The 111,499-nt window shown below is 47.8% G+C and overlaps 1 protein-coding gene across 8 annotated transcripts; it reads left to right on the top strand.

The window, feature by feature from the left end:
- The first annotated feature begins 21,802 nt into the window (after positions 1–21,802).
- PAQR5 (progestin and adipoQ receptor family member 5) lies at positions 21,803–109,323 on the top strand. Of its 8 annotated transcripts, XM_061180137.1 has the most exons (9): positions 21,805–21,992; positions 35,081–35,202; positions 64,395–64,561; positions 83,426–83,553; positions 86,204–86,409; positions 90,456–90,582; positions 98,852–98,948; positions 101,486–101,627; positions 104,752–108,024. In XM_061180137.1, exons 3-9 carry the CDS (start codon positions 64,511–64,513, stop codon positions 104,991–104,993), a joined length of 993 nt encoding a protein of 330 aa, XP_061036120.1. In that variant the 5' UTR covers positions 21,805–21,992; positions 35,081–35,202; positions 64,395–64,510; the 3' UTR covers positions 104,994–108,024. The 8 variants fall into 8 exon arrangements, with proteins under 8 accessions (XP_061036124.1, XP_061036120.1, XP_061036125.1 ...); XM_061180142.1 differs by lacking the exons at positions 35,081–35,202; positions 104,752–108,024 and adding an exon at positions 108,388–109,323; XM_061180135.1 differs by lacking the exon at positions 35,081–35,202.
- The last annotated feature ends 2,176 nt before the right edge of the window (positions 109,324–111,499 follow it).

Raw genomic sequence — 111,499 nt, 5'->3', positions numbered from 1 at the left:
CATGTGGGCTCAGTAGTTGTGGCTCGTGGGCTCTAGAGCTCAGGCTCAGTAGTTGTGGCGCATGGGCTTAGTTGCTCCGCGGCATGTGAGATCTTCCCGGACCAGGGCTCAAACCCGTGTCCCCTGCATTGGCAGGTGGATTCTTAACCACTGCGCCACCAGGGAAGTCCCTCCAATGCATTTCTGAGGCCATCGGCATTCCACTCCGGTTCCATGAGATTCCACTGTATCCTTAGGATAAATGAGCCCTACTTAATAACATAGTGTCTCTATTATAAAGAAAAGTATAATGTGAGTTCTACGTTTTCCTTCAGTCTGGACCACTGTATTTGCTAGGGTTGCCATTAAAAAAAAAAAAAAAAAAGGCACAGACTGTGTGCCTTAAATAGTGGAAATTTATTTTCTCGCAATTCTGGAAGGTAAAAGTCCAAAATCAAGGTGTCACCAGGGATGGTTTCTTCTGCGGCCTCTGTCCTTGGCATGGAGAATGCTGCCTTCTTGCTGTGTCCTCACACATGGTCATCCCTCTGTGTGTTGTCTGTGTCCTAGCCAGTCATATTGAATCAGGGCCCATTAATTCAGAAACCTCATTTTACCTTAATTACCTCTTTAAAGGTCTTCTCTCCAAACACAGTCACAATCTGAGGTCCTAGTGGTTAGGACTTCAACATGGATTTTGGGTGGGACACAATTCAGCCCATTAGCAACCATTCTTCACTCATTCAGTGCACAGAAACCAAACTAGCCAGGCTTGCCATTTAATTTATTGACAACCAGCTAAGGCCAAAACTCAGAGATCTTTAGGGAGTGTTAGGTGGACTGAAATCTAGACCGGGGACTCGGGAGGCAAGGCTCTCTGGCTCTGCTGTTATCACATCAGGAACTTACTCCACCCCCGTGGGCTTCAGTTGCCTCCTAACACAAGTCCAATAAGAGAGAACTAGTTGATCTTAAATCTTAAAGTTTTTTTAGGGAAATAGTTGATCAAAAAGTAACCACTAAGCTTAAGCACTGGTGCTAAAAAAGTATATAGACAGCATCATCAGCTGCAAGATTTTTATTCTTCCTGCCATGTGCCATTTCCATTAGCCCATTCTGAATATAGAACTCGGAAGTATTGAAAAAATATATTTAGATACAGAGTATATCAGAATTGTAGGTTGTGGTGAGATTTTATTTCATGACAATTTAAAAAATATCAAGTCTGCATTATTGTAGCATTATTGTTACAAATAGTTAACAATATAGGGATAAAATACTGATTTTCATTATACCAACTCATTAAGGATGTCAAATTGAAAATGGATGTGAATTTAAATGTGTTGGTGATGAGTTTCAATGTTTGCGGCTCACTTTCTAGTGAAAAGATACAGTTACCATCTGGTAAGTATGATTGGTAACTTGTGTGTGGATGCTGCATTTCCTGAATGTTAAGTAGCAGCAACACTGTGTAATTTTGCTAATCCTTTTCCAGAAGTAGGATTTTGTGAAATGACAGGACTGCAAAGCAAACCATCGAGCACTAGCCAAGAGAACAGCGAAAGAGGAAGAAAAAAGTCCTGGGAAGGATCAGAAATAGAGCAGCCCACGAACTGCTGGTAAACACACGGTTTAGGGAGGATATTATTAGGCAACCCCACCCACATTGCCTCTAGTGCACCTGGAAGAGCCAGTGCCTTCCTGGGATTTTGCTCAGTTCTCATCAGCAGCTAGTGAAATCCCCGAGATAAGAATGGCTGTTCCATTTCAGTTTAGAAAATCTAGTAGAGTGGTAATCTCTTTGGGCATTAGAGAAGGAAGTAAATCCCTGAGGTCTGGTGGCAGTGGAGGGTTCTTGGCAAAAGCCCACAAGCTTAATTTAATGCCTGTTATTCTGTCTTTCCTTTTTTAACACCGGTGAAATTAAATCTCTGCAATTCAATCGAATACAGAGTGGGAGGCCCCAAACTAATTCCCAAATCCCATCAATGGTGTGGCAAGGTAAGCAGGAGGAGGAGAGTGCATCTTCTCAACTCCTGCAGGCAACAAAGAGGGTACTGTCTCCATCTGGAAATACCCACCAGGAGGTGTCACCCAGGCAGCTTCTTGTCAGCTTGAGTAAATATTCAGAGCTCTGAGTATCAGGGTACAGCAAAGTACAGCCAACAATGGCTCTGGATGGGTATTTCTTTTTCTTTTTTTAAAGTAGAATGATAGAAAGATTTTTTTTTTAAGATTTATTTATTATTTATTTTATTTTACTTATTTTTGGCTGCGTCGGGTCTTAGTCGCAGCATGCGGGATCTTTCGTTGGGGCACGCGAGCTCTTCATTGCAGAGTGCAGGCTTCTCTCCAGTTGTGGCGCGCAGGCTCCAGGGTGCGTGGGCTCTGTAGTTTGTGGCACGCGGGCTCTAGTTGAGGTGCTCAAGCTCAGTAGTTGTGGCGCGCGGGCTTAGTTGCCCTGCGGCATATGGGATCTCAGGTCCCAGCCAGGGATTGAACCCGCATCCCTTGCGCTGCAAGGTGGATTCTTTACCACTGGACCACCAGGGAAGTCCCTGGATTGGTGTTTCTTGATCTTTGTTTAGGAATAAGGAGAGGGAATAAGCACCATTGTAGGTGCCCCCCAAGCTCAATCTCATTTACCGCTCAGCCCGACTCGGGTGGTAGATGAGAAAACAAAACACTGTTTAAGCAGCTTGCTCAAGGTCATGCAGTTCGTTTCATGTGCTAGCTGCCAGGACAGCAAAGAGGTAAGAAGATGCCGTGCCTGCCCTGAGCCACAGCCGGGAGCGCTCTTCCAATGGTAGGCTTTGGGTAACCTCCCCCACCCATATCAAAGCCAAGTAGTAGTGGGAATATGGGCAGCTCAAGTGTCTGTGTGCACACAGTCGGGCTCTGGCAAAAGGACTCCACATGTACTCCTAATTCTTTTGACTGTCTTGGGAGGAAGTACTATGTGAACTTCACAGATGAAAAAACAAACTTGGAGAAGTCAAACGACTCGCCAGAAGTCATTCAGTAATTTGACAGCCAAGGTCTGGAAGCCAGGTATGTCTGCCCCCAGATTCCATGTGCCCAGCCATTATCCCCAAGCAATAACCATGACCCACTAGCTCCTGACTCCACCCCAGGGGGCTCAAGTAAGGGTGCAGATCTCAGCCCCAGTGCTGGCCCACAGATGGGAAAATGAGCCCATTTCCTCTGTGGACTCTATGAGATCTGCTGAAATTGATACTTGCTCCACTAAATGATTAGAAGAGCCTGGAAACAGGAGGTTGTTTCAGCGATCAAGTCTCCTTGGTATGTGCCCCGTTTCTTCTGCATCCCTGGACCATCTGTATACATTAGATCTTGGATGACCCAGCATCACAGCCCCTCCGGCACCCTCCTGCTGTTTACCGTCTTCCATAATGGACTTTCAAAAGCTCTGTATGTTACAGAGTAAGATGTAAGGAGAGTGTGTTTGTGTGTGCAAATGCACACACACGTATGTAAATGCACAAGAAACATCTGGAAGGATTCAGTGGGCGGTTACCAGGCAGCCTGCCAGCAGCTGGAGAGGCAGTGATGAGTAAGAATGGGTCCCTGCCCTCTATAATCTGAGAAAGTAAAAGATTCAGGAGGCATACGTTTTTTATTCTTTGCTATGAAAACAAAACATTTTAAAATATTACAAATTCCAAATTAGAGTTGGAATTAATGAGAGTCTAAAGAACTTTCCTACATTAAACTTTTTAGCATCCTTCCATTAGTTTAGTTTATCCTCAGGGTGGTCCTAGGGGACCAATGGAGTGGGCATCCCCTTTAATGGCAGAGTGCAGGCCTCCCTACAGCTGCTCATTTTCTCCATCCCCCAGAACAAACCGGTTCCCCAGAGTTCTCAGCACAGAGTTCTCTGGGAGATGGGTCAGGGTCACGGTAAGCCCCAGACCCATGTGTGTGAGCACGCTCACACACACACACACACACACAGTGCAGCCTGCCCACCCCCTTGGGAAATTCAGAACTCAGCTCAGGCCTGGTGGGCCCAGCAGATCCTGAGAGCAAAAACTACAGAGAGGTAGGATTAACAGAAAACCCAGAGAAGTCAGGGAAATCACACACAGCTGCTGTCTTTTCAGTGGGAAGGAGAGTCTTTGCCCACACTGGAACCACCCAGAAGAAATGCCGCAGCTGTCCTTGCAGCTCAAAGAACAATTCCAATTCTCAGTTGAGGAAAAGGGCTTTGAGTCTGAGGACAGGACCCCTGCCCCTTCCCCCAATCCCCACCTCACGGACCCCTCCCCAAAGTTATCCTCCAACCCTTATCTCGCCCCCAGCAAGCTACCCGTGAAATCAGAGACTCTTGGGCTAAAACATGATTACAGTCAAAATGCGAACCTAATTGTAAGCTGCTTCATCATGTACACCTTGGTGTAAATGGAGTGACCAGATCCTTTGTGAGAGTGGTTTGCTGGGAGGTGGCACAGCCAGCGGGCCCTGGGGCCAGGGGGATGAGGAGGGTGAGGGAGACCACTCGTGGACCACACCACCGTTGCCCGTGTCCTCCCTGGCTGACTGGCACCTCCAAGCTGCGATTCTTGTCTTGCCTCTGGCTCTGTGTCCTCCAAAGTGGCCTCTTAATTGGTGGAAGAAATCTTTAACTGAAGGCTTTCTCTCTGGTTCACAAAGTTTGCCCAGACATCTTAAATCAATGCGCCCAGCCCTCTGGTGACCGCCACAACGCCTGCCCGTGCTCTAAGCAGATCCCACAGTGCATTCATATTTTTAATTACTAACTGAATTAAACTAGGCTAAGAGGAAAAGGTGAACAGAAGTCAGCCCTGAGTCTCTCCTTTGCTGATTGCACAAAATGTCTCCAGGGACCTGCAAAGACCTCTGCCCCACCTAGCTAGGCCTTTTTCAGGAGAGAAGGGCAGACCCTTTGGAGAATTCTATGAAAGCCAGAGACTCTCTCACCAGAAAAATGCCCAGAAAATTTTAGATACATTTTTGTGCCCCACGGTCTCAGCCGATTATTGAGCCTCCTGATGCCCTGAATTTTACCCAAAGATCTGGAAAGTATCTATGAACCCCCAAGTGAAAAGTCACTATATTGTTTGTATTTAAAGATGTAAACTTACAAGCCTTCAGAAACCTGGCAAGTGAAATAATTGTAAAAGAATAATTGGGTCAGTGAGTGATAAAGAATAGTGGGGACTGTGGCTAAAACAAAGCATTTAAAATCATGTCAAAAATTAAATTATTACTAGATGAACCAAACAAAATGCATCTTGAGACTAGATTTAACTCATGGGTAACCTAAGTATTGTCTAAGGATTTCCTAGGTATTTACACATTCCCCGCCCTCCAGTTGATAATGAGACCTACCCATTATCTAACCCCCATCATTCCTACTGGAGCATACGCGTTTCTCCTCAGTCTTATGTCATAAGAGTTCTCTCAATTCTTCTCCTCCATGTTGTTGACAGTTCTTCCAGGGCTCTGCTCAGCTCCAAGGCCCAAATTAAAACAGCACTTCAGCCATGAAGCATCCCTGACAGCCAGACCTGCATCCCTGCATCTCTCTCCCCTCCAGCTCCTATGGGCATTCAGGGGTGCCCACGATGAGCTACATTGTGACCCCTAAGCCCTTTGACTCAGTTGTCAACACCCATTGCCTAAACCAGTGGTTCTCACTAGGGCAATGTCTGCCGCCTAGGAGACATTTGGCAGTGTCTGGAGATATTTTGATGGTTATGATCTGGGGGAGGCACCTAGTGAGTGGAGGCCAGGGGTGTTGCTGAACATCCTACAATGCACAGGACAGCTGCCCACACAAAAAATTATCTAGCCCAAATGTCAATAGTGCTGAGGTTGAGAAACACTGTCCTGAGCTGGCCCTGAATGAGTTCCTTGAGGGCGGGCTGTGTCTTGTTTAATGCTGTGCCCCAGGCTCTATGACCCAGGGGCTGGCACACAGGAGGTACTCAAATGTTGATGAGGTAGAATGGTTAGGGGGTGGGTCTAAAGAGAAAGCCAATCTTGGCCCCAGTAGTGCACAGCTGAGTCAGGGAGGGGACCACATGCACACCGCTCTCCTCCACACAGACAACTCAACCGAGACAGGACGACCGACCGTGACGTGGATTGCTGAGAGGGGCTTCACGAGTGTGGGTAGAGGCCCTTAGAATTGTTTGTTTACTTGGGCTCTTAAGGTAGCAAGAACAGAAACCCAGGGCTACTGTAAAGAGATATGTGAATGGAAACCAGGCCTTAGGAAAAGCAGAGCAGCTGAAGGAAGGCTGGGCTGGGAGCTGTCACCCTGGCAACTTCCATTAAGAAGGTGAAGGTAAAGCCCTGTCTCTTCCTTCCATCCGGCCCCACCCTACCCCCAGGTTCATTTAGACTTTCCTGCTTACCCTTGGCCTGGGCCCCTTCCAGGGCCAACTTATCCATTAGTCACAGCGCCTAAGGCCCTCAATGCTTTTTAGGAGCCCACAAAAGTGTTTTAATTTTAATTTCTTTTAAAATCAGAAGAAAAAGACAAATATAATAATGGCGAATAGAAAACAATGAATCCAGCCTGGATTATATTTGTCATAATACCAATGCAGTCATATAATTCTAGTACATTTTTAGGGAGAGAGGAGCCCACCTACAAAGACCCTGCCCACACCCTCCCCAGCCCCTCTACACCACGACCTTTCAGGTGCAACCACCATGAACCACCTCTTGTTTCTTAATGAAAATTCCACAGAGACTCCACTGGAGACATTTTGAATATAAAGATGTAACTAGGAAGTATGCTGACTCTGATGAATTTTCCTTGGGAAAGGGCTTTCCAGAATGGACTCCATTAAGTCAATTTAATTCCTTGATCAATTTTCTATAAAGCCCAGTTAAGCCATTTCCAATTTTTTCACTTTTTCATTTCGAGTTGACTAAAACTATTTTCATGGGGACCAATTCTTTTTCACTTAAGTTTTAGGTTAGAAATTTGGTTCATAGATCACATTTTGGTCAGTACCAGATTTCACTGATGATAGTTTCTGTCATGGCAAGTTCTCTTTTGTGAGCTTTATTTCTACCAAGTCCATTTTCTAGGGTCAAATTTTGTTCTAAATTTGGTCAGGATCGTTTGATTCTTTCATAATTGTAGTAGATAACAGCCCGTCTAATTTAGCCATCTCAGTTTTTCTCTGCATTAGATAAAAGACGAGTCTCTAACAATTTCCTAGCTCATACCACAAGAAAATTGAGACTACATTTATGAGCTAGAGAGATGGGGTGGGGCGGGAGGGCCGGCAGAGTAGACAGAAGTTTAGCAGCACTCCTGAGTTGCTGAGTACACACAGGATGTCCTGGGGAAAGGGGTGGGGTCGATGGGAAGGTGGAAATATTCTCCGTTCCAGCTCATCTTTGTCTACTCTTATGTCATAGGTCACTTGACCACCCTTTGGTCAACCAGGGGTAAGAGGACGGCTGTGGTATAAAATATGATGGCCTAGAACTGCCAGTGAGTCAACAGCTGGGGCAAGCCAGTGTCCCTTACGAAGGAGGTAAGGCATGAAACCAGGGGTCTTGGGCCAGACAACCTGGAGAGTTGTCTCCGTGTCAGGAAGCACTTCCACATGTACTATGTCCTGGGAATTCTAAATGGTGCTGGGAGGCAGGCCGTGTCACCTCGGATTCATGGACGAGGAAGGAAAATAAGTCCAGTAAGGTGGGTCTTCTTGTTCCATACTCACTGATTCTCCATTATGCCTCACAGCATCTCTGAAGAAGGGTCTTCGGGTGGTCTCCTAACATTTCTGGGGCCTGGAACAAGAGTACAAATGGAGACCCACCAACCACATGACTAAATATTTCAAAGTTCTTAATCAGGCTCACAAGCCCTTTAAAGAAAGTTGTTATCTCCTCCTACCTTAATAGATATACCTTAATAATGACAAAATTGAAAATAGTGTTTTTCATGTGACTGAAAACTGGCTTTTATATGGCTGAAAGTTAGTAAAATATCAAAGATGGCTGAATTTAATCATTACTATGTATGTCTGAGTGTTCTGTTGGTGGGCTAGTGATATTTGAAAGACTAATAAAATAAAAACAGGTAAGTTATACATTATTCATTTAGTGCATCTCTTCCTTTATTTCAACAAAATCACAATGTTATTAAATAATTGGTAACAAAATTTTGTTCTACTGCCAGAAATGCCAAGTTAGACAACCTTTCTTGAGTTCTTAGTTTTTCTTTAAATTCTGTATGGAAAAACTTCAATATTCTGAGACAGTAGCAACTGGAATTAGTCATATATTCCTTAAAGTGGTCCGTAGGTTCAGAAGTGAATCATAAATTTTACATGTTCAAATAGTGTAATAAGCTTATATAGAATAACTCATCATTATCACAGGAAACGTTACATAATATTCTAACTGTCCCCTAGGAATTTCTCTCATAGATTTCAACATCTCGTGAAGCAGTATCTAGCTTGGTGGTACCCCAAATGCCAAACCATAAAATATTTGTTGCAGGTCTGTGATGAGGCAGGGTGGCTGTGACAGACTGTACCCCCCGCAAGCACACTCTTTAATTCAGCTGGTATTTTTTCATAGCAGGACTTTCCAGATAAAGGAAGCAGTGTGTTAATTTATATTCCTTGATTAGCATGAAGAATCCATGTAGCATTTCTTAAGTTCTTTCACATTTTTCAACATTGGGACATTATAAAGAAAACCCGAAATACCAGTATTTTGCTCATTTGTTCAAATCTCTCAATTGAGAGTCTGCCTTAATCTAGGCAGAAATGGCTAGAAGATAGTCTCTATAAACTGGACTATGTGAATGTGAATCTTCTCCTTTACGGTCATATGAGCGTTTTGTTTCTGCTTTCTAGTTTCCTTACATTTTATTGGAATATTACTTTTACTGCATATTATATATGAAGGTTCTTTCTACTTATAAAAACTTTTTTCTCTAAACATTTAAAAATATTTTTAGTCCTTTAAAAAATGACACAGCCAATTTAGATTTGTTTGTTTTTTAAAAATAACCCTTTGCTAACATTATTAGTGGCAAGCAAATAATTAACAACTTTTAAAGATACTTTCATTTTCTGCCAAAGTCCATGGTTTGCTCTTTGAGGATCATCTGCTGTTTCATTGAACTCTTCTAGTGCTACTGTATCTTGTCCAAATTATCTCTGATCCCTTTAAGACCATTTTGTTGGGGACTTCCCTGGTGGTCCAGTGGGTAAGACTCCGCGCTCCCAGTTCAGGGGGCCCAGGTTCGATCCCTGGTCGGATCCGGCATGCATGCTGCAACTAAGAAGCCTGCCAGCTGCAACTAAAAAGTCCCCCATGCCACAGTGAAGATCCCGCTTGCCGCAACTAAGACCTGGCTTGGCCAAAATAAATAAATAAATAAAAATAAAATCTTAAAAAAAAAAAAAAATCTCATCAACGTTCCCTATTATCTTTATTGAAGACTATCCACCATGGGCGGTTTATTCAGCTCCTTTTGCATTTCTAGTAAGCTGCTCACTTGTTGTTGGCAATTTTTAAAATTTTAAGCAGACTGTCTCTTTCAAGATTTTCTGTTTCTTTGTGCCTTTTTTTTGTCTGAGTTCCACTTCCGTAATTGCTCTTTCTATCATCATGTCTATTTGCACTCATTCTCAATGATCCAAGGGATTAAAAATAAAATGAATTACATCCAGAGTATAAAATTTGAATACATTTTCATCATAGAAATGTAAATTAAATCAGTTATAAAAATTAACTTTTTTGAAAAGTTATGTATGTGAAAAAAATTTTATTTTTTCTAAAATATTAAAACATATCTATTAAACTTTAAAGGCCAAATACAAAAGATAAGTAATGGATATCAAAACGTAAAATCAAAATTTTACTTAAACCTGGAATTCTCAATATAACTTTTTGAAATTATAATTAAATCTTCTTAAATATTTTCTAAAAATAAAACCACTTGTGATTCTAACGTTCAATATCCATCTAGTTGGCAATACAATCTTTCCTGACGCTTTGACACATCGCGTTGGCTGAATAACAATAATTGCTAACATTTATTAAGTGCTGATTAGGTGTTCTGACGGCCCTATGAAGGAGGACGGATCATTCACTTTTTTGGGTGGGAAAACGGAGAAACTAAGGACATGCCCGGGTGTCCTCAGGCAGTGAGGGGAAGAACTAAGATCTGCACCAGGGTTTTCTGAGTCACCACACACTGAGCGCCACCCTTGGAAAGGTCCACAGGGCGGGGCCCCTGAACTGTTTTGGGCAGGTGGGCGGCCCCCAAACCCAGGGTTTTTCTCCGTCTTCACATTGATGCCACAGCAGCTACTTCTGGCTCACTCAGGCCTGAGGCCTGGGGTCCTGCAACCCCTACGGTCACAGGGTGGGAACCAGACTCTGGCCGCCCGTTCGAGCTGCTGCAGAGCTGGGTCAAGTCCGAGCCACCTCCTGGGCCGGCTCAAGGGCGCCGCCTGCAGGGCAGCGAGGCCCTTCTCCAGCAAATTGCCTGCATCAGAGTCAGACCCCAGCCTGGAGAGGCCCAGCTGGGTCCCTCAGGGAAGGAAGGAAGTCTGGACAGGCACAACCAGGAAAGACCCACGCTACTCCCTGCACCATGAACTCAGTTATCCCTTTTCACTTCTTCCTCTGTCAGAGGGAAAGTTATTCCCAACGTCTAACCTCAGTCCCTCAGACTACAATGGAAGCCCTTTTCACCGTAGGGAAACAGAGAATGGGACAAACCCCAGGCAGTCTTTGTAGCTGCTTCCCAGGGTTTGCAGAGATACAGCTCCCTGGAAATCCATCAAGAATTCCTGTCCCACACAGTTGGTGGGAATGTAAATTGGTGCAGCCACTATGGAAAACAGTATGGAGGTTCCTTAAAAAACTAAAAATAGAGCTACCACATGCTCCAGCAATCCCACTCCTGGGCATATATCTAGGGAAAACTCTAATTTGAAAAGAGACGTGCACCCCAGTGTTCATAGCAGCACTATTTACAATAGCCAAGATATGGAAGCAACCTAAGTGTCCATTGACGGATGGATAAAGAAGATGTGGTACATATATACAATGGAATGTTACTCAGCCATAAAAAAGAATGAAATAGTGCCATTTGCAGCAACATGGATGGGCCTAGAGATTATCATACTAAATGAAGCAAGTCAGAGAAAGACAAAGATCATATGATATCATTTATATGTGAAACTTTAAAAAAATGATACAAATGAACTTATTTACAAAACAGAAATAGACTCACAGACAGAAAACAAACTGTGTTACCAAAGGGGATGGGGTGAGGGGAGAGATAAATTAGGAGTTTAGGATTAACATACATGCACTACTATCGATATATATAAAATAGGTAAACAACAAGGACCTATTGTATAGCACAGGGAACTATACTCAATATCTTGTAAACTAACACATGTAAATTACCTATACTTCAATTTTTAAATACATAAAAAATGCGTTAAAAAAAGAATTCCTCTCCCATTCAAGCCGACCCCATCCCTCCACCCAAAACTATCGCTCAGACCCATCTCCTTGCCTTACAGAACTCCTCAGTTTGTTCGTGTCTGTGCCTAGAATCCTGCTACCAAGTTACACCTCCGCAGCCTCACAACAACCCAGTGAGGTCAGGATTGTTATTGCCATTTTCAGATGTTGAAACTGAGGCCCAGGGAGATGGTGTAACTTCTTCCTGAGAGTCAGGGGCAGGCTGGAAACAGAGTAGAGATCTGATCCCGAGCCAAGGGCGCTTCTTGCCAAGCATGGTCTCCCCTTGTGTGGAAGTGTGGTGCAAAGGCAAATTCCTGTGTCCTTGCTGTGTGTAAATGGGGATGTGCCAGCCCCGGGGTGCACACTCACATGCTTTGTACGAGTGCATGAATGATTAGGACAATCCAACATGTATTTGCAAGACAAAAAAAAAAGCAAAAAGACCACGTACTCCACATCTTATACAAAATTTACTCCACATCTTATACAAAAGTTAACTCCAAAATGGATCATAGTTCTAAATGTAAAATGCAAACCTATAGAACTTCTAGAAGATACAAGAGAAAATATTCGTGACTTTGGGTTAGGCAAAGAGCTCTTAGATATCAAAAGCATAATCTTTAAAAGAAAAAAATTAATAATAAATTGGACTTCACTGCTATTAAAAACTTTTGCTCTGCAAAGGACACTGGAAATGAAAACACAGACTGGGAGAAAATATTTACAAATCACATCTCTGACAAAGGACTTATACTCAGAATATATAAAGGACTCAAAAATAGGAAAAGAAATAACCCAATCCAAAAATAGGCAAAAGATTTCAACAGACACTTTGCAAAAGAAGAAATAAGGCAAATAAACACATGAAAGATGCTGAGCATCATTTGCCTTAAGGTAATTCGAATTAAAACCGCAATGCAACAGCTTAAATACTCAAAAACAAGGGTATGGTTAAATTACAGTGCATTTGTGCAAAAGTGTATTATCTACCCTTCAAAATTATATTTTGCTCTCCAAAATAACATGAAAAATACTTATGGAAGAATGTATTAAGTGAAAGAAACAGGATATAAACATATAAACAGTCTTATCCCAATCTGAAGGAAAATTTTATGTATGACATACATGTATTCAATAAAGATGGAAATGCATAAAAATGTAAATAGGGCTCATTTCAGGGTATGACAATGATAAAAGATTTCAGTTTTCTTATTTATACTTCTCAGAATTCTCCAAAATATTTCCCAACATACACATATTGCTTTTACAAATTGTCTAAGTCAAGAGAGAAAAAAAATGGATGCATAGTAGCTGAGCCCTTAAGTCCTCCCTAATCATTCAGTCCTTCACCTAGGAGATGCCACCCCAGCTCCCAATAGCAGGAGCTATATGCTGAAGTCTTCCCTCCCTATAGCCTCACCCAGAAGCCCCTTCTGGCTGTCTGCGCTCTTGGCACTGCAGACCTTCCTTCCTGAATACCCTCTCCCCTGGCTGTCTCCTCGCTCTCCCCTCTCCTCCAGCTGCTCCTCCTCCATTGTGGATTCTCCTGCGGCCCTCTCCTATGATGGGGTCCTCCGGGACCCCTTCCAGCCCCTTTTCCTTCCTGATCTTCGTTCTGTGCCCCTGGGATTTCATTCACTCTGTGGCATCAGCAAGGGCACCCGGGACACCCACATTACGATGTCTGGCCTAAACTGTTCCTGCAAGCTCCAAACCCTTGCTCATTCACCCGTCCTAACAGCAGATGTTTATCGAGTATCTATTGCCAGGCCCTGTTCTAACAGCAACGGCAGAGGTGCTGCTTTCACAGACCTGACATTCTAGAGAGGGTTCAGGCAGTTAACATGGCAACAAACAAATGAACAAATTAACTTCAGAGCCAGCATGTTAACAAGGTCCCCAGGACAGTTGAATGCACATTAGAACTTGAGAACCGCTGTTATACATCAGTGGCAAAGTGTGGTTCCCCAGCCGGCGCCTCAGCATCTCCTGGGAGCTTGTCAGAGTGCAAACTCTCACCACGCCCCAGGTCTACTGAAACAGGAACTCTGTGGGTAGGGCCCAGAATCTGTGTTTAACAAGCCCTCAGGGGATTCTGCACGGGCCTCATAAGGGGCTCCTCAAGGTTAGGAACCACATCTCATTTATCTTCACATCTGTATTAGTTTCCTAGTACAGCTATAACAAATTGTCACAAACACAGTGGCTTAAAACAATACAAATTTATTATCTTATGGTTCTGGAGATCAGAAGTCCAAAATCAGTTTCCCTGGGCTAAAATCAAGGTGTTAGTACAGATGTGTTCCTTCTGGAGACTCTGGGGAGAATTCATTTCCTTGGCTTTTCCAGCTTCCAGAGGCTGCTCACATTCTCTGGCTCGTGGCTGCATTCCTCTGACCTCTAGTTCCATCATCACACTCTTTCTCTGACCTCTGACCCTCCTGCGTCCCTCTCGTAAGAACCCCTGTGATTACAAGGGGCCCACTCTGATAATCCAGGACAATCTTCCCATCTTGAGCTCCTTAACTTAATCACATCTGCAAAATCCTTTTCACCACGTATGGTAACATATTCACAGGATCTGGGATCAAGACGTGCACATCTTTGAGGGGTCATTATTCAGCGTCTGTCACAGAGCAGATTCTCAGCAAGGAGCTGAAGAAAGAATGAATGAGTGAGTGAATGAAGAAAGAAATCAGAGACAGAGGAAGCTTCACCCTCCCTACCCTGTGAGCCCTAGCCCACCTGTGAGCATCTGACCTGGTCCCCGGGGTGATGGGATCCTGCAATGCTTCTCAGCACATCGATCCTTCAATGCAAGTGACTAGGTGCAGTGTATGTTGGGCAGGTGAGGCTCAAAACTGAGGCTCTACCAGCCAGGACGGAGCCCGGCAGGCGGCCCTCACCAAGCGCTGGGGCAGGCAGACCCGCGATCGGAAGGTGGGCTGTGAGGGGAAGACTGGGGTGCCAGATGGAGAGCTTGGTGTCTGGAGAACACACATTTTGGGGTCAAGTTCTTACTCAGCCATTTGCCAAGTGCACGAGCTTGAACAAGCCACCTCACCACTCTGCACCTCCGCAGTGACTTCATCTGCAATGTGGGATGGCAACGGCAGCCTCACCAGGTTGTCAGGTTGTCGTGAGAACCAGAGATAAGGCATGAAGTACCTGGCCCTGGAGGAATGAATGAGGGCAGGGATGGAGGGTGCAAAATGGGGAGCTGCAGCCAGGGCCTGGGCTGCGGTGGTGGGCCGGGTGCTGACTCTGCCTGGTTGCCTGGCAATTACCCAGAGGCCCCTGGCCCCTAGCCCTGGCAGTCCTGGGCGAGAGTAAGGCAGTCCATGGCCCTTTCTCTCTGTGCAATTTGCTGACTCGCTTTACTCATTCATTACAGAGAACTGAACTCAGAGCGGGGAGGAGCCATAGGGGCCCCAATGGTCCAGAGGGCCTCCCTGTGGGCCCCAAGGTAGGGCAGAAAATACTCAGGATCTGGGTGAGGACACCTGGGCTCGGTCAGCTTTGCTGACCCTTTAAGCCTCAGTTTCCCCATCTGTAAGCAGAGATGATGCAATCCATCCCACCCCTCCCTTGGCCCTGGGTGGTGAGGACGTGCCAGGGAGGTGAAGGGTAACACGGGAGTGGACTGGGAGGACAGAGGGAACAGAGCGTGCAAGTAATAGAAAGAGGCTCTGCCTGGAGTCTTCTGACCCGGGGTTTGAAGTGAGCTTGAGAAAGGGCTGTTTGTCGTTAGTTAGACTGGGGAATATTATGATAAAGACATCAATGTTCTGTAATTAAGGATACTAGCTTGGGGCTAAATTAAATATTTACACAGCCCTCAATTATCTTCTCCCTCTCTTTAGCAGCTCCCTCCCCACGCTAAAATATTTAGCAGGGATTTCAGGAGTATTCTCAAACCCAGCTGTGGTGCAGAAAGTTACTTGAGAGTGAGGGCGGTGGTGACCACTTGCCTTTAGCAGATTCCCAGATCTGTGTGTTAGAAGAAAGACATCGCGCTTGAATCTTTAAAGGGAAAAAAAAAACCAAATCATGTAGGCTAGGTCTGACACAGGCTGGACCCAAAGGGACTTTCTAGTATTCATTCAGAAACCACCTCGAAAATAGCTGCACAACAACTTTTGAGGAGGGAGAAACTCCAGCAGGGCAGATGGCAATCTGATGCAGATTCAGCCTTTAATTCGTGAAAGTCACTTGCCCTTTTAGGAGTTCACTGTTCCTACAATACCTAATAGATCTCTACATCCCTGTATTCTAATGTAAGAAATTGACTACAAGCATGCCCTATTTCCCATAAGTGGACCATTTCTCAAAGGCTCGATCCTGTGAAAGCCTCAAGATTGGCTGGCTAATGTGAATAGGAGTCATATTTTCAACGTTAGCTGTAGGATATATGCTGTGGTGAACCTCAGAGCAGATGTGCTCCAGGGAAAATTGTATATATATTTAATTTTTGGAAATTGAAACATACCCTCTGATTCCCAAGGAAGACTGTAGCACAGCAATTGATGGCATAAACTTTGGACCAGTCCTGAGTCCTGGCTGTGTGACCTTGTATAAGTCACTACCTCAACTTTCCAATCTATGAAATGGGGATAAAGATAGACATGCCTCTTGATGAGCGTCAAATGAGATTCCGTGTCTACAGAGCTCTGGGCACCTGGCCTGTAGTAAGAGCTTGGTAAACAGTGGTTATGACTATCACTTGAAATCCTCCTGTCAAAGTGAAGCCTTTTCGCTCTGCTAAATGTTTTGTGTAAATCTGGACTTCCGCGCCTTAAGCAGCCAGGTACGTCACAGGGCTCATCAGCTGACCCGAGCTGCCCTGCTCAGCCGGTCAGCCCCCAGGAGAGCACAGGGGAGCACTTCTGCCTCCACCTGTCACAGCTCCTGAGCTGGGTGGAGACAGAGAACACAGCAAGGCTTCTCCAGCCTTTCCTGAGAACAAACTTCAAAAGGTCCACACCCAGACTTTAAGAAAGCCTCAGGCCCAGTGCCAACCCCCCTCCTCCCTGGGGTCAGCACTCTGTCCCAGCCCTATTTCTAGAAGTGTCCTTGCCCATCCAGGCTGCCATTGAGGTGGCTGTGGACAGCACTGGGTCACCTCCCCACCTCAGGGGGAAGACCCCAAAACAGAGGGGAGGAGGCCCTTGCCTTTGGCTGAGACCCACCTGGGTTCAGCTCTCTGCCTTGCCTTTTACTAGCCATGAACCTAGTCAGGTGTTCCTGTTTGACACCGCAGATATTCTTTTTTTTTTTTATAAATTTATTTGTTTATTTATTTTTTGGCTGTGTTTGTTCTTTTTTGCTGCACGCGGGTTTTCTCTAGATGCGGCAAGCGGGGGCTACTCTTCGTTGCGGTGCGCAGGCTTTTTTTTTCATTGCAGTGGCTTCTCTTGCTGCGGAGCACAGTCTCTAGGCGCGCGGGCTTCAGTAATTGTGGCATATGGGCTCAGTAGTTGTGGCTCGCGGGCTCTAGAGCGCAGGCTCAGTAGTTGTGCACGGGCTTAGTTGCTCCGTGGCATGTGGGATCTTTCCGGACCAGGGCGCGAACCCGTGTCCCCTGCATTGGTAGGCGGATTCTTAACCATTGCACCACCAGGGAAGTCCCCCTACAGATATTCTTATCATTGGATAAAATAATGTGCGGAGGAGGTGAGGCTCAGAGGCTGAGTAACCTGTAAGCTCTCCCTTCCTCCGTTGCCCCATAAAGTGGGCACACTGAGTTAAAGAAGGCTGCCGGGAGTGGGTGTGCAGAGACAGGGGCTCATCCACAGGTGGGGACTGCAGGACCTTACCCTGCCTGTAAAATAGCTCTACCGCCCCAGCCTGAAGGCCACTGTTTGTCAGAAACTTTAGCTTCTTTCAAATGCAAATACTTCACTGAGGCAGCCCGCATTAGGACCTGTGCTCATTTACACCTGCTTTGAATAGGTGCCTTCAGGAGCCTTTCCTGATCTCAAGACTAATAATAATTACTATTATTATATACTCATACAAATATTTATTGCACAAACAATATTACAACAATACCAGAAGTTAGAAAAAGAATCACCCACAATCCCAAACCTAGTAAATGGGCGTTCGGTTTTCTTTCTTTTCCCCCCAATTCCCCTCCAGCCCTTGTACATGCACATATACAACTTTTTCACAGCTGGCCTCCGGCCCAGTGCAGTTTTACACTCAACACAGTATCATCGGTGCTCTCCCATGGTGCAATGGTCTTCACAATTAGCTTTTAAAATGGGTGCGCTGTTGCTTACCAGCGCTCTAGAGCTGCACACGTAGGTTCCTTCATTTCCTGCTGTTAGAATGCTGAAACTTTGTTCAAAGAGCGTTTTCATTCTTTGAGGATTATTCCCTTAGGATGCATTCTCAGGCATGGGATTGCGGGGTTAAAGGTGATGGATATTTGTGTGGCTCTTGAAAGAGAGCTGAGTCCAGGTTTTGCCCAGAGCTTGCAGAGAACTGGTGCCTGGGGGCTGAGAGAGAGCCAGGGGTCAGGGAGGGGGATCTCTGGGTTCACTGGGGGCAGTCAACACTTTGGGGGGGGGCAATCCTTATAGGCCGTTAGCCATGCAGGAGAGGCGGCAGCTTCAGGCTGAGAGCAGAAGCCAGAGGCTGCCCAGAGGAGCTCCTGTCTTCCCACCCCTTCTGGAGTGCTTGACTGCCCTCCAGCTCTGCAGCATCCACCCCAGTGCCCCGCAGGCTCAGGGGGCTGGGAGAGGGAGAAACACAGGGAAGTGGTGAGCAATGAGCGGCCCAGAAATCAGGCAAGAAGTGCAAGTGCCATCGCTGCTGGGAAAATCCACCGCCATCACTGGGCGCTGGAGCCGTCGGGGTGGGCTTCCCCTGCCCCCTCGCACATTTATTTGTATTTATATTTGCTGCGTGCTGGGCCAACCCAGGGCACCTCGGGGCAGGACGATGACGCAGACGTGGCCTTGGCTCGCTAGTCACTCCAGAGTCAGGCAGCCAAAGGAATTGCACTACCTGGGGGTCTGCACCCCGGCTGCACATCAGAATCACCTGGGGAGCTTTCCAGACGACCTCGGCCCACCGCCAGAGATTCCCATTGAATTGGTGGCTGATGCTGACATCTGGCCAGGGTTGAGAACCACTGGACCAGGTGTTACATTTTCCTGTTAGGGCATCTTTGGATGCAGGGACAGAGACCTTCTGAGGCTAGTAGGGGAAAACGAAGGTACCTTGTGGGGTAACAATGGTGCTTGCAAGGGAAGGTGGGCTAAACCCCCTTCATAATCTCTGTGAGTGCCCTCCTCCCAAGCCACCCCAAATAAAGCCCCCACCCAACAAAAACAGCACACTTGGGACTCCCCTGAAAAGGTGAGACCACGCCCTAACCTCCAGTCCCTGTGACTGTGACTTCATTTGGAAAAGGGGTCTTTGCAGATGTAATTAAGGATCCCGAGGTGAGATCATCCTGAATGCAATGACTGGTGTCCTTACACAAAGGGGAGAGGACACAGTGACAGAGGAGCAGGCCACGGGAAGACAGAAGCAGAGACTGGAGTGATGCTGCCACAACCCAGGAACTCCCGCAGCCACCAGAAGCTGGAAGGGACGTGGACACACCCTCCTGTGGAAGCTTCAGAGGGAGTGTGGTTCTGCTCACGCCTACATTTGGGGCTTCCAGCCTCCCGGGCTGTGGGAGATTAAGCTTCTGTTGTTTGTGGTAATTTGTTACGGCAGCCCTAGGAAACTAATACCAGCACTGCCCACTTGTGTGAACACAGTGGCTGAAAGGAATGCTCTTCTAGAAGTTCCCTTCAACCACACGCTCTCCCTGAGTGGCCATTTCTGCCTCTGTGAAAGGAGGCGAATGCTTCCAGCCCTGAAGAGATGATGCCTGGGAAAGGGCCTCGTCAGCAGGGCAGCTCCGACAGTACGCGGGAGGTGCCGTGCCAGATCCGCCACTGCTGGGTGAGTCCCGGAACCTTACCCGACCTCAGTTTTCTCAAAGTGGAGCTGTAAGCCCTGACCTGATGACGCCATCACAGGCGAGATAAGAGTGGGGAGGGGCTCTGATGGCTTAAGTTAGGGTTGGGTGCAAGGGAGCTGAGAACGCACAAGGGACCCACCTTCTGCTATTAAGAGGGGGTGAGGGTCTCTTTGGCACTGTTCTGCCTTCAGACAGCCTTTTGAACGAAGAGAACAGTCTGGGCCCACCCAGGAGGAGACGGCCGGCCCCCTGAGGAGTAGGCGCCTGGTTGGGAAAAGTAACTTCCTATACCTGCACCCTAAAAGCGCAGGTGCCAGGGAGGGGCAGAGGGAGAGATGGGAGACTCCAAGTCATATGAATGCGCGGGGCTAATCTCCCAAAAGGATTATATGAGTTACGTTTTATAAGGTGTCTGGGGCTTCCCTGGTGGTGCAGTGGTTAAGAATCCGCCTGCCAACGCAGGGGGACACGGGTTCGAGCCCTGGTCCGGGAAGATCCCACATGCCGTGGAGCAACTAAGCCATGCGCCACAACTACTGAGCCTGCGATCCAGAGCCCGCGAGCCACAACAACTGAGCTCACACGCCACAGCTACCGAAGCCTGCGCGCCTAGAGCCCGTGCTCCGCAACAAGAGAAGCCACCTCAATGAGAAGCCTGGGCACCACAATGAAGAGTAGCCCCTGCTCGCCGCAACTAGAGAAAGCTTGCGCGCACCAACGAAGACCCAACGCAGCCAAAACTAATTAAAAAAAGAAAGAAAGAAAGAAACCCACTGACCATTTCCCTTTATGTTGGGAGACTCTTCATCTTCCCTCTTTCGCTTCCCAAGCCGCACACCCGGAGGCCTGCAGGGGCCTGGAGTCTGGTGGGGCACTGCATCTCTGTTCACCTTCCTGGTGTCTGTGTATGGCTGGGATGTGGGGGTACCTGTGCCAGCTGCAGCTCCTACAGGGTGGGGACGAGCCAGCTCTAGGCTTCAAACAGCTCATGCCCCATTCTGTCTCCGAAGCCCATCGCTGCCATGGGCATCAAAAGAACGCACACACCCTTTGCCTTCCCCCTTCAAAGGCCTTCATATCTCATAGCTCATCTGGTCCCCCAGTACCCTTGGGAAGGCAGAGCAAGGATTAACGAGGGACCTGTCTGAGGCCACTCTGAATTCAGCATAAGCTGGGACTGGGATCCCCGCTCCCTTGTCAAGCTCTGGTTTGCACAGGATGACTGCCTACCTGTTGGTACAGACACATCACTTTCCCTTCCAGAACTTAAGTCTGAGAGGACAAGCTAGTCTAGACTGAGGGGCACACACACACACACACACACACACCCCTTTACAAGATATGTAGCCACAGGAAAACCTAATAAGCCAGATGCTCAATAGCATGATTGAGGATCCATAAAAAAGGACCTTAGCGATCATCAGCTGCAACCCACTCACTGCAAATGGGGAAACTGAGGCTCAGAAAGGGACAGAGATTTGCTCCAGGTTACAGAGCTAAATGGAGGCTAGAGTCCAGGTCTCTGGACTCCAGGTCCAGTACTCCTGCCACTGCCTGCACACCTAGCAAACAAGGCAAGGCAGGGAGCAGAAGCTCAGACAGCCTGGTGCCACGGGTGGGATGCACCTCCACTTCAGTCTGGGAGTTTTATCCAAAGAGTGGACTTTCCTGAGTTCCTCTGGGAGGGGGAGGGGTGAGGGCAGGAAGTAGCTGCAACCTGTTCCTTCAGCACCTGGGAGTAGCCACGGAGTCTGGGTGGCGGGGGTCGGGGGGGGTAATGTTTTTTCTTTGCCCTCTGTGTGCCTTTGACTCTTATCACCGTGTCCTCTGAGTGGCAGAGGTCCAGGTCCAGCACCTTCCAGACCTGGGGAAAGGGTGAGGGTGGCAAAGCACCCCCCTGCTGGGGCACTCCCGAGACAGCTGGGTGGAACTGATGACAGGGGCCCAGAACAGCCAGGAGCCTCTCCCACGGGGGAGAGTTCATGGTCGGGTGGGGCTGCGGGCGCCCAGTTGTTTTTTTCCCTGTGCTCCACCCCATGCATTCTTCCGAAGAGCAGGCTCAGCGGCCCTGCCCTCCAGGAGGCCTCGGGGCTCCCAGGTCTCTGCCCCTGAAAGTGGGGGTGGGCACGAAGGGCGTGGAAGGTGCAGGGGAGAGGGGGCCTATGGACACCCCCGACTCCACCTGGGCGCCGGGCTTGCCTCGCACCGCAGGTTGGCGAGTGAGGGGGCGACCCTTTGGAGGTCACGGAGCCCGGCGTGGCTGGCACACTGTTAGGTGCAGGCCCTACGATGGGACCTGTGCCCTGTCTTGGCTCCTCCCCGCCCCGCCCCTCCCGGCCACGCCCCGCGCGGGAGGGGTGGGCGGGGCCCGCGGGGAAGCGCGCCGACCTCCCAGCCAGGTGCAGCGCGGGCTGTCCGGTGGCGGACGCGGCCGGGAGGGGAGTTTGGGTCTCCTCCTGCCTGTGCTGCGTCCCTGCGCCCTCTCGGCCGGATGCCCAGGACACTCAGAACCCAGGTAACCGAGGGCGGGACTCTCCCGCGGCACGCGTCCTCCCGCCTCCCTGTCCACGCGCACCCCGCCTCGGCGGCCGCCCCCCAGGCTTCCCGGAGCCCGCCGGCCGCTCCCCGGGTGGCTCTTGGAAAGTTCGCGCCCAGAAGGCCGTGCACCGGACGGCGGCGAAATGCAGCCACTTTTGCCCCCGCGCCCTCCGCCCGGGAGCCGATGCGGTGGGGTGGCCGCTGCCGGTGCACGGGGTCTCCGCTGAGATCGGTTGGAAGTTTGCTTTCTCGCTTTTCCCATCCCTCACTCTTCTGAGCGTTTGCGTCCCTCCCACGTGTCCCTCAGTTCCTTTAAAAATATGTATATATCCTTAGATGGGGACGGCAGAGTTGGCGATTTCTTAAGGGATGTTTACGTTTGTGCTTCCCGCCTCCTCCGGCCAAGACGTACGATAGGAGACTGGGCTGAGCCAGACAGGGTGCGGGTGAGGGGGCGGCCCTCTGCCGGGCGTGGGGTGGGGGGTGGGGGGCGGGCGCCGTCTGGGCCCTGCTGAAGTGGGTGCCCAGCCACGGGGAGTTCTGGGCTTCTGTCTTGTCTCCCGCAGGTCACAGCCCGGCGGGGCATCCTCGGCTCCCCCAGCACTCCTCGAGATGAGCACTGGGGAGAGGGTGGGCAGAGGTAGGGATCTAGAGCGACCTCTATAACCCTTGACGATTTGAACAGAATGGGCTTCCTCTTGCCTTGGCTGCGAGGAGGGCTCAGCTGTGTGTGGGAAAGGGGATGAAAGATGGTCCTAACCACGCAGAAGCAGAGAGGACAGGTGGGGGAGGTCAGAGGCTCAGAGAAGAGCTAACAGCACTCACATGGACACTTCCTTGATTTCATCCACACCCCCTCCCCAGTTAACCGGTGAGGTAGTAGGTCTTATTCCATTGTCAGATGAGCAAAATAGGAGGCTCCAAGAGGTTAAGTAACTTGCTGGAGAAAAGTGGTGGACCTGGACCACAAACCACAGTCAGATGGTTGGTTCTCCATTTTGCTGGGCCCCTGATCAGCAGGGGTTCATTTCTTCTCCCCCTCCATTGAGTTTCTTCCCCTGAAAGGGGTAGGCCCAGAGAGTGCACCTCCAAGAAGAAATAAAATCTGGTCAGGAAGCTCCTCCAAGAGAGGGCCGGCTCCTTGCTAAGCTAGGAGGTCTGCAGGAGGCGAGGACCTGTTTTGTTCACGGCTGTAACCATAGTACTTGGCACTCGGAAGGTGCCCCACAAGAATGGAATGAATTAACCTGAAATAACAGAGACTCTTTTCCAGCTGACGGATCTTTGCCCTTGGTGAACAGAAAGGGCATTCTGAAAAGTCAGACCAGAAAGGTGCCCAATGCCATCACTGAGGGTCCTTGAAATCCTTACCCCACTTGGTCCTTTTAAGCCAGTGAGCACATCCATAATCCCATGTGCCTTTCCACACAGCCAGGCTTTCACCTTACCCCCAATCTACTTCTTGTCAGGCTAGGAGAAGCAGCAGGAAGTGGGTTCCATGCCCAACTTGGCCCTGCTCTAGGTTGGAGGCAGAGGACCCTTGGCCCATCTATACCAAAGTCTTACCCATCTCTCCAGGAAATCTTATTTGGAAACTCTAATCTTCATTGCCTCTTCCCTGATCCTTCCATGGGGCAACCATGGATTCAGGTTGGATCTATGGATTCATGGATTCAGGGAAGAGAACTTGCTTTTCTGAGCCTCAATTGCCTCATCTGTAAAATGGAGACAATAGAATCTGCATGGCTTTACACGAGAGTGTGTGGTCCAAAGGGCTCTGCAAGCTGCAAAGCAGACTGTGAGAGATGATTTTTCTTCCCTCACGTGTTTGTTAGCCTGACCTCCCCAGGTGGGCTGTAAGTTCCTTCTGGGAAGTGATCACACACTTGGTATCCCTCTGAGAGCTCTCCTCATTGTGAGCACACAGTAGGTTCACAGGAATGGAAGAGGAATTGCTAAAATTGGTGAAAAATCCACCCCCACCCCCATGTAAGGAGAGGGGACACTCTACAATACAGGGGAGGGTCTAGGAGGGACGGGAGGGGTCTGAGATCCAAGACCAGGAATGAGTGGGAAGGCAGGGCGTAGCAGACCTTCCATGGCAGTGCCCTGAAGACTTTTGAGGCTCTGCCAGGAACCTTATAACCTTGGACTCCTTAGCAGATGTGGTGTCTGCTTTGGCCTGAGGACAGACCAGGACACCCAGAGTTGGCCAGTTCTGCTCCTTGGGGGAGACCACTGAGAACATAGCTGGGATTCAAGCCCCTGCACATCCCCACTCCCATCCCCCTGCCCACACACACACACCACCGTTTCCTCCCCAGGGGTTTGTGCACATGTAGGGCCCACCCAGCTTCCTACTGCCTGTTCCTGGCTCTTAACAAGAACCCAGTGGAGTAAGAGCTTTAGACACAGAATATCTCAGCTGGAATAAGCCTTAGAGGTCATATCTCTACACCCCTTCCCTGCTTTACTTTCCATAGCGCATATCACCATCTAACATCCTGTATATTAAGAATATTGAAGAATCTTGTTTCTTGGCTGTCTTCCCTGTTAGAGTATCAGCTCCATGAGGGCAGGGCTTTCGGTCTGTTTTATTCTGCTCTATTCCCAGGAGTCAGAGCAGTGCCTGGTGTGCAGTGGGTGCTTAGTTAATATGCGTTGAGTAAATGAATACATCCAGGCCGTGCTTCCTCATTGTACAGTTGGGGAGACTGAGGCCCAGAGATAGGAGTGACCTCTTGAAGACAGAGCTGGAGCTTTTCTTGATTGGACTCGAGTTAATTCTAAGCTGGGTCTCTGTCCCCTGCACCAGGTTGCTAGGGGTGCTTAGGAGCTGCCTTGGAAAGAACCTTCAGACCAGCTGCCTCCAGTTACTCAGAGGGGCAGCTCCTAGCTGAACAGATCACCATCCACATAGAGTGATTTGAGAGAGCAAAGGGGGGAGCGCTCCTGGTTAGACCCCCATCCCCAAAAGAAACCTCCTAATGCTGCTTTCCAAAGGTGGGTGGTGCCTCTATCAGTGGTGAAAACAGTGCCCGCTCCAGGCAGCCTTTTCAAATTCCCCGGGACACTGGACGACCCAGGCGGACAAGCCAAGTCCCTGGCAGCCCTGGGGAAAGAGATGGAGCTTCAGATCTGCTGGGCTAAGGATAACAAACCAGTCTGAGAAGACACAACCAGATGTGTGGGCCAGGAAGAGCGAGGACATTATTCTGCCCAAGGTGCGGGAGAAAGTGGGGGGCTCTGAGGCCTCACTTAGGAATCTGATGAGTGGTTTTCTGGAGCCCCCAAGAGCTTGAACTTCTGAGGCACTGTGTCAGGACAAGCAGGATGGAGAAGCTTGGGTGTGTGTATGGGCGGGGGGATAGGGTAGAAGCTGGAACTATCTATGGGATAGAAAATATGGGAGACACATCCACAAACACCAAGCAACTTCAGTCTCCCTCCCCACCCCATCATTCTGCTGGCCACTGTTGTTTCTGTAAAGGACTTTTGTCTGTGTTCTAAGGGAAAACTCTAGACCGTGTGGAATTGATTGGAGGAAAAGATACCTATGGCAAGAAAACCTCCCAAAGAGGCTATTGCAGGAACAAAGACAGGAGATGGGGTCCCTGGAGTTGTCTTTCCTCCTCACACTCACTGGGAATGTAGACCCTTCCTTCTTTCCTAACTGCTTGGAGGAGCAGGGTTACATTTTTTTTTTTAATTTATGTATGTATGTATGTATGTACGTATGTATGGCTGTGTTGTGTCTTCGTTGCTGCGCGCGGGCTTTCTCTAGTTGCGGCGAGTGGGGGCTACTCTTTGTTGCCGTGCGCAGGCTTCTCATCGCGGTGGCTTGTCTTTGTTGCGGAGCACGGGCTCTAGAGCGCAGGCTCAGTAGTTGTGGCGCACGGGCTTAGTTGCTCCGCGGCATGTGGGATCTTCCTGGACCAGGGCTCGAACCCGTGTCCCCTGCATTGGCATGCGGATTCTTAACCACTGCACCACCAGGGAAGTCCCCTGAGTTACATTTTTAATAATAGTAATAAGCATGCAATAAGTGCTAGTTGGATGCCAGGCACCGTTCTAAGCACTTTACTTGTACTAGGTAGTCCTTACAACAGCCATGAGGCTGAAACCGTATCATCTCCATTTTACAGATGAGGAAACTGAACCTCAGAAAGGTGGCATAAATTTGCCCAAGATGACACTTGCAGGGAGAGGGGCACCAGAATTAGTCTGGCTCCAGACCCTGCAGCCTTAGCCTCCATGCTATGCTGCCTCAGTCAGCCAAGTAGGCCACACAGACAGGGCAAAGAGCCTGGAGGCCAGGGTGGTCGGCACACACGTGGAGACAGGGGAAGCAGCTCCTGTGCAGTCCCCCACATGAGATCCATAGGGAACTTTGGCGTTTTCCCTGCTATTGACCCCCAAATCTTCTCCCATTGGCATTGTGGTTCGCCACATTAAGAGCTGAAATTGATGTTGGGAGAGAGACTCCAGAAGTTGAGCTTTGAAGGATGTGTAGGAGTTTACCAGCGTGTTGGGAAAACTGGGGAGGAAGGGAGGCAGGGCAGGTGGAGGAAACAATGATAATGCTTTGCCTGAAGAAATGAGTCCATAATAGTGACTTGTCCTGGGCTTCCCTGGTGGCGCAGTGGTTAAGAATCCACCTGCCAATGCAGACGACACGGGTTCGATCACTGGTCCGGGAAGATCCCACATGCCGCAGAGCAACCAAGCCCGTGCGCCACCACTACTGAGCCTGAGCTCTAGAGCCTGTGAGCCACAACTACTGAGCCTGCGTGCCACATCTATTGAAGCCTGTGTGCCTAGAGCCCGTGCTCCGAAACAAGAGAAGCCACCGCAATGAGAAGCCCGTACACCACAATGAGGAGTGGCCCCTGCTCGCCACAACTAGAGAAAACCCGCACACAGCAACGAAGACCCAACACAGCCAAAAAAAAAAAAAAAAAAAAAAAGTGACTCGTCCCGTGTCTGAGGCCACTGTAGCTCCACTCCCCCCATTCTTGTCCCCCAACCACTCCTTATGAGCTCCCTTCCTGTGAAGAGGGGAGACCCTGACCTGAGACATAGCTTATGCATTCCTGTCCCTTGCCTTCTCTTTATTACCACCATCACTACAAGTCTGGTGGCTTTCAGCAACAGTAGATGGAAAAGTACGCCTGTTGTGACATGACGTGAATCAGTCCTTCATAAATAATGGGGTTGCATTGTCAGTGCTAATGCCTGGACCTGTGCCCTAGTGTGTGGTCCACGGTGGGAGACGTCATGTTGGCTCCTGAGGGAAAAGGACAAGGGTGACTCTAGGTGTTATTCTGAAATTGTGCAGGATGGCAGCGAGGAGCCAACAGGTGTGAGAGATACAATCATTTTTGGCAGCTAGGGAAAAAGACAGCGTTCCCCCAAAGCAGTGATCCCAGGTGTGATTTCTGCCCATGCCCTGTCCTCTAACCCAGGGTTTATCTTACAGAGTTGTCCTTTCTTCCGTCCTTGACATCAGGCTAGGACCACCCCCAGAGAGCTCCGTGGGGAACTTGCGTGATGAATTTTGCCTAAGCCTCAAATGGGCATCTTGCCTGGACACACTGTAGCCCCTTAAGATATTCTTCCTCTTTGATTATGTGGGAGCCCTGTGGTCACGATGACTTTGGTGGGATGCATTTGGAGCCGGCCAGAGGCACAGAGCTCAGCCATCACGGGTGTCTAGATCCCAGGGGCCTGAATTCGGCTACTCAGCCAGCTTGCCACCGGTCTTTGAGTCGGTCACTGGAGTCTGGGGAGCTGAAGGCCTGGTGTGGCAGGTGGGGAGCCCTGGATTCTAATTTTTTTTTTTGTCGGCACTGCGTGGCATTCGGGATCTTAGTTCCCCTACCAGGGATTGAACCCCGGCCCCCTGCAGCAGAAGCTCGGAGTCTTAACCACTGGACCGCCTGGGAAGTCCCCCTGGATTCTAATTCTGACACGATCTAACTCACAGTATGACTTTGGCCCTGTCCCTTCCTGGGCCCCAGTTTTCTCATCTGTAGAAGAGACAGCTTGGCTGAGATCAGGGACTGTTGACCTTTTGGACCAGATACTTCTTTGCTGCAGGGCTGTCCTGTGTTTTGTAGGATGTTCGGCAGCAGCCCTGGTCTCTACCCACTAGATGCCAGTAACACCACCTCTCACTTCTCTCCTGGCAAACAGCAATGTCTCCAGACATTGCCAAACGACTGCGGTGGGCCGAATCGTCTCTGGTTGAGAACCACGGGGTTAGATGATCTCTGAAGACCCTCCCAGTAATTACCCTCAGGACCAGGAAGACACTTTTCTCTTTCAGCCCCTGTTTTGGAGATGTTGACTGTGTGAGTACAAGGAGCCTGTGCATGGGGTCTCCAAGGGCTTACAGGGTAGGATGTGAGCTATGAGAACAGGAAAGGCTCTGGGCCCACTGGGCCTCTTGCTGAGAGCCAAGGCCAAGGTCTCTTTGCCTCCCAGGCCTTGGGTTACATAAGAAGGTAGGGGGCGGGGGAAGCAGACCTGTGGTTGGCCCAGGCACTAAGGTCAGCAGCCTTCCAGCCAGTGACTAATCATCTCTACATGCCCTAAGGACTTAGCTCCTCCATGGTCCCCTCTCCCACTGCCCTGGGAGGGGACACAGGAAGTGAATCGGCCCACCCACAGTGCAGAGGAAGGGGAAAGTGGAGCACAGCAGTGTTAGACCCAAGGGCCACACACCCTTACCCCAACCCACCCCTGGTTTTATTTTGTTTATTCCTCCCAAGTTAGTTGTTTATTAAACGCCCATGGAAGCCCCTTCTGACCTTGTTGCTTAATGGAAGGGTGAAGATTTATCTTCTCCAGGAATGGGAGGAGTTTTCAATGAATCTTGGAAGTAAATCACTGTTCTGAGGACAACAGGCTCAGAAATTTGGGGTAGTGTTAACCCAAAATGATCGGTTTGGGTTATTCATTCTTATAGTTCTCATTGAAGGAAGGGAGACTGCTCTAGACGGCAGGTTAGATGCTGAGGAAGGAGCAGGGAGTCAGAGAAGCCCCCTGCCTCAGAACCCTGCTGTCTGGGAGGACAGAGGTCAGTCTGTAATTGCAGTGCCCAGAGGAGGGTCTGGTCAGCTCCACCCAGGGTGTGAGGTAGGGAATTGGGGATGGCGCGGCGGGGGGGGCCTGCATGGGGTTTTTTGGGGAGGTAATGGTAGCGTGCAGAGGGTTTCAACGAGGAGAGCTGGGTTTGGGTTTTGGTTTTTGCCTTTTTTATTGTGGGAAAATATACATAACATACAATTTACCGTTTTAATCATTTCAAAGTATACAGTTCAGTGCCATTAAGGACATTCACATTGTTGTACAACCATCACCACCATCCAGCTCTGGAATTCTTTGCACTTTACAAAATCAAAACTCCGTACCCGTTAACTCCCCTTTCCCTCCTCCCCTCAGCCCCTGGTAACCACCATGCTTCTTTCTGTCTCTGTGAATTTGACTATTCTGGGTACCTCACCTAAGCAGAGTCTTACAACATGTGAGTTTTTGTGTCTGGCTTCTTTCACTTAACATCATGTTTAAAGGTTTATCAGTGTTGTGGTATACATCAGAATTTCCTTCCTTTTGAAGGCTGAATAATATTCCAGTGTGTGGATATCCCACATTTTGTTTATCCATCCGTCGATGGACACGGGTTGCTTCCACCTTTTGGCTGTTGTCAGTAGTGCTGCTATGAACACGGGTGTACAAATATCTGTTTGGGTCCCTGCTTTCAGTTCTTTGGGGTGTATTCCCAGAAGTGGAATTGCTGGATCATATGGAAATTCTGTGTTTCATTTTTTTTTTTAATTTTAAATTTATTTATTTATTTATGGCTGTGTTGGATCTTCGTTTCTGGGCGAGGGCTTTCTCTAGTTGCGGCAAGTGGGGGCCACTCTTCATCGCGGTGTGCGGGCCTCTCATTATCGCAGCCTCTCTTGTTGCGGAGCACAGGCTCCAGACGTGCAGGCTCAGCAATTGTGGCTCACGGGCCTAGTCGCTCCGCGGCATGTGGGATCTTCCCAGACCAGGGCTCGAACCCATGTCCCCTGAATTGACAGGCAGATTCTCAACCACTGCGCCACCAGGGAAGCCCCTGTGTTTCATTTTTTGAGGAACCACCATACCGTTGAGGAATAGGTGTTGGAACTAGATCTTAAGGATGAACATGAGCTCTCCAGGCCTCTAAGTAGAGGAGGAGGGAGGAAAGGGGGAGGGGGAGGGCGGGAGGGCAGGGGAGGAGAGAGCCTGGACTGCGGCAGGAGACAAGTGGCACGGTGGTGTTTGTGCTTGGGGCTGGAGACAGGGCCCTGGACGGGTAGAGTGTGAAGGGTTTTGGACCAGGCGAGGAACTTGGGCTCCACCCTGTAGGCAGTGAGAAGCACTGAAGGGGGTTTTAATCAGGAAGTGTTACAGGCCTATTATCATCTTAGATGGACAGAGCTGGGAGTGATGTCACAGATGGTCTGGGAGGGAAAGAGGCTTAAGGCAAGAACCAAGTGGGAGAAAACTGGGTAACGCTGGAGCCTCGTGGTTGGGGCGGGTGGAGGGAGCAGGTCTGGGGGGTGGGTGCGCTGCACAGGGTGCCCAGGTTTGTGTTTTGGCGCTGGGTGAGTGGTGGTGAGGCTGCCGATAAGCTTATGGTAGGAGCAGCCGGTTTGACAAGATGATGAGGGCATATCCGTTGGCTTGAAGGGGCCATGGAGCCACCTGGGTAGAGACAGGATTTGAGGGCTGTGCAAAGCTGGGCAGAGCTAGGTGCCGTGGAATAGGGGGAGAAGCTGGTCCAGGGCAGGGAAAGGACCGCCATCGGATGGCACAGAGGACCCAGCGGAGTTGGAGGCCAGGACACAGGGAGGCCTCTGCTCAGTACCGCTCAGTCCCTGCCCTGTGTATTTCATATCGATCCGCACATTTTCACTGCCAAGCTCAAGGCTCTGAGCTTGAGGCTGGGCATGGGAGGTGGCGATACAGAGATAAACCCAAGCCAGTGACTTTAATTCATTTATTCATCCCATAAAGCTTAGAAAATGGAACTTGGCCAATACCTTTGCACAGTTAAATATTGACACAATTGGGATAGGTGCTATGCAGGAGAAATGGAGCATGTTATGAAAGTGTGTCAGGGGACATGCTTAATCTAGGGCAGGGTTTCTCACATCGGCACTCTTGACGTTCTGGATCAGGTAATTCTTTGTCGTGGGGTCTGTCCTGTGTGTTGCAGGATGTTTAGTAGCTTCCCTGGCCTCCACCCATGCGATGCTAGTAAGTAACCACACACACCCCATCCCCAGTTGTGATCAACAAAAATGTCTCTAGACATCATTGCCAAATGTCCCCTGGGAGGCAAAGTCACCCTCAGTTGAGAGCCATTTGCCTAGGGGCCAGGAGAGACTTCTTGAGAAAATGATGGTAATCTGAGTTCTAGAAGTTAGATAAGAATCAAGATAAAGCAGGGGTGGGGAGTGGAGGGGAATATTCGGGGCACAGGTAACTGTGTGCAGAGGTCCTAAGGTGGGAAGGAGTGAGGAGGCTGGGGGAGCCGATGAGGAAGGCTTCCGTTAGGTGGGCAGTGGTGGGGGCAGGGAAGAGCGGATGGATTCAGGGATACTCAGGAGGGAACACAGGCAAGGGAGCCTCCTGGGTATGGAGGATGAAAGTGGCTGGAAGCTGGCAAGTTACATTTTGGGCCTGTTGGGTGAGTGATACCTGGGAGTCATCCAGGTGGGGCCCTGTGCTCAAAAGAGGGGTCCGGCTGGAGATGCACATTTGGGAGTGACATGCATGTAAATGATGAGCTTAGCCTTGGGTAGACCAGATGGCCCAGGGGGAGTGTGTGGACCAAGAAGAGAAGAGCAGAGAGGAGGGCATAGAAGTGAGCTCCAGGGGTGCCAGCATTCAGAGACGGAGCGTTGGGAGGTGTCCCAGAGAGGGAGCAGGGAACCCGGGCGGCCCAGTGCTGGAGGAGTCCGAGGATGCTGAAGGATGGGGGCCTGTCCTTCGGTGAAGTCTCTGGAGCTTTCAGGCAAGATGAGAACTGGGAAGTGGCGGCTGGATTTAGAGTCCGGTGGCTGCCACGGGAGAGGTCAGCTTGGGGTCGCTGAGGAAGGGGCAGGAGGGGAGGGAGGGGGCTGGTAGATAGCTTTTCCAAACCTGTGTCAGCAGAAGGTGAGGAGAGAACATGGAAATCAGAAGGGAAGTGCTTTAGGGAGGGTTTTGTTTTATTTGTTTAGTTTAATCTTGCTTGTTTTGCCCCCATCCTCCCTTTTTTTTTTCTTAGAAAATAAAAGTACATGGTTCAGAATTCAAAAATTGTGAAGATTTTGCTGTGAAAAAGTCTCCACCCCCATCTCCCTTGGCCTCCCAGTGCCCTCCCCTCCTCAGAGGCAACTTTACCAGTTTCTTAACATATTCTTCCAGAGATATTTCATGCACAGATCAGTAAATGCGTATGTGGTCTTTCCCTCCACATGGTAGCAACACTCTATGCATTCTTCTACCCCTGATTTGGTCTTTTTCCACTTAGCTCTCTTGAGAAGCTTCCAGGTCAGTACATGGAGAGCTTCTTCATTCTCCTTTACAGCTATATGATGTTCCATGATATGGATGGCACGTAATTTATTTAACAAATCTCCTGTTTGGGGACATCACAGTGTCTCACTGAATCTCCTTGTGCTTTAGTCATTTTGCAGTGTTGGTGGGTGCATGTGGGGAAACGTCTCAGAAATGAAATTGGTGAGTCGGATGGTTTGTATTTTGAAAGATATCAGCAGGTTGCTCTCCATAGAATTTATAAGAATGTACACTCCTACCAGTAGTGTGCAAGGACACTCATTTTTCTACACCCTCCGAAATAGAGTGTTACCAACTTACTGATGTTTGCCAATCTGGAAGACAGGTTTTTTTTTGTTTGTTTTATTTATTTATTTATTTATTTTTGGCTGTGTTGGGTCTTCGTTGCTGCGCACAGGCTTTCTTTAGTTGCGGCGAGCGGGGGCTACTCTTTGTTGTGGTGCGCAGGCTTCTCATTGCGGTGGCTTCTCTTGTTGCAGATCATGGGCTCTAGGCGCGCAGGCTTAAGTAGTTGTGGCACGTGGGCTCAGTAGTTGTGGCTCATGGGCTCTAGAGCGCAGGCTCAGTAGTTGCGGCGCACAGACTTAGTTGCTCCGCGGCATGTGGGATCTTGCCCGACCAGGAATCGAACCCGTGTCCCCTGCATCGGCAGGCGGATTCTTAACCACTGCGCCACCCAGGGAGGTCCCAAAGATAGTTTCTTGATGTAGTTTTAATTTGCATTTTTCTTGCTCTGAGTAAGGTTGAACATGTTTTCATAGATATAAGAACCATGTGTATTTCCATTTCTATGAACTGTCTATTCATATGTTTTGCCCATTTTCTATGAGGTTATTGGCCCTTTTCTCATTGAATTAGAGGTGATCTTTGTGTATTAGGGGAAACTAGTCTTTTGTTGGGAATGTAAATTACAAGCATTTCCCCCCCCCAGTTAATCAAGGAAGTTTTTTGTTTTGTTTTTTTTTGCTGTTGCTGCTATGTTTTCAGAATTATGAACGCTGATGGGAGAGATTTGCCAGGGTGTGGGGTTCCCTGGCTCAGGGGTCCCTGAGGAAGCATTGGAGTGGGTTCCAGATTGAGAGCAGGATGGGAAACACCTCTGCTGTGTAACAGGCAGAAGGGCAGGTGGGAGGACGGTGCCGGTGCCAGGGGGTTGGTGGCAGCGAGTTTCGAGAGCAAGGGCAGATAGCTGGGTTCGTCCAGGCATGGGATTGTGTTAACAAGTTATCAGAAAGTTAGAGGGCAGGAGAACTTCTGTATTAGCGAGAGAGTGATCGGATTCATGAACGCTGACACCAGAGCAAGAGGAGGGGAAGTGAGTGGATGGGTGTCCTGTGTTTTCTTAGATAGCGTGCTTGTCTGTTTGGCACGCAGTAATCACCAGGCCAGGCTAACGGCCAACGTGGTGACATTTCCCCTGCGATCAGACCCCATACTCTGAAGCCCCTGCTTATCTCACTCTGTCACAAGTCAATATTTCCCCTGCCCTAAACCAATCCAGTGCCAGGTACCAGACAACTAGGGACAGCCCCGATGCCGCACAGGCCACTGGAACTGTTCAGACCAGCCAATCCCAAGCTGCTTTGCCATGCCTTTCCCATTGGAAACCCCAACAGAGGCTCTGGCCTTAGGCCTTCCCCTTGCTCCTGCTTCTGCCTCTTGACCAAAGCCTAGTGTTTCCCTTGTGGTCCTGTGTGCTGTGCTGTGTCCCCTTCTCTCGGGAAATGTAAGTAATACGTTCTTCTTTCAACGTCATTAGCCTCACCGTGTGCCATTCAGACACCTCCGTAAATTAAAATCCTATGGGTACAGTTAAGACAAGAGGGACCCTTGGACGGGACAGAGTGTGAGGGTGAGTAAACTGCAGGTCCCAGTGGGGCTCCAGAGCTGTCACCGTGTGAGTGGTTAAATAAGCAGGCTCTCAGGGTGGACTTCCTGGAGGAGGTGGCTGGAGATGAGGAGAGGCCTCGTGGTGGGAAGGGCAGGAGCACAGACTGGGAGGCACAGGGAACTGTGTGTGGGGGGCCAGGGGGGCGGGGGGCCGGGGTGATCAGAACTGGGAGGCTGGAGGAAAATATGCAAAGAGGAGGTGCATCTGACCGTGTACGGGGAAGGAGGGAGCCGTGGGGTCAAAGATGCAGGCTGGGTCCTGTGGATGCTTCTTGAAGACAGTTTTTAAATTCCCAGTGTTAACTCCCTTTGTGAGTTCAGGGTGGGGCTGTGGAGCTGCAGATGGTGAAGGACCTGGAAATGACATGGGTCTAACCCAGCTCTGGCTTTTTGATGTCACGTTAACGAAACCCTATCCCTGGATGAACTCAGCTATCTGCCTTCACTCCCGCAGCTTGCCCCCTCCCACCCCTGTCTGCCTGTGCCACCGCAGAGGTGTTCCCCTCCTGTCTCAAGTATCCCCACCATTTGGTGCTTTCTGCCTCCCCCATGAAAGCTCCCTCCTCCCTCCAGGAGCCTCCCTCCTCCAGGATCGGATGCTCATCCCTGGCAGCTGATTCTTCTAGTGGCATTGGATTTGAGAGAAGAATTCTTGAAGATCAAAACATGGAGAATAGAGCAGTAATGGTAGAACGGTCGGTATTGGAGCTGGGGGCCCTGGTCCACACTGCCTCAAATCACACAGAATCTGTGTGTGTGTGTGTGTGTGTGTGTGCGTGTGCGTGTGCTGGGGGAGGATTTGCCTGTTCTAGTAATGCTGGTCTACCTCCCAGTCTTGTGTGCTCTAAGTCAATAAATCCACTGGAAATTCACAAACACATGCACACTTGGCAATCACTCACGCTACTTTGCGATTTTTTTTTTTTTTTTTTTTTTATTAATTAATTTTATTTATATTTATTTTTTGGCTGTGTTGGGTCTTCATTTCTGTGCGAGGGCTTTCTCCAGTTGCGGCGAGCGGGGGCCACTCCTCATCGCGGTGCGCGGGCCTCTCGCTGTCACGGCCTCTCCGGTAGCGGAGCACAGGCTCCAGACGCGCAGACTCAGCAGTTGTGGCGCACGGGCCCAGTTGCTCTGCGGCATGTGGGATCCCCCCAGACCAGGGCTCGAACCCATGTCCCCTGCATTGGCAGGCAGACTCCCAACCACTGCGCCACCAGGGAAGCCCGCGATTTTTCTTTTATTGTTGCCTCTGGAGTTATTTACCTTTTTGAGAGTGGAATTTGTGGGGAAATAACCTCACATTCAACTAGTGTTTACCTAGTTCCCCTGAACTCTGAACTGGGCTGGGCGTTGTGGGTCTTGCAAGTTCGTTGTGTTTGTTCTGCTTGCCCGGCAAAGGCACGGTGTCCCCTTCTCCAATATGCTCTATCGCCCCAGATACCAGTGCAGAGAATGAAGGGAAACCATCTGGGCTGTGGTTGGCAGAGATGACTTCTAGAAGGAGGAAGAGCTCAAGCAGACAGTGGGTCTCCTCGAAGGGGAAGGAGGCAGCAGGAGCCCGGTGAGGCCAGGTGAGGCCAGGTGTCCCCGGGGAGGTGGAGCATCAGGCCCCCTGGGGCGCAGGAGGACGGGTGATGGCTGCCCTGGGGGCGACAGGTGAGCCCCTGGGAAGGGATGGGGCAGGAGACGGGACAGGAGACGGGACTGGGCGGGGAGGAGGAGAGCCCCTTTGCGCTCTGTCAACAGTGTCGCAGCCTCTCTGCCGGGAGGGGAGCCCTGGGGGGCTGCGTGCGGGCTGGATGCACTGTGACCTTGCACTTCTGGGAGGGACGGTGAGGCTTTGAAAATGCTTCCAGCTGGGCGGTTCTTGTCCCCTCAAGCATCCTTCAGTGGCCCTCAGGGCAGGAAACAAGTGTTTTCCCAGATTAGGACCCAGTAATGCTTCTCGCTGGGGGTCCTTTCTTGGTGGAGCTGGGGAGCAGCAGCTTTGAGAAGGGCGCCAATAGTGGAGGGGGGGGGGTGTCCGTTTCTGAAATATGGGACGTCAGTGGTTTATTTCTCAGATGCTTTTGGTACACATCCTCTCTAGAACCTGACCGATGCTTTAAGAAAAGTTGTGATTTAAAAAAGCAATTGTGTGAAGGATGACGAAACATCTGGCTTAAGCTTGAGGCGGGGCGGGGCGGGGGGTGGGATTCGGGAAGAAGGGAAAGTGGCTGTTGCCCTCCTCCCTCCCCACTCTTGGTCTGGTTTGGTTTAATCTTCACCGTCCTCCCAGGGACAGTTACTCCGAGTTCAGCGGGTACCCAGCTGCTAGAATGTTGCTTCTAGGTTGTCCCTTAGCAAGGCTGGGGGCTTCTGGACTTACCCTAGGACCACCTCGCTGGGTGACCCTGAGCAGGCCTCCTAACATCTCTGGGCCCCGGTTTAACACCTGGCTTCTCTTCTGAAAGCATCAGTTTTGTCCTCTAGGTACCTTGTAGGCTCTTTCTAATGATCAAGTCTTTGCTTACCACCCTTCAGATTTCCATCAGGGCCTGAAAGAACATAAGGGGAGTCTGAGGAAGTGAAGTCCAGTGGTCAGGCTCTCACGGGCAGCGGGCCAGGGAGGGAGGGGAAGGGAAAGGGATGCAGCCTCTGCCCGGGCCTCCACCCCACCGACCTGGGTGTGCTGTGAATACCCCTCCTTGTTCGAAGGCCTCAGATTTGACTTTCAAAGGGAAAACGCCTGTCCTGATAAAGTGGGCCTTGTTCCATGCAAGTCAGCTTTGTTCGGGCTCCCGGGCTCAGTTCGTGTGTCCCGCCAGTGTGAGGAGGACAGAGTCTGGGCAGGGTCTCTGTGGGGCTAGATGATCCCTGCTTTGGGAGAGCCAAAGGGTTTCACACACTTGGTGGTGCCCAGCTGTGCCTTCGCGCTGTTCCCCTAGCGCCTCCTGGTACTGGCAGGTATCACCACCTCCGCTTTCTCACCCTGGGATGTGGAAACTGAGGCACAGAAGGTCACGCAGCTCATGCGGGGTCACCCGGGCCACCCAGGGCAGCTCAGTCAGACTTGACCAGGTCTTCTGACTCCTTGTCCAGTGCTCTCTTCCCACAAACTGTTTATGATGGACACTACACAGCTGGGTTCTCTGCCCCTTCGTTTCACCCCTCATGCTCGGATTTATCCCCCTAAAGTGCCAACTGCCACCAGTTAGCGTGGAAATGAATTCACTTTGTGCAGGAAGGAAGATCAGGGACTCGGCATGAAAAGTAAGAGGGAGAAAAAATTCCTCCGATAATTTCCGCTACTCCCCATGACACCTCTCCTCTCCCCAAAGTATCAGCATGTTCCTCAGGCCCTTCTTTAAAGGCCCAAAGAAATGAATCTCTAATGGTAAAATTTCTAGCCTCACAGTATGGAGGTGGCCCTTGACTCAGACTGCAGAGGTGACCATTTTGCCACCTCCTTGTGTAGATGCCAGTGCAGTCTGACATTCCTGGGCCAAGAAATAAAGGGACCTATCTCCAGGCGTGTTTCCACCTTGATGGTACTTCCTGCTTCCCAGGGCTCTGTGGGACACTGTGGGGACGTGATTGGGAGAGGTGTTTTAATCATGGAAATGATTTTTTCCTTTCTCACTTTTCATACAGAGGCCCAGCTTTCCATGCCTGGGCAGAGTGAATCACTGCCCACAGAAACCAGCGACAGTTGGGGCTTTGAGGGGCAGGAAGGGATGGCCAGGGACGGCTGCAGCCAAGTCCGCACCCACTGTCGCCTGCTTGCTGATCCCACGCTGCTGCCTCTGGTGGGCCCTCTCGGGTTCTGGGCCGGCCTCCGGGCAGGGGTGCCAGGCCAGCCTGGAGCCTCAGAGGTGGTCTGGCAGCAGAGGCTCCGGCAGGGCAGGGTTAACTGTTTACAACTTCCCGAGCTCTGGCTTCTCCTTCTTGGGGGCTGATTTGAAGGCACCTATTATTCCCATTCTTCATGGGGTTTTGAATAATGCATTTTTCCTCAGCCCTTAAACAAAAAGCCTGTGCTTAATAATACTAGAGTAATGACCTTGTGTCACACTTCAGCCACTGGGGCTCTTAATCCACCGCTGCATTCAAATATTGTGAAATGTGTTGCCTCTGACATTGGTTAACAGGAAAAATACCGTGCCAGCGAGGAGGAAGGAGGATCTGTTTTGCGGTCTACCTTGTAGCCTGCGGCAGCCCAGCAGAAGAACGTCCTCTGTCATAACAATGTCGTACGGGCAGGTGACTTTCTGCACGCCTGCTGTGCACCAGGGCTTTACACATGGGCTCTTGTTAATGCTCGAGACAGACCAATGGCGTAGTCACTCTGGGGATTATAAAAGCACCCACCCGGAGGCAGATTGTGAAAATTCAGCGGGGTGTAAAATGCCCATAAGGGTCTTGGAATAGACCAAGTGCTCAGAAATTGGGATTTCAAATCAATGCCATCATCGCCATTTACAGAGGAGGAAAGTGAGGCCTAGAGAGACCTCAGCACTCAAAGCCAGGTGCACCTGACTCCAGGGCCCAGACTCACTCATCACCGATGGGAATAATTGTATATTACAGAGCTGCGCCCGCACCCCCCACCCCACCGTCTGAACTCCTCATTGGCTATGGGGCCACTTGTAAAGTCATGTGGGCCCTGTGTCCTTCCCCTTCCCCCTCTGGGCCCCATGTCCTTCTCTGACCCCCAATGTCCTCTAGTCTCCGCTGAAGGTCGGGGCACATGCCCGTCCCCTGCCCGGTCCATGTGACCTCCTTCCTCCTGCCAGTTCACACCTCCCGGGCTCCTTGGCTGCCCCAGACCATTTCCCCCTTGCTTGCGGGGGGTGTTCTTTGGGTAATAATTACATGAAATGGCTCACTTGCCAGTTAGATCAGTAAATAATTCCCCCCAGTCCTAGTGGGTGAAGCTCAGAGTTAATGATTGCCAGGAAAGCTTCTCAGGATGCAGATCATCTGAGGAGGTCATGCTGAGCTTGATGGCTGGGAGGAGGGGTGCACCCAGGGGCTCCTGTGCCCCCCTCCCTGCCCCCTGCCGTCCTCCCATCTCTCGTGTCTGAATTCAGCACCAGCAGGCCTCCCTGTTCGCAGCCAGCCCATTTCCCCGCGCGGGGTCTTTGCTCTAAAGCTCGTCTCCTTTCCCCTCCTCTCTGCCGGAGCAAGTACTACCCCTCATTTGGGGTCCACTTCTAGCGCTGCCTCCCCCCAGGGGCCTTCACTGACTGTCCTGACATCCTTGCTCTCGGCCCCTTCTCTGGGCTCCTCGGGGCCATCGGGCAGGTCTTTTCTGAGTGCTCCCCACCATGTCAGGGGCAGTGCTTGGTTCCGGGGACCCAGCAGTGGGCAAAGTGGGGTTGGACATGCTCCCGGAGTACCCACACAGCTTGAGGTGCGGCAGGGAGGCCTCGAGGACCTGGGGGCAGTGGGCAGGTGAGGGGCACTGGAGCCTGATGAAGTGGGGCTCGGGCAAGGATGAGGTGGAACTTTCCAGGCAGACACGGAGTGAGGGCAGAGGCATCTCGAAGCCGAGGGGGTGGTGTGTACTAAGTACAAAGGCATGATCTGGTGGCTGGATGGGTGATGCCTCACCTGCGGATGTGTGGCATTCGAGGCACCTAGGAATTGCCCAGGTGGGTGTGTCCAGGAGGCTGGTGGTCCCTTGGAGAAGTCTGTTTCCCTCCCTCCTGTCGCTCTCTCATGGTTTCACTACTGGACACGTCTGGTTTCTCAGAAAGAAGGGATTCTCTGTGCGGGCGGCCGTGCTTTCCTATCCCCTGCTCACCAGGGACCTGGGGTTGCAGCACCTGCTCACCAAGCGATGTGGATTCAAACTGAACTCCTTCAGTGCACAGTGGATTCTGGGCCACGTGAAGGTGACCGATCCCAGGAGCTCAGGGCAGTTGCTTCCCCCCTGGGCCATGCGCGGGAATCCCCACCGGCACTTGATACTGGGGATGATTCCCAGGCTCCCGCACTGGGGATTCGGATTGAAAAAGCGTGAGGTGGACTCACCCAGTAGGTTCTGCGTTCACGGCCCCTGGGTTATTTGGATGCACGGTTGGGTTTGGGACTTACTGCTAGAGTGCTTTTCCAGGCGCCTGCCTCTATCCCTAACTTCCCCCCCTCCCCAGAGTCAGCACCCCAGACCCCACATGGACAGTTTCCGGGTGGGGAGCTCAGTGCCCATAGAGCGGCCCTTCCGCATTGGGGGACAGTGCCTCTGTGGCTTGAGCTGACGCCTGCCTCCCAGAAGCTCCCATCTGGGGGGGGGGCGGGGGTGTCTTGGTTCTGCATGGCCTCCTCCAGGCTTCCAGGGCTGCTTCCCCAGGATGTGGGAAGGCGTTCACCCTTGCCCGGAGCCCTCACTGGGTCTCCCTGCCTTCCTTCCTCCTGTGGTCTGGGCTCACAGGCTCACAGTCTCACAGGCTGACAGCTTTGTCTCAGACTTTAAGTTTCTGATCAGATTAGCATCTTGAGAGGAAGGTGGAGATAGGATCGTGCCTTCCCCAGCAGCCTGACATTTCCTGTTGGGGGGAGGGGAACGCCCACAGTCAGGGCCTGGTTCACCTTCCATCAACCTGGCAGGGACTCACCCTTTCCCAACCTTGGGGGAGGGAACTGCCTGCTGCACCCACCCTGGAGGCCAACAGGCTGTGTAGCCTAGGCACCCTGGTCCTGATTCTCCAGGGCTCAGTGGAGGACCAGCTCAGCTCTCGCCTTGGCCTAGAATCTTAGTGGCCTCACCCTGGCTGTGCTGTAGAGTCACCTGGGCTCCTGCTTCGCTCCCTGATCTTCTGAGGCCTCAGTTAACTGAGTAGTGGGTCCAGGCATCAGTATGTTTTCAAACTCCCTAGGAAAATAGTACTTTATATTCTTTATCATATCACTTTTTGTAAGTGTTGAATATATTCCTGTTTATTTTTCTATGTTGTTTTGTAGCCTTAAGAAGTGTTTCAAACATATCTGAATGTATAAAATAAGAGTAAGTGTCCTACATGGTGTGATACTGCATTATATATAAAACTGTGTGTATATATTAAATTTTGTCTCTTGAAAAAAAACCCAAAAAACTCCCTGGGTAGTTTTAAAGTGCATCCAGAGTTGAGAACCACTGGGCTAGGTGCCCAGCACCCCCCTGTCCAGCTCCTACAATGTGTGGAAATAGTTTCACTGGAGTAAAACAACCAGGGCCGTCTTATTATGTATATCACCTAATACTAAAGTACGTCTTTGTATTTTTTTTTTGTTGTTGTTGTTGGAAGATTTTTAATCACAGTTTCAATTTCATTACTTGTGATTGGTCTGTTCATATTTTCTTTTTCTTCCTGGTTCAGTCTTGGAAGGTTATACCTTTCGAAGAATTTGTCCATTTCTTCCAGGTTGTCCATTTTATTGGCATACAGTTGCTTGTAGTAGTCTCTTAGCATGCTTTGTATTTCTGTGGTGTCTGTTGTAACTTCTCCTTTTTCATTTCTAATTTTATTGATTTGAGTCCTCTCCCTCTTTTTCTTGATGAGTCTGGCTAGTAGTTTATCAATTTTGTTTATCTTCTCAAAGAACCAGCTTTTAGTTTTATTGATCTTTGCTATTGTCTTCTTTGTTTCTATTTCATTTATTTCTGCTCTGATCTGTATGATTTCTTCCCTTCTGCTAACTTTGGGTTTTGTTTGTTCTTCTTTCTCTAGTTCCTTTAGGTGTAAGGTTAGATTGTTTACTTGAGATTTTTCTTGTTTCTTGATATAGGCTTGTATAGCTATAAACTTCCCTCTTAGAACTGCTTTTGCTGCATCCCATAGGTTTTGGATCGTCGTGTTTTCATTGTCATTTGTCTCTAGATATTTTTTGATTTCCTCTTTGATTTCTTCAGTGATCTCTTGGTTATTTAGTAACGTATTGTTTAGCCTCCACATGTTTGTGTTTTTTACGTGTTTTTCCCTGTAATTCATTTCTAATCTCATAGCATTGTGGTCAGAAAAGATACTTGATATGATTTCAGTTTTCTTAAATTTACTGAGGCTTGATTTGTGACCCTAGATGTGATCTATCCTGGAGAATGTTCTGTGCGCACTTGAGAAGAAAGTGTAATCTGCTGTTTTTGGATGGAATGTCCTATAAATATCAATTAAATCTATCTGGTCTATTGTGTCATTTAAAGCTTCTGTTTCCTTGTTTATTTTCATTTTGGATGATCTGTCCATTGGTGTAAGTGAGGTGTTAAAGTTCCCCACTATTACTGTGCTACTGTTGATTTCCTCTTTTATAGCTGTTAGCAGTTGCCTTATGTATTTAGGTGCTCCTATGTTGGGTGCATATATATTTACAATTGTTATATCTTCTTCTTGGATTGATCCCTTGATCATTATGTAGTGTCCTTCCTTGTCTCTTGTAACATTCTTTAAAGTCTATTTTATCTGATCTGAGTATAGCTACTCCAGCTTTCTTTTGATTTCTATTTGCATGGAATATCTTTTTCCATCCCCTCACTTTCAGTCTGTATGTGTCCCTAGGTCTGAAGTGGGTCTCTTGTAGACAGCATATATATGGGTCTTGTTTTTGTATCCATTCAGCAAGCCTGTGTCTTTTGATTGGAGCATTTAATCCATTCACGTTTAAGGTAATTATCAATATGTATGTTCCTATGATCATTTTCTTAATTGTTTTGGGTTTGTTTTTGTAGGTCCTTTTCTTCTCTTGTGTTTCCCACTTAGAGAAGTTCCTTTAGCATTTGTTGTAGAGCTGGTTTGGTGGTGCTGAATTCTCTTAGCTTTTGCTTGTCTGTAAAGCTTTTGATTTCTCCATCGAATCTGAATGAGATCCTTGCCGGGTAGAGTAATCTTGGTTGTAGGTTCTTCCCTTTCATCACTTTAAGTATATCATGCCACTCCCTTCTGGCTTGTAGAGTTTCTGCTGAGAAATCAGCTGTTAACCTTCTGGGAGTTCCCTTGTATGTTATTTTTCATTTTTCCCTTGCTGCTTTCAATAATTTTTCTTTGTCTTTAATTTTTGCCAATTTGATTACTATGTGTCTCGGCGTGTTTCTCCTTGGGTTTATCCTGTATGGGACTTGCTGCGCCTCCTGGACTTGGGTGGCTATTTCCTTTCCCATGTTAGGGAAGTTTTCGACTATAATCTCTTCAGATATTTTCTCTGGTCCTTTCTCTCTCTCTTCTCCTTCTGGGACCCCTATAATGCAAATGTTGTTGCGTTTAATGTTGTCCCAGAGGTCTCTTAGGCTCTCTTCATTTCTTTTCATTCTTTTTTCTTTATTCTGTTCTGTGGCAGTGAATTCCACCATTCTGTCTTCCAGGTCACTTATCCGTTCTTCTGCCTCAGTTATTCTGCTATTGATTCCTTCTAGTGTAGTTTTCATTTCAGTTATTGTATTGTTCATCCCTGTTTGTTTGTTCTTTAATTATTCTAGGTCTTTGTTAAACATTTCTTGCATCTTCTTGATATTTGCCTCCATTGTTTTTCCGAGGTCCTGGATCATCTTCACTATCATTATTCTGAATTCTTTTTCTGGGAGGTTGCCTATCTCCACTTCATTTAGTTGTTTTTCTGGGGTTTTATCTTGTTCCTTCATCTGGTACATAGCCCTCTGCCTTTTCATCTTGTCTATCTTTCTGTGAATGTGGTTTTTGTTCCACAGGCTGCAGGATTGTAGTTCTTCTTGCTTCTGCTGTCTGCCCTCTGGTGGATGAGGCTCCGTCTTTGTATTTTATAAGAAGGTATTTAAAAATTTAAATCAGTAAAAGTAAGTATTTAATAATTTTAAAGACAAAAAATGTGTAACATTTTGGAACCTCAAGTAAATGTAAACTTATAAAAACAGACCTTGTAATTCTGGTCTATATTAGCAGATAAACAAAAATGAAGTATTCAAAACATTGAAATCTACACACTTCAAAAACATAAAATCTGGGGCTTCCCTGGTGGCGCAGTGGTTAAGAATCCGCCTGCCAATGCAGGAGACATGGGTTTGAGCCCTGGTCCGGGAAGATCCCACATGCTGTGGAGCAACTAAATCTGTGCACCACAACTACTGAGCCTGCGCTGTAGAGCCCGTGAGCCACAACTACTGAGCTCGTGTGCCTAGAGCCCACGCTCCCAACAAGAGAAGCCACCACAATGGCTTGCACACCACAATGAAGAGTAGCCCCCGCTTGCCGCAACCAGAGAAAAGCCCGCGTGCAGCAACGGAGACCCAACGCAGCCAAAGATAAAAATAAAAATAAATTTATAAAAAAAAAAAAAAGATCTTAAAAAAGGGTGGATATATGTATACGTATGACCGATTCACTTTGCTGTACAGCAAGAAACTAACACAACATTGTAAAGCAACTATACTCTAATAAATTTAATAAAAACAAAACAAAACAAACTCCAAAGCATAAAATCTAGTCATGAAAAATGGAAGATGAATTATTTGATCCCTTTTAGAGGAGAATCTTAAAATCAAAGTTGGCAGTATAATTATGTCACAAGTATTTTTTTTCTGTAACATTTTCTAGAAAAAGATTTCCCTGACTCTACCCTAGTTGGGGAATGGTAAGAAGATATATTTGTGAGATATCTTCGAACATTTTCCACTGACAAGGCCTTTTGGCTTTTTTTTCTGGGACTGCAGTCTTTTATTTATAAGGAGCAAAGTTTTTGTTTCTAAAGCATTTCCAGTTTGTCCTTAAGTTCTTTAGTTTTACCTTATTCAGATGGAGATTTTTTTTTTTAAATAAATTTATTTATTTATTTATTTATTTATTTATGGCTGTGTTGGGTCTTCGTTTCTGTGCAAGGGCTTTCTCCAGTTGCGGCGAGCGGGGGCCACTCTTCATCGCGGTGTGCGGGCCTCTCACTGCTGCGGCCCCTCCCGTTGCGGAGCACAGGCTCCAGACGCGCAGGCTCAGTAGTTGTGGCTCACGGGCCTAGTCGCTCTGCGGCATGTGGGATCCTCCCGGACCGGGGCACGAACCCGTGTCCCCTGCATTGGCAGGCGGATTCCCAACCACTGCGCCACCAGGGAAGCCCCAGATGGAGATTCTGATGCAACACTTCCTGTGTCAGTTTCAAAACTGTCATGTTGATATTTCACACGTTAGGAAAGTCTGTGAATAGAGTAATAATTATTCTTGCAACAGCATTTTGCTTTGTCTACTGCCGTGCAATGTCTGAAAAGGACTTAAGACATGTTTCACATTTCAGCGTTTTTGTTTTTTGGGTTTTTTTTTTTACATTGTGATTGTCTTCTTTTAAGAACATACCAAAATTGAGAGATTAGTATAATGAATTTCCATGCCTGGCCTCAACAATTATCAACTCATGGCCAACCTTGTTTCACCTATACCCCTACCCATACACCCTGCTCCTGCCAGATTCTTTTGAAGCCGATTCAAGACATATCTCATCTCTTCTGTGACTACTTCGGTATACATCTCTAAGTGAAAAGGGCCCTTTAAAAAAATGTAACCATCATCCTATTACTATATCTTACAAATTGATCATTTCTTGTTATCATAAAAAATCCCATGTTCAGATTTTCCTAGTTGTCTCATACATTTTTTTCACAGTTGGTTTGAGATTTCAGATCTTAAAAATTCTGAAATACAGCAGAAACTAACACAACATTGTAAAGCAATTATACTCCAATAAAGATGTTTAAAAAAAAATTCTGAAATAAAAATTTTAGACCAAGCAGAAGAGGCCATTTTGGCATGGAAGTGCAGGATTCACCAACAGAACCTGTAACCACTGGGTGGAAGTTTCTAGACAAGTGGGCCAGACCCTATCTCTAGGTTTCAGAGTGCAGTGGACGGCAGAATTGTTCAGTCATTCAGTAAACATGTGTTCATTCCACAGTGACGCCGGGCCCAGTCCTGGGCTGGGCACCTCGGACAGAGCAGTGAACTAGACAGACTGGGCCAGTCTTGAGGGGAGCCAGAGCTCATTTCACTGTGAGGTTTGCAAAGAGGATGATATAGACCCTTGCAGGTGGTATTGAGCGTAGCCTGGAGCAATGGGTAGAATTCCGTCAAGAAGAGAGCATGGAGGGAGCGGTGTCTCTCCCCGAGTAATCAGCAAGGGCAAAAGCATGGAAGTGTGAAAGCCCGGTGCGTGCGAGGGCAGTGATGGGTGGTGGGCGTCGGGGGTGTCTCAAGGCTGGGGACGGGTGAGGCTACTGCGGGCTCGAGGATATGCCTTATAAGGAGCGGGGGCCTCTGGGGCCTTCCAGAAGGGACCCCACAGTTTTGTGGTAGGAGCCTAAGGTGTGGACCGCAAGTCTGGGAGCCTTGCAGGAACTCTGAGGAGTTACTTGGAGTTCCTGGCCCTTCGCGGGGCGGGGCCTCCACGAGACTGGAGCCCCTCCCCTGGGGGCGGCCTGTGTCTGCCTGGACCTCCACGTGCCTCCAGGGCGAGCACGGTGCCTGCACGCAGAACGGGCTCACTGTGTGTCTACTACTGATGGCCTTCCGGCGCTCCCAATGCAGGGCACCCCTGTCCCCCTCCCCCTTCACCATGGCCGGCACAGAGGGAGACCCCTAAGGCCTTCGGCTTGGGGAAAGGCGGTGGCTTTTCCAAAACGTGACAGCTATTTGGCTTTGGAACCTGGGCCCCAGCGACCCTGAATGGGGGACTGCAAGGCCAGCATTGCCCCAGGGCCAGAAGGCAGGCCGGGGGCGCGTGGAGGAAGGCTTGAGACGAGAGCTTCTCATGAGGAAATGCCAATATTTGCAACCCCTGGCCTGGCTCGCATAGCTAGTTTATCCAAGACTGGCCAACGGTTGGAGGACTCATTCATTTATTTCCTTTTAATAGCATTGGCGCTTTGGTTAAAAAAAAAAGAATGAATTAACAAATACATAAATAAACAGTAATGCACATGCTCATTGTGGGCAAACTCTAATGTTATAGAAAAGTAGAAGCGAGAGAATAAAGCAAATCCCAAGAGGTAAACCCTACCGTCTAGAGAGAACAACTGTGAACACTTTGCGGAATCCTTTCAAACACTTTTCTGTCCATAAATACAAGCACTTAAATGGAACACAGTTTTATATCGATGGCATTACAAGATTTATGCTGTTCCATAACCTGCTTTTTTCATTTAATAGCATGTCATGACACCGTTTCCTGTCCATAACCACAGATCTGTAACATTCTTATAGCCCACAGTACAATTTTACATGGATGTACCATAACTTACCCAGCCAGCTCTCTATTGCCAGAAATTTGGATTGTTTCCAGTTTTTCTCTACAACGTGCTAAAGAGTATCATTCAGCTTTTTTTTAGATGTACAATAATTGCCTAGCAGTAAATATCTAGAATAGCTGGGATAGCTGGAACAAAGGAAAGATTCCTTTCACGCTGCACAGGAGGTCACCATGGCAACCCCGCCCCACGTGTGGTGCACCCATTAGCCTAAGCTCCAGCCAGGGAGGTGGGTCAGAGACAAGGGGAAACAATCCATTTTCAAGCAGAATTATAAACCAACGCAGAAGCAGCATGAAGGAGCATTAATGCAGAACTGAGATGGTTTAGGATGCAGTAGTGTTCTCTGGTAGACACCATGGCTTTTCATTCTCACAAGAGCCATCAATACTTTTATTATCCTCATTTAGCTGATAAGAGAATTCAGATTGAAGAGGTTAAGTAGTCTGCCCGAGGGCACACAGTAAATGATGGAGCCCGGGTTTGAAAGCGGCCTGCATCCACTCCTCATAATCCTCCTTACCTGACCTAGTGTCGCCAGCCACCCTCCCTTCCCTTACCATCCCTGAGACTTCCAGTCCTGACTCCCCAGCCCTCCACTGCGTTCATTCCCACCGCCTCAGACGGGGTCCGCACTGAGCCTTCATCTGGGCTCTTCCCAGGCTCCCCCCGCCACCTGCCACTCCACACCCTATGCCACCTCCACACTGAACTATGGACAGCTCTTCCTTCCTCCGTGTCTTGGCTTCTGCTGCACCCTCAGCTTAGAATACTCGCTCCTCCGTGGCTGCTGGGCTCCTGTTTATTCTTTTTTTTTTTTTTAATAAATTTATTTATTTTTTATTTTTATTTTTGGCTGCATTGGGTCTTTGTTGCTGTGCGCGGGCTTTCTCTGGTTGTGGCGAGCGGGGGTTACTCTTTGTCGCGGTGCGCGGGCTTCTCATTGCGGTGGCTTCTCTTGTGGCGGAGCATGGGCTCTAGGCACGCAGTCTTCAGTAGTTGTGGCTCGTGGGTTCAGTAGTTGTGGCTCGTGGGTTCAGTGGTTGTGGCACGCGAGCTCTAGAGCACAGGCTCAGTAGTTGTGGTTCGTGGGCTCTAGAGCACAGGCTCAGTAGTTGTGGCGCACGGGCTTAGTTGCTCCGCGGCACGTGGGATCTTCCTGGACCAGGGCTCGAACCCGTGTCCCCTACGTTGGCAGGCGGATTCTTAACCACTGCACCACCAGGGAAGCCCTCCTGTTTGTTCTTCAAGGCTTAGCTCAAGCTTCGTTTCTTCAAGAGGTCTTTCCTGACTCCCTAATGTGATGTCTCTCCTCTGTGTTCCCCTGGAAGCATCTGGTTCTAACTACAGTTTGACCATCAGATGTACTCCGTGTCAGTTGTCAGTGCCGAGCTCCTAAAATGTGAGCTCTTAAGGGGTGGAATCATCATATTTGTTTCTCCATCCCCACATCCTACCGTAGCCTTGGACACAGAGTGGGTATTCAGTAAATGTATGCTGAGTGAATGAGTAAATAACCAAGCATCTTCCCGTTCACTCTCCATTTCTGCTTCCAGCCCCAGGGACTACTTTAACCCAAGCAGATTGGATGAGCACCCTGCCCACCAGGAGCCGCTCCCTGCTTCCCCACCTCTCACCTGGCTGGTTCCCCAATGTTGCCTGAAAGCAGCTGGCCCCAAGCTCCATCCTCTTAAGCCCCAGTCACCTCTTTTCCTACCCTTGCCTTGCCAGGGAAACTGAGGTACTGGGCGAATCCTTTATATCACCGCCCCTGCCCCACCTCCCCATCCCAACTTTGTTAGTTTTGCCCCATCAGTCCTAGGAACCCTTTTCTCATTCCTTGGGCTCCTCTGTCTGTGGCTCCTCTCCTTGAGAAACCTCAAGTGCTTTGAAAGTCACCTGTCTCTGCCTCCTAAATTGATATGTAGCCTCGACTTCTCCTCCAAAATATGGTCACATTTTTAAATTGCAATCTATACGAATCCAACTTGACTGAAAACTGCCCTGGTCTTCCTCCCTCCCTTCATGGGTGTCACCATTTCCCAGCCCTTGGGACATGATGCTCTGAGACCCCTGTGATCAGAAACCTGACCCTTATCACCAGGTCTCCAAACGCAGAGCTCCCGGCCAGGCCTGGTTGGCACATGGGGGCTACCGTGAACCTCAGAGGCTTCCCTCGCTTTCCCCACGGGAAGGGACAGCCAGCTGCTGCCATGGGCGAATTTGACCCAGGGCTGTAGATCTTTAGATTTGTCAAGAGAAACTGGAGTCCAGGTTTTTACGTGAGGTCCCTTGAGTTTTTAATGTTGGCCTAGGTTTTTTTTTTCCTTAATAGACTTTTTTTTTTTAGTCCCGTTTTAGGTTTTTAGAAAAACTGTGCAGAAAGTAAAGGGTTCCCAGTGCCCCTTCCCTCCCCCCACAGTTTCTCCTATTATTAATATCTTGCGATAGTGTGGAACATCTGTTACAAGTGATGAACCATATTGACACATGACTGTTAACTAATGTTAGGGTTCACTCTTTGTGTTGTATATTCTACGGGCCTTCACAAGTGCATGCTGTCATGTATCCATCACGGCAGTGTCATGCCATTTAAGTCTGCTTTCCATACTCTCCTCCCACTACGCCCCTCCTTTGCATTGTCTCTACCCAGCCCTTTACGCAGGTCTTCTCACCTCTCTGGACTCCTTGGAGCTCCCTATCCCTGGTCATGGACAGTTTCCTGTCCCTCTCACCTCTCCATCAGACTGTAAGTTCCTTGAGGCCCTCAGAGAAGGCTAAGAAGTCTAGAAGGCTGAGTCTCCCCAGTGCCTGGGGCAGGGGCTTGAATGCTTTGGGGACTCACTATAGCCTGTGTCAATGCTTGCTTATGGGCCGGGTCTGGGGCTTCCAGGGAAAATGCTTTGGGTGCAGTTGACGACAGGGAGAGGGCAGGGGGCAAGCAACGGAGACCCGGGCAAATCTCAAGTTTCAGTGGCTGCACGGAGGGGAAGGAGAAGAGATGTCCCAGTAAGTCCAGTTTTAAAGAGGGGAACGTTGAGAACAAACACAGCTCTGGGTGGTGGGATGTTTGAATCCTTAGCAGGAGTGAGCGGAGGTCTCCAGGGAGCAGGGAAGGAGGTGCCCCCAGAGAATGCCCCCCTGCTCCCCGCACCTGTCCCTTCCCCTCCCGCCCAAGCAGCTGCCTCCTGTGGGAAAATGGGTGAGCAAGCAAGTATGGGAAAACAGATCAAAAACACCTCCCTAGTGAAGCTGACCTTCCCCCCACCCCTCGCCCCTAGCCCCCATGGCAACACTGGGGTCCCTCCTACTGGCACCCGCCCAACTCTGCCCCCAGTTAGGCAGAAGAGGACACACACCTCCCACTCTGCTGACGGAGCCCGAAGCAGTGACTTGCTGTTCCTGTAACATGCCTCTGGGCCTTTGCACGAGCTGTTCCTCCTGCCAGCTGTGCCTTCTCCAAACTGACGGATCCTCTCTGACCTCTTACGCCCCAAACAAATGTCACCTCCTCTGTAAAGTTGACCCTAACCTTCTCCTCAAGCCTGACAGCACCCCACCCTCCCCCAGATGCTTCCACAGAGCTGTTTCCATCATCCACGTAGCATCTAACCCACTGGGTCACTGGTTTGTGCGCCTCCCTTGTTCTGTGTGTGCCTCCCACAAGGCGCAGCTTGTGGTTACACCCTGCATCCCAGCTCTCAGTGGAGTGCCAGCACCTAGCAGCCTCATTTCATGGATAAATGGATGGACACATGTATGAATGGACCCCTTCTTTTGGTTTGTCTTTGGGCTGCGCCACGCGGCTTACAGGATATTAGTTCCCCAACCAGGGATTGAACCCCGGGCGCAGTGAAGGCGCCAAGTCCTAACCACTAGACCGTCAGGGAATTCCCAATGGGCCACCTCAGAGTAGAACAGTCAACATGCTTCAACATGCTATTATTGGGTCTCTTCTTTTATATACAAACAGATCCAGGCCCTGTCTTCAAGGAGTCTAAATTGTGGCTGCCTAAACAACCACACCTAAAAGAATCAGAGAACAATATACCACCGGGCTAGTTATAATAATTGCCAATTACTGAGGTGTCTGCTGCAGGCCTGGCTCCATGCAAAGAGCCCACGCACATTGCTTCCTTCACTCTTCCCGCAGCTCACGAGTGAGGGATGGGACCCGCGCTGAGGTTAGGCAACATGCCCCGGGGCACCAGCTAGTGGACAGAGAGGCTGGGACTGGAGCCCAGGTCTGCCTGACCCCAGAGTCTGTGACTGCCACTCCCTCACTTCGTCTAGAGGTGCTCAGGGAAAGGAGCGAGACGGGGTGCGGTCTGGGGAAGGCTCCTTGCTGGAGGAGCCCTGCTGTGCGATGCTTGAGGCTGGGGATGGGCCTGAAGCCTAGACAGTGTGGAGAGACCCCAGGAGTTTCAGGGCCTGGGGTCGGAGCGGCCCCACCCCAGCCCGTGCTCACTCTGGGGGGCCCACAGAGGTGGCGGTACTAGCAGTGCGCTGCTGGGTCCCGGTGGCCTTCCCCTGGCCGGGCCCCAGGGAGAGCCGGGTCTGCGTGAGCGGCACACTCCCTGCGTCCGCGGGGTGGGGCTGTGTGTGTAGGTGCTCCCACGTGGGAGGCTGCAGAGCCGGAGGTGTGCTCCCGAGGGGATGCCCTGCCCAGCTCACGGGGCCAGCTTCCAGGGTGGGGCGGCGCGGGCAGGAACAGCTTTCTGGAAAGAACATGGCCCTCATTCACTGACTGTTAGACACACCCAGAGGGTCCGGCTGTTTCCCACGGCTTGGAGCCACTCCTGGCCTGCGGAGGGAGGGGGCGGATCCTCTGAGGGGCTGGCGCGCCACCTTCCGAGCGTCCATCAAGCTCTGGCCGGCCAGGGGGCTTGTTACAGTATATCAAGGGGGGCGCTTCTGGTCCAGCCTTTCTTCTGTCTAGATACCTGGCAGCCTTGGTCCCCCCCTAAACTCCATGGACACGTCACTGTGTGTGTGTGTGACTCTAGATAAAAAAAGTCATAGCTCCCCAAAATCAGTACAGGTGACCTGTGACATTAGAATCTTTTTAGGAAGAAATACCTTTGTGGCTGGGCGGGGCGGTGGAGAGAAGACATGAGGATATGTTTGTCAAGGGCTACAAATTTTCAGTTACGCAAGATGAATAAATTCTGGATATCTACTGTGCAATACTGAGACTGTAGTTAACAATACAGTATTGTACACTTGAAATTTGCTAAGAGGGGAGATCTCTTAAGTGTTCACATCATAAAAAAAAATATGGTAACTGTGAGGTGATGCATATGTTAATTAGCTTTATTGTGGTGATTATTTCATGATGAATATGTAGAGCGAATCAAGTTCTACACCTTAAATATATATAATTTTTAATTGTTAATTATACCTCAGTAAAGCTGGAAAAAATAATTAAAAAAAAAAAAGAAATACCTTTTATGTTACAACCCAGTACACACATATGGTCATATGTAATACCAGAAATATACATAACATACATAACAGAAATATCACAAAATGATACTTATCTGTACTCTATGCACTATGCTGATATTTTCTGTTCTTTTATTTTGCAAACTATTCTATTTTTAAATGCTAGCCATGATCCACGAAATTGATTTTGTGATCTACTGACAGGTTGTGACCTTCAGTTTCGAAAACACTGCATTAACAGACTCGGTAATCGTGGTTTTAATTACTAGTGAGCTATCTGGAAGTTGTGTGTATTTTGCTGAGGTGGGCATGTGACCCTGGCCGTGGGCAGGCTGGAGTTCAGGTACATGTCATCCAGCTAAGGAGAGACCCGCTCACTCTCCTGGGATTTGGTTCTTCTCTCCCTGTGGTGGGTTTCGGAACTGGCATTGGGACTGCTGGTCTTTCAAATCCTGTTGTCCATCTATGTGTATGTTCCCACTGTTCATTACAGACCTCGTTTCATCCTGACCTTGCCAAGCCGATGTTGAGTGACCTCAGACAAGTCATTTCCTATCTGGGGTCTTTATCAATAGAATAGGATTAAGGGTGGTTGTACTAGTCTGTGCTTCTTAAAGAAGGAGGGATTTTGCAGCAGTAAGTTGTATATAATTTCTCTGTATGTATATGTGTGTGTATGCATGCTATGGTCTGAATATTTACATCCCCCCAGAATTCATATGTTGGAATCCTAACGCTAGTGTGTTGGTATTAGGAGGTGGGGCGTTTGGGAGGTAATTAGGCAGCACCTTCATGAATGGGTTTAGTGCCCTTATAAAAGAGGCCCAAGAGAGCCCCCTTGCCCCTTCTGCCGTGTGAGGACACAGCACGAAGTTCGCAGTCTGCAACCTGGAAGAGGGCCTTCACCAGAGCCCAACCATGCTGGTACCCTGGTCTTGAACTTCCAACCTCTAGAACTGTGAGGAATAAATATTCGTTGTTTATAAGCTACCCGGGTATTTTGTTATAGCAACCTGTAGGGACTAAGACAATATGTATATTTATGATTTATACTTTTTCTGGAAGATTTGGAGAAAATAAAATTTTATATTAATACAAACATAGCTAGGTTATGGCACAGACTATAAAACTCACAATGCTTTTTTTTTTTTTACTATACTTCTTTTTATTGCAGTAAAATATACACAAGATAAACTTTAACATTTTAACTATTTTTAAGTGTACAATTCAGTGACACAAAGTACATTCACAGTGTTGTGCAACCATCACCACTATCCATTTCCAGAACTTTTTCATCATCCCAAACAGAAACTCTTGTACCCATTAAACAATTACTCCCCATTCCTTCCTCCCCCTAGCCTCTGGCAACCACCATTCTACTTTCTCTCTCTATGGATTTGACTTTGTACCGGATATAAGTGAAATCATACAATATTTGTCCTTTGGTGTCTGGCTTATTTTACTTAGCATGGTTTCAAGGTTCATCCATGTTGTAGCATGTGTCAGAATTTCACTCCATTCTGACGCTGAATAATATTCCATTGTATGTATATACCACGTCTTGCTTATCCATTCATCTGTTGATGGACACTTAGATCATCTCTACCTTTTGACTATTGTAACTAATGCTGCTACGAACATGGGTGTACAAACATCTGTTTGGTCCCTGCTTTCAGTTCTTTTGCATATATACTGAGGAGTGGAATTGCTGGATCATATGGTAATTCTATGTTTAACCAGTTGAAGAACTACCCTACTGTTTTCCACAGCAGTTACACCGTTTGATAATGCCATCAGCGACGCACTATGGTTCCAATTTCTCCATATCCTCATCCACACTTGTTCTTTTCTTTCTTTCTTTCTTTCTTTTTTGTAATAGCCAACCTAATGGGTGTGAAGTGGTATCTCGTGGTTTTGATTTGCATTTTCCTAATGACTAGTGGTGCTGAGCAACTTTTTGTGTACTTATTGGCCATTTGTATATTTTCTTTGGAGAAAGGTCTATTCAAGTCCTTTTGAATGGGGTTGTTTGATTTTTTTTGTTGTTGAGTTGTAGGAGCTCTTTATATATTCTGGATATTAATCTCTTATCAGATATGTGGTTTGCAAATATTTTCTCCCATTCTGTGGGCTGTCTTATTACTTTCTTTTTTTTAATCTGTCAATATATTTTTTCTTTTTTTTTATTAGTTATCCATTTTGTACATATTAGTGTATACATGTCAATCCCAATCTCCCAATTCATCCCGCCACCACCACCCCAACCCCGCTTTCCTCCCTTGGTGTCCATACGTTTGTTCTCTACATCTGTGTCTCTATTTCTGCCTTGCAGACTGGTTCATCTGTACCATTTTTCTAGATTCCACATATATGTGTTAATATATGATATTTGTTTTTCTCTCTCTTCTTTCTTTAATAGATGTTTATTGGAGTATAATTGCTTCACAATACTGTGTTAGTTTCTGTTGCACAACAAAGCGAATCAGCCATATGCATACACATGTCCCCATATCCCCTCCCTCTTGCATCTCCCTCCCATCCTCCCTATCCCACCCCTCTAGGTCATCGCAAAGCACTGAGCTGGTCTCCCTGTGCTATGTGGCTGCTTCCCACCAGCCAACTATTTTACATTCGGTAGTGTATATATGTCAATGCTACTCTCACTTCGCCCCAGCTTCGCCCTCCCACCCCGTGTCCTCAAGTCCATTCTCTGTGTCTACGTCTTTATTCCTGCCCTGCAACTAGGTTCATGGGTACCATTTTTTTTTTTAGATTCCATATATATGTGTTAGCATACGGTATTTGTTTTTCTCTTTCTGACGTACTTCACTCTATATGAGAGTCTCTAGGTCCAACCACGTCTCTACAAATGACCCACTTTCGTTCCTTTTCATGGCTGAGCAATATTCCATTGCATTTATGTACCACATCTTCTTTATCCATTCGTCTGTCAGTGGGCTCTTACTGGTTTCTTGATAGTGTCCTTTGATACTCAAAAGATTTTAATTTTCACGTCTGAAGGTGGCGTGGGGGCCACTTCTATGCTCTGCCTCCCACCCTCTTCCCCAAGGGCACGTTAGTCCTCTGTGGTATTGAGGACCTTTGGTGGTCCTCTGGTACAGTGATGGGATGGAAACTCTGCCCGGTCACCTCCTGGGCTCAGGACTGTTTTCTGTTTACCATGAAGGACATCTCGACAGGCCTGGAGGATGCAGAGGGTCTGAAGTGTGACTCAGACCCTGAGCCTCACCAGCAGCTGCCCCTTAGCCAGCAGCCTCCTGCCACATCCAGGAAGCTGGGGCCTTATCAGGACCAGTCAGCGTTCAGACAGCTCTGGGGCCCACCCAGTGTAGGACAGGCCGATGAGTAGGGGCAAAAGGTAACTCTGGTCCTCTCTCCACTTACTCCCCACTGGCTTCTCACGGAACTGGAACTCCTGCTGGTAACCTCACTTCTTTGGGTCAAATGTAGGACCTCTTGTCTGAAATGCCCTCGGTGACATCCACACATCCGTTGGTAATTTGGACTAGATGACCTCTCAGGAACTTCCTGATCTCATGCTTGTAGTTTTCTAAAAGCAAGCAATGGAGAGATTCCCTACCAAACAGCATTCTTTGCCTTTGCTATGTATGCCCAGCAAGGAATTTTATGTTTTCCAACATAATATTTTTCAGAAAAGAGGGAGCTGGGTCCATCCAGAGTTCTTCCTATTTAGGGTCACTCTGTTCCTGTATTTTGAACAATGGGCTGTATGGGCTGCTTGAAGGAAGTCACAGTCACCTGAAACTGTCGCCATCAATGCTTGTTTGGGATCCTTTCAGAAGACACCTGACATACACAATCAATTTAAAAAGAGAGAAGGACAAAAAATGTAATACAGATTGAGATTTATTCCCAGGAATCTGGTCTTCCATTTGCAAGTACTGGTTTTGTTGTAAAGGAGCTTTTAATGATCCCTGTAAAAAGCAGAGTAGTGGGTCTGGAGAGAGTAGCTATGCAGACTGACCCGAGCCAATCACTCGTTTACCCTCACTGTATTTCATCAATTACTACATGCACTTTTTTTTTTTAAACATTAAAACAGCTCTGAAATCAGGATTCATTTCCAGTCAGTGCTGTCTCATGATTATAATTGGCGACAATTTTTTTTCGGTCTTAGTGGTACACAAAGCGGTGGTGTGACTTCCAGCCGATCACATGTGAAGTTCCTGGAAATACAGTCTCAGGCACTATCCGTACTTCGAGGTCCATGAGGGCTAGAGGACCCACAACCTGACCGGCAGGTGGCGCAGCACAGTGGGAGTCTCAGGCTGAGTCCCACCCCCCGTCCCCTCCCCCTATACAAATATTTTCCAGCAAGCGGGCACAAAAACATTAAGATGACCTGTTTTGTTGGCAGAAGTCCCTGCAACCTACCCTCTTAGGGGCTCTTAAGCACCTTTCTTGAAAGTTCGTGTGAGCTGATGTGACAGCTGTCTGGTGGCACGCGTCAGCTGAACTTCTTGCGGGTTCAAGCCCAGAATCCTCCTTATAGGGCTCATCTGGGCTCATTCAGAGGGGAAGCCACTTCGGGGCACCCTCTGCTCATGCAGGAGGGAGGGTGCCTGGGCAACACTTCTCATCAGTGTACATATCTCTAATTCCACTCATTTCTCCAATGAGACAGCATCCATCTGGCTAATTAGTAAACCCTCTGGTGTTGATCAAAAATAACCCCAACTGAACCAAAGTTGTGGCCTCTGGAATGTGAGCTTACGGTTTGTCTTTCAAATGCTAATGAACCACCACCCCAGGGGTATGGGTTAAAACTAACATTTTCACATCACACTGTGTGAAGTGTTTGAATGCAAATTGCCTACAGTGTCATAACAGCAAATGAATACTTGTGACTTGGGGTACATTTTTAGCAATAGCATTAAACACAGCTTCAAAAAGTGTAGCTTTCAAATAACTTAGATGGAAATGAGAATATTTTACTTAAACTGTGTTCGGTGACTCCAAAAAGTGGCTGTGTTATGAAGATACTGTTGTCAAAGATGCATGCAAAGATTGTGAACACACATTTCTATGAACTAGGAGTGGAAAAACAATATTTTTAAATTAATACTGGGACTTCCCTGGTGGTGCAGTGGTTAAGAATCTGCCTGCCAATGCAGGGGACACGGGTTCGAGCCCTGGTCCGGGAGGATCCCACATGCCGCAGAGCAACTAAGCCCACACGCCACAACTACTAAGCCTGTGCTCTAGAGCCCACGAGCCACAACTAGTGAGCCCACGAGCCACAACTACTGAACCTGCGAGCCACAACTACTGAAGCCCGCGCACCTAGAGCCCGAGCTCCGCAACAAGAGAAGCCACTGCAATGAGAAGCCCTCATACCACAATGAAGAGTAACCCCCGCTCACCGCAACTAGAAAAAGCCCGCACACAGCAACGAAGACCCAACGCAGCCAAAATAAATAAATAAATTTATTAAAATAAATAAATAAAATTAAATTAATACTATGTTGGATATGGTAAGGGATTCTAAATAGGCACGTCTAACTAAATAAATTAATGTGATAAAGAGAGTGTGTACCATTTGCATCCTTAGAAGTTGTATATTTTTTTGGACCCTCTCATTGGGGAAACAGCCCATCAGTTTATATTCAGCCACCTAATATGTAAACATATTCATTCGGGAGGTGATAAGTTTTGCTGGCCATGTCCTTTAAGGCCTGGGATACACAGTGTGTAGGCTAAAGTTTACTGGGGGAGGGTCCAGGAATATGGATGGAGCACTAGCCTGAAACAGATAAGAAGTCAGGTGCAAATTTCACCTCTTGTTAATTTCCCTTGGTTAAATCTGCCAGGACTAGCCTGAAACCTCCTGGTGGTGGTTTTGTTGTTGTGATTTGTCTTTTTTTTTTTTTTTTTTTTTTTTTTTAGGGCTAAATTAGGAGAACTTGGCAGGTCCCTGAAAGTGTATAACAGCCCATTTTCCTTTTTTTCTTAAAAGCTGCTTTAAAACATATTTTAAAGCTGTGGATCATCTTTTAAATGAAATCCTATTTGGAACACCAATATGCTGTTGAAATATCAGCAAAGCTTCACATTGTGGGTTTTTAAAAATATTTATTTATGTATTTGGCTGTGTTGGGTCTTAGTTGCGGCATGTGGGATCTTTTCATTGCAGCATGCGAACTCTTAGTTGCGGCATGTGGGACCTAGTTCCCTGACCAGGGATTGAACCCAGGCCCCCTGCATTGGGAGCACGGAGTCTTAGCCACTGAACCACCAGGGAAGTCCCTCACATTGTGTTTTGATTTCAGAATTCTCTGAAGCCTTTTGTTTTATTCAGTTTTATTTCTAGACCTCTGTGAAAAGAGACAACAAACCAAGCTGCAGTTTGAAATACTGGAAATTACACTCTGGTTTTTACAATGTTGGTGAAATTAAGAGCTTTAGCTTGTGATGGCTAAAAAGACCAGTGAGTTCATTTTATGTGCAGTTAATCTGAAATGATTAACAATAGGCACAACATACAAATCATCAGCTATGCTTTAATCACTGCCCATGATCATCCATGGATGTTTCACAGTATTGACAAACATAAAGGTTTACATTTTACATGCAAAATAACAATGTATCAATGGGAGAGTCCTTATTTCTTTGAATGGTGGGAAAACACCACACAAGAAATCTCCAACTGTTGAAACAGCAAGGTCAATTTTGGTCTTACCTGTGAGTTTGTCTCAACCTGATTAATTGGCAAAGAGGGTCATTGTTTAGCATCTAGGTTATAAACATCATTGTGAACACTGTATTTTTCATCTTTTCTCAGTAGCAAAGAAAAATTAAGTCCTAGTGCTTTGTGCTAGGACTTAATTCCCCTTAATCAAAGTTACTTCTCTTCTTAAAAGGAAGCTTATGCCTCTTATATTTTCTTTCTCAAAGAGAGGACTTGTGTTATTATATTTTTACTATAATTCAGAAAAATTTCAACCAAGACATCTTCTGGTTGAAATAGGGGTAGAAGTAACCTTTCTGTTTCTCCTAGTTACTGGTACAACGTCCACCCCCCAAAAAGTGGTCCCTGGAATGTAACTTAGGGTCCCACAGAATGCAGTTTCGAAGTCTCCAATCTCTCTACGTAGCCTGTAGTCCTCAGATCAAATAACACAACTCCAGAAGCATCCCCATCCCCACCCCAACCTCCCTCCGCAGACATCCACGCAAACTGGAAATTAAATGATAGCATCTTTGGCAAGCCCCCTAACTTTTCAACGCCCTGGTTTTCCTGCCTGCAAAATATAAAATCAGTTTCATATCTGAAAATGAATAACAATAGCAAGTGTTTGTTGGATCTTTACTTTATGGCAGGCCCTTTACATAGGCGCTCTCTTTTAATCATAACCACCACCCTATGAAGAAAGTAACTGCTGTTATTTCCATTTCACAGATGGGGAAACTAAGGCACAAGGAGTTAAGTTCCTTGCCTGGAATTGCACAGGAAATGGCAAACCAGTCTTTAAACCCATGTGGCTTGAATCCATCCCCGAGGCCCTTAACTGCTCTGCCTTAATTCCTGAGACGGAGTGGTGAAGGTGAAGGAGACCAGGTGGGCAGGCAAGGTGACCAGCACAGGCTTGGCACAGAGTGGGTGAGGGTTCCCCTCCTTCAAGGGTGACTTGTCCTGGTTAGTTGGGTGCATATCTGTCTCATCTTTTCCTTTATACATTTCTTGGGGACAAGGACTGTCTTTTCATCTTTTTTTTTTTTTTCCTGTGCAACATAGGAATACAATGGTATGGAGGACACCTATTTTCCTCCATTCTGTGTGTCGCAAACCTATGCAATTTTTATTTCAGTTAAATTCTCCTTTTCCTTCCAGCTGCTGCAGCTCACAGGGTGTAATCAGCTCTACATTGAGCCCTTAACCTTATTCGTCACATGATAAAAATGCCGGACACACTGAATTGAATGAAGTTGAATGAAGTGTGTGAATCGTGTGCTACTAAGTATTACCCTCCTTTTGTATGTTTCGTCGGGTCATCCTTCCTGGATGGTGTGTGCTGTGAGAGTAGGGACCATTTCTTTCCTTTTTCTTGCCCATGACATTGAAATCCAGGGAGAACCAGGGGACCAAGGTGGGCAAGTCCGTGGAAACCCAACCTTGGTCCCATTATTGCTAGAGGTTTTTCTGATGTGCCTGAGTCTCCCCTGGTACCAGACCGTTGCCTCTCATCCTGCCACCAGGTGAATTAGTGGTACATCTGGGAGTGAAAGTGTCTTGGTGATTTAGATGGGAAAACCAGGAGAACCAAGGCGTGCCAGGCTCACTTACATCAGTGTTGTTCATTTGTTTGCAAAGTATCAACTTTTATTTTTTAACCTGGGTAAAATGTACATGTGCTTTAAAAAATTATTTTCTATATTATTTTGTCATTCAGAAATATTTTGTAACTTTTTTTATTGTGGTAAAATGTACACAACATAAAATTTACCATTTTTTAAAAAAATAAATTTATTTATTTATTTATTTATTTTTGGCTGTGTTGGGTCTTCATTTCTGTGCGAGGGCTTTCTCTAGTTGCGGCGAGCGGGGGCCACTCTTCATCGCGGTGCGCGGGCCTCTCACCATTGCGGCCTCTCTTGTTGCGGAGCACAGGCTCCAGACGCGCAGGCTCAGTAGTTGTGGCTCACGGGCCCAGTTGCTCCGCGGCATGTGGGATCTTCCCAGACCAGGGCTCGAACCCGTGTCCCCTGCATTGGCAGGCGGATTCTCAACCACTGCACCACCAGGAAAGCCCAAAATTTATCATTTTTAAGTGCATTTTACGTTTACAGTAGTGAGCAACCATCACCACTACCCATTTCCAGAACTTTGTATCCTCCCAAACAGAAACTCTGTACCCCTTAAACAACAACCCCCGTTCCTCCCTCCCCCCCAGCCTCTATTCTGTCTCTGTGAACTTGCCTATTCCAGGTCCCTCATATAACTGGAATCATACAACATTTGGCCTTTTGTGCCTGGCTTATTTCACCTGGCATAATGTTTTCAAGTTTTCATCCATGTTGTAGCGTGCATCAGAACTTCATTCCTTTTGAAGACTAAGTAATATTCCATCATATGTGTAGACTGCATTTTGCTTATTTGCTAGTTTCTCTGTTCACCTGCTGGTGGACACTTGGGTTGTTTCTGAAGCACTCCTTCTTGGATGGTACTCTAACCCAGCCACACCTCGGATTGGGACTTGAACCCACGAGCTCTGACTTAGGAGGGGTCTCGAACCCACTGTCTTTTAATTGAAATGGCTCACCTGGTGTCAGGACTTACTGAAGCTCAGGTTCTTTTATCTCATTGCACAAAGAATTCAGCGTGAGGCAAAGCAATAGGCAAAAGGTGAGTTTATTAGCATAGGATGCTTGTGAGAGAGAGAGCGGGCAGGCAAGGGAGCACAGCCCCGAGAACAAAGAGGGATACATTTTTATAATCAAAGCAAAAGTGGGGAGGGGAGAAGACCACCTTCTTCCTCATTCTTGGGCAGACATCAAGGCTTACATCATTAGTTCCTCCTTTGACCCTACATGGTTTAACCGGGACTGTCATGGCACTATTTAAATCATATGTATATTAGCAAAAGAGTGGTAACATATACTAAAATATGGTAATTCATCTCAGGTTTTAGTATCATGTCCCCTTTCACCTAGTTTCTTTCCCCTTTCACCTATATTCCTGTCTTGGTTACATGCAGAGATGCTACTCTTTAAGGACCATTAACTCCCTGACTTCATGTAACAAGATTCAGACCCCATATCTATTGTCTTGTGTTTTAACTATCAGGGTTTGTGGCTTGAGTGTGTCTGGCGCTGGGATGCACCTGGTCTTCCTTCAAGGTAGGGCTGATTGTTGCTAGGTTACTGGATTCTTTTCTTGAGTGGTCATTAGTTTACAACAGTCTCCCAAACTCCCTTCCTCCCTGTCTTTAATCCCCGGTGGGATTTCTAAACTAACTATTTAATTATCCTTCTCTATCGCTATCATTTCCACCTTTTGACTACTATGAATAATTGCTTACACCAGCAGTTATTATGCTTATAATTGCTGCTTACACCAGCAATTATTATGAATGATTGCTTACACCATAAAGATGCCTATTTACGATGAAACATAACTATATTATATTTTGCTACATAGTTCCAGGTACTAATGCATAGGACCCAAAGAACTATAATAAAAAGCAAAAGTATAAACAAACCACAAAAACAAAAAATCACTTTAAGTTCAAAGGATGAACACCATTGCATCATTAAATAAGCATTTGCTGAAGGCCTGGGATGAGCCAGGCACACACCCTGGATGGATGGCATTTCCAACCATCTCAGGAGGGTCCTCCCCAGTTGGGGCAGATGGGGGTGCAGGGGAGACAAGGCCTAGGCGGGTAGCTTTGTCTGCAGGCAGATGTGGATGGTGCTGCAGGAGAGGTACAGGCAAGGTCTTGGGGCCTTCGGAGGCAGGGACAGAACCCATCCGTGGGGCTCTGAGGAGGTGGCAGATTTGGGGAGTAGGTGAGGCACGGACTATGGTAAACTCCTAGCTCTGCTCTTTCTTTGCGGAACCCAGCTAGTATTTTTCAGTTTCTTGGGCCTGCCCTGAGGGCTTTGGGTTCCTCTAGTTTACATTACTCACAGCTTATTAAACAGTCTGAATCCTGCATTTAAGCAGCCCTGTTGCTCTGCTTCAAAGTGCCTCGGATTTACCTGGTCTGGTCCTTTGGTGTGTCTTAGGGCAACCACGCTCCAGTCTGCCCTCTGGAAGTGCTGCATCTCTTTGGGTGATCTGGAGCACAGCGCTTGATGGACTCGGACCCGGGATCCCACTGTCTGTCCAGGTGTAGCACCTGATGCAGGGAGGGTGAGCAGCCCCAGCTCTCCCCGAGCTGTGTGACCTTGGGGAGGTTACTCCACCCCTCTGACCCTCTTGTGCAACATGAGGGCATTGGGTGACCTCTGTGGCCCTTTCCAGCGCTGTAATTTTATGATTGCCCTATTATGATTTAAGTACCTCCCTCTGTCATTCTCGGAGTGAATGACTCAGCAGTCTGAGAGTTTCACTATTGTTTTGAAGGAAGCCTGGTTATTTTGCCATCACAAGCAAGGGTATGTTCCTTAGGTAAACAATCTGACAGTCTTGATCCAGCTGGAGTTAGGCTGACACTCACTGGAGTTCTTCACGCTGTATTCTTTCAGTGAAGCGGCTCGGACACCAGCTGGCCAGAGGCATCCGGAGCCATGTCAGAACTTTGAGCGAGGCCTGGTGACAGGGACCGGCTGTCACCCACCAGTCTTCCCAGCTCGGCTTCAAGATGCTGAGCCTGAAGCTCCCCAGGCTGTTCAGCATAGAACAGGTGCCCCAGGTACGTGCTGTTGTTCCGGTGGTTGAGCTCCAGGCTGGGACTAGGGCTTGGCCTCTGCAACACGGCGACTGCTATGTCTTCAACCGGTCTGCTCTGTGTACACCCACTCTCTTCAAGGAGCCCCTCCCAGACTCCCTTGGGGAATTCGAGCCTCCTGTTTCCCTCACCTACACCAAACCTGGAAACGGAAGTGATCCTAAAACCGTTTAAGTTGTAGCCCTTCCCTGTGACATCTGTATTTTTTCCCGAAGCAGAGTCATTATTGAGACTACGGATTCAAGCTACAGAGGTGAAGCTAGCAGCAGTTGTCTGAGTGACAGTTTTTTAAGGACCCTCCCATGGGTGCTTGAAAGCAGGCCAGGGGCAGAGTCACCTCAGAGTGTGGCTTTGCGGTTGTCCTCATCCCTTGCAGGAGGCCCAGGCCAGGTGTGTGTTGAGGCGATGAAGAGAGTTATTGATCCGCCTGTTCCTGGGTGCTCAAGGGCAGCTACCCCGAAACACCTGGGATGCGTTGATAATCTGCGTTTTTAATAAGCCTTAGGCGAGGTCATGCTGCTTGTGAGCTGTGCCAGCGGCGCACCTCCTCCTTCCCTTGCAAAGTAAACGTCATCTCATTACACCCTTGTTTTGGTGTTATGTTTCCTTCCTCTTTGACTGAACAAGAATAACTGTTGTTTCATGGATGTTTCATCTGGAGGATGTCACGGAGGGAGGGGAGATCTCCTTTCCACCCAGCCGACCGCCAAGCCCTTACGACTTTCCCCAGAAAAATAAATCCCAAATGATCTCAGCAGCATGAATGGAAGGTTAAGAGGAGACAAACCACCAAACCCTCTTCCTAAAAGCCTGCGCGGCTAGGTGATGCCAGCAAGATGGCATTGGGGGAAAATCAGAAGGATGCGGAGCTGTTGAAGGGCAGAGACGAGGATGCGGCAGGTAACAGACACACTGGAAATGAGACCAGGTTCCCACAATGCTGTTGGGCAGGTGGCCCACCTCTGTTCTCACAAGGCTGTAGACATCTCTTCCTGGTGCCCTGCGCCGGTTGGTCCTACCCACAGAGAACTAGTGGCTGTGATTAGCGGGGACACAGTGATCTTTTGATTCATTCACTCATGACATTTTTATTGACTGCCTGCTGTGGGCAAGGTGTTACTCTGTGCGGGGCCCAGAGAAGAATCACATACAAATCCTGCCCTTAAGGGGCTCTGTGTTGGTTGGGAAGGTGTCAAATTGTGCAGGAGCACTTCCGTTGCAAAGTGGATTAGGGTGTGTGCTCAGAGAGGGATAGATGGGTTCAGAAAAGGGGTTGGTCACTTCCATCATGGGGGAGGAGGGGATCAGGGACGGCTCCATGAAGGGGGCCATCTGTAAGATTGGGTTTGAGGATGGGTAGAATTTGGGAGGCGGGGAGAGCACTCCAAGTGAAAGAATGGCATGAGTAAAGGCCTGGAGCTGGGAAGCCAGGGGGCAGGTGTGGGGACTCTTGGGGCAGGGATTATGGGTATCTGCTCGGATATCTCCCTGGGAGTTTTGGTCAAGGTTGGGTTCAGAGACTGTGCCCAGGAAAGAAGTGAAGGAGAGAGAATGGTCTCACTGGGGACCTTGGGTAAACTGCTGGGATTCTGAACGTATGGGGGTTCTGAGGGTGAGGACCGGACGGCCCCTGAGGGCTGAAGATTAATGTGTCTTCTCTGTCCAGTTTTTCATAAATGATGGAGATGACAATTTTCTTTTTAGTAAAATGGCACTAGTCAGAGGCAGAGAACCAACATCACACCTCACATCCGTTTACTTCAGACCCTTCCTTGGGCTCCTGCATCCGCTACTGGGTTTCCCAGCATAATGCCCAGGGTTCATGCGGCCACAGAGAAAACACAGTGTCTCTGCCTGCCTGGAGGGTAGTTTTATTTGAGGATTTAGTGGGGGAGGGGGAAAGGCATTTTAAAAATATTCAAACAGATGCAAACATATTAAGGAAAAAATGCATAATTTTCATGAGTATTTAAAATAGGAGACTTCATAGAAATATTAAGTTTACTTTTGGTGGGCTCTGTGGGTTCCAGTACTTGGTCCGCAGAATGACCTTGGGCAGAGTGCCCTTAGTCTCCCTACCTCAGTTTCTGCATCTGTAAAATGGGGTGGTGCTAGAATCTGCTTTCTCAGGTAATGGTGAATATTAAATGAGGTAACCCATGGGAAGTGCCTGGCATATGATGAAGTCAGTAATGTTGGCCGTTATTATTATTATCAGCTCCCCTGTGTCCTCCACACTTGGAGGGGAGGGGTGTGTTGGGAGGAGACGTTGAGCAGCCCCTCCCACAGACTCCCACCCCAGCTCCCTGCCTGGTATTCACAGGCCCAACCCCTACCCACCTCCCCCACTGTTTTTCATCTGTAAACCCTCTTCTCCAGCCACACTGGTGCTCTCTCTAGACTTCCCACCAGATTGGACATTCACTTCTCTTGATCTCTGTTTGAAGAAGGCTTACCTCCCCTGCCCCTCCTTCCCCCTTTCTGGCTTCCTTCTCCGTGGAACTGCAGGTGCCCTCTCCCTTCCCTGAGCCCCTTCGGCTGTTGGTTGGCACCTCTGAAGGCTGCCCTATACGGCCACCTCTCCCTTCGTATATCAACCAGCTGTGTGGCCTGGGCTACTTCCCTACCCTCTCTGAGCCTCACCCATCAGAGGATGGTGGGGCACCACCTCTTGGCATCCTCAGGGTTCTAATTCTGGTGCATTCCTCCTAATGGACTACTCACAGGAAAGGACAGTTCTCCCTTCCCGTAGAAGGTAGGACTTGGGTACATACCTCACAATTTCAAGTCTGCCTGTGTCTAATAACAGACCTGGGTACGTTAGGGAGTTGTGAAAGATGTGAACAAACAGCTCAAGGAATGGAATAAGTATCTAGGTGTTGATTCCTACACAGACCCAACCTAGAGACAAACAGGGAAGTCTAGACAGCAAATTCATATGGAACATGGCATGACACTTGGCCAGGAAACAAGAGTATTTTGTGTCAAATTGAGAATCTTTTGTTAACGGTAGCCTTGGCCCCCAGGCTACAGGTAAACTCACCACATTGTCCTGGAAGCCTTAATTTAGGGGCACAGGCAGGAGGATTCCAGAGGTGCTACAAAGCATTTCCCAGCCTTGCACTGTAGCTCTGCCACTTACTGTGGGAATTTGGACAAGACTTGTAACATCTCCAAGCCTCAGTTTCCTTATCTGTGAAATGGAGATAATATCTGTCTCACAGAGCTATTGTGAAGAGCCAAGAAAAATGAAATAGAGTAGTGGGATAATTATGAAGGAACGGAAGCAGAGCCAGATCAGTGGCTGGGAGTGGTGTTGGGTAGGTGGGCTTGGGCACCTGAAACAAGAAGCCATCTCAATAGGCAACTGGTTTCTCCAGCCGAGAATTTCTCAAAGTGGGCGCTTGGATCACCACCACGAGAATACCTGGGAGCTTACAAAAGGGAGTCATGATTGCAGGCTTTTTGTATTGTTCTTGATTTTAATCCAAATGAATGCTTTCAACATTTCATCATTTAATATAATGTTAGCTCTTTCTGTGTGTATGGGTGTGTATGTGTGTTTGTGTGTGTGTGTGTATGTGTATAAATAACCTTTATCAGGTTAAGAATATTCCTTTCTATCCCTAGTTTCCTAGGATTTTTTTTCCCTCTAATCAGTAATAAATTCTTTTTTCTATCAGTATATCTTTTGAGATGGCCATATATGATTCATTTAAGTTATTAACCTGGTGAATTACATTGATTGATTTACTAATGTTAAACCAACCTTGCGTTTATTTATTTTATTTATTCTTTTTATTTTTACTTACTTACTTACTTATTTATTTATTTATTTTGGCCGCACCGCGCAGCATGCGGGATCTTAATTCCCTGACCAGGGATTAAACCTGTGCCCCCTGCAGTGGAAGTGTGGAGTCGTAACCACTGGACTGCCAGGGAAGTCCCCAAACTTGCATTTGAATATTACTTGGTCATGATGGAGTATCTTTTTAATCTATCGCCGAAATCAGCTGATATTTTGTCTAGGATCCTTAAATCTATTTATTGAGTTGGCCTGAAATTTTTCCTTCTTATACTGCCCTCCCCTGGATTGGGGATTAAGATGGTGCCAACCACAAATGAGCTGGAGAGTGTTGCCTATTTATTCTATGGAAAATATATGTAGTATTTGTATAATATTAGAATTATACATTCCTGACAGCTTGGTAGAATTTACCTGGAAAATTGTCTGAGCAGGGCCACCATGTTGCCCACCCAAGGGAGCATTGTTTATCTCTTAGTCTACGTGAATGACAGACTGTGGAATTGTGCAAGGAGCAACTCGATGCTACAGCTGCATTTTCTCTGTAGAAAGTTTTTTTTTATAACAGTTTTGTTGAAATATAATTCACATACCATAAATTTCTCCCTTTAAGAGTATATAGCTCAGTGGGTTTTAGTATGTTGACACACACAAAGTATGTTGTACAAAACCATCACCAAATTGAATTTTAGAACATTGTTAACACCTCAGAAAGAAACTCTGTACCAATTAGCAGACATTTCCCACTGCCCCCACTCGCAGGCCTATGGCAACCACTAATTTACTTTGTCTCTATGGATTTGCCTCTTCTGGATATTTCATATAAATGGGGTCATGCAGTAGGTGGCCTTTTGTGAATGCCTTCTTTCACTTAGCATAGTGTTCTCGAGGTTCATGTGTGCTGTAGCATGGATTAGTACTTCATTTGTTTTTATGGCTGAATAATATTCCATTTATGGATATACCAGTTTGTTTATTCATTCCTCAATTGATGGACACTTAAGTTGTTTCCAATTTTTGGTTATTATGAGTAATGCTATGAACATTTGTGTACAAGTTTTTGTGTGGACATATTTTCAATTCCCCTAGGTACACACCTAGGAGTGGAATTGCTGGGTCACATGGTAACTCTATGCTTAACTTTTATTTTTATTGTGGCAAAATATACTTAACATAAAATTTACCATCTTAACCATTTCAAAGTGCACAGTTCTGTGGTATTAAATACATTCACATTGTTTGGCAACCATCACCACCATTCATCTCCATTCTTTTTATCTTGTAAAGCTGAAACTCCGTACCCATTAAATAAGAACTCCCCATTTTCCCCTACCCCAGCCTCTGACAACCACCATTAATACTTTTTGTCTTTATGATTTGACTACTTTAAGTATTTCATATAAGTGGAATTATATAATATTTGTCTTTTTGTGACTGTCTTATTTATTTTACCTAGCATAATGTCTTCAAGGTTTATCCATATTATAGCATATACCAGAATTTCCTTCTTTTTAAAGGCTGAATAATATTCCATTGTATGTACATACCACATTTTGCTTATCCATTCATCCATGAATAAGTACTAGGTTGCTTGTATGTTTTAGCTATTGTGAATAATGCTGCTATGAACATAGGTGTAGAGATATCCCTTCAAGATCCTGCTTTCAATCCTTTTGGGTATGTACCCAGAAGTGGAATTGCTGGATCATTTGGCCATTAAAAAAAAATTTTTTTTTGAAGAACCACCCTGTTGCTTTCCACAGTGGCTGTACCATTTTACATTCCCACCAACAGTTCACAAGTGTTCCAGTTTCTCCACATCTTCACCAACACTTGTTGTTTTCTGTTTTTTGTTTTTTTTTTATAGTAGCCATCCTAATGGATATGAGGTGATATCCCATTGTAGTTTTGATTTGAATTTCCCTAAAGATTAGTTATGTTGAGCATCTTTTCATGTGCTTATTGGCCATTTGTATATCTTCTTTGGAGAAATGTCTACTCAAGTCTTTGGCCAATTTTTAAGTTGGGTCATTTGTCTTTTTGTTGTTGAGTTGTAAGTGTTCTTTATATATTTTTGATACAAGTCCCTTATCAGATACATGGTTTGAAAATGTTTTCTACCATTCTGTGTGTTGCATTTTCATGTTATTGATGGTATCCTTGGAAGCACAAAAGTTTTAAAATTTAATATTATCTATTATTTTTCTTTTGTTGCTTGTGCTTTTGATGTTATAGCAAAAAAACCTTTGGCTGATCCAAGATCATGAAGATTTACTCCTATATTTTCTTCTAAGAGTTTTATCCCTAAAATTTGTCTATGATCCATTTTTTTTTTGCATTAGTTACTGCATGTAGTGTGAAATAGGGGTCCAACTTTATTCTTTTCTTTTTTTCATGTGGGTATCAAGCAGTCCCAGCACCATTTATTGGAAAGACTAGTCATTATTTCTTCATTGAATTATCTTGACACCTTTATTGAAAATTGATTGACTGTAAATGTGAGGGTTTATTTCTGGATTCTCAGTTCTATTCCATTGATCTGTTTGTCTCTTCTTATGTCAGTACCACATTGTCTTGATTACTGTGCTTTGTAATGAGTTTTGAAATTGGGAAGTGTAAGTCCTTTAACCTTGATCTTCTTTTTCAAGATTGTTTTGGCTGTTCAGGGTCCCTTGCATTTCCTTATGAATTTTAAGATCTATTTGTCAATTTCTGCAAACAGACAGACCAAAAAAAACCAGCCAGGATTTTGAGGGGGATTGTACTGAATCTGTTGATCAATTTGGGGGGCATTACCATCTTAATAATATTAAGTAAATTAAATCCATGAACATGGGCTGTCTTTCCATTTGTCTAGTTATTCTTTAATTTCTTTCAGTGATGTTTTGTAGTTTTCAGTATACAAGTCTTGCACCATTAAAATGATTTGTTAAATTTATTTCTAAGTATTTTATTGTTTTTGATACTGTTGTAAGTGGAATTGTTTCTTTAAATTCATTTCAGATTGTTATTGCTAGAATATAGAAAACTGAGTTTTGTATATTTATCTTATATCCTGCATGCTTGCTGAACTAATTTATTAGTTCTAATAGTATTTTAGTGGATCCTTTAGGAATTCCTGTATGTAAGATCATGTCATCTGCAAATAGAGATAGTTTTGCTTCTTCCTTTTAATCTAGATGCTTTTTATTTCTTTTTCTTGTCCAGTTGACCTAGCTAGAATCTCCACTACAATGCTGAATAGAAGTGGTGAGAGAAGACATCCTGATCATAGGGGAAAAGCATTCCATTAAGTATGTGAGCTGTGGGTTTCTCGTAGATGGCCTTTGTTGGTTTAAAGAGGTTCTATTACTATTTTGTTGAGTATTCTTTTATCATGAAAGGGTATTGGATCTTGTGACATGCTTTTTCTGTGTCTATTGACATGAATGTGTCATTTTTGTTTTTCTGTTCTCTTCTTGGTTAATCTTGTCAGTTTGTCTTTTTTAAAAAAAAAAATTTGAAAAGAAGATGATTTGGGCTTCGTGGAGCCTCTCTATTATGTATTTTATATCTCTAATGTCTTTTTGTTATTTTTATTATTTTCTGTCTACTTTGGGTTTATTTTACTGTTACTGCTCTAACTTCTTAAGTTAATCACCCTACCATTGTAATGTAAGCAATTAAATGTATATATATTTCTCTCTAAGTATTGCTTTAACTGCAGTCCACATATGCAGTTCTAATTAATTTCTAACTTCCATTTTGACTTTTTATGCAACTTAACGTTGCTCAAGGTAGCCATAATTGAAATGTGTTAAAATCTTTCCTAATGGTGTCAGATTTGTGAATTACTCCTTGTAGTTAAGTCAATTTTTACTTTATATATTTTGAGCCTGTGTTTTTCAGGTCCATCCAAGTTTGTAATTGTATCTTTCTGGTGAAGTAAAGTTCTTATTATTTCTAAAAAATGATTCTCTTTATATCTAGTAATGCTTTTTGTCTTAGCATCTATCTGATAGTTGTACAGTGACTCCAGTTTTGTTGTTTTTGTTATGTGTCTGGTTTATTTCTTTCCTTACTTTGACTTGTAATCTCTCCCAGTCCTTATATTTTAGTTGTGTCTCATGTAAATGGCACATAGTTGGATTTCATCTGTATTGACAATATTTGTCATTTAAAGGGACAGTTTAGTCTGTTTATATTTATAATGAGTATTGAAATATTTGCACTTATTTTGATCATCTTATGTGCTTTCTATTTGTCCTGTTTTCTCTGTTGCCCTTCCCTTCCTGCGCTCTTTGAATTGAGTTTTACATTCTTCTTTTCTTTTTCCTTTTGAACATGCTGTTTTCCCCTGCCCTTGTTTTATAATTAATAGGCTAGAAATATTCTCTGAATTTATCAGCTTAATGGTTACTCCATCTGTCTTTACATGAAAAACTGTAGGAAGCAGGAAGGGCTAGGCTATGCTGAGTTTAAGCATTATCCCAGATAGCTCAGTGACTTAACAGAGCAAAGGTTTATTTCACCCTCACATTACATAGCTAAGTGGTCAGTGAGGAACTGTGAAGGGCCCAGGCAGATGGAAGGTCTGCCACCTCATAGCTGCTCCATCTGGAACATGTGGCCTTCTAGGTCGCCACAGAAGGGGAAGAGGGAGAGGTGTCTTAGGTTGGGTTTCCCAGAAACAGGCTCTGAGACAAAGATATACATGCAGGAAGTTCATGAGGGAGTGTTCTCAGGAACACCTGTAAGGAAGTGGGGGAAGCAGGCTTGGGTAGAAGGAGACGTTGCATCAGAGGCCTCGGCTGACCACCCAGGGAGCTCTGGAGTGGGGTTGACCCTTCAGAGTTGTCCCCGATGAGAAAAGAAGGCCAAGACTTTGTATCCATCCTTAGTGGGTATGTGCTGCCCCTGGACAGTGAGTATAATGTGGGCAAGGTAGCAGCCTTTGGCCACAAGTGATTCCCAGAGACCGATAGTGGCTCAGTTCTGAAAAGGGGAAGAGTTGCATCCCCAGTCCATCAGGACGTCTCCTACAAGAAGGCATCGTTCTTCAACTGCCCTGGCCTGGAATTAACTTTAACCAGAAATAGTCAACATGGCCCCAACCTAACGACAAGACAGTCTGAGAAATGTAAGAAAGCACATGTGGTATTTGGTGAGCACCAACTGTCTCTACCATGCCTCACTTAACTTCTTGGATCTGAGGACTGGTGACTTGCAACAGTTCTAGACATTTACCAGTTATCTCTTAAAATATCACATCAGAACCATTATATTTTCTCCTTCTAGAGAAATATTCGTTATGTCTCTTTTTTTTTTTAAACTTTGGGTTTATTTATTTATTTATTTATTTATTTATTTATTTATGGCTGTGTTGGGTCTTCGTTTCTGTGCGAGGGCTTTCTCTAGTTGCGGCAAGTGGGGGCCACTCTTCATCGCGGTGCGCAGGCCTCTCATTATCGCGGCCTCTCGTTGCAGGGCACAGGCTCCAGACGCGCAGGCTCAGTAATTGTGGCTCACGGGCCTAGTTGCTCCGCGGCACGTGGGATCCTCCCAGACCAGGGCTCGAACCCGTGTCCCCTGCATTGGCAGGCAGATTCTCAACCACTGCACCACCAGCGAAGCCCTCGTTATGTCTCTTGTTTGCTTTTTCACATCTTCTGTGTCTTAATCTCTCTGGACTGCATCCTGGATACTTTCTTTGGACCTACTTTCAGTTGACTAATTTCCTCGTCAGCTTGGTCTAGTCTGCTATTTATCCTTTCAGTGACTTTTTATTTCAATTATTATTTCTTTTAATTTCTAAAAGTTATATTAGGTTCTTTTCAAATCTGCTTGCTTATTGTTTATATTTTTAAGCTCTTTCTTTAAACATATTGAACACAGTTATTTTATATTTCAATATCTGTTCTTTGATCTCTCTTTCTGCTATCTCCTATTTTTTGCTGTTTCTCATTCATGGCATTTTGTTTCCAGGTGTGTGCATGCTTGTTTTAACGTAGAAATCCTTCAGAGAGGATTTGCATTTGTTTTGTTGCTTACCTGAGAGAACTACAAAACTTTGACCTCTATTTGTAACCACTTTAAATTTTCCACTTGAGAGTTCTTGGACCGCAGTGGTAGTGTGGATTTGGACCACAAACCCCTATGAAGATGAGCTGATGGTTCTGAATTCTTGAGAGAGATTTTTTTTTCAGAGACAACTTTTGTAATTGTATTGTTCTGTCTGGTAGGATTTATTTTACATTCACTTATCTTGAAAGTCCTAGCTTTATTGATGAGGTCTCCTATTAGATTCCCTGCCTTTGATGGGCCTTGGATTTCATCTCTCATTTGCAAAGGCTGGCAGCAGAAACTCTGATGGTGAAAGCAGCGTACCTCACAGGGTTCCTGGTTTCCCTTTGTTTGAGGGTTTTGTGACTTCCTTGCTTTTGTGCCATCTTGCTGATAGATTTATCCAGCGTAGAATGCAGGCTTCATCCAGCATTTTAATTGTTTTCGTTGGAAGGATCCTTCATGACATCTAATCGACCATCATTCTGCCAGAACCAGATGTTCCCCAGCTATTCTTCCAGGTCCTTCCTGCATCACATGGGTCCAGTGATCCCTTCCTTCTGAAAACTTGTATAACATCTAGTATATCCATGAAATGTTTGTAGCAATCCTTGGTTCCACTAGGCTGGATGCAGTGAAGCATCCTGGGCTTTTCAATCTAACAAACTAGGAGTTGCATTTTGGTTCTGCTATTTCTTATGAAATAGCAGATGAAGCTCCATCTCACTGAGCTTCAGTTTCCTTATCTGTAAAATGGGCTTGACAATCCCTACCTTTCAGTGCTCTCACGATGAGCAAATAAAATCGGGTCTGCCCCTGCCATGTGCTGGATCTGAATCAGGAGAACAAATAGAGGCCATAGACCATATGCCTAAATATGTAAAAGTCACAAATGAAGCTCATAGTTATATAAATTCTACCTTGACAAATGTTCCTTCATAATGACAAAAAACAATATGTAAAGCTCTGATTTTTGTATAGCTAACGCCAGCAAAATGTCAAAGACAGCTAAACTTAATTATTATTGCACATGTCTGGATATAATGTTGATGGATTAGTGATGTTTAGATGGGCATAACATACATAATTCATAAATTTACATGTTTATTCTATAAAATTTATTTTTCTTGCCTTCATTTCAGCAAAATTTTGAGATGTTGTAACCAACATTATCACATAATTTGTGTTCTGGTAACAGTGATGCCAAAATAGACCATTATTCTTGAATCACTGTAGTTATTAGATTTTTAAAAAAATTTTAATTAATTTCATTTGGGAGAAACTTCTGTTGAGTTTTTATTCAATTCTGCTGAGGCAGAGCAACTGGAATTATCAAAAAATATTCTTCAAGCCACATTTAGAATCAGGAATGAGTATAAATTTTACATACCAAGTTCAAACATTATAATGAGGTTTCATATGATAGAATTAAGCAGGAAAATTATTAAATATTTTAATTTCATATGGATCACCATCTTTTATGTTGCTCTTTTCACTTCCTTAAAACAATATCTAGATCCATATCGTACTTACTTGATTTTTCTTTTTCCAAGAAAAATTATAAAGAAAACAAAATAGCGTCTTGCTCAGTCAAAATTATACCTCAGTCTGCAATGGCCAGAAAAATAATTTCTGTGGGAATCAACTTCAGGATTGTTTGTATGTAAATCTTCTCTTTCATAGTCCATAGACATTTTTGTTTCCTTATTTGAATTTTATTTTATTGGAATATCATTTTTGCATATTTCGTGTGTGGCTCCTTTAGTTTAGAAAAGTCCTAGAGATATTTAAAATAATAAATATGCATTTTTAATCCCTTTAAAAGTGAAATAGCCAAACTAGATTCTTTTCTTTTTTGTAGGCTTTTGCTAACAACATCCCATAACATATATCTGTGGACAGCTCAGGTTCAAACCTAGTGTCATTTCTCACCAAAGATGGGATTTGCTCTGTATTTGAGGACCTTCTGTTGTTTCACTAATTTCTTTCAGTCATCTTGCATCTTGCCTAAATTTTACCTAAGTGTTTAATGATATTTATTTGGCATTCCCATTGCAAGAATAAGAGTAGTTTGTGGTCAAATTTGATATGTGTTTCAGGAAGATATCCCATATTGGGGAAGATTCTGAGGATGTCGTATATAATCTTTGAATTGTTCCAAAGGAAGGCATCAATTCTCCTAGTAAGAAATTGAAACCATGTGCTGCCATCTCCAGCTCTAAGAATGCTTTTGGATTTTTGGACAAATCCTGACCTTGTATTAGTTTTCTGTTGTTGCCATAACAAATCACCACAAATTTGATGGCTTAAAAAAGAAGATAAATTGATTATCTTACAGTTCTGTAGGTTAGAAATCTCACATGGGTCTCACTAGGCTAAAATCAAAGTGTCGATGGAGGCTCTCTGGGGAGAACCTGTTGCCTTTTCCAGCTTCTGGTGGCCACCTACAGTCCTTGGCTCCTGGCCCATTCCCTCCATCAGCAGAGCCAGCAATGTTGCATCTCTCGACCCTTCTTCATAGTCACATCCCCTTCTACCGCTCCCTTCCACTTTTAAAGGTTTTTTAAAAAAATTTATTTATTTTATTTATTTATTTTTGGCTGCGTTGGGTCTTCGTTGCTGTGCGCGGGCTTTCTCTACTTGCAGTGCACGGGCTTCTTATTGTGGTGGCTTCTCTTGTTGCAGAGCACGGGCTCTAGGCGCGCCGGCTTCAGTAGTTGTGGCTAGCGGGCTCTAGAGCGCAGGCTTAGTAGTTGTGGCGCACGGGCTTAGTTGCTCCACGGCATGTGGGATCTTCCCGGACCAGGGCTCGAACCCGTGTCCCCTGCCTTGGCAGATGGATTCTTAACCACTGTGCCACCAGGGAAGTCCTCTCCCTTCCACTTTTAAGAACCCTCGTGATTACATTAGGCCTACCTGGATAATCAAGATAATCTCCCTATTTTAAGGTTAGCTGATTAGCAACTTTAATACCATCTGTGACCTTAATTCCCCTTTGCCGTGTAACCTAACATATTTACAGGTTCTGGCGATTAGGACATGGACATCCTTGAGAGGCAATTATTTTGCCTACCACAGACTCTCAAATCATGTTATCACAAGCTTGCCCATGGCAGATTTTTAAATCAATGCCTAAATTTTAAGATTATTTTTCTAGTTCTTAAATCAAAGACTGTATTATTATAATAAAGTAAAACTGATGGAATGCTCCATTGTTTCAACTTCGTCACTTTCTTCTTCTGCAGATCAACACTCCGTATAATGCTCGTCATTCAGTGGGACTTCTCACCCTGGTACACCTACCTGTACTGAGTAACATTTACTTTTTAAAAACATCCTATGTGTCTTTGTTTTTTTCACTTTATTGCTCATTAAAGTACTAATATCCTTCAGATCCTCCATCCTAGATACAGTGGTCATTTGTTTCACTACTTTGTATCCATCTTACATGTTCGGCCAGAAGAAGTTTACCATCATCTTGTATAAATATTGTCTTGCATGTATGGAAAGCATCCTTATGCTTGACTGAATATTAGATGCTTATTTTTTAAAGAACATCACCCCAGTGTTCTAAATTGACCTTTATCTGTAATTGCTTAATACCAACAATGGTTGGCTATTAATTCAGCCAATTTACAGTTCTAGTAATTGCATGTGGGTTGTGTACCAGTGATGTTTTATGTGTTTTAGATTGAGAACCTAAGTGTTCTCTTTTACCAGGACCAAGCATGGTCCGTCCTGCATGAGACAGTGGCTTGGTGTCCGACCCAGTGTCAGGCACGTGGCAGATACTCACTAAATGACGGGTTATACTTGACACAGCAGTTTGTGGCCCGCTCTCTTCCTCCCCATTCTATCCATGCCTCTGCCTACCAACACCTCACCAGACTCCTTGCTGGTCTCTCACTGTCCCCTCCCTTGCTTTTCATGCCTGTGTCTTTGGGTTCATCTTAACATACCTAAAGGGCACCTCCTCTTCTGTGATGAACTACAGATTCTGGACAGGGAGGTGACAGCACGATGCTGAGGCAGTAGCCTGGGCTGCAGTAAGATCCCTAGGTGATCTGCAGACACCTGCAGAAGAAAGTCGGAGAGGCGCTGGCTTAGAGACTTTGTCCCCCAGCCTCACCACTTGTACTTTGTATTAGCTCGAGCTGCCGTAAAAAGTACCACAGACGGGGTGGCTTAAACAACAGAAATTTATTTTCTCACAGTTCTGGAGGCTGGAAGTCCAAGATCAAGGTGCCGGCAGGGTTGGTTTCTTCTGAGGCTTCTCCTCAGCTTGCAGAGGGCCACCTTCTTGCTGTGTCCTCACATGGTCATCCCTCTGTGCACGCACACCCCTGGTGTCTCCCTCTGTGTCCAAATATCCTTTTCTCGTGAGGGACACCAGTTAGATTAGATTAACTGTCTTGTTTTGACTTAATCACCTCTTTAAAGACTATCTCCAAGTACAGTTATATTCAGAAGTGCTGGAGGTTAGGGCTTCAACATATGAATTTTGTGGGAGATGCAATTCAGAACAATGACGCCACTTTAAAGAAGAGGCAACTAAGGTTCAGAGAAGTGTATGACGGTCCACAATCACACTGCAGGCTGAGAGGTGAGAGCTTCATCTCCGACAAGCCCTCTGGAGTGGCAGGGAGGATAGTGTGAGAGACCAGGACACGGAGTCTGGTGTCTCAGCTTTGCTCCCACTACTTCTGTGATCTTCGAGAAATGCCTTAACATCCACAGACCTTAGTTTCCTTTTCTGTGAAATGGGGACAGTAAAAGGCTGTCCCTCACGAGGCCGTGAGGATTCAATGAGATCTAGATGGGAAATGCAGATTACCACGCCGAGGCCGGTGGCCTGCTGACCCCGCTCTGACAGCCTCTGTGCTTTGCCTGCCATCAAAATCCTCTCTTATTTACTGCTAGCCAGAATGCCCGATTATTTTCCCCAGGTGATTTGCAGTTTAATAGCTGGAAAAACCAAGGGTTTAAAATGGTCGCATGGAACTTCAGGCATCAGCTGGCAGGGGCACAGGGCTGTTCTTGGAAGCTGAATTCGTGACAGGCAGTAAGAGGAAAACCCACTGACGTGCCCTTCCACCTGGCTGCCTGGGGGTTCTCGCTCCTAAATTATAGGCTGCGCGCAATTTGATTTCATTTCATTCTAAATTGCCCGGCCTGCAACCTGGGAGGCAAGGTGGAGTCAAATCAATTCTGCTGTGCAAATATGCCAGCGCCTGCTAACTTTGGGCTGCTTACAAATGAGGCCCAGCTATGGAGTATTAAGGCAATGCCCACAGTTTGCCTTTGGGGGTCAAACTAGGCACGAACGCAAAATTGTTTTCAACTGTTTTGCTGTTCAGATTTATGTAGCATGCATTCTGTAAGGATCTACTCTATGCAAAGTGCTTTGCTAAGGCTGGAGCCGGACAAGGGAGAGAACGCGTCTCCCTTCCTGTGCTTGGAGGGGCTCAGAGCAGGAGTGGACATAGCAATGCCGCCTCATGAACGGGGGGTCAAGGTGGAGAGGCAGGAGGCAGAATTGCTCTTCTGGGACAGAGGGACTCCCTTTCTTTTATCCATCCTTTATCCATCTGTCTTTTTTTTTTTTTTTTTGGAGGGGCTGCTTAAAATCCTGCCCCCATGTCTGGCGTCAGGATAGCCGGTCAGAGAGACGCAGGTTCTTTTAATCTGTGCCCAACCCTGGCCTTGGTGGTAAGGCATTCTCCCCAGGTCTGGGGCCAGATTCTTCAGTGTGGTCAAGTTGTCCAGTTTGTGGACTTCCCAGCCCCTCTGTTCCCCTCTGGCTTTTGACTCTATCAGCATCCTCTCTTGCCTCCCAGAATGCAGGGTCCAAAGAGAGAAGGACAGTAGTCATATCCTGAGTCACCGTGGAAAAAATGTGGGAGACTCCCCCCTGCTCTGGGTCCCGTCCATCCACCGTCCAGCTGTGGCCGTCACTGCATCTGAGCTGTCCTGCAGCCCCGCCCTGCTTCCTCCCTGTGTGTCACCCTCACATGCCCAGGGCTCCGTAGGCCCCTTGTCGTAAGATCTCCTGCTACACGGGATCCGCTGAACTTATTCTCATGAAGCAGTGAATAATTAATAACAATTGCTCCTTTCTGGAGTCCTTGCATTTTAACAAGAGACCAATGCTTTAATAAAAAAAAAAGAGGGCTTCCCTGGTGGCACAGTGGTTGAGAATCTGCCTGCCAATGCAGGGGACACGGGTTCGAGCCCTGGTCCAGGAAGATCCCATATACTGCGGAACAGCTAAGCCCGTGCACCACAGCTACTGAGCCTGCTCTCTAGAGCCCGCGAGCCGCAACTACTGAGTCCGCGCGCCTAGAGCCCATGCTCTGCAACAAGAGAAACCACCGCAATGAGAAGCCCGCGCACTGCAACAAAGAGTGGTCCCCGCTCACTGCAACTAGAGAAAGCCCCTGCGCAGCAGCAAAGACCCAACACAGCCAAAAATAAAATAAATAAATTTATTAAAAAAAAATTTTTTTTAAGGAAGAAAATAAGAAACATAACAGGTAGAATGATAGACCTGTAGTTTCTGCTGGAGGGCCTTACGTGTGCCTGCTAAGCACGCACCATCCTCCTCGCGTGACTCAAAGGCTGAAGGCCATCAGCCCGTTTGCCGCCTTGTCAGCAACCCTGGTGGGTGGGCAGCTGCAAGCGGAGATGCCTGCTGCCCATTAGAGAAGCTTGTCCACTGAAAACCGGGGATGTCAGCAGAAATGCACAGTGAATCAAAAACTGGAACAAATCGCTTTAATTAGCTAAAACCCAAACCTAATTCAAACAGTATTTCTTCACTGGACCATGAACCAACTTCATTCTCCCCCTCCCCCTAGTTGACTAGTTTCATCCAGAATTGAACCAAGATGGGAATGTCCTCACCGTCTGGTGAGCAAACGCCCCCCATTTCATAGGTGAGGACACGGAGCCCTGAGAGTTGTGGCCCAGCTCAAGGTCATAGGGCACCTAATGGGCCCAGATTTGACTCTTTACTCTGATATCCCCTTACTAATTTCTCCACTATTCCATGAGACCTGTTGACTCAGAACCTCAAGAGATAGTCCAAGTTATGCCATACATTGTGTATTCTTTTTTAAAATTTTAAAAAAATTTTTGGCTGCGTTTGGTCTTTGTTGCTGCGCACAGGCTTTCTCTAGTTGTGTTGAGCAGGGGCTACTCTTCCTTGCGGTGCGCAGGCTTCTCATTGCGGTGGCTTGTCTTTGTTGCGGGCACAGGCTCTAGGTGCGCAGGCTTCAGTAGTTGTGGCTTGCGGGCTCCGTAGTCGTGGCTCACGGGCTCTAGAGCGCAGGCTCAGTAGTTGTGGCGCACGGGCTTAGTTGCTCTGCGGCATGTGGGATCTTCCCAGACCAGGGCTCAAACCCGTGTCCCCTGCATTGTCAGGCAGATTCTTAACCACTGTGCCACCAGGGAAGTCCCTACATTGTCTATTCTTGTGGTTTTTGTTTTGTTTTTGATTATTTATTTATTATTTTTTAAACCCTTTTTAAAAATTGAAGTAAGTTAATTTACAATGTTGTGTTAGTTTCAGGTGTACAGCAAAGTGATTCAGTTATTATTATATATATTCTTTTTCAGATTCTTTTCCATTATAGGTCATTACAAATATTGTGTATTTTTGAATCAAGATCCTCTCTTAAACTAAGAAGTTGGTAACCCAAATGGGAAATGGGTGGCTAGGTAGGAATTCTCCCAGCCTTCCATTCCTCCCACAGCCCTAGAAAATCAGAGGGAAACCTTTAAAATTGATTATGATTCAATTTACATTACGATTACTAATATTGTCATTGTCATTATTTGCCTCAATTAATCTACTCATATTTACTTACCTCTCAAAGGTTATAACAACATTCGGCTAAGTCAGTGGTTCTTAACTGGGGGAGATTTTGCTCCCAGGGACATTGGCAATATCGGGAGACATTTTTGGTTGTCACATTACTGCTAAACAATGCCTAGGACAGCTCCCCCCCAGCACAAAGAATTGTCTGGCCCCAAATGTCAACAGGATCAAGATTGAGAAACCCTGATCTGATCAACACAAAAGGGGGAGAAAATCTCCCGCAAATCCTGCTAGTTCAACAAATAAAACTCTTTCCTTTTCCGTGTTTCTCCCAGTCTCCACCCCACTATGTGTGCTTAAAATTTCTATAGTTCTAATCATCATGGCAGGAATACAGTGGACATTCCACTTTTTTTCACTTAATATCGCATCCTGAGCTTTTGTCCCTCATGCCTCATTGTCTCCATAATTACCGTTTTTAATGGATGTGATGCAGTCCTCCGAGCAGGCTGACATCCGCTATTTTACCTGACCAGTCCAAGTTTCTCATCCGGGGTGGTTACTGAGAGCCTTGCCAGGTGGGCTGCGTGGGGTGGGGAGCTTGCGTGGGCCCTGCTGTGACCAGCCTTCTCCTCCACCTGCAGTGCAGGCTGATGCCATCATAGTTTCATCATCAACAGGCCTTTATGAAGTGCCTTGGTGAATATATCCTGGCCCCGGCGGGCAGGGATCTTCCGCAGAGATCATCCCACCAGCCCCTGACATCCAGGGCTTGTTGGCTCGAACAGGCAGCATATATGTCAACCAACCACGAAGGCATCCGAAGACTGGGCTGTAAGCCCCAGGCAGAGGGTGCAAAAGCATATTCTTAGGCAATATTCATGACAGGAGTAAGTACATCTGGCATGCAAAGACAGGCTGGATTCCCAAAGGGAGTCAGGGCCTTGAATCCTCTCCTCCAGCTGGCTGCAGGCTTCTGGAAGGACATGGGAGTTTAGAAGCAATGGGACGGAGGCAGGAGCAGCTTGACAGGTCAAGGACTCGGGGTCAAGTGTTCCAGGCTACAGTGGGAGAAAGCTAGAGACTACCGGAGATGTTCCTCCTGAGACTTTCCCGCCACCCTCTTGTCTCACCTCGGCGCCCCTTTCTCTTCCCCCTGCAGGTGTTCCATGAGCAGGGCATCCTCTTCGGCTACCGACATCCACAGAGTTCCGCCATGGCCTGTCTCCTCAGCCTTTTCCAAATGACGAATGAGACCCTCAACATCTGGACGCACTTGCTGCCCTTCTGGTACCTCCCAGCCCCCTTGACCAGCTGCTCATTCATAGCCTGGGAACTGGGGCTTCTTTAAACACAGCTGGGGTGGAGAGAGCTGAGATTCCGTGATGGGATTTGGGGGACTCCCCCATGGTGTTGGGAGGCGTGGCGGTCTGCTGCTGGGGTGAGCTCTAGGACCCAGATTGTAGTAGGATTCGAGGGGCTCCTGGCAGCTCCCCAGTCTTTCCCTGCTCCCCTGCTTCGGGGCCTGATTTGAGAGGATTGTCTTATTCAGTCTTGGAGGCTTTCTGGGTCTTCTGGAAGCCCTGGCTAAAATTCCCTAGCTTGAGCAAGTCACTTAACCTCTCTGGGCTTCGCATTTTCCCATATGCAAAGCAGGATAGTCTGCGCCCTTCCTGGGGTTGCCCTGAGGATTAGGGGATGAGGCATTGGAAAAGGCATCGGGCACAGAGCTGTGGGTGCCTGGGACCACAGCAGCTGTGAGGCATTTGGTCAGGCAGCACTTTAAGGGAGCCAGGCAGGAGAATGCTCCGGCATGTGCCCACGCACAAATGGGGATTGCCAGGAAGGTGAGATGGGACCTGGCTGAGAAAGGTGGGGACCGAAGACCAGCTTCACATACCCGGTGCCTGGGCATAGCGAGTGAAGGGTGGAGATGGGGTCCTAGTATATGAGAGCTGGAAGGACCATGGGGGTCATGCGGGCCACCAGCCGACTCAGACCACCACTGGCTGACACAGATGCGGCCCAGAGAAAAGAGTGACTTGCTTACATCCCCTGGCAAGTTCTGGCACAGGTTGGTCTCTGGACTCCCCCTCCCAATCATATTGAGAAGCCAAGAGAGTGGAAGGACCCCAGGGTGTGCTGCAGGCAGAGAGGGGCCTGAGGACGGTGGCCTGCCTGGCCAGCAGTCAGAGACAGACCCAGGGCAAAATGCAGGGGAAGGCTGCTTGGTGCCAGAAATGTCGCCAGTGAAGAAGAGGGAGAGCTCAGGCTTGGGGTGGGATAGGACCACCTGTAAAGAAGCCCTAGGGCCTGCAGACTGGTCCGGGTGGCAGCAAGATCTGCTCACGGAGGCTGTTCGTTGTTTTAAATTTAAGTAAACTTAAGTAAAAAGTCTAAATGATAATAAATTATAACATTGCAGAAGGGAGTAGAGTCGGAGTCTTCCCCCGGCCCCTCTTCGTCCTCTCTGGAGCTGCCGGGGTGACCTGCTGCTTGTGCATCCTCCCAGAACGCTTTTCTAGAGACTCGAGCATCTGTGACATGTGTGTACACCCAGCACCTGGTTCTTTCCTCCCTTGCTTTTCCCTCAGAGATCTCTGTCTGACCCCCACAGAAGCCTCTCTGGCTTTTGAACAGCTGCGTGGTGTTCCATTTTCTGGATGAACCACAGGTGACTTAGGCTATTTTGAAGTTTGTGCCACTACAAAGTGCCAGCCTGACCATCCCTGTTTGTGGGGCTTGAGTTGCTGTGCGCAGATCCCGTTGTAGCTGTTTTACAGCTGAGGCATGCTGGCAGGGGCGCCCCACTGGGCATGACGCCCCTGTACTGCCAGGCCCTGAGAGTGCAACACACAGCAGCAAGGAGGGCTTGGGAGAGCCGGAGAAAGATGCCCCAGGGAAGTGGGACTCGGGAGTAATCTCGAGATGATAAAAGGGTACGTTTTGAAAAATAGCAGATAGCTTAAGCTTGATTTCTGCTGGGACAGGAGGGAAAAGATCACAAATGTAGCCAGAGAATTTAGCGATGCTCTTGGGGTTCCTGCATGAAAAGCTTTTAGTCCCTTCCCTGGGAGAGTTTGTGGGAAAGGGGCCTGGCTCTCTAGTGGCGGTTTGTGGAAGCGGGCAGCTCTACAAGCAAGAACCCCACGCATGGGTTATAGGTTAGGCAGATCTGACACAGAACTGTGCAGTGTCTCCATGTAGAGAAGAGTCTGGAGGCCTAGGCTTAGCCGAGACTCAGCCATGGGACCAGGCCCCTCAGAAAAGAGATGGTGATATTAGTGGAGAAATAGCATGGAAGAGGGGGGAGAAAATCGTCCCGTTGTCTTCCAGACTTTCCAGACCCCACAGAGGGGATTGCTTCTCTTTGAGGTGCCCTCCTGCAAGGGGAACTTGGACCAACCACAGGGATGACGACAAGGCCAAATTTGCATCCCATGAGGAATGGTTGAATGCACTGAGGTTTTTTAATGTGACGCTCAGAGAGGTGTGAGGGATTATGAAGACAGCCTTGAGATATTTGATAGGTTTGTTTTCTGTGGTGCTGATGGGGAGAACTAGGGCTGATCCAATGGAGAGAAATTCCAGGGAGACAGATGGAGGCTCAATGAAACTTTGCAACACTCAGAGCTGCCTCAAAAGATGGTGAGCTCCCCATCCCTGGAAGCGTGCAAGCTGAAGCTGGAGAGTCACCTGGCAAGCTGCTGTAAAAGGGATCTGTCACCACATGCAGGGGGAGGGGACTGGACCATTGCCCATCCTGCATATTTCCAACCAAAAAGGACCCCACTCACCCTTCCTCGCTCATGGCATGTCACCAAAGCGAGACCATATAGGAGCCGGTCATCCCAGGGGAATGGAAGGCAGACGACGGTCGGTTGAGGACGGTAAGAGGAGCCCCTGTCTCGGAGGTTGAAGGTGTCCCCCTGTGTTCCAGGTTCTTCACGTGGAGGTTTGTGAGCACCCTGCGTGTGACGGACGTCCTGAATGACAGCTACGCCTGGCCTCTGCTCGTGTACATGGGTGCCAGCTGTGTGTACCCCCTCGCATCCAGCTGTGCACACACCTTCAGTTCCATGTCCAGGAACGCCCGGCACATCTGCTACTTCCTGGACTACGGCGCCGTCAACCTCTTCAGCCTGGGTACGTCAGGCCCTGCTCTTGCCTCCTCTTCCCTGTGACTGAATCACCTTCCCCTTCCCCTGGGAGCTGGGGTCACCGTGAGGCTCTGGTGGGCTTCCGGAAGAGTCACCGCAATGCCAGTGCCCCTGCCCGGGTGCCTGATGAGTGTTTTATAAGAAACTTGTCCAAAGGCATGCTGGCAAATATTTAACAACTGGCTCTCTGTGGACCAAAGTCCCGGTCTGTGGCGTTGGCAGGTTTGCTGTGGTGTAAATAATCCTGCCACGGCCGGCTTCAAGCCGCCAACGTCACTGAACACAGGGCTGGGGAGAGATGCGTGGTAGGTCCCCATTACGTAGCCATTCCTCTGTACAGATACAGCGGGTGCGTTGACTGAACAGCTGTTGCTCTTGTTAATTTGATGCATGTCATTGTAAGTTCATGTCATTCAATTTTTAATGATGGCTGTGTTTAACAGTTGGCTTGCGAGTTCTCTGACGCTAACAATCTGCTGTCACAGGCCAGGGGGAGCCAACTCCACACATCAGTGCTGGTCTCTGTCGTGCCCCGCAGAGAAGGGGGTGGTCACAGACCCCATCGGTCTGGAGGCTTGTAGGGGTTAGAGCTGCAGGGATAGAGTGAGGGGAGGTGGGAGGTTGACACCCCCTCCTCCTGTCTCCTCTCCTCTCCCCCAGTTGTGGGCATCCATCTGTCTCCTTGCATCCCAGCTCTGGCCGCTTCCTCCCTCCTGGTCCTGCTCCAGGTGTGAAAGCAAAGTCACCGTCTTCCCTTTGCCCAAGAGGGTGTGTGAGGACCTACCTCCATCCTATTCTCCCACCCCTCTCCCTCTCTCTTCACTAGTAACACACACGTACATACATATACACAAACCCATATACATAGACAAACATAGACACACACACAAACACGCACGCACACGCACACACGCACACACACACACACACACACGCACGCGAGTCTCTACATGCTCACCACTCCTCAGTGCTCTGCTGCCCAGTCCCCACCGTCACTAAAACTCTGGTTGCCGAGGCCCCAGCCTCCTCCTGACTCTCAGGACCCACGCAGGCCCCGTGGGCTCTCTCTCCAGCCTTTGATGCAGGGGGCACCCCCATGCTCCTCAAACCTCCCCCGCTTCCTCTGGCCCCTGTTGCATCACTCCCTCCTAGTTTTCCTCCCACCCATTCACATGCTTATCCTGCTTCACCAGTTCCCCTTCCTCCGTCCCCCCATAGGTGCGCAAGCTGGGAGTCCATTCTTGGGCCTCTGTTCTTCCGTGGTCAGGCTCCCTGGGAGATCTCCTCTGCACCCACACCATCCCCCAACACCTCTGGGGGACACTCCCAAACCCCATCTCTAGTAAACTGCTCACCCAAGCTCCACCCCACATCCAGCCCTGGGACCGAGATCATCTACATCCTCCCCGCCCCCGCCCTTGCATCTACTCCCCTTCGAGTCAGAAATCTGTGAATAATCAAGTTCTCCCTGCCTCTCACTCCCCACCCATCCCACTTCACCATCCTGTCTAATCGGTTGGCAAACTCAGTTGAGTTTCTCCTACATACTTTTCAAATCGGCCGTGCCCCCATTGGCTTGGCTCAGTCCCTCACACCTCTCCACTGGGCTTCACCCAGCTGCCCTGCGGGGTTTCCTCAAGGCCTTCTGACCATGGCACCCCTCCCACTTAAACTTTTCCAGGTTCCCAGTTACCTGGGGTGAAGTCCAAACTCCTTAACCCGGCAGCTTCCATCACCCTCGATCGCCTGCCCCAGACTCATTTATGATAAGAGCAAGCGTTTTGGAGGCATCACGGCAGGCTCCATGCCGAGCACCCGACCCACATCCCACATCACCAAGGGGTGGCATAACGCAGGGCTTAGCGGCCTAACTGCACCACCCCCTAATACTTACATGCTCTTAGGCAAGATACAGTTGGCATAGTATCTTCCTCATAGGAGTGTTACAAAGATTAAATGGGTTTTGTAAGTGAAGCGTGTCGGACAGTGCCTGGCACTTAGTAAGCAACAGAAGGTAGCGATTACCACGATTACCTAGTTAACCCTGACAGCAGGCCCCTGAGGTGGGGACCATCATTATACCCACGCTATAGGTGAGAACACTTAAGGTAAGTTACCCAGGTCACGCAGCTTGTGAATGGCAGAGCCAGGGCCTGGGAGCCTCAGGGCCCCTGCCTGTGGCTTCCTCCAAGTCCCCGGGCCTGGATCCACCTCCATGGAGCTCTGATTCCTTCATTTCTGCCCCTCACTGGGAACAACTCCCTGAGGACAGCCATGCGTCTTTCACATCTGGTTTTCCAGTCCGTAGCCCAGAGCCTGACATGGGGGTGTTCAGTAAACCTGGAAGGAAGGTCTAGTCAGTCGAGAGAGCCTGTGGGATCCACCTGGGACTTCCTTGTCTGCAGCCATCTCTCCTCCTCCCCGACCCCGTGGAAACCCTCAATCCCTGGAGGGTGGCGTTTGCTCAGCTTCCTCCCCGATGTCCAGCTGTTCCCCTCCCTCTTGGACCTCCCGCGCACTTTCACTAGGCTTTGACCATCTTAATCCCCTGCTCAGAAACCTTCGGTGGGCCCCCTATTGCCTGAAAGGGGACGTTCACTTTCCTTAGTCTGGCATCCAAAGGTGTCTCCTGCTCCCTGGAAAGCCGTCCCTGCCCTCAGGCACCTGTAAGAATCTCCCATCTTCCAAGGATGCTTCCAAGGTCAGCTGCTTGACTGCATGCCTGCCCATCCTGAACGCCCACCTCACCCTGGAACCCGCCTGGAGGCACTCACCAATTTCCCTTTCCACTGCGGTTTTTGGCAGGGACTGAGTCTCCTTCGCTCTTATATCCCCCATGGAGCTTGGCCCCAGTCAGTACACACAGAGCAGATGCATCCTGGTCCACATGGGAGCTTCCCCATGGTGTCAGGCTGAGGCAAGAATCTGTCCCCCTGGAGGCAGTTCCAGCTGAAATCTCACAGGTAGCCTGCAGGAGTGGGGAGCACTGTACCAGGAGTAGTGATTCTTGGCCCTTTCTGCCTGTATGACCCTGGGCACATCCCTGGGCTTCACTAGATTTCACCAGTCACGTGGGATCAAAGGCAGAGGTTGAACTTGCATGGCCTGAGGTTGAGTTCAGCCTTGAACTAGCATTCCAGGGTTCTTTGTCTTTGGATAACAGGTGTCCTTAGGTCTGATCTTAGGCTCTGGGCTGACAGGCCTGCAGCTGCCTCTCCCAAAAGGGACCTCAGCAGGTGAGGGTGCCTGGAGAGGCCACCTGGTCCAGGCTCCTGGACACATCTGTCCCCTTCGAAAAGGGCAGTGATCTCCCCTGTTCTTTCAAACAAAAGCTGCAGCAGACAGGTCTCTAGAAGGTCCTTCAGTAACCCTTCTCTCACAAACTCCAAAACCTAAAACAAAACAAAATGCTGAGGCTAGCATCTCACGCCCAGCCTCTCAGCTGGCCAGTCCCCCAGCCCGCTGATGTGACACACCTCGCCTCGGCAAGGGCCCTCCCTCATCCCACCACCCCCCTCCCCTGCAGCCTTGATTGTTCCACAAGGGACACCCATATCATCAGGCAGGTGAGATGTGTGCACACTCAGAGCAAAGCTTAGCACACTGGGGTGTCATCGTGGACCATAGTTAAAAGCAGGGACTGTTGCTGAACTGCCCGTGTTTGAAGCTTGGCTTTGCTGCTTTCTAGCTGTGTGTCCCTGGGAGGGTTACTAAACCTCTCTGTGCCTCCATTTCCTCCTCTGTAAAATGAGGATAAGTGCAGGATTGATGTCAGAGGGTGGTTGTAAAGTTTATGTGAGTTAATGCATGTCAAGCCCTTGGAGCAGTGCTGGGCTCACAGAACATTCTCATGCTGGGGGGGGGGCGGTGATGGGTGATGGCATAAGCAAGGGTGCAGCGGCAGGACTGCTCGTGGTCTGTGGGGATGATGGGGGGCTCAGCCAGATGCGGGGGTGGGGGGGTTGGTCTTCCCAAGGAGCCCAGACAGTGCTGAGTCCTGGCTTATTGCCCAAGGCTGGTTTTTCTTCCCAGGCTCGGCCATCGCCTACTCTGCCTATGTATTCCCGGACGCACTGGTGAACACCGTCTTCCATGACTACTACGTGGCCCTGGCTGTGCTGAACACCAGCATTAGCACCGGCCTCTCCTGCTATTCCAGGTACCCGGCTGCTCTGTCTCAGATGGGATGGGGTGGGAAGCGGCGCGGAGCATGCAGCTTCCTGGACTGTTGGAGGGGACAGTGGAAAAGACGCTCGAGAACCTGGGACTCAGTTCCAGATGGACTTCCAGTGGCCGGGCAGGACCAGCTTCACAGGCACACGCCTGTGCAGGCACTCAGGGCCCTGTGATCAAGAGGGCTCCCCACTTGGTTTAATTCCCTGCTGTTGTTGTTTCGAAACACTTAATGAGGTTTGAACAAGGGGGTCCCCCTACTTTTCTTCTGCTCTGGGCTCTACAAGTTATGTAGCTTGTCCTGTTGCTGAACAAGTCACTTACCCTCCTTGAACCTCAGTTTGCTTATCTATAAAATGGGGTCAAGGGAGTTCCCTGGCGGTCCAGTGGTTAGGACTTGGTGTTTTCACTGCTGTGGCCCAGGTTCAATCCCTGGTTGGGGAACTAAGATCCTGCAAGCTGTGTGGCGTGGCCAAAAAAAAAAAAAAAGTGGAGTCAACACAGCTACCTTGTGAGACGGATGTAAGGATTACAGGTAATGTATCCAGAACACCTAACACTAGCCTGGCCCATAGGAGGTGCCCCATAAATGGGCCATCTGCTAATAGGGACAGAGGGGGCCGGCCTCTTGATAGAGGCACACCTTGGAGATACTGCAGGTTCGGTTCCAGACAACCGCAATAAAGCCAACATCACAATAAGGCAAGTCACACAAACTTTTTGGTTTCCCAGTGCATATAAAAGTTATATTTACACTGTAGTCTATTAAGTGTGCAATAGCATTATGTCTAAAGAAACAATGTACACACCTTTATTAGAAAATACTTTATTGCTAAAAATGCTATCATCTGACAACACAGGGTTGCCACAAACCTTCAATTTGCAAAAACCACAATAAGGCAAAGTGCAATAAAACAAGATATGCCTATCTGTGTGGTGGGTGATGGATGATATTCAAATGTCCAACACATCCCCAGGGGAAGACCGGTGGCCATGAGTCATGCCCAGCTAACTGGCTCTTATTCCTTCCATTTTTTTCCTTGCACTCAAGGAAGCTCATTGGAGTATGAGTACAAGAGGCATTTTTTAGGATAACTACTCTAGTTTATTCAGCTCTTGGTAAAAATGAACTACCCGAAATTACTTGGGAAACGTCTGGAATGGTGGTGTTGGGGTAACATCCCTGTGTAGATGGTGCTGGGAGCTGGGGGCCTTTCATGGTGGGTTAGGAAGAGCGCCAAGGAAGGCTGGTGGTCACCCCTGGCCATCTGTCCCCCTACCAGCGACTCCACTGAGCCAGTTTGAGTCTTCCAAATAGACTGCTGCTGGCCTCATAGAATTCTTATTCCTGGCAGCCGCCAACTCTTCCCTCCCCAGGAGAAAACAGGGAGGGAGAGGTATGCTTCTGCAACTTCCCTGCAATGATTTTGGCTCCAGCTTTCTTTGGGTGACACTTTGGTTTTGTGGGATCCAGAGGTAGGCAAGTTCCCCAAACTTGACAGGTTGGTTTTCTTTAAAAATCAAAGGATAGAGCCTTAAACAGCATCGGGAATGCTTGCCCCAACTTGCCTTCCACTTACCTGTCCTGAGGCAGGTGGTGGGAAGCACGGAGCTGCTTGCCATGGGGGTGAGTCTCATTTCCAGGCTCAGTCTCAAGACTGGGCTTTGTGTTGCTTTGTCCCTGGGGTGGGAGTTGGGGGTAAACTCCCCCTTCCCTCTTCCTGGAAATCAGAGCGCCCCTCCAGCTGTGAGGAGATAGGGTCTGCCCAGAGGGTAGAAAACTGAATCAGACATCATGGGGTTATTATTTCCTTCTCCCCCAATTCCTCAAGGGCTCTGGCGATTAAAAGCTCTTTCTGAAGCGCAACCTCTGTGCCAGGCCAGAGCTGTGAGGGCTGCCACGGATGGGGGAGAGGAGGAGATCGGGTCCCTGCCTTGGGTGAGACAAGGCGTAACATACATAGAAAAGTAACACTGATGCTAAAAACAGCCCAAGAGAGATGAAGCGTGGCCCGGAGGCACAGTGCCTGGATGCGAGGGCTCACCGACAGGCCTGGGCCAAAGACACACCTGGATCAGGTGCTTGGACGAGCCACTGTCCTGCCTGGTTGCTCCTGCGGGGCTGTGTGGCTCTGCTGTTGCGAACTTAGGATCAGAGGGAGGCGAGCACTGCGGACTGGTGGGGCAGGTGGGCTTCACGGGTGGAAGAAACAGTCCCGCCATTCATGATCCAGGACTGCTTTCCCATGAACTCCCAATGCAAATTCTTGGAACTTTTTTTTTTTTTTTTTAATCTTCCTGAATCACCTATAAGCCATGAGGGTATATTGTTTTCTTCTAGCCAGGAGTCCTCCCTGATTGTTCAGGTACAATGAATGGGTCTTTTTTTCCTTTTTTTGTTTCTTTTTAATTTATTATTTTTGGCTGTGTTGGATCTTCGTTGCTGCGCACGGGCTTTCTCTAGTTGTGGCGAGGGGGGGCTACTCTTTGTTGCGGTGCACAGGCTTCTCATTGCAGTGGCTTCTCTTGTTGCAGAGCTCAGGCTCTAGGCGCACGGGCTTCAGTAGTTGTGGCTCATGGGTTCAGTAGCTGCAGCATGCAGGCCCTAGAGTGCGTGGGCTTCAGTAGTTGTGGTGTGCAGGCTCAGTAGTTGTGGCTCGCGGGCTCTAGAGCGCAAGCTCAGTAGTTGTGGCGCACCGGCTTAGTTGCTCCGCGGCATGTGGGATCTCCCTGGACCAGGGCTCGAACCCGTGTCCCCTACATTGGCAGGCGGATTCTTAACCACTGCGCCACCAGGGAAGTCCCTGAATGGGTCTTTTGGATGTGACATGCCTGGCACCTTTAGACAAACTTGTTTGGCAGGGCAGGTTGGCCAGGAATCTCTTGAATGTCCATTTGGGGCTTCTCCTTTGTCAATGAAATGGATTATTTCTGTTTATGGGGCACATCTGTGGCTGTTTCATCCATCCATCTATCCAACCATCTACCTACCTATCCATCTTCCCACCCATCCATCCATCTACCCACCCACCCATTCATCCATCCACCCACCCTTCCATCCAGCTACCTACCCATCCATCCATCTACCCAACCATCTATCCATCCACCCATCCACTTATTCAGTTTATCCACCCATCCACTTATTCAGTTTATCCACCCATCCACCCATCCATCCATCCATCCATCCATCCATCCATCCATCCATCTATCCACCTACCCATTCATGCATCGATCTACCCACCCAACCACCCATCCTTCCATCAATGCATCCAACCAACCACTCAACATTCCTTAAATGCCTGCCGTGCTCCAAGTGTCATGTTAAGATCTGGGACTACAGGGATGAGTGAGGCTCAGTCCTTGTCCTCAGAGAGTGCCCCATGCAGTGTGAGAAGCAGACTGCAGACCCTCAAAAAGTCCAGACGGACTCATCATTTCCTTTAAAGGCCAGAAGAAAAGGCTTTCAGTGTGTAGCATTACAGGATATAACATAAGCAAATAATGATAATACAAAATGACACTTGCTTGGATTCCCAGGCTTCTGCGAAGTGGCCTTAGGAATGAGTATTGAGGAAGGTTGAACACTTTAGCTGGAGAGGAGGGAAGGGCCTTTTGGACAGAGCCAACATCCTGGACAAGGGCGAGGGCCCGGAGAGGATGGGATGTCATTGGGAGGCAACAAGGAGCTTCAGAGTTGCCAGAGCCTGTGGGGCTGGAAGCGGGGAGAGAAGCTAGAGGGGGGCTAGAGAGAGTCGGGGGAAATGGAAGCACCTCGTGTGTCCTACAGAGGACTGGCCCTATACTCGTGAAGGACAGTAAACTTCCTAGGAAGACAATTCTGTGGACTCAGCTCCCGTGCCCTGCGGGGCTTAAGTGGGGGCTTGCGGAACAGAAAGGGAGAAAGGGGCAAACGCTACATGCTCAGAGTGAAGGATAGAGTGGGATGTCCCCCCGTGGGCCCGTCTGGCCTCCTTCGCATCTTGTCCGCTCTCCTTTCCGTGTGTCGGTGGATCCCTGCTCTTACAAGGCCCGTCCCCTTTGTTTTCATTCTCTGTCTTTGTCTTCAGTGTCTGAGTGAGGAAGGGGACTCGTGTGTGGGGAGAGGCTCTGGCCCTGATTAACTTCAGGAAAAGCAGGTGGAGGAGGGCGAGGGCCGTCTGGGGTCCCGATTTCACAGACTTGCTGTGTGGCCTCTGGCCAATCACGACCTTTAAACAGGGGCATCTAAGAAGATGTCCCCTGGGTTCCTTCTGGTTTGGGCATTCTATGATGCCCGCTTCAGCACCTTTTCCAAGATTTCTCTCCTTGCCTTCTTCCCTACCCCCCAAGCCCACGTCTGCCTCCCCCCTCCCGCTCCATCAGTCCGTGGTATGGCCGGGAGTGGCCGAGAACCACCTCCTTCCCTGAGCGGCAGACCGTGGAGCTCAGGAGTCGTGCTTTAGTTTTCCACATGCTTCCCAGAGTAGCGTGGTCCTAGTGGCGTTCATTCCCTTACGATACATGTCCTTTAGGAGATGTGGACTCCCCCAACTGGTCTTTCGATCCTTATTATCATGGAATTCAGTTCAAAGGAACACGTTCCAGAAAACTGCTTTCTTGTTCTGCAGCGTTCGAGGGGGGGAAATGACAGAACGCGTGACCTCTCTGTGGCTCTCGGAGCCAGGTGAGGGTGACAGAGACCCTGCCTGCTCATACCCGCCGACCACCCGAAAGCCCAGGAAGGCACCACCACTCTCTCAGGAATGTTAGCTACACAGCGTTTGCTGTTCACGAGTCACCGTACGCACTTTTCCGTTCATCCATTCAAAGCATCCAGCCGTTGGTTTTCTGACACATACTTGCTCAGTGAAATGCCTTGTGGTTGGTGCTGGGAGGGAGAGATGAATTTTCATCCTTGGTGGATGGATAGTGAGCTGTGCTGTGAGAGCCTTGCCGTGGCAGTGCTGTCGTGGCAGCTCAGAGAGGCCTGGGGCAGGCCTGGAAGGGGGTTTGGAGGTCAGAGCTGGAGACAGGAGGCTTAGCAGACAGTGGTTCTCAGATACATCTGGAGGTCAGAGGGCTCAGTCAGATGACAGAGTGCTGCTAGGGCCAGGGGCCAGCACGTGGAAATGTCCATATTCCTGCTATGTCACCCACACAGCAACCAAACTACCATAACACCCGCCCCCAACACACATACAGACACACCTCCGCAACAGTATGATGTTTCCAAAGGCCCACTTCTTTCAAGCACTAGTTCCAGAATTCACCTGCAGATCTTTCCAGCTTTGTTGCAACAAGAATTTATCAGGTTTCAGAATAGACTGGTATTGTATCAACCCTCTCTTGCTGGAGGCTTCTCCCAAAATCCAGTGTTTCCTGCTCACCTGGTTCTAGGCAGAGGAGGCCTGGCTCCCTGACTCCCAGCTCTGGGGTGCAGGGATTGCCTTACCAGGCGAGGCCTTGGAGACTTTGGGGTGTGGGGTGCTTTCGAGGATGCTGTGACTCCCTCCCGTCCCTCTCGGAATCTCTTGCTGTGGCGACACCCTGTGGCCTGATTTGGAATTGCACCTTGGCAGTGGGAGGCCCCCCCCCCCCCCCCCCCCGCCGTCTCTGTGGCTGCTGGCCCTTCTGCCTCTTACTCTTTGTTGCTGTCTCTCTTCTGTTCTGCTTTTTCTCCTTTTTCCCCCTGTAGACTCGGCTTTGCAGCTGGAGAGGCTGGTTCGTTTGCCTTTGGGGAAGTACTTTATCAGGCCGGGCGAAATGTCTCAAGTCGCAGGAAATCCATGGTTTGGGGGATGGCCCTCGCCAGCCAGAGCCAGCCTTCTTCCTGTGTAAGTGGCCGCAGAAAGAGCGTGCTTTAATAGCGAGTCTCTTTGCACCCAGAGGTGATAGGCGGTGGCAGTGCATGGGGAGGGAGGGAGTGGGCTTGCCGTGGTTGGACAGGGTCTGCCAGCGTGGACTGAGAAGGCCATCGAGATGGGCCCTGGTTCCTGGGGCAGCGGGAATGTGTTCCGATTGCCTCCTGGGGGGCAGAGGGGTGTCTGTCAGGTAAGGACAGAGGCTGGGTAGTGGTCAGATGCCTGCTCTGCCTGCCCGAGGGGAGAGGGTGGGAAGCCAGCCAGATGGCCCTGGCTGTAAATCCTAGCTTTGCCTCTTATTAGCTCCTGTGATTTTAGGCAAATCACCCAGAACTCATCTGGTCCCTCCTTTTCCTAATTTCTGGTACGACGTAGCTACAGGATGGGGAGGGGGAGAGGATGGCTCCTACAACACACATTTTTTTTAAAAGCTGCCATTTCGTGGGTGTTACTCTGTGCCGTGCACAGCTGTAAGTTCTTTGCGAGCATCATTTTCTCAAACCCTTGCAACAATCCCTTGCAGGGATTCTGTCGTTGTCCCTATGTTACACATGAGGATTTTGGGGCACACAAGAGTTACATCACCTGCTGGATGACATGGTCACAAAGGGCAGGGACAGGATCAGACTCAGGGTGTCTGCCAGATCGTGACCTCTGCATCCTCATCAATCCCGGGGGTTTGTGGTTCCTTCCAAGGCTGGGGTTCTGTTCTGGGGGACGATGAATTGAGGTCCCGTATTTCTCCTCCTCCTTCTTGAACTTCTCTTGCATCTCTGCCCAGTGTCCACAGGGTCAGGAAAAAAGGAGGGACATGCCCATGGGCTGGAGCAAAGTTGGAGCTGATCTCTGGAGGTTATGGGGCTTCTCGGGGTCCACGGTGGCCGCCTCTTACCCAGAACAGGGATCCCCAGGCTGGGCTGCCCTGAGAGCTGGACAGCACACAGCAGCCTGGCGATGTCATGTGCTCAGACACGATTCTGAGCTGGATGCTGGGGATGGAGAGCTGGGCAGACCCAGCTCTGCCCTCGAGGAAAGTTTCCCGACCACTCAGGAGGCAGATGTGGGCGTCTCTGCCATTTTCCACGCCAAAGGATGTGGGCACAGTGGGGCTTGTAGTCAGGTGACTGCACTGGCTTGTAGGGGACATGAATAACCTGGAGGGGGAGATGGGCCTGGGCTGCAGGGGCAGCAGACTATGTTTGGTGGAGAAGGGGCAGGCCAGTGGGCTGGGACGGGGTATCTGGGGAGCAGAGGTGAGGAGCAGTGGTGGGACATAGACTCCATCCCCGCTGGAGAGTGTGATGAGGGGCAGAACTGTCGGGGGGGGGCTGAGATGGCCCCAGTGCCTCCCTTATCTTACGGGCTGCACCAGAACAGCTACCCCACGAGCCTCGGCGCCCGGGCTCTGCCCACCACCCTTGGGGGTCCTCTGGCCTCGCAGCCCTGTGGGCACCAAGGGCGGATCCATCCCCCACGGTACACTGTGCTGCTGAAGCGGGTACCTGCCCTGCCTCCCGGCCCAGCCTGGGCGTGTGAGCTCTCCCTCGCCCGAGCCCCAGTTCAGGGCTGTGGTTTCATGTGGAGCCTCTCCTTACCCCTCCCCTCCCAGTATCCAGCCTGCCATCTGTGCTGCCCGGCTCCCCACCCCCTCAGCTGCTGCCCCCTCCTCAGGCTGGGCCCAAGCCAGCTGAGGCCCCATCGTGTTCCATCCAGGAGGAGCTGCCTGTCTTTGACTGTGGTGCTTTGACAGTCAGCACCGCTCGTTTTAATGCTGGCTTCATCTGTCTTTGAACTGGAGGCAGGTGGGGGTGATGATGAAAGAGAGAAGGAAGGACCATGCTTACTCAGTTTCCCCAGCCCAGTATCCCTGTGTGTGGTATTAAATATTCCAGAAATCTCTTAAGTAATTAAACACCTAATTGCACCCAGGGCTTCTGCAGGGTAATCAGCTGGCGCCTCTGACTAATTAAGCATCTCAACCTTCGCAGAGGTGCTCGCCCCAGGAGCCTGTGCCATTGGGCCCACCCGCTCTGCACATGTCTCCCTGTCCTGGTGGTTACTGGACTTCTAGAAGGCTCTTTGGCAGCTAGATAACTTGGCCCTTGAAGGGCTTCTGCTCAGTGCCTCCTTCCTGACTTTGTCTGGATGCCATTGCTTCTCAGGATGCTGGGAGATGGTTGCCCCCTCCCCGCCCACCCTGAGCTCTTTCCACATCTGAGACTGAGCCGTTCCCATCAGGGTGGGAGAAGTGGAGAGGGCTGGTGGAGAAGCTGCTGGCCATAGGAGGCGCTTGTGCAAAAATGCTTGTCCTTCGTGGGCGACTCGCCCTTGGTTATTTTTAATGTGCATGTGTGTGTTATTTACTGAAACTCTTTTTTCGTTCTCATTTCTCCCCCCTTTCCTTCCCTGATTTAGGTTTCTTGAGGTCCAGAAGCCCAGGCTCTGTAAGATGCTTCGTGTCCTGGCCTTCGCTTATCCCTACACCTGGGACTCCCTTCCCATCTTCTCCAGGGTAAGGGCCCGGCTCCAACCCCTCTCTGCCTGTTGGCAACATCAGGGAATCAATTGTGTCCTGAGCTCTGGGGGTCAGAGCGCCATCCTGGTCACAGTGGGACACACAGGAGTAGAGCCCCAGGTGCTCCCTTAATGGCACTTGCAGACTAGTTAAGAGACGGCATGAACCCAGAGGCCCTGATGAACATAGGAGATGCACCAGTGGCCAGTGCTTACTGGGGGCTCAGGAGCAATTGCAGAGGGCTGGGCAGGGGAGGCAGCCTGGGGTTTAGTAGAGTGACCAGGAGAGCAGGCTCTGGAGGCAAATCTCTAATATTTACTCACTGCAAGACGTTGGACGAGTTATCTTCCACCTCTGTGTCTTGATTTCCCTCATCTGTAAAATGGCCTGGTAATAACACCTCCTTTTGTCAGGCTGTGGGGAGGATTATATGAGACAATGTGTAAAGTGCTAGCTGGTGGTGAGAGTCCCGTAAATGCAGGATTATGTATTATCATCAATTAACATAGTAGTAGTAGTGAAGGAAAATGTATGAATGAAGGTCTTAAAGGATAGATGGGAATTAGATGGAGAACACAAAGGAAGAGGGTGTAGGAGGAAAGACAAGAAGGGGGAAAGTTCATGCACGTTCAAATCCCAGTCCCATTGCTCACTGGCTGTGTGACCCTCGGCAATGAACATAAGCTCTCTGAGCCTCAGTTTCCTCATCTTTATTTTTTTTTAATTTTTAAATTTTTTATAAATTTATTTTATTTGTTTATTTTTGGCTGCGTTGGGTCTTCGTTGCTGCGCGCGGGCTTTTCTCTAGTTGCAGCGAGCCAGGGCTGTTCTTCGTTGCGGTGCGCAGGCTTCTTATCGCAGTGGCTTCTCTTGTTGAGGAGCACGGGCTCTAGTCGCCCAGGCTTCAGTAGTTGTGGCACGCAGGCTCAGTAGTTGTGGCGCACGGGGTTAGCTGCTCCACGGCATGAGAGATCTTCCCGGACCAGGGCTCGAACCCGTGTCCCCTGCATTGGCAGGCGGATTCTTAACCACTGCGCCACCAGGGAAGTCCTCCTCATCTTTAAATGAGGCTGACATCCTGTCCTTCACAGGGGGGTAGAGGAGAATAATCAAATAAACAGAACTGATGGACTCAGCAATGCCAAGCCCAGGCCCAGTGGGTGGAGTTCCCCTCCCAGAGGCAGCGTAAGGGTCTGCTGCATGAGGCCACGATGGCAGGGCCCAGGGATACAGGAGAGGGGTCGAGCTGGCTTCATTAGCTGGGGCACTGAGCGTGTGCTCCTGCTTAGTTCGTGTGGGCCTGGGGGAGACCCAGAGATGGGGATGCAGCCCATTTCCTTGAATCCTTCTTCGAGGACACAGACCACACACAGGAAACCAGAGCAAAGAACAAGCCGGTCCCACAAGGCCACCAAGGCATACAGCACAGGTTCTTGCTATTATGAGCACTGGGTGCTCCTGGCACTCGGCTGCATCAGCCAGTGGGCAGCGGGGGAGGGGAGGGCTTACCCTAAGTGGTGATGTGGCTGAGCACACAGGTTCTGGAATCAGCCTGACTTCACTGCCAGTTAGTGGTTTGCAAGTCACCCTCCAGCCCAGTTTCCTCATCTGCAAGATGGGGGGAATAGTGTCTGCCTTGTGGTCATTGTTGAGGCTCCGATGAAGTGATGCATGTAAAAAGCCTGGCCTAGTGCCCTCCGTAGTGGTGGCTGCCGCCGCTATTTATAACAATCGTACAAAAACCGTACTGAACTCCACACCAGGGTAATGTCCATGATTAATAGTTTTTGATGACTCAGAAGGCCTTCCAGGGATTTTTAGGCCTTAAAACCTTAATTAGTAGCATCAATTAGGGGATGTGCTGGTTAGAAGTGAGTTCAAGTGTGAATAGGCCATTTTTTACTATACTTACGTTTTAGCCCCAGGAAAAAAGTAGTGATATATCTAACTGGATTTTTCTTTTCCTTTCATTTTGTCTTCACTTCTGTTGTTTTCCTTTTCTTCCTTCCTTTCTTTCCTTTTTTTTCTTTTGTAATTAAATAATCCAAAGGCTGTCATGAGCATGCGAGGGATTAAAATACAGTTGCCTTGGGTCTCAGTTGATCACACTCAGAACAGGAAGCCTGCTCACACGGTCCCTGCGAGTTCCCTTTCCAAGCCACAGAACTGGAGAGGGAACGGCCTTGGCCCACAGAGTCCACACTTAGGCACGGGGATGTCTGCAGGCCTCCTCTCAAGATCTGACATATGTTCCTTCCTTCCTTCCTTTCTTCCTTCCTTCCTTCCTCTCTCTCTTTCTTTCTTTCCTTCTCTTTTTTAAAATTTTTACTTTATAATGAATATAGTTGATTAACAATGTTGTGTTAGTTTCAGGTATACAACAAAGTGATTCAGTGATACATATACATGTATCTATTCTTTTTCAAATTCTTTTCCTGTTTAGGTTATTATAGAATATTGAGTTCCCTGTGCTATATAATATGTCCTTGTTGGTTATCTATTTTAAGACCTGACGTTTCTTTAAATACCTGCAGCTATTCCTCTTCCCCGGGGAGAGTGCACAGAACGAAGCCACCTTGTACCACCAGAAGCACATGGCCATGACCCTCCTGGCCTCTTTCCTCTACTCCGCGCATCTGCCGGAGCGCCTGGCTCCTGGACGCTTCGACTACATCGGTGAGTGCCTGGTGGCCCCGATGCCCCCTTGCCCTCCTGTCCAAGGAGGGTGCCCATCCCTGATACCAGTGCACATAGTTGCAAAGAGAGGCCGGGGCAGGGAGAGAAGCAATTCTTCAGGAAGTTCTCCAGGCACAGACCAAGGTTAGTGAAATTGTAAGGTGACAGAGGCCAGGATGTACGTAGCCAGTGGACGACCAGGGAGGATGGCGGAGGATGGAGAGGAGGTGGATCTAGGATTCTAAAGCATTTCCAGCAGGTGTGGGGACAGGAGAGTCCCATTATTACCTAGAATGTGAAATCCCGTTATTAAATGAACATGTAAGGCAGCCGTAAAGAGGAAGAGGAAAGACAGAGTACAGCTGGCTCTGAGGGTACCAGCTGGCAGGGAGCTGTGCTGAGGAGAGGAAAGTGTCTTTGTCTCGTTCCGGTGGGTACGATGGGGCCAGGAATCGTGGTAGAGCAGTGGTTCTCAGGTATGGCCCCTGGACCAACATTCTCAGCATCACCTGGGAACATGTAGATTCTCGGCTCCCAGCCCCCAGACATCCCATGTCTCAGAAGCTGTGTGATTCTCCAGGTGAGCCTGAGCTCACTCAAGTTAGAGAAGCCATGTGGTGGAGAGGAGGTGTCGGAACCACAGGGGTTTACACCTGCCGGCAGGGTCCCTTCCTCTCTGTCTAGGGAAGTGGGTGGCACTGTGGAACGTGTCTCCTCCACCCTGGCTCTGGGACTGGCTGGAGGAGGGACCCTTGGGCCACTTCTGGGGAGGCTGATGAGTCCTGGGATGAGAGCTCCTTAGATAAGCTATCAATACCATGGGGATTCAGATCCTCATCCCCAGGTGGTGGGCAGGAACCTTGGTTCTCCCCAAGCCCATTTTGTCCATGGGTTTCCATCTTCTGCCCAAGACACATGGCCAGATTTTGCTTTGTTTGCTCTGATAAGAGTTTCATCTCTTTTACTTCTTGTCTCCTGCCAGAAGGGATTACAATGAGCAAAATGCTTAGAGGGCAGATTTCAAAAAAGGAGGGAGATGAGAGGGCCAGGGGATTGGAACCTGCCTACGGAACCTGCCCAGCACGTCCACCGCCCCAGCTCCAGCCAGATGAAATAGAGGTGGTAGTGTACGAAGTCTGGGGTGGGGGCAGGAAAAACAGCCCTGGGCCTTGTTTTGCCAGCTCTGGCTTCTTAATAACATTTTATTTACTCGCCTCTACCCTGTCCTCTTGGGCCTAGAGCAGAAAGACACTCCTATGGGGGGAAATTGACCAGATGGGCAGTTAGTAACAGATCTTTAACAAAGGGTTTGGAAAGTTCTCCATCCTTAAATAACAGAGTCAGTCAGATGCTGGGCTTCCTCTCCAACGCCCACAGGAAGTTCCTCCCTATTCCTGCCAGGCGGGATTGTTGAAATTGCTCTTCCTGCTGCAGGCACATTTCACATCTGTTCAGTGCTCGTGGCTCTTCTGTCTTTTTATCTCCTGCCCTAACAGAGACAGGTTTGTGTCTCAGTTGGTGAGCACAGCTGGTCACCTCCTTCTGCTTGGCCCTGTGTCCTTGGAGTACACGGCTCTCGCTGGATAAGGAACCACTTCGTTGCATCACACACAGATTTGGAAATTGGACACAGCCCAGTAGTATGGCTTGAGTGAGGCAGGGGTGGCCCCTCCAGGTACACTTCCTCCCTGGGGGATGCAGGCTGGGGTGCTGACAGCTCCCTGCCCTAAGGAACTCGTTGGCCACCTTCTCAACTCTCCTACATCCTCATTCCTGACTCTGCCCTTGCTCAGTTGGGCAGATGGCCAGGTTGGTCCCTTCTGTGGACACATTTATTGAATACTTACTCTGGGTTAAGTCCTGGGGGTACAACACTGAATTCTTTTTTTTTTTTTTTTAACTGAAGGAGAATCTTTAACTCTTGTGTCGTATTAGCTAGGGCTGCCATAACAAAGAACCACAGACTGGGTGGCTGAAACAACAGCAATTTATTTTCCCGTAATTCTGGAGGTTAGAAGTCTGAGATCAAGGGGACGGCAGGGTTGGTTTCTTCCAAGTCCTCTCTCCTTGGCTTGCCCATGGCCATCTCCATTTCTCTTCACATGGCCTTTCCTCTGTGTACGTGCATGTCTGCGTCCTAATCTCCCCTTCTTAGAAGAACACCAGAGTGGGTCCCACGCTAGTGACCTCATTTTAACTTAATTGTCTCTTAAAGACCTTATGTCCAAATATGATCACATTCTAAGGTACTGGGGGTTGGGACTTTTAACATATGAATTTGGGAGGGGGAGATACAACTCAGCCCATGAAACATGGTTTCTGCAGGCTGTCCCCCAAAGCAATCCCCAGCCCTGGGCAATGGACTCCTTTTCTCACCAATCACCAAATCAGCACATCCCTGCTCACTCCAACCACCCTCGACTGGACTCCCACCCTCTGGGGATGCATACATGGTGACTGGGGTCCTGTAAGTTATTGGAGAGGAAGAGCCCCTGGTTGTGTCTGGGATTAACCAGTGGGGAGAGGAGCACCTCATAAGAGGCCAACAGAAAATTTGGCTGGCTTCTCCTTTGGGACTGAAGTCAGAATCTGAGCTGATCAGTGACAGCTCTCAAGAGGTAACCTTTGGCAGAACTTTTTCATGTGAAAAACAGGACTGCTGGATAAGTTGTTTTAAAAATGGATTTGGTTTGCTCTGATGGCCCTTTTATTTTTCTCATATTACATTTTAAAAATAAATTTTTAAAGTATATATTATATATCACATAATACCCTAATTTCAAGTATATGATTCAATGATTTTTTAGTAAATTTACCACATTGTACAACCATCACCATATATGAGTTTTAGAACATTTTCATCACCCCAGGAAGATCCTCTGTGCCCATGTACTGTTAATGCCAACTCCCACCCCTGCCTGAAGCAACCACTAATCTATTTTCTGTCTCTGTGGATTTCCCTTTTCTGGACATTTGATATAAATGGAATCATACAATATATGGTCTCTTGTATCTGGCTTCTTTCACACCACATAGTGTTTTTAGCATACATGCCATAGCATGTATCAATAATCCATTCCTTTTTTATTGCTGATCTTGGTGGTCTTTTGTGTGTTTGCTATAGGTCATAGTCACCAGCTGTTTCATGTGTGTGTGATCCTGGCCACACACATGCAGATGGAAGCCATCCTTCTGGACAAGACTCTAAGGAAGGAATGGCTCCTGGCCCACTCCAGGCCCCTGTTGTTCTCTCAGATAGCCGGAGCCATACTTCTGTGTCTCATCTTCAGCCTCAGCAACATAATTTATTTCTCAGCTGCTCTGTATCGGATTCCTGAGCCAGAATTACATAAAAAAGAAACATAATTCAGACCATAAGCTTTTTGTGCCAAATGTCAACATTAAGCTACAACTTCCTAACCACCATAAGCCAGTGTCATGGTACCAGTTTACAGTGGCCTAAAATATTTATAATGGTTGGTGTCTTAGCATTTTTGAATGGGTTCATGTCAATAAGGTATTGACATAGGGACATTTCTCTAGACGTGCATTGGTTCCGTATGTGTGATTTTAAAAGGGGAACATGGGTTCAAGTAAGTCCTCATTCAGGCAAATCATTAATATTTCATTTAGTTTTTAATTTATTTAAAGTGAGTTCTCCAATCCTGTTTAAACAATTGGATTAAGCATACCTCCCTTGTAGCTTTACTATTGAAATAGTTGGATTAAGCTTTACTACCCTTGTAGTATTACTCTTGCAGAATGCAACGTGCTTCATCTGATGAGTTTCATGTAACAAAGCCTCTCCCAAGAGCTCCCACAGTGGGAAGAGAATGAGCTGGAAAGGTCAGTAGGGGAACCTGAGAAAGAGTAAGTTGGGTCTGTGGGAGCCCTGGGGGCTGGGAAGGCATTCCAGAATGAAGAAACCTGGTTTGGGGAGTGGTCTTCTTCCTTTTCCCACCTAGTGAAGGGAATGAATAGAAAGAGAGTCCTCTTTTCCTACAAGTACATTCTTTTTCACAATGCAAGGTTCCCATGTCATTATAGATTTGGATTTTCTTAAAAGTCCATAGCCTGTGGCTAAGTGTTACATGTTCTGTTTTGCTCTGTTTTCTTGTCACCAGTTTGATGCTGCCAAGTATTATGCAGCACAGGTAAAATGTGTTACCCAGTGGGCATTGGCTGAGTCAATCACAATTTGTTGTGCTTGTCTGTCACCTTTTAAGCCAATGACATCACGATATTTGGGGAGGTTATACATTTGATGTTGCTTCAGCATTTCATATATGCTGCTGAGTTTAGTGTTCATGTGCAGAGGATGCTAAAGACCTTGCCAAAGGGATGGAAACACTTGGTGAGCTTGTGACAAATGTAGATTCCCCAGGCAAATCAGGAGATGCTGCTTTACTGGTTTAAAATGTTGGTTTCCTGGAGAAGATCTACACTGGAGAAAGTCCCCCAGGTGATTCTGAGTCAGGAGGGCCATGGGCCAAACTTGCAGAAATGCTGATGTCACAAATTCCAGAAGGTACTGGGCCTATCAGCTTTGTTTTGATTGGTCTAACTTTTAGCAGCTCACCACCTAAGAATGTGTCTCCTGCTTTCTACTCTGTGGAGTATTACAAAACACTGAGTATTTTCTCATCTGTTGCATTACTAATTAAAGTTCACTGTTTCATGATGTTTTCAGAGAGTACAGAAATGCTGACACAAAACAGTTTTTAACAGAAGCCCATCACTCCCTGATGTGCACTTGCTAATGACTTAAGGGGCCATCCATCACAATGCAGGATCCTCTTTTGCTGACTCCGGAGCACCTCCATATCTTAGTATACTGCCTCTATGGTTTACTGGCCCAGACACTCGAATGGCCTTATAAATAGCTCATCGTCCAATCCTCTGAGGACAAGTAACAATTTATATTGGATGCGAGTGGTCAAGAAATATGATTTCATTAGTTTTATTATCTGTTTACTTCCTCTGGGGAAGGTAGACTGATAAAATTATATGGGCTGGTAAATTTTAGGTGCATTAATTGCCAGCTGCATGACAAAATTTGTTTTTCTGGCAAGAGGCTGACATTGTTAGTGGAATCTTACTCCAGCAGGGTCTGTGGGCTTCCATTTCATGTTATTGTAACTTCAGTCTTATGGTGGACAAAGGTACAAAGTTTAAATACTCCATTCTAGTAATGCCAAAGGCATGAAGGCTTTTAAATTCTCTTGTTTATAGAGAGTAAAATAAGGTTCTTCATTTAGCTCAGAAGTAGTTGAAAGATAACGGGTGACTAATTTGAAGGACTTTTAGATTATTTAATTTAATCTTTGGTTACGTTGCTTTTTCAGCATGCTTAATGACGAAAATGAAATGTTAAATCAACAAAATAAGACCAGATGTTTCATAATGTTTTTATAAGTTTGGTAAACTTAGTCCCATTGTAACTTTTGGACAGTGTTACAAATTAAAATTTTATAACAGTTTGCAGTACACTGATTTGGACGCTTCTAATGTTGAGTGAGAATGGGTTCAAATATATTAATTATCATTAAGTATTATGAAGTCTAACGTGAGTATAGTTTTGCCTAAGCCATTCCGGAAATTAAAAAGTTTGGCAGTGGGTCAGTTGAAACCTCACTGGGAAGATGTCTTTTAATGTAGCAGTTCTCGCATTGTTTTCATGTCTCAATACACTTTAGAGATGTACCATATTCCCACTGCTGTCTCCAAAGGCAGTGGGGAGCGACGGGGGAGAGAATTCCTAAAGAGATGTATTTCTTCCCCCTCCTCCTGCTTGAGAAACACTACTCTAAAATTTGCCAGTCATTTTTGTTGTGATAAAACTCAGATATGTTTGAATGAGGCCATTTAGTCAATTGCCCCAGAGTTTCATTTTCCTTTGCTCAGTTCTTAGAAAGGAACTCTCCCTCTTCTTTCTAAAGACATGAATTTGTCATTGTTGATTAGAGTTAGAAGTGGGATGTTCAGAAGCCTTTTGAGTACAAAGTGATTTAAATATTTGGTCTGCTGCAATCTTTCTCAAAGTTTTTTTGTGGAAGGAACTCAGCTCCCAGGAGATGTTCTGAGGAAGGCAGGGTGGAGAGGAATGCTGTTTTCGTATGCATTGGAGAAACCTTTCCTTTGGATCTGCTGTGTCCCAAATTTGTTTTGGTCATGGTACCCTTTTTATGTGAAACACCTATTAACACTGTATAACAACACTTTATGACATATTGTTGAATGCCAGCCTCTGATTTTCCAGTCGACAATCCATTATGGATGAAAAGGCAGAGACCTATGTCCAAACTCAGAGATGTTCTTCCAACTTATACTAATGTCTGGTTTTCTTAAACTGTGTGGAAGAAAAAATAAAATAAAATGTATTTATTATAGGAAAGTCCTCCCGTTTCTCACTTGACTTGGTTATATTTCACTTACCCCACTGCAAACATGTTCATTCATCATGAGAAATAGATTCCTGTACGTGTGTTTTGTTAAGTCATTCAATGAACATTTATTTAGTGCTTGGTATATATAGAATATATATATTGGTATATATATATATATAGAACAAACCCCGTCCTAGGAGTTGGGGATACAGAAGAGAACAAAACCCAAACCATCCTTCCCTCGTGGAGCTGATGTTCTATGCCAGTCAGTAGGACAAGAGATATAGATAACTTCAGATAATGGTAAGTGCTTAGAAAATAAGCCTGGGACTTCCCTAGTGGCGCAGTGTTTAAGAATCCGCCTGCCAATGCAGGGGACAGGGGTTCAAGCCCTGGTCCGGGAAGATCCCACATGCCGTGGAGCAACTAAGCCCATGCGCCACAACTACCGAGCCTGCGCTGTAGAGCCCGCGAGCCACAACTACTGAAGCCCGTGAGCCACAGCTACTGAAGCCCGCACACCTAGAGCCTGTGCTCCTAGAGAAAGCCACGTGCAGCAACAAAGAACCAACACAGCCAAAAATAAATAAATAAATAAATTTATAAAAAAAGAAAAGAAAAGATGCCTGGTGAGGGAATAGGGAGGGGTGGGGTAGGGCAGCTGAGATAGGATGGGCACTCTGATAAACTGGTATTTGAGGAGAGACTTGATGGGTGAAAAGGAACCAACTTTGCCAGCATGTGGGGGGGAGAGTATTTCAGGTCCAGGTAGCTGTAAGTGCAAAGGCCCTAAGCCCAGTAAGTGTTTGTCTTATTGGAAGGATAGAAATCAGGCCACTCATTCCTGAAATGTATAGCTCCAGAAGACATCGGCATGACTCAGACAACTATGAAATTTCTCCTGAATGTTCCTCCTGGGAGATTGCCCAAGGGGTTTTCCTATGGCCCCTTGGTATTTGTATGAATTCTTCAACTCTGTAATAAATGTACTTCGGCAAATGGTTGTCACATACATTCTCTCCGTGTTGAGAAACGGGTTTCTAAAACTGGCTCACATTTTGTCTCCTCCAGAGCATGGAACCACGAGCCTCAAAGAAAATTTAATCTAGCCTTTAAAAAACGTGTTTGATGATGTAAAATGCACATGCTCAGGGCCCAGATGTACAGATGTAGAAGACTCACCGAGGGTTCTGGGGGTGGGCGTAGTCCTGGAGTTTTGAATTTTTATCAGAAGCCCCAGGTGATTTTTAATACCATAAGGGAGTTTAAGAAGCACTGATATAGTCCAACCATTCTCTCTCTCTTTTTTTTTTTTTTGGACATAATTTCATAGTTAGAAAAGTGTTGCTAAATAGTACAAAGGATTCCCAGGTACTTTTCACCCTTCCCCCTTTCGATATTTATATTACTCTCTAACAGTGAGAAACTTGGTTCCCATTATCCACAATGTATTTACTTATTTGCTCAATCCTGGAATGTACAGAATGTCCTTTCAGAACTACTAATCCATGTCTTCAAAAAGGCCAACTAATTAGAATTCAATATATGTTTCAAGTTTTTTTTTGTCTTGAGCCTGAGGGCATATACTTAGTCCAAATAGTCTAAATACCTTGGGTAAGTGATAGCTCCCCTTCTGTGTATGTTATTCATTTGAAGTTCTGTTCAGATCTTTTGAGGTTTTTTTGTATCAATTGTACACCCTCCCCCAAGCTTGTTTATTTTACTAATTTGTGGTGGTTGCGTGAGCATGTAAGGCATTAACATCCAATCATTCATTTTACAGATGGCCTGGGGAGAGAGAGTCACATGGCCTGGGGATGTGAGATTATGTTGCCAAAGCCACTGAAGCCTTGGGTGTGCTAAGTGTGTCGGATGCTCACAGGCATCCTGTCTCCAGCTTACCACCTTTCCTCAAACACTCTGGGCTTTGGTAATTTCTGGTGCTTGCTGGTTACTAGGTTCCCACAGCTGGTCTCGTTTAGCTGGGAGATTGGATTAATTATGGTTTCAAATCTCTGTAGTATCAGCCCCTCTTCAGTGATTTGCATAAGACCCTCCCAGTCCAGTTTGGCAGTTTCTTATACAGTTAAATTTAGGATTACCACAAGACCAGCAATCCCACCCAAGAGAAATGAAAATATCTATGTCTACATAGATAACTTTACGCAAATAATTATACCAGTTTCATTCATAATCGCCAAAAAGTGGAAACAGCTTAAATGTTCATCAACTAGTGAATGGGTAGATTGTCATACAATGGAATACTAATCAGCAATGAAAAGGGAAAAAATTATTGACAGATGCAACACATGGATAGAATCCCAAAAGCATTATGCTGAGTTAAAAAAGAGACCTTCTGGAAAAGACAGAAATCTAAGGAAAGAAATCAGAAAAGTGGTTGCCAAGGGCTGGGGATAGGGGAAGGTGATTGCGAAGGGTCTGCACAAGGAATTTTCAGTGTGATGGGAATATTATACATTTGATTATGGCAGTGGTTACAGGATGGTGTATGTTTGTCAAATATATACATGGTACAAATAAAATGGGTGAATTTTATTGCAATAAACCTGATCTTTAAAAAAGCCTCCCAGTTCTACTCTCTACCCCTCTTCTACCCTCACCCTGGTCTGGATCTCTAATTCCAGGGGAAAATGCAAATCTTTTACCAGCTGTGGGGAGTGCTTGACCATTTTTGAACAGAGAAAATGATATAATGAATTGGCATTAAAAATTAAGTCAGTGAGCTTTAATAAGGATATAGATGAGTGAGAAAGAAGAAACTGGCCAAAAGAAAAGCTGGGGGTGGTGTATTGTAACTGGGCCCTCCATTGGGGTGTTCTGTGAAGGGATGGGTTCATTCATTCCTTCAAACATGTATGGAACATCTTCATTGCTAGGCACGGGGGATGCAACAGCGCCATCTATTGAGGATGTGGGGATAAGCTGGTAGAGGAGACTAATAAGCAGTGATTGAAAATTGGGATGCGAGCTCCGAAGCAAATCAACAGGTGCAATGACTGGGGGAGTGCAGGGCACTGTGGATAGAGAACAGGGGTCCAGCAACCAGAGCAGGGTCGTTGGCAGAAGATCTGCTGAGAACTGAGGGTAAGGAGGCATTGTCAGAGGAAGGGAGGGAGGAGAGCTTAACAGCAGAGGGAACGGTGTGTGAGCCCAGTGTGTTCAGGGCACTGAAGGTCATCATGGCTGGAGGGATGCAAGGGGAAATGATAGGTGATGAGCTTGGAGAGAAAGAGCCCCAGGGCCTGTTGAGGGTCTCCAGCAATGGGAACTACTGTAGTATTACAAGCAGGGGAATGATATGATCAGATCTGTGATTTAGTGGTGAGCTGGCTGCAAAATGGAACCAGGATTGGAAGATGGCAGCAGTGAAGCCTGTTAGGATACTGTTGCAGTCATCCAGACAAGAGATGGTAGTGGCCGAGGAGACAGAGAGGAGGGGTTTAAAAGCTATTTAGTTGGTAGAAT

The sequence above is a fragment of the Eubalaena glacialis genome, chromosome 2 (assembly GCF_028564815.1).
Source record: "Eubalaena glacialis isolate mEubGla1 chromosome 2, mEubGla1.1.hap2.+ XY, whole genome shotgun sequence".
Lineage (NCBI taxonomy): Eukaryota > Metazoa > Chordata > Mammalia > Artiodactyla > Balaenidae > Eubalaena > Eubalaena glacialis.
This window is presented reverse-complemented; position numbering and strand designations above follow the sequence as displayed.

Excerpts from the sequence above, each read along its gene's own strand:
- PAQR5 (XM_061180135.1), top strand. The coding sequence starts at position 64,511 with ATGCTGAGCCTGAAGCTCCCCAGGCTGTTCAGCATAGAACAGGTGCCC. Across the intron at positions 98,949-101,485 it reads CCCTTCCCATCTTCTCCAGG|CTATTCCTCTTCCCCGGGGA; the intron begins GTAAGGGCCCGG and ends AAATACCTGCAG. Across the intron at positions 101,628-104,751 it reads TGGACGCTTCGACTACATCG|GTCATAGTCACCAGCTGTTT; the intron begins GTGAGTGCCTGG and ends TGTTTGCTATAG.